This window comes from Amblyomma americanum, chromosome 10 (genome assembly GCF_052857255.1).
Source record: "Amblyomma americanum isolate KBUSLIRL-KWMA chromosome 10, ASM5285725v1, whole genome shotgun sequence".
NCBI lineage: Eukaryota > Metazoa > Arthropoda > Arachnida > Ixodida > Ixodidae > Amblyomma > Amblyomma americanum.
The window spans coordinates 55,784,897-55,928,435 of record NC_135506.1 but is presented as its reverse complement, the minus strand read 5'-3'; the positions used below and the strand labels follow the sequence as shown (position 1 = coordinate 55,928,435).

Genomic DNA, 143,539 nt, shown 5'->3' with positions numbered 1-143,539 from the left:
TAGATTGTTTTAATTATTTAAATCATGCGGGTCTGCCTCTCAGCTACAAAACCAAATATTTTCTCGACGGTGGCGATGACCAAGACGACGGGCTGGTTTCATGAGATGTACCCGTGAGAAACCGTGGACAAACCGGGACTTCCGGGCGACGAGGGAAATTTTCTTTGGGGGCAGATCCGACTCCGAGCGACACGGCAAGCGACATATGCATTTTGCTTCGCGCGATGGCGTCGCTTGCCGCCGTCGCCTTCGCGTTCGCGTGAGTTTTCGTGTACATGGAGTCCAGGCTTTACTTGGGTTTTTGTACACCCTTTCTTTGCTGTTGTGGCATGTTAAAATTGGTTGCGCTGGTCAACAACGGTAACCGCAGCGCTGGGCCAATGTATGGAGAACAGGATGTTTTTCGATCGTGGCTTTATTGACACATATATCCTTCCCGTTACATGCAGTCAAAAGAGATATTTCTCAAAGCACGCAAGTCTGCATTACAGCATTCCGTACAATACAGATAATGAGTCGACGCACCAGAGGTGTTAGATGTTTATCTCAAACGGCGCAACTGACTGTTTCAGTACATATCATTTCGTGCATCATTCACGCAAGGCATATGCGATCATTCTTTTATAATTTTCGCGCAATACAGAAAGATCAGTCTGTGCATGCAAAATGAATGCACGCAATCTAATGTATGCATGATCTACGTTACAACCATAGACAACTGAAAAAAAAAAGTTTTTTTTTATTTACGTAAACGCGTGAAAGCAAACCGCTATCACGCAATATGCCTTCACTCTCTACGCCGGTATAAGCGGCGCCAATAAAATTCAGTCAACATACAGATGCATCATCGGTTCTCATGATGTGCTGACTCTTGCGCACCAACCTCGATTACTGCTTCGTCAGCAGCAGTGACTAAATCATTGTGCATGATCCGCGGCGCCACGGACCCCGGAACGTTTTTGAGCGCGTGTGTGTGTGTGTGTGTGTGTGTGTGTGTGTGTGTGTGTGTGTGTGTGTGTGTGTGTGTGTGTGTGTGTGTGTGTGTGTGTGTGTGTGTGTGTGTGTGTGTGTGTGTGTGTGTGTGTGTGTGTGTGTGGTGGGGGGTGGTATTGTTTTCTTTGTATGCTGCTTTTATTATTTATTTTTAAATGTTGTAAATTCTTATTTATTTGCTGTCCTTTTTATTATTTTAATTGGTGTAATTGGAATGACAGCAGTTATAATGTTTTAACTCATTTTAGACGTATTAAATTTTACTGATTTGCAACTTCACTTATTCTGCACTGGTAGACACTTTAAAAATGGTTGGAAATTTCAGAAGTACTGAGAACCTGCGCAGACCACGCAAATTACAAAACGGGTTCGAAAGCTGCGAAGAATCATTTTTTTTTTAATATTTCCGCATTCACTCCCGCAGTGAAGTAAATGTGATGTGATATATTTATACAAGCAGACAAGAAAGTATGAAAGTATACGTAAGCACTAGGTACAAAGTTATTATTGCAGATTGACGAGCTTCATGGCTGGCATGACAAGAGGGCGTTAGGCAGGAGCGGTAGTCAAAGGAGGCCGGAGGTTGGTGTTCTTTCAGCCGTTCTAGGCACGGGAGGGCGCGAATGTACAAGCTGCTGAGAAGGGGCGGGAGATAGGGAAGAGGGGGAGTGGGGGCAACTCTTTCATAACGGCATCCAAGTTGAGGTCCGCAGCTCTTCTCTTGTGAACGTGGAGGAGGAGAAGGTGAGTCAGCCTCCTCTGCGTCATTCGATTGCGCAGAAATGGTTTCACTCGCCTTAGAGCACTGAAAGATCGCTCTCCTGAAGCAGCTGACGCAGGCACAGCGAACACCAGTTGCATGTACCGGACAACCTGGTCCATCATCTCACGCATGTCTGCAGACTTCCCCTGCAGAATCTGCGAAAACGCGTTCACTTGCGGCCGGACCCTCGTCACGCAGGAGCGTTGGGAGAAGCACGAGTTGCGCTGAAAGCCTGCTGATGTCAAAATCTGCAGTGTGTGCGCCTAAAAGCTCATTTAGGTCATTTGCAGCGAAGTTTCGACCTTCAGCAGCATCAGTCAGAATGCGCTAGAGGCTAATCAGCTGCTTCATGCCAGGGTTCAAATCGCCGTCGGATCTCGTTGGTAATACGATCAATAGCGGCAAAAAACTTTTTTTCTGCGATGACTTGCCGTCAAACGCTGCAGGCTCCTCACGCTCGTCTGTGAATTGAAGCTTTCTGGGTGGCTGCGAAACTCTGGGCGCACGATGTTCCTTTACACCTGACTCTGTTGCTCTTGAATTCGCCCGCTGCCATAGGACGTCTAATGAGGCGTCAGACCATAGCCTTGGCAAGATGTCACAAAGAGCTTCTGCTCTTTCTTTTGCTCCTGCAGCGCGTTAAACTGGGCGTTCAAGCATTCTCGCTAATTTTTCGCATGGGCCAAACAGCCTAAGGCTGTTATATATTCTGAGACAGTGACGCCCCCCCCCCCCCCCTCCCCAAGATGTCTTCACGGCACAACATTGGGAGCCGCCCACTGTGTCTGAGAGAAGGACGCCTCGGCTGCTTCCAAGAACAGTTGGGAAGCGCCCATTAGCCCCTCCGAGGGAGAGCGGTGTCGACGTGTCAGGACCGGTTCCGCGGAGGGGCCGATCGCGTGCCAAGGTCAGCAAAGCCAGACACTCAGCGACCCCGGAGAAGCGAGGCTCTCGTTTTGACGCTCTTCGGTCAGTGTTTCTTTTCTCTTTGTGTAGTTGCAAATAAATCGTCGTTCGTTGTTTTTAACAGTATCGTTCTCCCGTATGTCAGTGAAAAACGAACAAAGGTTATAGCAAGGTTGATGCCCAATAAAGTTTCGAACTACTTTAATGCTTTCTGATATCTTTTTATGACTGTCTTGCAGGTGCCACTACAAGAGCCTTTAACTTCTACCAGTTCCTGCAAAGTCGCCAGCACCCTTTCATAGTTTTTCAACGGAATTTTCCATTGGTTTTACTCTACTGTCCACTTCGTTAGAGTGGTAGCAGTAAGGTGTTCGGCATGGAATAATGCTGCTCACCGGCATCATTACCCGGAGGAAGTACAACGCCCGAATAAACAGGCTTCCTGTTCTTCGATTCGAGGATTGCATTCGAAACATTCTTTACAATGCTCAGAGCGTCGCCGACGACATCGCAATCGCTTGCAACCTCCCGGAGTGCCAAGTCTAGGCAGTGGTTACTGCAGTGCACAAATATTGACCGTGGTTCAGAGTCCGTAATCCTTTTCTGCACGTTAGTAGATCTTCCTGCCATGTTCGCGGCCCCGTCAATACAATGCCCCCTTAGGTTATAAAAGTCCAGGCCCAGACGCAAAATCATGTCCCTCACGGCTTTATACAAGGTCTTGGCTCTGCCGTCTGGAGCATTGTACATGCCAAGAATTTCCTCACGAACTTCCAGTGCTATCCCGTCTACCCAACGCACACAAAATGTAAATTTCTCATTGCCTGCTACGTCGGTAGTACCGTCAGCGATGATTCCATAAAATGGACTGCATCTGACGTCGTTGATGATGCTCCGCTGAACGCTATGCGCCATAATTTCTATGAGCTCGTTCTGTATATCGCTGCTCAGCCATTTCTTCACAGCACCTAGGCACGTCTTGCGATCGTTCATCCAGCAGATCAAGAATGTTTCCTTCGTGTGCCGTTGCAAAGCTTGACCTGTGCGGCATAGGTAGTGCACCGAACTCACTATTGCGCGCAGTGCCTGGCTGGCTTCCTCCTGCTGTCTGCTGCTGTGTTGAGATAACAGCTGCACTACACGCATTCCCAAATTTTCTCTCGACAGTTGGCGGTTTGCGGAGACGCAGTGAAATTGGATCTTTTCATGGCACTGAAATTTTTCAATAGCCTTTTTCCTGTTACTGAACCCGTTGTGAATAAAGCAGTTCTAGAGATCTGGTTTCTGTCACGTTTGTCCCAGCCCCCCACCCCCCACCTCCTCCTGCCCTGAAGCCACGAGTTCGCAGGCCATGCAATGCCGACATCGACTTTTGAGCGCAGACAATTGGCACCGCGAGAAGAGGCTGCAAACCCCTTCACTTTCTGCACGACTTTCCGACCATGGACGAGCGATTGCCTTGGCTCCGGAAGATGCAAATTGTCCAATTAGCCTACGTCTGGCAAGTCACGAATGACCACCACTTACGAAGGAACTCCCTTGCCGCCAGCACCCGGGAGAGCGCCGCACTTGTGTAGTGCTACAAGGGGACCTTGAGATCGCCTTCCCAGAAGAGGCGAGTCTTCTAGCAGCCCAGCCGCTTTACACAATGGCTGCCGGGGTTGGGATACACGTCTCCATGCCCCTCTTCGGAAGCCATCGCCTGACATTCCTGCAGCTGTGGTTTCGTCGGACCACCTATGGCCTAGCTTCGACAGCCTCGGTGCTGCCGTTCCTGGAGGCTCGAGGAGGCTTAAAGAACCGGCCTGCGTTTGCGTCTGATTCACGCCGGATGTTCGCGAAGGACAAAGGGAAATGGAAGCCCCCAGTAAGAGCAATTGGGATCTCTCAGCTTCAGCCTCACCACCCAAAGGCAGCGCTCACGAAGAGCCTTGCTCATTGGTGGAAAAAGGCGGGAACTGGAGGCGAAAACGCTGCATTGTCCGTCGTGTTCCCTTTATCGTTGTCTCTTTGTACCGTCTTCTTCACTGCTGCAAGATGTAAATAATTTGGATATATTTGTCTTAGTTTCTTCCTGAACATTCCTGTCTCCTCATCCTTACTCCTGTAGGGACAGTACTGCGGGCCCGAGCCACTTCAACTGATGGCCTCAGCGGGACAGAACCCGAATCGCAACAACTCAGTGGGATGGAAGCCGCCCCACAACAACCCCTGGTGCCGCTACGTCGACTTATCCCCGTACAGTGCATGCAAAGACCTGTTGGCGGTGGTCCTAAATGCTTAACTCCTTGTCGGCGCCGTCCTCACCATCTCGGATAGTACAGTCCTAGAACTCGGAGAGCTCGCCATCGCCCTTGCTACCCAGAACGGTGCACATGCCGTCCACTCCCTTCTCATATTTACTGATTCGCAAGCCGCCGCGCCTAACTTCCTATATAGCCGCATCCACCGACGCACCCTTCGCTTCCTTAGCACCGTGACTGTCGATCAAAACCCCCACACCATCGTTTGAGCACCCACCCACGAAGGAATGGCTTGGTGCGTAACCGTTGACGCCAAATCTCGAGCGCTTCCTACCCAGCTGCGGAGAACGGCTCTTCCTCCACTCCTGTTCCTCAGACGGCCATCGACTCAGTGTGCCCTAGAACACTCCAGAGGCAGACGGGAGCGCTTGCCTGCATGCCCCCTCACCCGAAAGTCTCGCGGGCGCAGTCTGCCCGCTGGCGACAGCTGCAGACAAACACTTTCCTCAACCTTTCCTTATACAGCAAGATCCATCCTGCTTTGTCTTTCTCCACTTACCCGCGGTACCGCGATCGGCTACCATTTACCGCCTATCCTGGGGATGCCCACACAACCCTATGGTACCCCAATTCCTAACCCATCGCTGGAGAGTGGGAAGCGGCACTCGCCTGCTCCAACTTGGCTGACCACCTTCGTCTGATCGACCGAGTGACAGTGGTTGCACTCGCCGCATAACTCCTGGAATAGGGGGCCCTCCCCGGCACATTGCTTTACACCGACCTGCAAACAAATGCGATTTACTCTCTCTCTCTCTCTGCGTACAAATCCTGCCTACACGCCGGCATGCGGCTACATTAGATTCACCATGCCATCTCACCTCTGTGCGTCAGTTGTGCTGTTATGGGTGATGTGAACCATTTCCTAACAGTGAGCCTCATTTTTGTAAGGAGCCAGAGACACTCCTGCGTAGTCTGAGAAGGAACGTTCCTTGGACACCTCTCGAATCGCATACCCAGGCCTCATTAAATGAGCTGGGAACAGCGATAAATATACTCTTGAAAATTTTTATAGAACATTGCCTTTATGTGAAAGCCGCAGAGACACATTTATTCGATTAAATGACTCAGGCGTAGCAGCTGCCAACGCACCACTGTAAGGCTTATCCCTCTTGTACGTAAATATGATCACCACCACTGAGCGTACTGCCCACCATGAAGAGCCCGATCGACTGTACACGGCAGCACATAAAGCACCAAAAGCGATTAAAGAAGCCGAGCACGCCGTCCATCTAACAATGGCGGAGGCTACTCAAACCGCAAAAGCAGCCAAGAAGACCATGCGCGCTGCCTAGCTCGAGTAATCGAAAAGAGGGAAGACATGGCACGTTGAGCAGCCAATAAACCAGGCCGACCCAAAGTTCGGCTGCCACCATCAGTAAGCTGCCCTAAAATGCGCTCTGTCATCCCAGCAACTCACCCGCTGCAGTGGCTCAGTGGTTAAGCGTTCGGCTACTGATCCGGAGTATACGGGGGTTCGAACCCGACCGCGGCGGCCGAGTTTCGTTGGAGGCGAAACGCAAAAGGCGCCCGTGTGCTGTGCGATGTCAGTACATGTTAAAGATGCGCAGGTGGTCGATATTGTTGTTGTTGCCTTCGTGACATGGCACACACCCACGACGGGGGATAGGCCAGGGCTCAGTGGGGAGACCTCAGAATAGGTCGATATTATTCCGGAGACCTCCACTACGGCACCTCTTTCTTCTTTCACTCCCTCCTTTATCCCTTCCGGCGCGGTTCGGGTGTCCACTGAAATATGTGAGACGGTTACTGCGGCAATTTCTTTACTCAAAACAAGTTTTCAATTCTCATTTTTCCCAGGAATGCATTTCATGGATACGCTTACTCTATCCACTACGGCACCTCTTTCTTCTTTCACTCCCTCCTTTATCCCTTACCTTCCGGCGTGGTTCGGGTGTCCACTGAGATATGTGAGACGGTTGCTGCGGCAATTTCTTTACTCGAAACAAGTTTTCAATTCTCATTTTTTCCCCAGGAATGCATTTCAGGGATACGCTTACTCTCTAGGTGTGACAAGATAAACTAAATATTTTCTGCTTTGGGGTGCACAACTTCGTTCCTTCATCCCCCTGGAGAGTACAGTGGACTCGCCAAGTCCTTGACCGAAGAAGAGGAGGATCCAAGATGAATGCTATGCAGAATTTCCCCATGTATACCGAGGTGAGCAGCTGCCACGCCAGTTTACTCTCCCACACATTTATGGCTGTGCAGAAGGAGCAGGTATAGTAAAAAAACCTCCGAGATTTTTCGTCCTTCTTGCGACCTCTTCTGTAGTGTCCGTCACTGGTGCCAGTGCTATGGCAAAGAAAACGTCCATTCAATTATTTAAGAAAAAAACATCCGTTTTTAAATTTGACTAACAGTACTCGTGTAACGCGAAGTATAACAAGAGGACAGAATGAAATTACACACAGGAGCTCCTTCGCGCTATGTGCCCTTCGCGCCTTCGTACCTACAAGGCTGAGCCTCAATCTTGCTGACGGACGACAGCCGCAGGACCAGATATTCCTGGCAGAAAGCGCGGTGACGGAGGGAGAGGAGGCCGGCAGCAGCGGAATTGGCGAATTCGAGAAGAGCGACCTGAAGGTCACCGGCCTGGTGCTCATCTGCCTCGTGGGAGCGCTGCCGGCCCTTGTCGCACTTGTCCTGGTCGCCGTCTTTCTCTCGTCGCTGGCACAGACGGTGAGAGCACGTTCCGACAAGAAGACACCCTGGGAACCTGAAGGCAAATCACACCAGTTGCAGCGCGACGACTATAAGTGCGACAGCAACAAGACTATGCCACTCAACTCCCTCTGTTGATGTTGGCATACTTTAGTGTTTCACCAACATAATACTCATAAGGAATCTACTGGTGTTGGCTTACTGTCTTGTTGGACAGAGTGGCAATAATAGTAATAATAATAATGATTGGTTTTTGGGGAAACGAAATGGCGCAGTATCTGTCTCATGTATCGGCAGACACCTGAACCGCGCCGTAATAATAGTAATTGGTTTTGGGGGGAAAGGAAATGGCGCAGAATCTGTCTCATGTATCATTGGACACCTGAACCGCGCCGTAAGGGAAGGGATAAAGGAGGGAGTGAAAGAAGAAAGGAAGAAAGAGGTGCCGTAGTGGAGGGCTCCGGAATAATTTCGACCACTTGTTGATCTTTAATGTGCACTGACATCGCACAGCACAGGGGCGCCTTTGCGTTTTACTCCACGATTCTTGTTTACCAATGTGTGTAAAATGGTTCTTGGTTGATTTGCGGCATGACGTAGCGCTAGAGCAGGTGCATTCAGCATAGATTATCGGCTGTTTTTTCTTAAGCTACAATATGCACATTTCAGGATCACCGCAATTGCGCTTCTTTAATGTGCTTTTAAACCAAATTGTTACGAATTGCAATTATGCACTTCCAAGGGAGCTTAAAGACGCCTTTTAGGTCAGCTAAGAGGGGCTTAGGAGCCGAAATTGAGCAAAGCCTAGTAGACGTTTGGCTAGGTACTGTATATGACATTTTCTGGAAATGCGTGTTCATTGAAAGCCAGTGCGAAAAGGTAGAAGCCGTCGAAAGAGATGCGATCTGGGCAGGACCGCACAATAAAACCCGGCGCTACAGCCTAAATTGTACATTTTCTAGAACTAAATAGCTCACCTCGTTTGCTTCTGGGCCTTGAATTGCGGCTGGTTTTGCATTGTTAGCGTTCCGAAATTCTCGAAGCTGAGGTAGACTCTAGTCATCGGCCCCCCGAATCTCAAGACTAAAAGTGGAGCTACAGACAGCCCTTCTGCGCATACTAGGATCTAATTACTTTGGCTGTAAATATTTGACGAACGCTGTACGCAAGAAATAATTCCTTACCTCATGACACATTTTACACGGGCACAAATGAGAGAGTGACTGCAAAGCGTGTGCATTTTAAATGCAACAGTGACACAATGAGTGCCGACTTGCAACGAGGAATTTATCAATGTGGTGTCCAGTACACGACCTACATTCGTTATTCATCTCTGACTTCAGCTGTTGCCATTTGCCCGTACTGTGGAGGAAAAAAAAATTACGGGGGCACCTAAGCAATTCTTACGATATGTAAGTGAGAGAGCAAGTGTAACTGGCTCCCTGGGTCAGTGGACACCTTAATCGAACTGTAAGTAGGCGCTGGTGTGCGCCTTTCCTTTTTTTCAAAACCAACGAAAGGTTTAGACTCCGTCGATTCTGAGCAAGAGAAAGGTGCGTAACTGGCCCCCTGGGTCAGTGGACACCTTTATCCCGCTTTGAGGTAACGTGGCGGTAGGGAAGCCGACGGCCTAAGGCTCCAAGAGGAGCGATGGCGTCATTTGCGTGCCGCGTTTCTGCCATGCGTGCTTGTCATGGGTATTAGATGACGGCGGAATTTTCGAAACATGTGCCAAGTAATGCTCTCGAATTAAAGAGAGCAATTAAAGAACGCCGAATCCGTCCCCCGGCTAATTGTGGAATGTGCTCTTCCTTCCTTTAATATTAGAGGCTTTCAGAATAGCCTTACCATATACTGTTAGAGGCACAGGCGTATAGCGGGGCGCAGGACAAAAATTACAGGCTCGCACTTCCGTCTGCTTATGAGCGGAAATGCGAGACTTTCCCTGTCTTCTCTTCTCCCCAATTTTTCTTTTTTATTTCATTTATTTTGTTGTGTTTTTTCTATAATTTATTTATTATTTATTTTTATATTACAATTATAATTATGTTATTTTATTTTATTTTGTCTCAGTACATATATTCTGCTTATCAGCTGTTGATTGACAGTTCGTGTGTACAACTTCCGTCCGCGCCACTCATGAGCCAAGAAAGGCTTAGGGTTTAAAGGGACCCAAAAGGGGGTCTCAATAAAGGTGTGATATGTCTGGGATGTTAAAAGACGACGGTTCATAATTATTCTCCAGCAAGAATTATTTTAATGCGTTTAGTGGAAGCTGAGTTACACGCAGACAAAATTTGAACTTCCGCGTCTTCGCGCCTTTCTCTCTCCTCTCGCACACCAAAGCGGCGGCGCTCCTCCGCCGTCCCCACTCACACGGCCCCTCCCCTACCTCCACCGGCTGCGGCGCGCGCGGAGTGGCCGCGGCCGCGGTAGCGCGTGACGTCTGAAAGAATTTGGCGCTGTGAACCAATGATAACCCCCGGCTGCTGACGTCATTTGCAAGACCTGACGTGGTCTGCCAGGTTTTCGCGCGGAAGCCCGGCACCGCGCGTCGCGGCGAGGTGCGAAAGTGGGAATTTTAAAATATTTACTGTAAATTTCTCGCTCGCTTTTGAGGTCTCGTACGCGGCATGAACGCTCGGTGGCTTGTACACTACATAGTGCAAGCATTTTAAAGCCAAGCTCAAACGCCCCTTTCTGTGGCCCTTTAATAACGTCCCTCTGGTATTTGTCCTGCGCCTGCGCACTGACGCCCCGCTATACTCCTGTGCCCGTAACCGATAGGGTCACCCTATTCTAAACGTCCCTGTTATTTATCTCATCACGTATCGCCAACCAGCATTTCGATATGAAGCTGGGAAGTGCTATAGACACAGCGGCAGACACACCTCAAACGAGGCCCTTCAACGAATGGCGTGGACCGGCTTTCATGACGTCGCGATTAATTCCATTTCATGGAGGCACTTGTCAGTACTAATTGGTTTTTTGGGGAAAGGAAATGGCGCAGTATTTGTCTCATATATCTTTGGACACCTGAACCGCGCCGTAAGGGAAGTGATAAAGGGGGGAGTGAAAGAAGAAAGGAAGAGAGAGGTGCCATAGTGGAGGGCTCCGGAATAATTTCGACCACCTGGGGATCTTTAACGTGCACTGACATCGCACAGCACACGGGCGCCTTAGCGTTTTTCCTCCATAAAAACGCAGCCGCCGGGGTCGGGTTCGAACCCGGGAACTCCGGATCAGTAGTCGAGCGCCCTAACCACTGAGCCACCGCGGCGGGGCAATGTCAGTCATTTCCGATTTCACGCTAGGGGATTAACCGCGACGTCATGAATATCTGTCCACGCCATTGGCTGGAGGGCTTCCTTAGAGGGGCATTCGCCGCTGCGTTCTTCAGTTGCATCCCACTATAGGTGCTTACGCTCCACCACCGCTGCAAAATGGTCTACCGCTCTCTTTTCCCCAATGTCCCTTGAAAACAAAAAAAAAATAATGTGGATTAGCTCAGCTAATCCAAGATATACAAAGCGAAAGATGCTGGCATTGACAATGTTCTAGACGGCGATGGCTTTGGGGAAAGGAAGGGCACATAACTGGCTCCCTGGATATGTGGACGCCTCCATAAAAGCGAAGCCTCCATAAAAAACGCTAAGGCGCCCATGTGCTATGCGATGCCAGTGCCCTTTAACGATCCACAGATGGTCGAAATTATTCGGGAGCCCTCCACTACGGCACCTCTTCTTCCTTTCTTCTTTCACTCCCTCCTTTATCCCTTCCTTTACGGCGCGGTTCAGGTGTCCGGCGACTTACGGGACAGATACTGAGCCATTTCATTTCCCCCAAAACCAATTATTATTATTATTATTATTATTATTATTATTATTATATGCGGACGCCTCATTCGTGCTTCGATACATATGGCGGTGGTGTGAGAGAGAAATGTGGCCTGAATGCATTAGCGCTCACAGCGTTGTGGCTGACATGCGGCACTGCAGATATGGCTATAGGCCGCAGCGTTCATTTAGTGATAAATCTCGCGATCAACCATTAACTGCATGCCACCTCCCAGGGTGGCAGGGAGGGCGCGCTGCCTATCCAGTGTGGCGAACGCAATCAAAGCAGGCTTTTGCAGTTGGACACCAACGCCACGTACATGAAAGCGAGATTGAGGTCTCCACTGACCCACGGAGCCTGTTGTGCGCCTTTCCTTTCGTGAAAATGAACGGCCTTTGCAAAGTTGTCCACACCAGTGAACTCTGTGAACGCGGTCGGCTCACTTGTTTTGTTTGGTTTTTGAGGAAAGGAAATGGCACAGTAACCATCTCACATATCTCGGTGTACAACTAAACCTCGCCGTAAAGGAAGGGACAAAGGAGGAAGGGAAAGAAAAAGGAGAAAACTATCTGAATATTGACAGCTGGATTTTGAGGAAAGGCGCGGCGCTGCGCAGCGGCGGAACACCTGTGGCTCGGTGCTACTAGTGGCGCATGAGCAGTAGTGACTAGGGAGCGAGAGAGAGAGAAATATCCACGGCGAGACGCGCGTTGTGACGTCATGTGCCTCCTCGGAGCACCGCCACAGTGAAATCGCAAGTTCGCGGCCAGTAAAGTTTTCGCTCTAAAAGCGCCTTTGAAAATTGGTTGTTAGGGAAAGGAAATGGCGCAGTATCTGTCTCACTTATCGGTGGACACCTGAAACGCGCCGTAAGGGAAGGGATAAAGGAGGGAGTGAAACAAAGGAAGAAAGGGGTGCCGTAGTGGAGGTCTCCGGAATAATTTCGACCACCTGGGGATCTTTAACGTGTACTGACATCGCACAGCACATGGGCGCCTTAGCGTTTCACCTCCATCGAAATGCAGCCGCCGCGGTCGTTCGAACCAGGGAACTCCGGATCAGTAGCCGCCGCGGCGGGTATTTTCTGTTTTATTTTTCTTTGCACAGACAGCACCGTTACCGAGTTCCAAGAAAGCGGAGACGATGGGTCAGCCGATAGCTATTCATCCTTCGTGGAATTCGCTGGTGACCTCCGGACCCAGGCCCACCGTGAGAAAGAGCAGCCCCTGCACCACGAGTGATTGCCGCTCGCTAAGCCACCGGCTGATGCAACACATGAACTTCTCGGCAGACCCGTGTCACGACTTCTACGAGTTCGTGTGCGGCAACTACCGGGGTCACCCAGAAGGTCCCTTAACCGAGGTAAGCTCCCTTAGCAGCGAACAAAGAGCAGCTCGTCGTCGTTGAAAATTAGCGTCTGGCTGCACACTGTTTACCGTGACTTTACAGCTCTTAAGTTTTCTGTTGCCGCTTTCGCCATTTTAGCATTTTAGGGCTTTCTGTGGAATAGTAGTGACGCTAATAACAATAATATTTATATTAAATTTATTCTCTAATAAGTAATTACAAATAAATGTTCCTGGTATGCAAAAGCCTCTGAAGGGCTTACATTATGGCTATTAGTAGTTGCTGGAAGCACCCAGAAACAACAAGAACCTGTTTCATCGCGCATTTTTGGAGGGAAACAATAAAACAATGAATAGGAGAAATATGGCTAATTATAATACAGTTCTAAACTAAATCGAAGAAATACAATATCAGAATTTAAGTTAGGAGCATGAAGTCGCAGGCTAACAACCATAATAAGCAGTTGAAATTAAGCCAGCACGGAATCACCTTTCAAGTGTTTAGTAACTGAAAACTCCCGTGGTCACCCACTTTTCAGAGGTTATCTCAGAGGTGGGTCTGAGCGATAAGAAACACGGGAGCTTGGGAGGGGTTTGCTCTCTAGAATGATATACATGTTTCGTCATGTGGCCCATATGTAAAACCCGGAGACCTCGTGGCACGAGTAAGCCGACTGCATTACATCTCTCGAGCAGATGTTTACAGAAGCTCCTCTAAATTTAGTCTGTGAAGTTATATGCCCTGTTCTCTCCTGTGCTGGCAGGTGAAGCTTTTAGTAAGAGAGTATTTTTACTCCCGTAGATAGTGCTGTTGTTTTTCGACTCACTCTCGATTTGTAGGTGCGCTGCGGGCTCTTGAAAAAGGCGTGAAATAAGGCGCATGCATTTAGTCCCTTGAAAGGAATTGCAGGAACGCTTTTAACTCTGAGGGTGTATGTGTGCCTGGGAACGGGCACGCTCTCGGAGGAGGTCAGGAACTGGTGCAGCACAGCTGTCGCTGTCATTTTTTTCATCCCGGCAATGAGCGAAATGTCCGGGAGATCTTTTTTGCTTTTCGTTGCTGCGCCCTGCTTGCAGAACGGGTATTGTATGGCTTTTGTCTTCCTGATTGACAGCACCTTGTGTTGGCTCTTTCTATGTACAGAGATTACTTCTCGGCTCGGAAATGTGCACATGCGAATAGATTGCCTTAACACCACCGGAGCCCTCTGACGCCACTAATGCTCAACTTTTTTCTGGCCAAGAAGTGGCGAATGCTGCACCACGGGCATTTTTTTTTATTTGAAGCTGGACGTTAGGCTTATACGGAGCAGATAGGACTGCAAAGGCAGTCAGAGATGAAGAGGTCTCAGAATGCATGCATACACTACACGTCTTTGCAACCATTTAGTTAATTAATCTGACCAGCCTAAACGTGGCACAAACTATGTTGGGACCCAGAAAATACTTTAAATATAATATGTCCCAACCCGTTGAACTAGTTATAATGGGGCTCTCTAAACGTGAGAGATGTTATGGTGGGACTGTAGAAAGAAAAAAAAATAATGTGAAGGGAAGGGGCGCAAAAAAGACAGGGACGAAGACATCGCCCCGTTTACTTAATTATATGTCTTCGACGGTGTCCTTTATAATAATAATGATGATTGATTTTTATGGTGCAAGGGCATCTATGGCCAAAGAGCGCCATGGCACAAGGTATTTTCAAATTCTCAAGGTGGGGTCGAAGACCCATTTCCCAAGCATCATCATCATCAGCCTTATTACACCCACTGCAGGGCAAAGGCCTCTCCCATGTCTCTCCAATTAACCCTATCCTTTGCCAGCTGCATCCACCCTTTGCCTGCAAACTTCTTAATCTCATCCGCCCACCTAACGTTCTGCCGCCCCCTGCTACGCTTACTTTCTCTTGGAACCCACTCCGTTACCCTTAAAGACCAGCGGTTATCCTGCCTTCGCATTACATGCCCTGCCCAAGCCCATTTCTTTCTCTTGATTTCGACTAGGATGTCATTAACCCGTGTTTGTTCCCTCACCCACTCTGCCCGCTTCCGATCTCTTAACGTTACACCTATCATTTTTCTTTCCATGGCTCGCTGCGTTGTCCTTAACTTAAGCTGAACTCTTTTCGTTAGCCTCCACGTTTCTGCCCCGTAGGTGAGTACCGGTAAGATCATGCTGTTGTACACTTTCCTCTTGAGGGAAATTGGTAAACTGCCACTCATGATCTGCGAGAATTTGCCATATGCGCTCCACCCCATTCTTATCCTTCTAGTTATCTCCCTCTCATGATCAGGATCAGCTGTCACTACCTGCCCTAAGTAGACGTATTCCGGCACAATTTCTAGGCTCTCGCTGCCAATTGTGAACTGTTGTTCCCTTGCTAGGCTGTTGAACATTATCTTGGTTTTCTGCATGTTAATTTTTAGACCCATCGATCTGCTCTGCCTGTCTAACTCGTTGATCATGATTTGCAGTTCACCTCCTGAGTGACTCGGCAAGGCAATGTCATCAGCAAATCGCAGATTATTTAGGTATTCTCCATTTATTCTTATTCCCAACTGTTCCCAATTCAGGCCTCGAAATACCTCCTGCAAACATGCGGTGAACAGCATTGGCGAGATCGTGTCTCCTTGCCTGACGCCCTTTCTTATTGGAATTTTATTGCTGACTTTATGGAGGACTATAGTAGCTGTGCAGTTGCTATATATATCTTCCAGTATTTTGACATAAGGCTCTTCTACACCCTGATTACGCAATGCCTGTATGACTGCTGAGGTTTCCACTGAGTCGAATGCTTTCTCGTAATCAATGAAAGCTATATATAGAGGTTGGTTATATTCTGCGCATTTCTCTATCACCTGATTGATAGCGTGAATATGATCTATTGTGGAATATCCTTTACGAAAGCCTGCCTGATCATTTGGTTGATTAAAGTCTAACGTTGCCCTGACTCTATTAGCGATTACCTTAGTAAGTACTTTGTAGGCAACGGATAGTAAGCTGATCGGCCTGTAATTTTTCAAGTCCTTGGCGTCTCCCTTCTTATGAATTAAGATAATGTTTGCATTCTTCCAAGCTTCTGGTACAGTCGAGGTCATAAGGCATTGCGTATACAGGGTGGCTAGTTTTTCTAGCACGATGTCCCCTCCATCCTTCAACAGATCTGCTGTTACCTGATCCTCCCCAGCTGCTTTTCCCCTTTTCATTGCTTCTAAGGCTTTCTTTACTTCATCTTTCGTTACTGGCAGGATGACGCATTGCTGTGCACTGCTGTCTTTCTCTTTAGCGCTCCGGACAGGCCGCCATTGGAATCTGAACCTGGCAACGTTTAACGCTAGAACTTTAGCTAGTGAGGCTAGCCTAGCAGTGCTGTTTGAGGAACTAGCGGGAATTAAATGGGATGTGATAGGGCTTAGCGAAGTTAGGAGGACAGGTGAGGCGTATACAGTACTAAAGGACGGACACATACTGTGCTATCGCGGGTTAGAGGATAGACGAGAACTAGGTGTGGGTTTCCTCATTAATAAGGATATAGCTGGCAACGTAGAGGAGTTCTACAGTATTAACGAGAGGGTAGCAGCCATAGTAATTAGGCTGAATAGGAGGTACAAGCTGAAAGTGGTGCAGGCCTACGCACCCACATCCAGCCATGATGACCAGACCGTTGAAAGCTTCTATGAGGACGTAGAATCAGCAATGAATAGAGTAAAATCGCAGTACACTGTACTGATGGGCGACTTCAATGCGAAGGTGGGCAAGAAGCAGGCTGACGACCACGCGGTAGGTGACTATGAGATAGGCTCTAGAAATAGCAGGGGAGAGTTATTAGTCGAATTCGCGGATAGAAATAATTTACGGATCATGAATACCTTCTTCCGCAAACGAGAAAACAGGAAATGGACCTGGAAGAGCCCCAATGGTGAGATTAAAAATGAAATCGACTTCATACTATGCGCTAAACCTGGCATCATTCAGGATGTGGCCGTCCTCGGAAGGGTGCGTTGCAGCGACCATAGAATGGTAAGGTCTAGAATTAGGTTAGACTTGAAGAGGGAACGGAAGAAGCTAGTGAAGAGGAAGACCATTAACGAGTTAGCCGTAAGAGGGAAAGCACAGGAGTTTAGGATAGCGCTGCAAAACAGATATTCGGCTTTAACTGAGGAAGATGATCTTGATGTTAATTCAATGCACGATAATCTGACATCAATAATTACGGAGTGCGCAGTAGAAGTAGGTGGCAGGACAGTTCGAAAAGATACCGGGAAGCTATCTCAGGTGACGAAAGATCTGATTAAGAAGCGCCAAAACATGAAGGCATCTAGCACTACCGATAGAATAGAACTAACGGAGCTATCAAAGTTAATAAATAAGCGCAAGGTAGCCGACATAAGGAAGTTTAATATGGAGAGAATCGAGCAAGCTATAAATACCGGAGGTAGCCTAAAAACAGTGAAGAGGAAACTAGGCATAGGTAAAAACCAGATGTATGCATTAAGAGACAAGCAGGGCAATGTCATTAGCAATATGGATAAGATAGTTAACGTAGCCGAAGAGTTCTATACAGACCTGTACAGTAGCCAATTTCCCAAGCATTTCACCCTAAATAAGCCGAGCGCCAGACCAGGGGAAAGCTTGTACCCATTGTATCACCGGTGGGTGCCCGGCGGCACTGGGGATCGAACCCCGCACCTCTCGCATGCGAGGCGGATGCTCAACCACTTAGCCGCCACTGCGGTCTTTTATAATAATCGTCATGTTTATTTTCGCCACTGAGTACAGAGGAGCGAAAATAGGTGGCTGGAGAAAAAGCTGCTCTATCGGCAGCTTGACGGCGCTCCAGCCAAATTTTGCGCCCCCTTCGCGTTAGAGATGAGCCGACTAGCCTAGAGCAAGTTTTTGTTGAAAGAAAAATTAAGGGGTATTGGTTTGTGCCACAGATTACAGCAGCGCTGCCTATACGTGACATTCCATTTGGCTCGGAGATAAAAAATAATCTTTATAAATGCCATTCGCTGTCGAGTTTTAATAAATTTGGCCTACGGCTTTTGAAACCGTCGCGACGTACGCAACTGGGTTGCAATATAGAACTGAGGGGTCTGAGATGTCAGACGAGCAACTCATTCCGCGCAGACATTGGTTTGAATCCAGCTCGAGCGCCTTGGGATGCTTAATTTTTTTTTCCTTTCTAAAATGACCACATTTCGGACGGAAATTCGGCACAGTTTCAGTTTAAAGTTTCGGCGTTACTTCCACCACCCCCCTCCCCCCTGCAATTTCAGAATCTGCTCGGCTGGGACTTTTGAGAATAGGAGCTAAAAGCATTTCATGCTTAAATGCGCACGGTTGCGCCGCTCACAGCACCTCGGAGAGTGTTTCTCTCGGCTAAACCGCTGGCTTGTTCGCACTAAACTTTAACACAGAGGTGGCATTTAGCGGTTATTTTTGTTTTGTACTATGTTCGGGACGTGTACTTGCCTGATTCAATGAGTATTAATTGGAAGACTGCATCGTCTGCAGCGACGATGAACCGAAAAAACTGGCAGTGGCTTAACTTGGCTAACCCTGGAATTCAGCGAAAATCAAGCACGCTTGCTAAGCGTCTGTGGCTCGTCCATGGCAGCTCCGCTGCACGCTCGCTACAGCCGTTCTATATATACCCACACGACCACGTGAATGTGACGTGGTATATCACATGGTCTTACGACGCCCCCATTGGATGTCATCACGTGGCTTAACATCACCCAATCGGATGTCCTTAAGGTCAAAGGTCAACCCAAAGGTCACCCAATGTCAAAGATCAACTAAAGGTCACGGGTCAAGGTCAGGGGTTCCACACCATAGCTGTACCACATATGGCCATACACGGCTAACGTGGGTGGGCTGAAGTGCGTTCAAGGTCATTCTCCGGCCTACGCGACGACTGCTTTATCTAGCGCGGTGAAGCTTTTCGCTTCAAAAGACTTTCACAACATCGCTTGCCCTCGCGGGGTTTAGGAGCACGTTGCGCGTCTGGCGTTCTTCTGCTTTCGTCATTTTGGCACCGATAAGAGCTGGCGCTGCCAGTAAATCTGTTGTGCAAGCGCCTTTTCTGACCCGGAATCACCGCACCAGGCGCGAATTTCCGATTAATCTTTCAACGAATCGGGCAAGTACCCGACCCGAAGGTAGTATGAAACGATAATTACCGCCAAGTTCCACACATATGCGAAATTTGAGTGCGAACAAGCCGTCGGTTTAGTCCAAACATTTTACGAGGCTATCTGAGCGACGCGGCGATCTGTATGATTGAGGCTCTTGGACATTCTTATTACAACGAAACTATAATTTAATCAATAATAATCGACTATGTATTAGTATAGCATATCTCAATTTCGTTTCCATGTGAGACTGCAAAATATACAGATGCTCTTTCTCTGTGCAGGTCGCATCGCTCATAACAAGTACCATTATCTCGTCCATCAAAGCCTCCGTGGTGCCGCCCAGTGGCCAGAGCGCCTGGCACAAAGCCGCAGGGCTATTCAAGGCCTGCATGACCCTGGCGTCATCTAGCAGCAACGAGGTGGGCGCCCGGATCTTGGTTTCATGAGCTTTTGTCATGATCCCGCGGACTTAGTCGTAATTTGATGGCAGCCAGTATAGACCGTTGGTCTGATGAGCGTACAGATAGCGGGTTCGATCTCGGCCGTGATTTCCACGACGGAGGTGCAAAAACGGATTGGTTTTTTGGGGGAAAGGAAATGGCACAGTAACTGTCTCACATATCGGCGGACACCTGAACCGCGCTGTAAGGGAAGGAATAAAGGAGGGAGCGAAAGAAGAAAGGAAGAAAGAGGTGCCGTAGTATAGGACTCCGGAATAATTTGGACCACCTGGGAATCTTAAACGTGCACTGACATCGCACGTTAAAGATCCCCAGGTGGTCGAAATTATTGCGGAGCCCTCCACTACGGCACCTCTAATTCCTCCTTTTTTCTTTCACTCCCTCATTTATCATTTCCCTTACGGTGCGGTTGTGGGTGTCCGCCGATATGTGAGACAGATACTGCGCCATTTCCTTTCCCCCAAAATCAATTATTATTAGTTTTCCTAGTACCAAGTAAAGCCTTCGTCTAAGCTCTTAGAGCAGGCAATCAATCGATGGTCCCCATTCAGGGTGACCTTTCGAAGCATCTTCCGGGGAAATTTGTAAGCTATTATTTTTTAATATTCGGGTTAAATTCATGTTTTAGCTCATGAACGAGGCATTTGGGACGGCAGAGTTTTTAACACCGTTCGTGATCTTCGGACGATGCCAAAGTTCCATGTGGGCGCATAGACGGAAAGCATCAAAAGTATAGCTCGGCGCAGGCGACTCTTCCCCAAAGCTCCCCTGCTTGTTTGCTTGCCGCAAGGCCAACTTTACTCCAGGAGGACCATGACCAGCAATATTAGGATGCCGTATTTGTAAGCTTTCTTTTTTTGCCTTACACTTCTCCACTTTCACACCTGGCTGAAACACGGGAGTATTCGCAGGTGGGCGCCTTGAAGGCGTGGCTCATCTCGTTGCACCTTGACCTGGCCAACCTGAGCGTCGCCCGTGCTGTCGACCCCGTGGACATAACGGTGCGGTGCTCGTTAGACTTCGGTGTACCGGCTGTTATCGCCCTAACTCTCCTCGAGCGCCAGTTCATCGATGGGAAACGGGCGATGGAGGTTCGTGAGGGGGCCTCTTTCGATTTAGGTCAACTGTCCTCTTTCATCCGCGTATTCACAAACTGGCCTTACCTTTACCTGACTTTAACGCTGTGGGGTTGAATTGGGGAGATAAGTACGTTCTTCCCACTCAATCGCGGCTGACACGGTTCAAAGCCGCCCGGACCCCACCCCGTGATCACGTACGCTACCGAGCGCTCGCCGACCACGGCGGACCTTGCTCTTGGGGAACAAAGGAACGACACATTGGCTGACACAAACAGGCATTTATTGCTACAGAAACAATAACGCCAGCTAGCAACAAGGTACGCTAATGAATCAGAAAGGTTACTGAAAGTGAAAGGTAAGGGAAAGGCCAAGCTGTGTTTCAGAAAGCCACCCTTCGGCAGCCTTACGGAAAGCGCCCTTACCCACAGAAGTAAGAGGTGTGGTAATGAGGGTAAAGAAATATTAATGTTTCGCATCAGTGGATGTACTGATAACTTGTTTTGTATACTATATAAAGCAGTTAAACATATGCTGGAGCTGTCAATCATTCAGTAGACGAAATTAACTAGCCTGACTCAATTTTTTACGCATGTTTCCTCTTGGTCTAGCCACAGTGATAGGCAGCCGTCTCATGCCGGCTTTTGCACACTCTAAGAAAAAAGGGTGTGAGAAAGGGGTAAAAAGGACTTTTACCCCCTTTAGAGGACCCTAGGAATAACTTTGCACCCGTTAAAAGCACGCTACTGATCACTTACCCCCTTTTAGGAAACTTACACCCTACTTACGCTCTCTACCAGTGTTTATAACTACGCGTCCTTTCTTGCCCCCAAAACAGCGGGGTGATTATACTTTGCTCGCATGCCGCGATGGGGCGCTCGTGGAGAATTTTGTGTGAAGTGCCTCGACGCGCGTGCCGACTTCATAGAGGAGCGGGAAAGAATTTCTGTAAAGGTCGATTTCTCTTGTGTGGCAAATACATCAAGTAAAAAGATTAAGCTTAGCAGTCTACGCTCAAAACGGAATTCAAATGCTTACATCTTTTCTCCATATAGACTGTTTCTAGTACCACTAAAAACATTCCATGCTTTAATTTGACATGATGCGGCGATCAGCTCCAACGCTCACGTTCTATGCGCATTTAATCTGTGTCCGTTTCAAGCAGTGCATATTTCCTCCTCGCGCTCAGCTGCACGTAATGGCAAGATCGGCGGGCCCTGATTTAGTGTCATGATTACACTTGCACCATAAGCCCACGCTCGTCTGTAGGACATTCGTGGTTTACATAATACTTCATTTTATGTTACAAGTAATAATGCAAATGCAATTTGCCCTTGACAGCCTTGCCGTTAACAGGGCTGGGGGTGAGCCCTAGGTAATATTTTACAAAGGAGCAGAAAGAAATAGGGAAATGCTGAGTGGCGCATAGGCAGGTGTACCTATTGATTTGTGGGAAAGAGTCTTGGGTCCTCTGACGCTTTCTCCTCCTCCCTGACAATTTAAGTTTTTGTTTATTTCTCCATTAAATTTGAAAATGAATTTGAATGCTATACGCCAAGAGAAAAACAGAAAGCAGAAAACGTGCTTGTCATAAATAATTATGGTGTAATCAATAAAAGAGTGCTCAAACTTTGTTATAGCTCACATTTCTCATGGCACACTCGCAAATTCCTGTAGCAAGGTCTGGGCAGGAAAGGGAAGAAAGAAGGCGCCTTTGGCCACGTGTCACTGCAGCAGTTAGTCCAAAAAGTTTTTTGTCGCGAGTCCGCTTCTCCAGATTTTTAATCCGCTTTGTGCTGCTTCATTCTTTCGGCGTAGCTCCTCGTCTCGCCGATGTACGACGCCGAGCGCTATTGTGCTCCTGCGCAAAAAGCTCTTACTTGAATCATGATTCAGACGCGGGGCAATGATAACACTCCCTAGCAATACTTGCCCCCTCTTACATCCAGGGTCTACGTTCAGTGACCCGGCGGATGACTAACTGAAGGCGGGATAGAGCAGCGGATGCGCAGCTCGGAAGTCACGCTAACCCCTCGCCGTGCTGTGCTTGCTGTCTATGCACAGCGCTGACTTCCTGCTCACAGGAGTACACTCAAGGGTTTGAAGTGATCCCGCATTAGAAGCTTTTCGACTGATTTGCTAATGCGAGCGCAAGTGAGCGTGAATCCTAGACACACGTGTGAACACTGCCAGAGCGTTGTGAAACTTTTCTTTAAGTATGCTTTTTGTCTGAGCAAATTTCACTACGTTCAGGTCAGAGCACAAATCTGTGTCCCACATCTTGTGGACCATCTCTACATGCACATTATATCGATTATATATGTGTGTGTTTGCCTATGGCTTCGTAAATATGAGTAAACTAGTACCTGTATTTTTAGTATACATTGGCTTGATTTGCTCTCCTGTGACAACTACAAGCAGACATTTGCTTGATTTTGATATCTAGCACCAGAGTTGTACGTAGCGCATTACACGTAATTGATTACTTGTAATCAGCTGCACTTTCTTGCAATTTTGTGATTAATTTATTACTTTTTTTTTCAAACGGCAAAGTTCCAGGCAATTCAATTACTTTTTCTGTAGTTGATTACAGGTAATCAGTTCCTTTTTTCAAAAAAAAAAAGCTGGAACCAAAGGTACAGCTTTCCTGACGGCAAGCAGTTTTCTTTGTGACCGAGCGACAACAGACCGGTTGCTGAGAAGCATCGCGCACGATCATGTCCGCACCACAACCGGGTCAACGCCGTCTTCTATGGGAGTCCTCCTCCCGAGAGGTATCACGTGACCGCTCTGTAGCCCCCCCCCCCCCTCCCCCTGTCTTGTCAGATGGCGCCGCAGCTTACCTCTCATTACTCCCAAAATCGACGCAAGGTGTTCTAAAAGTGATCAGTGCAGCCGCTGATCGCTTCGCGAGTAAACGTAGGAACGTTTTTGACCACAGCTTCGAAAAAGAATTGCCCTCGGAAATTAACAGCGTAGAACAAATCATTGAAAACTAAACATTTTGACAGAGTTGCCTGTCTGGTTGGGTTTGAAGACTTGTAATGAACTGCACATCTCCAAACAAAAATTTTAATTTTTGGTTGGAACATTCCGAGGACTCCGACCATAGAATCAACTTCGAAGAAACCCGCATCCTGGGAACCAAAACAAATTACCACAAAAGGCTCCTTCTGGAATCCTGGCACATTCAAACCACCACGAACAACATCAACCGCACAAAAGCAAACCTGCCCCCAGTATATGCCCAGGGACTTCGCTCTTCAACTCAAAAAAAAAAAGTCGCCATTGACCGCCTCCCCACAGTGCGACAACGTGACTAACAGCCTTAACACCCTCTCTCCCTCCACCATGCCTTTCGCATCACAGCTGTCATTCCTTTGACCCCCTCCTCCTCTCCATACTTAAAAGACGCTAGCTACCGCCCTCAGTCACCCCTGATGAAGGAGCCGAGTCAGCCTGGAAACGTTGGGTTAAAATTAAAATTTTTGGTTGGAGATGTGCAGTTTATTAAAAGAACAAATCATCAAGCAAGCTGCTGCAGTTCACTGCAGTCTGAGTAAATTTGTGTCATGGAACTATACATGTTGGGAGGAAAGTAACGGAAGAGTAACAGCCTAGTTTTCTGTAATTGTTACGTTACTTTCCTGAGGCTGTAATTCACCCCGGTATTCATATACATTTCTGAGGGAGTCATTTCAATTGTACTCGGTTACTTATTTTCCGTAAGGTGTTGAAGAATGATATATAACGGAGCTTTGTCAACTTTTAGTTTTCTTTCTAGCAATAGTAGTAGCAATTTGTCGCACATGTAAGAATTAGCAGGAACAGAATCCGAAAACGGTTTTTCCGCACAAGTGCATGCACTTGCTCATTTTCTAACTTATACGCAATATTTCAAATAACTTATATTAAAGCACGCTTGCACCACCTTCATAGTGCCTGCCATTTTAGAGGCGAGAAGCGCAGAGCATATGTACATTCCGCATATTTCCTACCGCACACTTTTTTTCAGTATTCAGCGGTCAAGAAAACAGGCGACTTTTTATGCCGACAGTTAACCAAGGAATTTTTTTACATATGCGCAGAAGCAAGCACCCGGCCGGGAAGGGCCACCGCACGTGCACAACAGGCGTACCTAAAACCGGTAGTATGTCTCCGGTATGCTAAATCCCTCCACCAAGAAAGCGCACGCGGGGGACACGCGGAATCCGGTGCGGGGAACGAAAAGAGGAAAAGAAAAATTCTGCCGGCAAAAGGAGGAAAGGGTGAAGGGCGGGAAAGAAAGGGTGCAGAGGACGGGTGGGTTCGCTCATTCGTCGTTCCGCGAATACAGCGCTACCTGTCGTGGCACTGCCTAGTACTGGAAGCTGCCGCAGGGCGCAGTTTGCACTTCGCGTCTCTGGACAGTGCCTGTCTAGCTATCTGTACCTGTGGTGTGCAGTCGCCGAGCGAATAACGCGTTTCGATAGCCTGCCAACAGGCTAACTTTGCGATGACGCCATATCAGTCCTGGTAAGTACGGTCTAATGTTTATCTGCTTGTATTTTGTAGAGGGCGGGTGGTGGTGGGCAATTACTTACGCTCACGTTCACTTTTAGTAAAACAACCAAATTTCGCCCTCGCCAGTTCATGGATCTTAGAATAGATATTAATTGTCATGGTCCAAATTGTGCAATGCATTCTTGTATCTCCAGTATTAAGTTTTAGATACGAAGCAATTGGCTGTTTTCGACACAGTCGCCTTTCTTGAACTCTTGGCGGCGGGTGTACGTTGCAAAATGCATGCAACTTCAAGCATGAGTGCAGCTAATCTGGTCTTTGAGCTTCAGAGGGTGAGTCCTACTTTCTTTCGTAACCTTGATGATTGCTCTGAGTGGTGGAAGTTTAAAGATTGATTAAACTGGAGTACAAACCTTTTTTTATGATGAGGCCCAAAGCCATATGGCATCTTTTTTCCAGACGCAGCTGAGTCGCGCGGTCAGGATTTTCTCTTCCTTTTAATGCAGAAAAACGGCTTGTTTTTTTTCCCCCGAACTCGAGCATTAGCTCCATGCTGCTATGGCCCTGCTTAACCTTCACCCGCAAACGTTTTTCTATCGCTTTTTCAAGTCACTTAATCCTCACGAGAGTTGACAACTTGCAAAATAGGCCATTTGCAGAAATGTGTAAGTCAGCTTCTCCGCAAGGCTTGTTTTCCAACCAGAAGGTCTCGTTCCCGGACGACACTCGCATTTTTTGTGGAAACGAAAAGAGTGAAGTTCCCTCTTCTGAGTAAACTCAGGAATGTCGCCAGTTTACTTCAAAGTGGCCTGGAGAGAGCCATCAAGAGTACAATTGTATTCATGAAGTCAACCTTCGGTAGCACTGCAGTAGAGGCTAGGCAGGAAATAGAAGGGAATGGGCCTTTGTTCCTGTGCGCCGGAAGTAGTGAGCTACCTCACGCTAAACTTTCTAAACCTTTTTTACTAAACAACACCGTCGCGCTAACTTCCTTCCCTTCCCCCCTCCCCCACGCACTCCTAGCCAGAACAAGGAACAACCCACTCCCCACTGCTCTGTGACGAAGGACGGTATCCCTCCTTTTTCTGCCTACACTCTGCTGCAGGCAGTGGGCGGCCATCCGGAGTTTTCATTCGCTCGAAGAATGTGAGTGTGTCCTCTGGGTTCGAGACATTTACCACAGTATTCGTTATCACTTCCTGTTCTTGCCACGAAAGGGGAGATGGTTTAGTCGGTCCCGAAATAGATTAAGGGGAATCCAACCTTTTTCTGAAAATGCGAGACTGCTGTCTGTGAACGAGTACTTTTGGTCGGAAGACATCCTTTTGAAGATGCTGACTTATATAATATTGCAAGTTGTTGCAGAAAGAAACGCACTATCTCAGTGCACATACGCTTTTGTTGCGCGCAGGCGGCAAAAATTCAGCCACAATTTTGCTATCGCCAAAAGCATAACTGGACAACAGCTGAACAAGAGCTCACTTCAGGTCATTTTTTTGTAAAAAAATGTTCCATGGTCATACACTGACTCTTAACTAAATGGTAGCACCACTGCAGGCACGATAGCAACGGGGTGAGTGAAGACGCCCTGCTTATAATTTTACAAGCGTCAAATATACTGCGGTACGGTTTCTTATGTCTTGCAGATTTCAGCTGCAGAATCGGGCCCCTTTCAATCAACGCCGAAAGAACGCTGTAATTAAAAAAAAAACTAGGCCATTTACGGAAGTGGGAGCTGCGCTCTATACTTCCACTGCATGCGAGATATGTGTACTGCACACCAAATGTAGGAGCCTTCTAGTTCGGTATAGCTAGTGGGGCATGCATGTTCTTCAATCAGTATCATTATTTGGTATCCAGCTCTCGTGTTGTTCATTATTTTACTTATTTCTTGGCCTGTACAGCATGCTCGCTTGGAAAACACCACACATACGCCTTCGCGCTTCAGACCAAATTGTCGCAGTTTAAATTTTGATCTCATAATTACAATTTATGCGTTAAATGTGTGTACTGCCCGTCATGTTTCAAGGATTTCTTTTTGTCACACAGGTTCGCTTGGAGAATGGATGCCATCATGACGTTGACAGAAGACTGCTGAGTTATGCTGCCATTTTAAATTCAATAAGAAATAAACCCTTTCGTGCATACTGGTGTGCAATCACTGGAGTCCTAAACTGTACTCTGAAGTGCAGCACGGCACTCCACAAACTTATCACACTAACACGAACATAACCAGGAATGTGGAAGAGAAAAACATCTGTGAACTTGATGGCAGTGAGGTGCTTATCATGCCTTTTCAGCAAGCAGCTTTGTTCTGTAGGTGTATTGTAATGCTGCGTTTGGTTTCGATGTGTGTAATACATTGAAGTAGATGCACCATTACCGACACCTACAAAGTGAAGTGGTTTTCTTTACAAGCCCAAAAACGATCTTACTTTAATAACAATGGATGCCTAGTATCACAGCGAACGTGCCTGTGCCTTACATTCGAGAAGTTGTAACAATACACTGTAATATGGGATACATTCCTCTGGACGGTAACGTTACCCGTCCAAAAGAGACGTAAGGATGCACCTAAAAGAGCAAAACATACACACTTTCAGAGCAATGTTATGCCCACTGACGTGGTGCAAAGTTGCACCATAGAAGCGTTGTAAAAAACTCATTAGGTAACTATAGCCGCTGCGAGGGTAAGCTTACGCTTACGTTACCCTTCCTAACATGGCGTAAAGGTGCACCTAAAAGAGGAACCCATATGCTCTTGCAGAGCAATGTTACGCCCATTGATAAGGTGCAAAGTTGCTCTTTAGGAGGGTTGTAGTAAGCTCATTAGACAGGATTAACTGTAGCCCTTGCGAGTATAAGTTTGCGCCCTGGGATTGAGCATAAGCTTATTCCGAGTGGGCGCAAACATGCACCAGAAAGTGAAGCATATGTTTACGCTTTCATGGCCTAAGCGTTAGTCTTTCTGAGGAGGGGTAACATTAGTCATCAAAGGGTTATACTTATACTTGGCCAGACGGAATAACATTACCCTGATAACAGCCTAAACATTACCCTGTGCGCACTTAATCCCCCGACGAAGGTGTAACGTTACACCAAAAGGGGGTCGCCACAGCGTCAGTGGATTTACCCTCTCAAAGGACTAAGACCACTCCTTTTTTTCTTAGAGTGCACTTGCTGCCGGTATCTCGATCGCCTGGAAAGCTAAAGAAACGACCGGAGTGTTTCGTGAGCCAAGTTTCGGGGGCGCTGGTGACTGTAATGAAAGAAAACAAATTTAGTCTGGCTCAGCTGGTTTATGACTAGGAGGCTTGGCAGCGGAAAATACGAACGGGACGGGCAATATATAGAAAAAGACACAGGACTTCAACCGTCTCACTCTTGCTACTTTCCTTCGGCGGTTCTAACGGGGTTGTGATTAGTGACACAGTGGATGTCCTCGTATGCCCCGGGCTTGAAGTGAGAGAAGGAACAACGAAGTTATGGGAGGTTAAAAGGGCTGTCTGAGGACCGGGTTCGGAAAGCTAAAGGGAACGTCGGGGACGCGTTCCAAGCAAGTTGGATCGTTACTCAGGAGATAAAAGAAAGGCTCACATGAACTGTAGAAAGCAACGAAGACGTGCTTGGTGAAGTTACTTATGTAGCTTGTAGGAATCTCTAAATGCGTAGGAAACGGTGACGTCGACTGGTGAAACCGGCGTGTCTAAAACAGGTCTCTCAAGACTGGGATCAAGACCCCGTTACCAGATTCTCTACTCGGAGCTGCGAAAGGCGCGGATGGAGAGGGCGGTGAACAATAGCTGCGTGAAAGGCAGCGGAGATTGTACTTGCACGCATTAAAATTCGTACACGTGAGCATTGGTTGAAAGTGATGAGATCCTTGTTGGTGATCATGGTTGGGATATAACCGCTTTGAACATGATCAGCCGATCAACAATGCAGCACTGTTACTTCTTCAACTTCGTAAATGCGGCTCTATGAAAGAACTGTGGATAGGGGCTAGCGAGCTAAAGCGTAAAAGTTGCAAACACTGTAAACCCCGTAAACACCACACCGCCCTGCTGGCCTAAGAGTTTTCTCGTCATTCCGCCTTGTTCGACGTGTGCTAAGTTTTCCTTCTGGTCTGCAACTTATTTTTTATCAAGTGGGCATCGAAATACGTCACTACGAATGAAAGCTTGGATTGTTCTATATTTCGGGAGCACGCCACTTGCCGATATTGTATTAAAAAGAAGTACAAAATCGGCAGCAGGAATTCTCTCTTTGTCTTTGGATTTGTATGGCCTCTCTAACCATAAATTTAGTTGGTAGCCGCCGCGGTGGCTGAGTGGTTACGGCGCTCGGCTGCTGGCCCGAAAGACGCGGGTTCGATCCCGGCCGCGGCGGTCGAATTTCGATGGAGGCGGAATTCTAGAGGCCCGTGTGCTGTGCGATGTCAGTGCACGTTAAAGAACACCAGCAGGTCGAAATTTCCGGAGCCCTACACTATACGGCGTCTCTCATAGCCTGAGTAGCTTTGGGACGTTAAACACACATAAGCCATAAACCAAACCATAAATTTAGTTGGCTGGTTAGTCTTGGCCCAAGACGTGCGGAAGTGAGACTCGGGACGTATACGGTCTATATCAACACCTCCATTTTTACAATGACGTTTGCTTCTTCTTCTTCTTTTTCTTGTGCATAGCTCCGATTCAGCCCCTCCGAACAAGCATGGCACCGACACCGCCATCAGCTGCTGATAAAATCTGTCGGCGAAGCCATGACTTTCTATAGATTCATGCTGACTACATATGGCGTTGATGCTAAGCGTGTAATGCAACTCGCCAACGAGATAATGAACTACGAGAACGAACGTAAGTAAAGCGACATATTCAATTGCCATGCGTGCAAGTTCCGTGCAAATTTCAGCGCGTGCACTTTGCATCGCGAGGTTTCACACAGCGTGGTGACATGGCGAAACTATAGCAAAGTAAGATCATGCGGAATATATGTCGATAAGAGTCGTTAAAGCCAGTACGTACTAATAATTATAAACGGCGCTTTAAAATTTTCTCTTTTATTACAACAAAAAGGCTTGTAAGAGACCTTTCGTATTCTAAAAAAGAACTTTTCACAGCCTTACCAATGTAACAGAATATTAAATATAGAGAAGCATCAAGCGAAGTCAGTTTCATCATTATCATAATCAGCCTGACTACGATAAGGCCGCTCCCATGTCTCTCCAGTTAACCCTGTCGTTTGCCAGCTGCGGCCCCCGTGTCCCCGCAAACTTCTTAATCTCATCCGCCCACCTAACTTTCTGCCGCCCCCTGCTACGCTTGCCTTCTCATGGAGCACACTCCGTTACCCTTAAGGACCAGCCGTTATCCTGCCTTCGCATTGCATGTCCTGTCCAAACCCATTTCTTCCTCTTGATTTCGACTCATCATCATCACCATCAGCCTGAATCCCACTGCAGGGCAAAGGCCGCTCCCATGTGTCTCCAGTTAACCCTGTCCTTTGCCAGCTGCGGCCACAGTATCCCCCCAAACTTCCTAACCTCATCCGCCCACCTAACTTTCTGCCGCCCCCTGCTACGTTTGCCTTCTCCTGGAACACACTCCGTTACCCTTAAGGTTATGCTGCCTTCGCATTACATGCCCTGTCCAAACGCATTTCTTCCTCTTGATTTCGACTCATCACCATCAGCCTGACTCCCACTGCAGGGCAACGGCCGCTCCCATGTGTCTAGTTAACCCTGTCCTTTGCCAGCTGCGGCCCCGTATCCCCGCAAACTTCTTCATCTCATCCACCCACCTAACTTTCTGCCCCCTGCTACGCTTGTCTTCTCCTGGAACACACTCCGTTACCCTTAAGGTTATCGTGCCTTCGCATTACATGTCCTGCCCAAGTCTATTTATTCCTCTTGATTTCGGCTAGGATCTCATAAACTCGCGTTTCTTTCCTCACCCACTCTGCCCTCTTCCGGTGTCTTAACGTTACACCTATCATTTTTCTTTCCATGGCTCGCTGCGTTGTCCTTAATTTGAGTTTGAGTTGAACCTTTTTCGTTAGCCTCTACAAGCAAAATTGCAGAATATGTCGTTTACACACAGGCAGTATATCAAGAACCTACAGAAACCGCTTTTTAGCCACACTCCATTATTTTTGTTTTCAAAAGCTTTTATACTTATTAGCCTCCGAAGCACCGGCGTCAATGTTACGCTTTTGGGCGCAGTGAATCGAGTTCGGAGCGAGTGAAATGTAGATTTGCCGAACGCACATCCAGGCGGGTAAGTTCTGCAGCGTTTGAGAAAAAACGTTTCCATGTGATTCAGTCGGCGAGTTGCACCCTTCGAAGAACGCACTCAGATTTTTCAGAGAAATCGTGGAGGCTTAATAGTTTTGGAGTTGCTGTTGTTAAATAGCCTATCGGCGTTTCATTGTTAGGGTTGAGTCTTACGTGACGTAAATTAGTACTTCAGTTTACTAAAACTGTGCATCACTTCAGTGTAAACTATAGCTGTCTTGACAAATGTGACATCCGGAGGCGGCACTTTTCGTATACAGATCTAATGTTAAGCAGTATTTGTCAGATGCCTTTAGACGCACTGATGAGCATTTTCGGGCTGGCCGACGAACTAATTCCGAACATCGATTCTGCGGCCCACAGTACAGTTATTTTAAACGTTTTAAATTGTACCGCAGTAATTGGTGCACGATGCAATACGCATATCAGGCTTTTAATAGGGAGAGTGCCCGACGAAACAACAACGCCAACCGAACAGAAGCAGTCACAGCCAAAGCTGACTTTAAACCTCTTTTATAAACACGAACAACGTCGCCCACGAAGCCACGCCATCTCATGCCATGTCTCAAACATGTTGGCTGGTAGTACGCTTGGTAAACCATTCAAGGTTGTTATCTTGTATATTATCCTTGTCTTTTCAGTTATCAATGCTTTAAACCGGCATATGAAGACCGGGCTACTTATCACTGGAAGAATCCAAGACATGGGCCTCAAAACACTGCCACATGTTACGTCAGGTGAGCTGAGCAAATTCTTCACGGGAAGCCTAAAATATATGTCGTCCCAGGCAAACTCTGCTTGTTTGCTGTTCAACATTCTCGCAATTAAACCCCAAGACTACTGAAATAAGTAATGCTCCTAGGACAGTGAAACCCGAAAAATAGACAACCTGTCAGACTTATTGTCTCCTCCGCGACGAAGGGCTAACAGCGACATCCCCTTGGACTCGTAGTTTAAATTATATCTCCGAATTTGTTCAAACCCTTTACGGTAGGTATATTTAAGTTCCAGAGCATGGCTGAAGCATATTTTGCTCCCGCCGCGGTGGCTCAGTGTTTAGGGCGCTCGACTACTGATCCGGAGTTCCCGGGTTCGAACCCGACCGCGGCGGCTGCGTTTTTATGGAGGAAAAACGCTAAGGCGCCCGTGTGCTGTGCGATGTCAGTGCACGTTAAAGATCCCCAGGTGGTCGAAATTATTCCGGAGCCCTCCACTACGGCACCTATTCTTCCTTTCTTCTTTCACTCCCTCATTTATCCCTTCCCTTACGGCGCGGTTCAGGTGTCCAAAGATATATGAGACAGATACTGCGCCATTTCCTTTCCTCAAAAAACCAATTATTATTATTACTCCATGTATAACTTTTGGCTGTGTGCTGGAAAATGGAGAAAATCGTCACACTTCCGGAGCAGAGAGGAGACCCCAGTCAGCTCCAAAGTGCGCCTTGATGTGTTGCTTGCACCGTTACTAGTGCTGTTAAGCTTAAAAACAGCTTCAACGCCTGTTCGAATGCATACATATGCACTGGCTCCCATGTCTTTGAGGGCTCCTGAAGAGTAGGGAAACTATATGACTTTGAGCGTACTCACTAGATAAAAGCACAGGTCCTGAAAGAAGCGAAGGAAGCTTTTGCCGGCATTAAACCTCTTTCCATAGCTGCCGCGCCTGCGATTCCGTTGTCGAATATATTAATGAAATTTGCCATTTCACATGACATAGCAAGATATAACCGTGCCACCGCTTCACTACCCATCCCACGAGAGCCCTCACTGCAAAGTCCAGGTGGCCTAATCTCGTCCGGTGAATATTGTTATCGACCACCAGGTGGATGCGGAAGACTTGGGGGGGGGGGGGGGGGGGTATGTTTCATCTAGCTGTAGAGGTATCGGCGCCATCACGTCCTCTATTCGAATACCTGTCACATTCATCGTTTCGCAATGAAACGACACAGTTCGCATTCTGAGTCGTCAAAATGCCGGGAGCAGTCGCTTACGTCATAATCCGAGCTGCAAACCTGTGTGGCGAGTGTTTACGGACAAGAGTTACAAAGTATTGCCTCCTGCACGCGTGAAGCAGGCTCGAAGGCTAACGAAGAGAGACATGCGGGGTAATGGGGAAAGGCTTAACCCTATCGCTTTGGGGCATAGGGGAATAGCGGGACGCTACTGCGCATGCGTGGAACGCTAACGGCCCTTGGGTGTCTGGGTGAGCGGGCGACGATAACAGCCATAACGCTAAATCGGCGAAATAGCGTGGCCCCCTAACGCCGGATAGCGTAGGAAACATGGCGGCATGCATCGAAGCGGGGAGCGCGCGCTTCACCGCGTATTCAGCGTGTATATAAGTAGCTGTGAGTTATTGGTACCATTAATAAATGGTGTCGCGTGATTTCGCTTCGTTTCAACTTCACTCGAACGCAAAGATTGAACCGTAAAATGCCTGATTTTTTTATATCGCTTTTCGAACCCATCGATCATAGCCCTAAAAGGGAACACAGGAAGCGGAAACGTGTATTGGCTAAAAATTGTTACGGTGCGTTTTTCAAGACGAGGTCGAAGCCGCGCCGAATAGGAAGGGAAATCGCAGGCGAAATGTTAGTGATCTTCGTGTCTCGTGAATAAAATATATTTTGCATAAAACATATTTTGTCTACTACCTTTTCTTTTTTGTTGTCATGGCACTGCGTGCAAATGACGCTAAGCGACGCTAACGCTGTGTGTGTGTGTGTGTGTGTGCAGATATAGAGTCACCCTATGCGTGGTGACCCAATACAAAAACTCCCTGACTGCCACTGAGATTGGGAAGACGATTTCGCGGTGATAGTCGATTCCGTTTACCCTCGCTATCGTGATCGTGATCTAGGTTAGTTTAATTGAAGGTTAAATGCCTCATACACCTATTTACTATCAGTTTTGTCCAGCACTAATCTCGGTCGCTCTATCGTAACGTATTTGAAAATCTCACATCTTTATCGGACACTCTGCCTCCCTTATTACATCTCACGTTAGTTGGCATCCGTTCCATTAGTTTAACAGACTCTGGGTTATCACATGTTCTTCGCAAGATCGTTTCGTCCTGTTAATTTCAACTGGGATTTTCGTGTAGCCACAGTCTGGAAGAGAGCCCACCATGAACTTCAATCCGAATATCCCGTGATTCCCTTCGTCACACTTTCCGGTGAATAAAGTTCTGCTACTACTACCATTAGTTAGAGTTGGCTCTATTATGCACGTACGTCACGTCTTCGGTAACCTAATGTCGAGCTTTTTCTTTTGCCAGCACGTTTCGGCTTCACGTGCGAGCACATGCAGCCTCCATATGTGTATTTGCATGCGGGTACAGCATATGGCAAAATAATACAGCCCAAGAGGGTTTGCTTCTAAGCCGATGTATAGTGGTGCCATCGTTGCACTCGTGGAATTCTATAAGCTTCGGAGCGGTGAAAGAGTTCCTCCCACCTTAAAAGCTTCAGAACACTGACGATAAAAAAAAAAACGAGCCATACGTTGCGTGGCTCGGAAGAAAGCTCGCTGGGATGTTTCTTTTTTTTTTTTAGGAATGCCGTACTTGTCAACTTGTATGTCCATTAGGACTCTAGCTCGCGTGTGCAGAAAACGGTAGTTCTGATTTTGGTATAATTCCTTTCAGCAGATCCCACAGACAATTCTCCTCTACTATTCCTAGAACCTGTGCTGTGGTTTCCTATGTACTAATGCAACTACCACAGTTTACTACTTTTATTCACTGAGGTCAGAAGGTTGCCTCAGCTTTTCGGCGATTCAAAATCCACGTAGAAAATTCCGACTGTCTCGTTCATAGTAATTGGATGTAAGTGGATTATTAGAAATTTAGCAGTGCTGCTAGCTATTTTGAATTGACAAGGTGTCCTACACAATGTTTTGTCCTTTCTGCTTTGGCTGGGCAACGTATATTCGTGCTTATTAGTACTATTTACATCACTAAAACGCAGTACGTCGAGCGGTCATGTCATGGTCTCCTAAATAGGTTATCCCAACTAGGTGATACGCACAAAGCGGCCGCTACACAAGGCCTTCCCGGCAACGCCACTTATATACTTGGCATGACGCATTGTATAGCTTTTCTATTCCTTGAGACGAGGTTTGAGGCTGCTAAGGACACGAATAAAAGTGAGGCACTAAACACCGTACTTCTCGTAAACTGCGCATTATTGCAGGCATGAACCGGAATCACAAGCACAGCGATCGCTAACTACTACACCAAATCCACTAAGCGAGGAAGAAATTACTGGGAACATCGATAAATTCTTTCTGAATAAGTCTTAGTTGTAAAAACAGCGTTTGGTAATCTTCCCATATTCACTGTTCTACTCTTGTCTTCGCTGCTTGCTTGCTTGCTGGAGCGTGGAATGGCACCCGATTTCCCATCATGTGATCCTGTTCCCACATCAAACACCACAACCGCCTACCTCATCCCGTTCCTGCACCCATAGACCAGTGGACCAACGCGGTGGCCAAGTACACCAACGGCACGTACGACGGTGGTGCCAAGATCATGTACCAGGAGGAGCTGCTTGCAGCGCTTGCGGAGTTTCTGGTGTCGCCCTCTGGGGGCTCGGACGGGCTGCGCTGCCTGATCGCCTGGAGCCTGTTCCGGGAGCTGCTGACTTACGTGCAGCCCAGGTCCCTAGTCACCGGCAAGGTGCCACAGTTGGCCTGCTACGATCACGTCCGGGAGGTGATGGAGCTGGCCCTCACCGGCGGCTACCTGAGATCCAGTGCGTGCAGAGGCAGTGCTGCAGCGGTGTCTGCTCGCAAGATCTCTCATGTAGACGCTCGAACTCGACGCACTTTTGTACGAAGTCTATGTGAACGTTTTGTCGCGACCCTGCCGAAACTGTACGTTTGCGGAGCGAAAAAAAAACGTCTAACATTTTCGGAGAAAAATTCTGAAAATTAGAACATTTTAAGATACTCTTATACAAATGTGAAGGTAATTAATGGTCCATTCTTCTGATATATAGCAAAATCTTTGTTTTCAAATGTTTCCATCGCTTGCATCGAACAGCTAAGACTGCCACAGATAGCCAATAGGGAACGCTTTTGACGATAGCAAAAACATTAATCGAAAAAAATTCGAGGCTGCCGTCGTGTGAACTACAGATATATTGATTGTTATAATGAAATCTTGCATTATATGAAAAAACATGACTTCACGGACGGTTTCCCGCTCAAAAATGCTTTCGCCCGGAATTTTCCTCTCTCTCGTTGTGAACCGTTTGGTAAGAGCCTGGAGTATCGGAGTTGGCTACACACTTGAACTTTGGGGTACAAGTCGATGATCCATGCACACAGATGAGCATTGGTCGCGCTCTCTTTGTCTGCAGCTCAGTAAGTACAAGGAGTTTAGCCTTACGAGGCGGGCAAGTTAATGCACCGTGACAGCTGTGCAGAAGAACGATGTCATCTGCTTGTGTAAGAAGTTATCGAACTTTCGCTTTAGCATGTACTACTACAAAAACGGGTTTAGTGATGAAATTGTTTGAGTTAAGCCCGAAAACGTAACTTTTGAAGAAATGTCGATTTGAGACAGAGAATTGTTACAAGCCTTTCTGAAGCTGAAAACTGGTTATGCCGTGATGTCGAGCCGATGTGATACTACAGACGCTAAGAAGACATCCTCGGTTAAGCTTATCTCGGAAGACGCGCTATTTCATTTATTAAAGCCGTGGACGCTATTTAGAAGAATTAAAACAAAAAGTAATGATGCCGCTGTATCGTGAATTTCAGGTTTAAGATAGCTTCAGCGACATTTTTTTTTCACTGCGTGTCAACAGTAACAGTGGTATGAATGGCACTTGTTGAGTGCCATGCGCATAGAATTTGTCGTATACGTAATGCTACGTTCACCAGCTCTATTGCATAAACAGCTTATATTTAATATACATGCTTAGCTCGGAAAAGATGACAGTGCTTTACAAGTATGAAAACACCGACGGGCTTCGTAAAGCCATTCACGCGAAAAGCGTAGAGCTCTTTCGATGCTGTCACGGCCGTCCAATATTTAATTTCGCACTCGTTAGGCCTGCAGTGAAAAAAAAAAATCGGGAGTAACCTTCGCGTTAAGTGGCATGGGTGCCAAGGTCGATAACGCAAAGCCAAAACATTATCGATGCTCGAAATTTGCGTAAAGATTTCAGCCTTACTCAGCGTTTGCTGACCTCCCTTCACCTGCAGGAAATTTTGCCTGTATCAAAACTTTTTCCGCGACGAAACTTTTACTTTGGTACCACACATATCTCGAAGACGCATATATATTTTTCTAATAACACCGCCTGCAGCATGGGAAAAAAATTCTTTCGTTCCGACAGGGCCAGTTCTAATGTGATGGTCCCTTACAATATATTGTCGCCACGACCAACTTCGGAATGCCACAAATTTTTGGTGCATACTGAGACATAATTTCGGACGACGGCAATGCGTCTTTCACTCCCTCCCTTATCCCTTCCCTTACGGCGCGGTTCAGGTGTCCAACGATATATGAGACAGATACTGCGCCATTTCCTTTCCCCAAAAACTAATAAAAAAGTATTTTTACCGGCATAAAAAATAAAAGAATAAACGCGCCGGAGATTTTCAGCCAAGTCGCGCCGACCTTACACGCACGGTGCAGGGGTGAGCCAAAACGCGGTACGCCAAGCTGCGGCCATGTTCGAAACTATCCGCGACGCATTCGGAGCTCAGCTGCGGGCCTCCAGCTGGCTGCGGGGCCCAGTCCGCGATATCGCCTTGCGGAAGCTGGCCAGGATGAAGGCCCACATCGGCAGCCCCGGCAAGAGACTCGACGAAGAATACGTGGACCAGTACTACGGTGAGCGCTCACCGGCGGTCTCGTATTCCCTTCCAGAGATATATAGTGCATGAAGCTGACCACAAAACTGAAAAACCTAGAAAAGGACGCCTTGACAAAGAAAGCTGATGAATGAATGAATGTGGCAGAAAAATGCAAAGCCATGGTGTGGGAAAAAAAAACTGTAGCTAGCAGTATGTGAAACAAGCCAGTCCTGAGAGATGAGCACTTTGCAAATGTGCCACCTCATACAGTTCCCCATTCACCACGAACTTAAGGTGCATATCCTTATTTATTACGCAACTCTTCTCCCAAGGCGAAACTCAGCAGTCATTATGCAGTCTGTCTCACTAATTGCGTGCGTGCAGTCCATGCATTCATTGCTGGTGTCGACTCGTGTTATAATGCACTTCACTGTCTGTGCTCAAGCGTTGTCATAGATGAAGAGGAATGGTCTGTTCGAAGCTCTGAGCAATGTCAACGCGAGGTCTTCTCTCTGTGTCCCTTTCAAAGAGCGCGTGCATACACTTAGGGGATTACTGCACAGAATGAATGGTCCTACCTGTACTCGCTGTGAGTGAGATCCCGACCGACATGGCCGGCAATTCCTCCGATGTGCAGCGGAGCTGCCGGACTCGCCCACCGACCGCTTCTTCGACGCGTGGCGCCAGGCCCGGTCGGCGCTGGCTCACCACCTGTGGGTGGACCAGACGCGCGTCATCTTCGACATCAGCAGGGTGAACGCCTTCTACGAGCTCAAGGACAACGCCATAATTGTGGCGGCGGCCATGCTGCAGCCAGTATTTTTCTTCTCCGACGGCAACGCGGCCTTCAACTACGGCGGGCTCGGCGATGTGAGTGGTGCTTTTTGTTCAGCAACAGTTCTTTAGTTTGCCTGAAGTGAGGAGCAGAGCTTAGTATATATATTATCTGTCCTCCCTCATATATAGGGCACATGCGCAGCTTCGACATGTTACACCACGAATACCATGCCGTACCATACTGCACCACACATACTGTACCGTACCATTCCATATACAACGCCATATCATATAACACCATATAGTGTACTACCTCGATGGAAAGAAACGAGAACAACCCGGCGCCAGCACGCCCCGCTGTTGGAATCTATTTTCATCGCGCTTTTACCTGGGTGCTACGAAAAAGACGTTACAGTCGTCCTAGATAGTCTTTTTGCTATCACCGAACTAAAAGTGTGGTGAAAACCAATTGAAACAGCGGATCGTGTTGGTGCCGGGTGGTTCGCGTTTCTTTCCATCGAGGCAGTACCATACCATGCCACATGGAGGAAGGAAAACCATGCCATATGCTGCATACCAGGGGTGGCCAGACTGCGGCTTCTCGATCGGGCCCAAATGAGGCTCGCGACTCTCTGGCAACTGTACCCCTCCTCCCATTTATACAGAGGCACAGTGATCAATCGCTGCATGAGTGGGATTTACGGTTACCACTGGCTTTGTTGCATGTAGTAAAAAAATAATTTCCATGACCCCTTTAATACTGAAGCTCTCCACTAGAAAGATGATTTTTAATGGCTTTTTGCATATATGCCTTTCTGGCCACCCCTGCTATATACCCATACCGTACTGTACTATTTCATGCCGTACTGTACAGATATCCTACCATACCACACCACACCGTACTGTACCGCAGCATATACCATACTGTTCAAGATGCCATACCGCATCATGCCATGCTACGATACCCATACCATATCATACATATATATCATACCATACATGGTACCATAACATACCGTACCATACGATGTCATGCCATACCATATACCGTGCCGTATCATACCGCACCATGCCATACTGCACTAAACCATGCCATTCAGTAAGATGGCTTACTGCGAGTGCCCAAGTGTATTCTTCTCACAGAGCTGTAATTATTGGTTTCAAGTTATAAAAACCAGGCACCCCTTGTAGCGTTTGCTTTCTTTTTCATCCCTGCTTCAAATATTTTTCAGGTTATGGCTCACGAGATGATGCACGGTTACGACGTTTTGGGGACACAGTTTGATGACAGCGGCCAGTTTAATCCATGGAACACCCCTGTGTTACAAGTTCACTACGTGAACAAAACGCTGTGCCTGCGTGAGTTTCACAACCGGGTGAGTGACGGCGGGCCATCTCTGCCTCTTGAGTGAGCGGCACCTGGAAAGAACAAAACCGTGCTGTGCGATGTCAGTCCCAGTTAAAGATCCCCAGGTGGTCGAAATTATTCCCGAGCCCTCCACTACGGCACCTCTTTCTTCCTTTGTTCGTTCAGTGCCTCCTCTAGCCCTTCCTTTACGGCGCGGTTCAGGTGTCCGACGATATGCGAGACAGATACTGCGCCATTTCCTTTCCCTAAAAAACCAACCAACCATCCACGCGGCCGCGATCTTCGAAAGGAGCCCAGATAACAAGCCACATCGACATACACTGGATACACTCTTAAATGACTTTGTAACGGAGCCCGCACGTGAGATCTCGGGTAACTTAGCGAACCAACTTATTCTCAGTACTCTCCCCCCCTTTTTTTCAGGAAACTGTTCGGAAAGGCAATTCCTATCCCTCTGGTTTTTTTACTTTCCGGTGTGATTTACATTGCCAACCAAATGAATCTGTTGCTGTGCTTAAGCATTGGATACGGTAACAATAATTTCATAGGTGATTTATTTTATCGAAAGGAAATTGACAGGTTTAAGGGACAGGAAGAGCGCAGAGTGGATCAGTAAACAAACGCGAGTTAGTGACATCCTAGTCGCAGTCAGGAAGTTGGCATGGGCAAGGTATGTAATGCGAAGGCAAGATAACCGGTGGTCGTTAAGGGGAACTGACTGGATTCCAAGAGAAGGCAAGCGTTGCAGGGAGCGGCAGAAAGTTAGGTGGGTGGATGAGATTAAGAAGTTACGGGGATAACGATGGCCGCAGCTGGCACAGAACAGTATTAATTGTAGAGATAAGGACGGACCTTTGTCCTGAGTGGACGTAGTTAAGATGATAATAATGAATTTTTAGCAGACTCGTTAAATTTCCAATGTCATTTTGAATTTGGGTGAGTCACATTTAGTCCGTTCCACACACTGGGAATATTAATAGCACACAAAATAAAAAGCCATCACCATCATCATCACCCCCCTGCAGGACAAACCCTGTCCTGTGCCAGCCACGACCACCTTATCCTCGCAAACTTCTTAATGTCATCCGCCCACCTAACTTTCTGCCGTCCCCTGCTATGCTTGCCTTCCATTGGAACCCATTCCGTTACCCTTAAGGACCATCGTTTACCTTGACTTCTCATTATATATTGTATGGCGGGATTTAGCACACTGGTAGCAATCAGAAACGGAGCAATGTTTTACTGGTTTGGCAGCTATCGCATTCGCATTAATACGCTCCGGCGAGGATATGGCACTGACGACCGTAGTATATAGGGCTGGTTCACCTTCAACTCACACCGTGAAGCTGAAGGGAATTAAGGCCGGGGACGCCTTCAGGGTGAGCCCTCGTTATGGTGTTCATGTATGATGGTCAGGCAGTGAGCCAACTTTCGAGTCTTAATTTTTTAATAAGACTACGAACGTTACGCATGACGCCCTCTTCCGTCGTTTTTCCTTCCTCCGCGTTGCTTAAAGTTGCTCTGAAACGCCTTCTGAGGAGAGCACATTAACTCACTTAATCACTGCACTGTGTTGCCATGAAAACCAGAGCCAAATAATACTCTTCTACACGCAGCAGACGACCCACAATCGCGCGTCAAAGTTGGCGAGTTCTTCCCGGCGACTTTTTCATGCTCGCACCCTCCTCCGTCCCCCGCATCTGCGTAGACAAGGTGAGAGGTGGCCATTGGTTAGATTCTTGCAGACGTCAGGCAGCTACCGCGGCCGCGGCCAATAAGCCGGTTAGCTCCGGCGGGTCGAGAAGTTCCGCTCCCAGAGGGGAGTCGGCGAAGGAGCGCCTACCTTCCAGCGTGCAAAAAGTGACGAGAGGAGAGGGAAAGGCGCGAAGGCGCTGAAATTCAAATTTTATTTACAGATAACTCAGCTTTACAAAGCGCATTTAAAACATTTTTGCCGGACACTATTCGTGGAGTGGCGTGCTTCATTATCCCAGGCATGCCGAAACTTTATTAGAGCCCCCTTCACAGCCCCTTTAAGACCACGCAAACGCACCGCGCTGTGTGACCCCGCAGGTTCGCCACGCTAAGCGTCAGGTGCCGCTCAACGATACCCTGGATTCGGAGAACCTGGCCGACTTCGTGGGCGCCGTGACGGCGTACGCGGCGTTCCGGGCTCTGTCCGGCGCCCAGCCGTACAGCACGCTGCCGTGGCTGAACCTGAGCCCCGAGCAGCTGTACTTCGTCGGCCGCTGCGCCAAGAAGTGCAGGCGCGACGACGTTCCCGCGGATGCTCGCTACGCGCCCAACAGCGCCCGCTGTAACGTGCCCGCCATGAACATGGCTGCCTTCTCGGAGGCCTTCGGCTGCGGCCGCGGGGCACGCATGAACCCCGTCCCAAAGTGTTCCTTCTGGAACTGAACGTCGGCTCTCTGGAACTGAGCACCGCTTTCGGCTTTTCTCTCTGAAGCTGTGAATTGAATAGACACCTCGCTTAATAAGCCTCGTATTGCAGAAGAAAAAAAATGATGTTACAAACTACACACGCGTGTCAATACTTACCGTTTTTTTTTCAAAAGCATGCACTTGAAAAAATGATTGTGACGAGAATTGCAAGTCTTTGTGACAACTGAAATATTATACCGACAGCGCGCAGTACCGTTTTAGAAAACACGGATCGACAGAACTGGGCCTTCTGGAACCAAAAGAACTTATCCTATACAACCGCTCGGGAATCAAGAAGTAACCTTTTGAATGTGCAACGATCTCAAGAAAACTTTCGACTGCTTAAATGACTCCATCCTGTAAATTGAACTTGATGGTTGTGGTTATGGGGGCTTAAAGGTTCTCTAAAAAGAGTGTTTGATGTTGGCTATGAAATGCCTGCATTGAGTATTCAGGCCATCGAGCGTTCATGCCGCGTACAAGACCTCAAGAGCGAGCTGCTAATTTACAATTAAATTTCAAGTGGTGTGAATAACGCGCTACAAACTAGCAAAACGACAACTGGAACGGGGGACACGGGACAAGCGCCCCCGTTGCAGTTGTTTTGTTAGTGTGTAGCGCGTTATTCACACCAAATGTACAACCAACTAGGCCACATTGCTGCCTTGCTTACAATTTCAAGAATTCCCGCTTCCGCGCTTTCGCCCGAATCAGCGCGCAACGCGTAATGTAACGCTCGTTACATCAGCAGTGAACTGCTATCATTGGTTCGCCGTGCCAGCTCCGCCCACACCAAACCAGTTTAGCAGGCGTTGGCTCTTGCTCCTGGGGAATTCCCACGAGCGTCGACGGAGGGGCCGAGTGCTTGGGGCCGGCGGACCGGCATTTCAGCGCGCAAAAACTGACGAGAGGAGAGGGAAAGACTCCAAGACGCGGAAGTTCAAATTTTGACTGCAGATAACTCAGCTTCCACAAAACGCATCATTTTTTGAAGCGAAAAGCTTCACTACGCTAGTCAACACCGCGCTTCGCGCGAGCCGGCGTATGTCGGAGCACGAGTGAACTCACGCACGGCGCAGGTGGCCGCCGCCGACTCCGTCGCCTGACCTTTCGCCGCTGCCGCGCGTGACATCACGCGCGGCGCAGGTGGCCACTGCCGCGCGCTATGCGTCGTCGTTTGACGTTCGCCGCAAGCGCGTGTTTATCGCGGAGGCCGACTATATGACCGCTTGCCAGAGAATAGGCGTGCGCACTCAATACGGAAGGAGAAGAGAGTGATACTACCGATACAGAAGTGCTACCACGGGAGTTGGCCGAAAAGGAGCGAAGAAATGAAAGGCTGAAAGCTCAACGAGCATCCGTGACACCCGAACAACGAGAAGAACGTCTCGCTAAAGGACGCAGCAAAGTCGTAAGCATATCCATAGGCTTAATCATAAAGCATAACCATAAGCTAAACCGTAAGCCTAACCATAGGCTAAACCATAAAGCATAACCATAAGCTAGACCATAAGCATCACCGAACCTTTTGGCATCGAAATCATCGTCATCAGCCTTATTACACCCAATGCAGGGCAAAGGCCTCTCCCATGTCTCTCCAATTAACCCTGTCTTTTGCCAGCGTCATCCACGCTTTGCCTGCAAACTTCTTAATCTCATCCGCCCACCTAACCTTCTGCCGTCCCCTGCTACGCTTACTTTCTCTTGGAATCCACTGCGTTACCCTTAAGGACCAGTGGTTATCTTGCCTTCGCATCACATGCCCTGCCCAAGCCCATCTCTTCCTCTTGATCTCGACTAAGATGTCATTAACCTGCGTTTGTTCCTTCACCCACTGCCTGCTTCCGGTCTCTTAACGTTACACCTATAATTTTCTTTCCATGGCTCGTTGCGTTGTCCTTAACTTGAACTCTTTTCGTTAGCCTCCACGTTTCTGCCCCGTAGGTGTGTACCGGTAAGATACAGCTGTTGTACACTTTTCTCTTGAGGGAAATTGGTTAACTGCCATTCATGATCTGAGAGAACCTGCCATATGCGCTCCACCCCATTCTTATCCTTCTAATTCCCTCTCAAGATCCGGATCAGCTGTCACTACCTGCCCTAGCGTATTCCTTTACCACTTCCAGGCGCTCACTACCAATTGTGAACTGCTGTTCCCTTGCTAGACTGTTGAACAGTACTTTGGTTTTCTGCATGTTAATTTTTAGACCCAGCATTCTGCTCTGCCTGTCTAACTCATTGATCATGCATTCATATTTGAACAGCGCAATAAAACAACGGGACACAACGAAGAAAGGACACCACAAGCGCTGACTCGCAACTAGATTTTTAATTCACGTCCAAGCATCTTAAATACTAAGAACACCAAACACAAACAAGAGGGAAAAAACCAAAAGAAAAACGACACAAAGCTGCTAATCATGCCCACAAAGGTGACAATCAGCACGAGCTCTAGACTACACATCTTGGCCGGATAAAAACATCATCTCTTTATCAGTTAGTGTGACAGAAGGATCACTAATGCAGCTATCAGGTTCCAAGCGGTTATATTGGCCAGACAGGACGTTGCATCAACCCCCGTCTTAGTGAGCACCACAGGTCCCGAGATAATGGGTCTTCTTGTAACCCTGCCCGCCACTGGAGAGAAGGTATTTGCACCCCTCTGTTGTCTAACACCGTCATCCTAGGAAAACATAATGACAGCCTAACGCGGGAAATTTTGGAGGCTTTTCACATCCGCTTGGAACCTGATAGCTGCATTAGTGATCCTTCTGTCACACTAACTGATAACGAGATGATGTTTTTATCCGGCCAAGATGTGTAGTCTAGAGCTCGTGCTGATTGTCACCTTTGTGGGCATGATTAGCAGCTTTGTGTCGTTTTTCTTTTGGTTTTTTCCCTCTTGTTTGTGTTTGGTGTTCTTAGCACTTAAGATGCTTGGACGTGAATTAAAAATCTAGTTGCGAGTCAGCGCTTGTGGTGTCCTTTCTTCGTTGTGTCCCGTTGTTTTATTGCGCTGTTCAAATATGAATCAATACCAACTCGCCCAGTTCTCAGCTTTAATCATTGATCATGATTTGCAGTTCACCTCCTGAGTGACTCAGTAAGGCAATGTCATCAGCGAATCACAGATTATATAGGTATTCTCCATTTACTCTTATTCCCCACTGTTCCCAATTCAGGCCTCGGAATACCTCCTGTAAACAGGCGGTGAATAGCATTGGCGAGATCGTGTCCCCTTGCCTGAAGTCCTTTCTTACTGGAATTTCGTTGCTGACTTTATGGATGACTATGGTAGCTGCATGTGCAGTTGCTATAAATATTCTTCGAGATACCCAGGCTTAACCTTAGCTAAGCCCCAGCCAGTTTTTTTTTTCCTCGATACGTGACGCTGCGTCCTTTAGTATCCTAGACATATCGCATCTTTGTTGAGACCCCCTTTCACAGCCCTTTTGACGTACTAGACTCGGGCCTTGAGGGACGCCGTAGTGAAGGCGGGAATTTCGACCATCTGGAGTTCTTTAACGACTTGGAATAATAAAACAAGAACACAAGAAAGGAGAGAGAGTTTGGAACAATTTTGAGTGAGTTAACAGGATCTGCCGACCACAGAAACGAATTCGTAAAGATACTCAAAAATAAGACTTAACGCATAACCCCATGACGCTAGCACCGGTTATCTGAGGTTGAAACCCCACTGCTCGGGCCTGAACTTTTCTCTGCTATAGGTATCATTCGAAAGGGAACGTCCGGAAGTTTTCGGATAAGTTCGGCTCCGTGATTCACATTAGGTTCAGGGCCGTGTTCGGCATCAAATTTGCTGCAGTTGTCTGATGATGTTCGCCTGCTTTTGGCGAAACTGCGTGAGAGCTATTAAAAGCTTTCCACGTTAAAATATGAAGAGCTTATTTAGTCAATAAACCTACCATATCCAGAGCGCCAATAGCTCTGCGCACGCCTCCATGGAACAAAGAGAGTTCTATCAATATTCAAAAATAACTGCCATGGCAAGTACTGACCACAGAACGCGAATAAAAATTCTTCAGAAAAGCAAACGAAAGCAAGCAAAAATATGAAGTTAATTCGAGCTACAGCATAAAAAATACGATATATCTAGATCGACAAACTAAGAAATCTGCCAAGACATCCATCGTCTAGCGGCATGCATCCCTCAGCAAATCCGTATTGAGTGCGTCACGCGTGACCTCCTGAGAGCACAAAGCCGCGCAGATTCTGCGACCCGCTTTCGACCCCAACCTCGTCTTTGCCTCGAGTCCTCACTCTGGATGACACCACCCTCCTTTTAACAAGAAAGGAACACCTCCGGCGCCGCACACGTGCTCTAATCCCTCCGTGTGCGGTAACCCTCCCCGTGGTCTTACCCGTGCAGAGGAGGTTGCGCTTCGGGTGATACGGGTCGCGGTTGCCCTAACTACAGCTGTGACACGCAAGTGGCCGCATTTCAGAGATTTATATCCCCGCCCCGAGTGTCCAGTCTGCAAGAACAGAGACTGTGAGGCGGATATCCACCACCTGTTGTGGGACTGCCCGGCGCTGAAGCCGACGAGAATTCGGCACCTGGCGGCAGTGGGACTCTCAACACCAGACAATCCGGATTGCTATATTGCCTGGACACAGGGTCCATATTATCGTTCACTTCTTGATTTCATCAAATCAGCCCACCTTTTTTCATTTATTTAAGCATCTTACTCATCTCTCACTTCATACTTTTTATGCCGAGGCAATAAACATCGCTTCAAAAAAAAAACTAATGTAGAAGAAAAAGAACCCACATTGCGCATTTTTTTCCTCTTCATCCCACGCGCCGAGACCCTCTCGTGCCAATGTTCTACTGTGCACGCAACCGCCGATCACGGATCTTTATCCGAGAGCTCCTGTGGCAAGGAATTGGCCCCAGGTGCTCGAAACGAAGCACCGTCGGACACAGGTCATTTTGCTGCTGCTGCTGCTGCTGCTGCTGCTGCTGCTTCGTAGAGCCAATGAAGGTGGGAGCTTGGTGTCGATGTAGCGGGCGTTCGGACGGCAGGATTAGCGCGGCCATTTACCTTCAACGCCGGCGGCTGCGGACCCTGGAGGAGATGGCGCCGGCAGTGGCACTGCAGGAGGACCCCTACACACTATTCGGTTCTGGCAGTGACGTTTACTGGCGGCGACTAACGTGCTTCCCAGTGTACCTGCTTCGGAGCCAGTACCGGGACAAGTGTATGCGGAGGTGGGCGCAGGTGATGGAGCTGCTCCCTTACTGCCACAGTGTCTGCCCCGGCTGCTACGCTCAGTGTGTGGGAAGGAACTGCGCCTGCGTGCTGGACAGCGAGTACTTCTGGAAGCCTGACGCAATCGGGGTGACCTGCAGCAGCGAAGACCTCGCCTCAGGACACATCCGGTGCTGGAATGTCAGCGACTGTGACATCATGCAGCTGCTGGTCGCTGGTCCTGAGCGAGGAGGACTTTCAATACCAGACCAGCGGCTGCTCCGGTGTGGTCTAGTCGCCCTCTATTAGGTTCGAACTCTGACGCGTCGCTTGGGCGCTTGCTGCAGCGGAGGAAAGAATCCACACTGGATAGAAGAAGCGGCGCTAGCCAGCCCCTTTATGTACAAGAGCGCAGGAGGTCTGGGCGCGCCTTCGATTTGTGACTAAGGCGCGAGTCTCGCTCATCGGGAGGTAGCCTTGCTGGCATACTGTTGTTAAATGGACTTCTCGGCTATCCTACTCTTGAGCTGGGATGATATATTAAATGCATATTCGCTGAATGGTACTGTGTCATGGGAGCAGAAAAGCTGCTGCATCTGGCTTCATTGTGGCTGGAGGTTCCAGATGCAAAGGGCGTCTGGGAAGGGTCAACAACTGATGGGGGCGATACAACGCGTGAAAAACAATGGCTAGCTGACAGACGCGATGGCTCTGCCATCAGCCACGGCCGTTGCAATCCTCAATCTGCCTGCTGTGTCCTTTGAATCTCTTGCATGGCCGTGCTGCAAGCAGTTTTGTGAATAGGAGCCTGTCTATAGGAGCATGCAGCGTGGCTCAGCATTACTGTATTTGCTAGCATGGTTTTGACAGTTTCTGCTGGGACCATAATAGGACTTACCGTTTTGTAGCGATAGCTACACTACGCCACCTCTTCGATCTTTCAGCGTAGCACACTTGAGCTCCGCTCCGTGGCGGCGCCGTTGGTCACGTGGTGCGGAGCAGCTGCTGCTGCCGGCGCGCAACAGCTGTGCGCATGCGCCGTGTCAAGCGGGACGAAGATGATGGAACGCCCAGCGAAACGGAGCGGCGAAAGACTGACTTTGCAATTCGACTGAGCTAGTCCCACTCGGCCAGATGTCGCTATCGCGTCACTCCAGGTTTAACGAGAGTTACAAAGCCTTTTTTTTCAGGTTTTGTAGTTTACTGCACAGTAAAAGAGTCCATTGTTCGAAGTAACGATCCTCTTTCATAATGAACGTGAACAGAAATGTACTTTGGCGCCGATTTTATGTACATATAGGACCCTTCCGCGAGACCTATTTGGAAATCCTAGCCAGTACAGCGCCACTACCTGCAGCAACTAGACACATACCGCTATGAAAAAAGAATGTTACAACAGAACGATAATTCTTCGCCGTCATTACGAAAATAGATGACAATGCATGCAGAGGAAGTAAGAATAGCACTTGAACTATGCTTTCCATCCCATCCAGCTTAAGCAATTGTGACTATTGATGCACCGAGATATGCAATATGAAATGGCTTTGCATGAGCCCGTGTGCACCGCTAACTTCATGCCGCCAGGAAGTTCGCATTTCGTGCAGGGCGCGCGAAGAGGCCCTAAAGAAGTGGACGAAGTGTAGGATGAATGCATCCAGAACGCTTGGATCCTCAGAGTAATATTAGGTGACTGAAGACGAGGTGCAGTTTTGTGTTCTGCGCATACGCAACGGTAGCACACACCCTCAGGATAGCCAGTAAATTATTTGCTCTAGAACACGTTCTTGGGCAAGTTGGTTCATAGCTTGAGTAGATCGAGCGCACAAAAACACAGCACACAGGAAAGGAAGACATGAGAAGCACCTGTCTCGTGTCTTCCTTTCCTGTGTGCTGTTTTTGTGTGCTTCATCTACTCAAATAATTTGCTTGGCAGTAATTTTCCGAAAAAAAAAAGGAAAAGGTGAGAAAAACTGGTTTCTGCTGATAGGCTTAAACAGCGATTTTTGCTCAAAAGCATCAGAGTATGCAATCTAAAAGGCAACACACTCCCAAGGTGAAAATGCTAAATGAGTTACATGGTCTGAAACTTGGAGGGGGACACTTAAGCTCCAAGTTAAGGGTGTGACCCCATATACATGTGACTGTCCATTCTCTACTTTACATTCATAGATCGCGGATAATCCTCATAGCACTCCTGGCACTGCTGCGCAGCGCTTAGATGATTTGCCACTGCGCTGCCATCGATGGGGCTTGTCTTTCCAAGCAACCTCTCGCGACCAATCAATAACTGCCACCTGCCATGGTGGCCAGTTTGCGATGACGCCACAAGGTCACGTGACCTTTGTGGCCCACCTTGGTTGGTTCTCTGGGGATTTTTCGCTCACGAAGACGACGCCAGATTTTACACAGGGCAGCAGCCTTAATGCCATTGCATTAAAATATTGAGCCACTGTCAGCATTCCAGCACAGGGTGTGTTGCGAGGTCAGGTCATCGCTTGTGTGGACCACCGCAATCAGGATGAACACCTAGCGTGCGACATCGTTTCCTGGCTTCGCTATCAAAGGCAGGGCTCAAGAGTGGCTTAGAGGCCAAAGAATACCACTGGAAACTACTCGAAACAAAATACAGTTTCTGGACACCGCTGTCACCCTCCGCGGTGGCTCAGTGGTTAGAGTGCTCGGCTACTGAGCCGGGCACCTGGTTTCGAACCTGACCACGGCAGCAGAGTTTTAGAGCAGACGTAAACACTAAAGGCGCCCGTGTGCTGTGCGATGTGAGCGCACATTAAAGATCCCCAGGTGGTAGAAATTATTCTGGAGCCCTTCAATACAGCTCCACTTTCTGCGGTGATGGTGGGCTTACGAGGGGCGTCCTCCTTTGGAGTGATTTTGAAATACCGTAGAATTAAAAATATCACTTTTCCAGATGGCAATGGGCTGGTATATTTTGTGTCTACTTGCTGGAGGAAGGGGGGGGGGGGGGGGATAAGAGAGAGGTGATATTTAATGCTGATGAACAACAAAACTTTTGCTCTTGTCTGAAGGGATACCTATATGCTCGTGAGTGTTACTGTCGCAAGCAGACTGTCAGTAGTTGTCAGAAAGGTCACCTTTTCCCTTTGACAAAAAAAATACCAACCAGGGTAATGATGGCTCATTAATAACATTAGGTAAGTGTGATGACTGGATTGTTTCACAAGGGGAAACAGAATGAACAATCAGGCACAAGGAGGTATGTGATAGAACAATGCCTTTATTACACTGGATGTGGAATGAGTGCTAGAAGACATGGTGACAATGGCATGGGCACAAAGCGAGAACAGTGATGATGCCATGCAAAGTGTTTTCAAAGAGGCATGACCTGTTCTTTCTTTGGTATTCAGCCACCATTGGCTCTAATGGCAGCAGCTATGCAATGAAACCCAATAAAAACTTTAATATTAAACAGGCACACCACAGGCATCATGTCCACCAAACTACTGGCTACCTTCACCATGTTCCACCCCGGACTCCTCTTGACCGTCCCCGTCCACCACCCCATCCACCCCCATTGTAGCCCTCTCCACCTTGGTAGCCTCCACTGCTGTAGCCACCACGGTTCCCGCTGCTGTAGCTACCGTAGCCACCACCACTGCCACGATTCCCATAGCCATAGCCACCAGAGCTTCCATAGCCACCAGAGCTTCCATAGCCACCAGAGTTTCCATAGCCACCAGAGTTTCCATAGCCACCAGAGTTTTCATAGCCACCAGAGCTGTAGCCGCCCCTGTTGCCGTAGCCGAAGCCACGACCGCGGTTGTAGCTGCCCCTGAACCCAGGACTGTAACTGCCCCTGCTTTCGGCTCCATAGCCACCCCTGGAGCCACCTCGAAAGCCTCCTCTGAAGCCACCACGGGAGTCAGAGTAGTCAGCACCTGGGCCAGGTCCTCCTCCACTGACACTGCTCAACCGAGGCATCTTTCTGAAGGGCGGTGGATGCCCACTGTAAACGAAAGTTTTTTTTTCACTGTGAGGTCAAAGCCCAAGTGCATCACAAACATGTACCGACAATTATGAAGAGCCAAAAAACTTCTTTAGTTGGATACAACTCAAGAATGAGACGGCTTGTTCTCGTCAAAGGACCCTCTTCCAAGCAATGGAGTAGGCAGATTCTCACGACCCTGCTAGCGTGAATATGCAGGAAACGGCTAATGAAAGAAGATAGTCCCCTTCCTGTATTGTCACGCTCCCTGCATTGTCATGCTCGCGGGGTCATGAGAATCAGCGGACTCCATTGCCTTTGACGGAGAAAAGTCGCTTCATTCTTGAGTTGTATCCCACTGTCACAGTAATTAAGTACACTCTAAGTGAGATCAACTGTTTCTCCTTGTCCTCTGAATCCCTTTGCCCATTCTTCGCTTCAACAGGATTTGGACATTTGTAGCAACACTGATTATTTACTGCAGGCAAGGGAATGTCTCTTTATGAGAACATTGCTGACAGATGCAGAAAAAAACATTACAGTAGACTCTCGTTAATTCAAACTCGAAGGGACCCCAGGATTTTGTTTGAATTATCAGGAAGTTTGAATTATCGGAAGTTCTCGCATATATGACTCTGAGCAAGATTACAGTGCACATTACAATTAATTATCCACTTAAATCATATTTTGAACATTTCACTCTTTAATTACACAGTAAAAACAGAGCAGAGGTGAAGGATCCAGAACAAGTTTAATGGAAATCTATGGCTGACTAGACCGTTTGAAGAAATCATGAATTGTTGATTGTTTTTTCTTTACATGTGCATTAAGAACAAAGTTCTCTATTCCATTAAGAGCAGCCAGTTGTTCTTGAGAATTTTCTTCTACAGTCAGAAATTTGCGGACCTCGGCAAGGTAGTGGAAGGCCTGTGCTGCTGTCACAGAGGATTGCTCTTCTGATTCCTCTTCACTTTCACTGCTGTACTGTGCTGGCAGCACCTCAGCCACCAAGTCGTCCAGGGTGTCTTCCCTGCACACGCAGAGGTTATCATCGGCAGCCGCAAATTCACCGAGGTCAGCAGCTATGTTGTGTGCTTGGAGTGCAGAAAGCACTAGCCTTGCTTCATCGCTCTCCATTTGGAGGCAGTCTTCACCTTCATTTCGAGCGCAGTCAGGCAAGGTATCACTGGTGTGGCCTGGTATGCGGAAGGCATGCTGGAAGCAGTTCCGTATCGTTGCCGATGTTACTGCACTCCATGCGTCGGCTAGCATTCCCACAGACGACAGCAGTGTTACACTGTACGACATGGAATTATCCATGCATATTAGCATCCTCTTAAGGAGTAGCTTTCTGTAGTTCATCTTCAGACATTTGATTACCCCCTGATCCAGAGGCTGGAGGACAGCTGTTGTGTTTGGAGGGAGGAATTCAAGACGAATTGCCTCCAGCCCCTCCACGTCACCGTGAGCGGGACAATTATCCACTATCATCAGCACTTTTCTTTTATCGCGCTTAAACCGCACGTCAAGTTTCCGCAGCCAATCCTCAAACAAAGATTGCGTCATCCATGCACGTGTATTTGCTGCATAAGAAACGGGAAGAGTTCGGACGCCTTTAAAGCATCTCGGACGCTTCGATTTGCCAACAACGAAAAGTTCGGGCTTGTGACTACCATCCATATTGGCACAAACCATCACTGTGAGCCGCTCCTTGCTCAGCTTTCCGCCGGTGCAACGTTCCCCCTTGCGACACAATGTTTGCTGAGGAAGGCACTTGAAGAACAGTCCCATTTCGTCAGCATTATAAATGTCAGCCGGGGAGTATTCAAGCAGTAGGCTCTGAAGACGCGTCTGCTGCCAGTCGGTAGTAACCGCCTCATCGACCGCTGCCGCTTCTCCACTTACTGTTTTGAAAGTGAGGCCATGTCGCTCCTTGAATCGCGACAACCATCCATCACTGCACTTGAAGTCTTCAATTCCAAAGCGCAAAGACAGTTGTTCGGCCTTCTCTCGCAGGATTGGTCCACTTACTGGTAGACTGCAGCTCCGAGCGCGCTTCAGCCAAAGAAAAACTGCCTTCTCAAGCTCCGGATGCGCCGCCTCCCTAAGCCTTTTTCTGTCGGGAGCGAAATGGCCTGCGTTGTTTCGCAACTTGTCTTTCGCTTTCACAATCGTTGTCAGCGTACTTTTTGTGATTCCATACTTCAATGCCACAGAAGTCTTCTTCGCTCCAGCCTCAACTTCTTCTATGACTGCCAATTTTTCTTTCACAGAAAGGGTTCGGTACTTCCCCCGCGGAGACATGATGCTACCAACGCGGGCGACCGACCAGGGAAAGAAAAGCGCGAGCGGTCACGTGATTCGGAATCGGCCGATGCTACTCGCGTCACTTTCGCACCTTTTTTTTTTCCTTTTCTCGCGCTCTTTGTTTTCACGTCAGGTTTTACGTCAGTTTTGAGCGTTTTGACAAACGCAGGTGGACAGTCGTCATTTCCACAAGTTTTGAGGGTTATGTGTTTTAAATTCGAACTTCCTGCTTTGAACTGGCTAGCAAGCATGCCAGCAAGCCGCGGAAAGTTGAGCAACAATGTGCCCTTCGGGAGGCTTTTGTTTCGAACGTTTGTTTGTTAGGCTCTTGTTCGCTTTCTTTTATTTTTTAGGCCATAGTGCGCTTATTTTAACATTTTCCGCTGTTGTGGTGATATAAGAAGTCAGATTTTTCACCAGTGGTGGCAACGATAGCCGATAATTTTCCGGTATGGACAAGCAAAAAGTACGAATTAACCGAATTGCGGTGTTTGAATTAAGCGGCCTTAAAATACATTGAAAACATGGCGAACCAACCAAAAATTTGATTTTTGTTTGAATTAACCGAAAGTACGAATTATCAGAGTTTGAATTATCGCGAGTCTACTGTAATGCATTAACAAAAAAAAAAATTGTAGACCTAAGCTCACTGGCTTAGTGCGTTACTCAGTAAAAGCTGTCACAGCTTTGGTTTAGCCATTTATCCCTGCATTTGGCTGTGGAATCTACATCGCCAGCAATAAAAGAAAGCAGCCTAGCCGTGCTCATGCTAACCAGTGAAACCTGATCTGGTCACCTGTTGCATCACATCCTCTTTTTTTCCCCCATCTTCAATTAGCAAAGCTGGTAAATGGCAACTGCTGACTTGAATTACCCCCTATAAGGGCCGCACCCATGCGCAGGCCGCATTCTGTTTTCCCAAAGGAAATATTTAAAAAAAAAAAGACCCCTGTAAAGGCCGCACCAAACTAGACATGCAGGAATAGCCTTCTAAATGCAAGCGCAGAGGAGGTTCCAGGTGCCGCCCACCGATTGCACCAGAGGCCACGGGTCATCATCATCATCGTCGTTTTCCTCCGCCATGAGCTCTCGCTACCCATATCGGCATCAGTGCCTCCTCCACCCTTTTGTGGCTATTGCCTTTTGTGGCTATTACGGGTTATCTAGTTTACTATAGCATGGGAGCTGTGGAAGCGTAGTAGTTCACTATAGCTGCGGCTTACATGTGCTGCCGCCGAGCGTTGCAGTTTTAGCACGGTGGGCAAGCACCTTAACATTTACACGGCTGGGTTTGCTCTCGAACACTGCAAGTGTGCGGCGGGCAGGAAATTAGAAGGACGAGAAGTGCGCCCGACGATGGTGCAACCAAACAAATGCATTGAGGAACACAACCTTCAAAAACCGCACATTACGAGGCATGCCTAACAAGTTTTCCAAACTGGAAGAAGAGCTGCTCTGCTGACAACACTGACAACTGACACGCTGCACAACTTGTGGGATGAATATACACCAGAGCACAGCACCAGCTCGAGAGTTGAAAGACTCCGTGGGTGATGACTGAATGTAGAATAAATGCCACTCATTCCCTGATTAGTGTGTTTAAAATTTTTTTAATCGCACATCCCGTACATAGGTCACACCCCGAAAATTGGCTCTAGAATGTGAAAAAAGAAACTGTGGTCCTTGCATGCGTTTATACCGTAACTTAAGTGAGTTGAGCTAAATGAATTCACTAAGTAATTACAGGGGGACGCGGGGATCAGATCCCGAAAGTCGCAGAAAAAAAAAATCGATTTTTGGAAACCATGCGTTTCGGCATCTGCAACGCCTAATCTACGTTGTATCAAAATGATTTTGCTGAAAACACACTAAAAGTGCCCGAAAAAATTTAATTTGTCAGTGCGCAGGGCGAGAAAACAGTTATAAATCGTGCAAAATCACCGCAGCTCGCGGAGCCATATCTCGTCTTTCTCGCCACCGAGCGCCGCCATCTTGGTACCGTTTGAAAGCTCGAAGTTCCACCGTTTTGTCTCTGAATTCCTCAGTCATCGCCATCTTGTAACAGTCGCACAAACACAAAAGAAGCACGGATATGCCAGGGGTGGTCACATGGGCCCTCCAATGAAAGCGGGCCTCCGATTGGCTGCCGGTCTGAAAGGCGCCTCCCCATTGGTTGCTGCTGCGGCAGCGGGCAAGCTGGCAACCACAGCAGACCGCTGTTTTCTGCTTTGCAAACAACGCCGGAGTCTTCATTTGACACGCAGAATTCGGATTTCTGAAAGCTCCCTGGTTACTGATGGATCGTCGCTCATTTTAAAAGAAATTTTCGATGAAGCACGCTTTCAGAAAACGGAAGCGCAAGCCTCCTAAGCCGAGAAAAAGACGGCGGCCAGAGGGAGAAGCGGAGCACCCGACTGAACAAGCAGAAACGTGCCGCGCTATCTTGCACCGCACTACTCCAGCAGTGAAGCCGATAACCCAGTCGACGGAAGACGCGCCAACGGAGTCTCTTGCACCTTTGCGTTCGGCCACGTGAATCGGTAGCCGAGATTGCAGCGTTGCAGGCGACGCCGGCAGAAACAGTGTACTCTGCTTCCGGCGCATCGTGCGACATGGACATGCAGTCTGCAAGTGAGCCCCAACCGTCGACAAGCTACAGTGCGATAGCTGACGATTCACCGGATGAATCGTCGCCCAAACGTAGCACCAGTCAGGCGCGCCTCGAGCCGCGTTTCGTGTCGTTGGCAGTGACGGCAGAAGCGCAGACATGCAGCGTTCACGACTCCCTTCGCGCAGCGTCCACAACTGAACGGAAGTTTAGTCAGCACTGTCAAAGGACGAGCATTCCTCGCTTTTTGCGATAGAGACTGCAGTAAATGAGGCAGTCGTGAAGTACAATTCCGGGAGCCAAGGAGCCTACTTGGCAATATGTGCCACCTTGGGTGTGCATCATGGTGCCCTTGCCATCCAGAGGGCTCAAGAAAAGGACCAAGAACACATGAAGAAGGCGCCCAAAGCCCACCAAACAAAGAGGCAAAGGTGCAAGAAGATGCCTGACAGCAATGATGCAAAATATTGCAGCTCTGGTGCTTTCTAACAAATCTGCAGTGCTTGCAAAACTTTAGAGCTAGTTTTCTCAGAAGTGAGTTTTGAGCCGACTGTCCTGCTAGTGGAAAGCATAGCACAGCTATGCCTTGTGGGATTTGCATAGAGTTTGTTGCACTGTATTTCTTAGTAAATTCTCTATGCAGTGACATTTCCAAATTTTTAATAGCTATCTTTTTTTTTACTGTTTAGCTAAATTGGCATGTTGATAACGACAGCATTTCTCAAACATGGATATAATGTCCTGTGTAGAAAAAAAATACGGGTGATAAAAATATTTGGAGAACGTCACTGCATGAACTATTCATTTGGCTAAAATATGAAAGCAGCTATGGGCTTCTACCATGTTTTTTTGTCACGTCAGGCTCTCTGCAAGTTGGGTGCCAATAAAAATTTGTAATGTCAAAAGTACTTGAGATATATCAATGAAACTTTGTAATTAGTCATTCAGCACACTTCCCAATAACCATGCCAAATTTCATTGCTCTACTACAAAAAATAAGGAATTCCACTCAGATCCCCACCTCCCCCCTAAAGGGGGGACATGGGTCTTTGAGAACAAAAAATGACCAAAAAACAGATTTTCTGAAAATAGCATTTTCGGAATCTGCAGCTATTATTCTCAAAATTCACCAATTTTCTTCTTCCTGAAGTCCGTAGTTTCAGCATATTATTGAGTTTAGACCACCATGCAGTCTGAATTTGTGCACGAGCAGACGAAAAAACGGCACATTTTTCATTATGCGGAGCCACTGTTCCACCGTACCAATCGCGGCCATGTTGGGCTCGTTTGAAAGAGCGCTCTCTAGGCTTCAATTTCCCGCCACTGCTGCTTACATGCCCTCAGTGGACACCAAGAAAAAGAACCACAACCAAGGAAAAAAATGCGGGGTCTGATTCGCTGCTGGGCGCACGTGACTGAATCGAGCCACCCGACTGGCGGATTCCGCCACGCATCGTCTGTTCGAGCCGGCGTTGGAAGTGGCGAAGACACCATTTTGTTGACAGCCTAGACCAATCAGCAACGATGCCTCTGAGTAAATTTCGTTTGCGCGACAAATTCGGCAAAAAGAAGTCCGCGCGCGGTGACAACTTCCAAAAACGTCCTGCGTCACCCAAATGCTGTGAGAATGTGCAGGAGCCAGCGGCAAGTGAAGTCCCCGCGAACAAAATAGGCCTAGCGAGCTCGGCGACACCTACGCACAGCGGCTGCGTCCGCTCCGACACAACGATACTGCAGCCTTCGGACTTGCTTACAAATAAGCGAAAAGCGGAAGGAATTCCGCAGGAGCTGAAATCAACTGCAGCGACGAAGAAAAAGTTTGATTTCATCGGAAACTGTGACGACCGTCCCCTTGACGGTACAGACGGTCGCCGTGCGGACGATAGTGCTTTCACTATTGTGAGTTCAGACTCCTTCAACGAACTGTTGCGTGCCGTGAAGTGTAGAGTGTGTGGCGGGGATGCACAGGTTTCTAAAGGGAATCGCGAGCACGGTTTAGCGGTGAAATTGTCCCTCGTGTGTGTGAACTGCGGAGACAATGCGTCGGCACGGAGCTCGCCGCGCGCGCATGGCAGCCAAAAGTTAACTCCGTTTGTCGTAAATATTCTTGCTGCACGCGCGATGCAAAGTACTGAAATAAGCAAACCACGCTAAATGATGTGTTTGCTGCGATGAATATACTGCATCGTGGCCTGCACACGAAAACGTGGCAGAGCTATGTGAAGAGTAAGCTGACGCCCGCAGCAACACGTGCAGCCGAAGAAGTGTTGAAGGACAGCGCCAAATATGTTCGCCAGCTCTACCGCGAGCTGAACCTTGACAACCCCGGGAACATTTCAGTCTCTTTCGATGGTTCGTGGATGAGCCGGGGTCATTCATCCCGCATCGGTGTCGGTGCATTAATTGAACTTCTTATCAGGCTCGTCCTGGATTACGTTGTGTTTAGACATTTCTGTGCCGGGTGCGAAAGCGGGCCTAAGGACGACGACCCGTCCTATCAAGCATGGAGCGACAGCCACTTGTGCAAAAAAAAAAAAAAAACATGGACAAAAAGTCCGGTGAAATGGAAGTACAGGCTGGGCTTGTGTTGTTCCAAAGGTCATTGGAGAAATATGGCCTTAGATACACTACTGTCCTTTCAGATGGCGATAGCCACACATTTTTTGTACTGCAAGAATCGTCTGTGTACGGCTAGGTAAAAATACAGAAAGAAGACTGCACGAACCATGTGCAGAAGCGAATGGGCACAGATCTGCGCAATGCAATTGCCAAGCATAAAGGCAATGCAAAAGATAGCCTTAGTGGCAAAGGAAAGCTAACAGGCGACCTTGTCACTAAGTTGACATCATATTACAGCTGGGCCCTGAAATCCCATGCTGGAGATATTGGAGCCATGCACAAGGCCGTGCCGGTCACATACTATCACGTAACGTCAAATGATAGTGCAGCAAACCACACTCATGGCCCAAGCTCATGGTACCGCCAGAATGCTGCTGCAGCCAAGGGTGAGCCCGCTCCCAGGCACAGGTATAATCTGTCCCCACATGTGTGCAAAGCACTTTTCCCCATATATGACCACTTGGCAGACCCAAAGCTACTGGAGCGGTGCTTGCGTGGCAAAACTCAAAACAATAATGAGAGCCTGCACTAGCTGATATGGTCGCTCGCACCAAAGGAGCGACATGCTTCGCTGTTTTCAGTTCAAGCAGCCGTTGCAGAGGCTGTTGTCCGCTTCAATGCGGGAAATCTGAAGGCATCTTCCCAAATACTGAGCGAGCTGAGTATGAACCTTGGCCAACGTAACGTCAGGAGGATGGCTGAGAAAGACAGGTGCCAGACAGCAGAATCCACACGCCAGCGTGCCTCTACTGAAAGTATGCATCGGGCACTGAAAAAGCGCCATTCTAGTCAGACCAAGCAGTCTGACTACAAGCCTGGTGCTTATTAGCCCTTAAAGAGGCTCTGAAATGCCTTCCGAGCAGAGCACATTAACTTAATCACTGCACTGCGTTGCCATGAAAACCAGAGCCAAATAATACTCTTCTACACGCACCAGACGACCCACAATCATGCGTCAAAGTTGGCGAGCCCTTCCCAGCAACTTTTTCATGCTCGCACCCTCCTCCGTCCCCCGCATCTGCGTCGACAAGGTGAGAGGTGGCCATTAATTAGATTCTTTAAGACGTCAGGCAGCTACTGTGGCCGCGACCAATAAGCCACTTAGCTCCGGTGGGTCGGGAAGCTCCGCTCCCAGAGGGGGGTCGGCGAAGGAGCGCCTGCCTTCCAGCGTGCAAAAAGTGACGAGAGGAGAGGGAAAGGCGCAAAGACGCTGAAATTCAAATTTTAACTACAGATAACTCAGCTTCTACAAAGCGCATTTAAAAAATACTTGCTGAACACTATTCGTGAAGCGGCGTGCTTCAATATCCCAGGCATGCCGCGACTTCATTAGAGCCCCTTTCACAGCCCCTTTAAGAAATGTAAATATGTATATATCTTGATGAAATTTTGAATAAATTATGTATAGTTTGTTTTTTTCTCATTTTCTCAAAACAAAAATTTTGGACACCTGCTTGTTTTAGTTTGTCGATATCTCAGCACCTATGATGGGTAGAGATGTATTTTCATTTGCTAAAGGAAGCTGGAAATGCAGTGAGTGCAACGATTGAAGCAGAATTCTTTAATTAAGCTTCAAAAATTTTTTATTTTGCAAAGTTCATTGAAGCATGATGGGCACAACCAGGAAGATGGTATTCCAAGTGCTGCAAAATTGCTAATAAGGGTAAAATGAAAAAAAAAAAAAAACTGCTTCGATCGTTGCACTCTCTGGTCATTGTACTAGGTTGCCATGCATTAGAAATAATTTTATGGAGCCATTTTTTCTGCATGGAGGCACTAATTAATGAACAATTAAAATTAATTACCTCGTGGACTAATTAACTTAGAAACAAATTACATATTTGAAATCAGCATAAGAAAACTGAACAAATTGGTATGATTTCATAGGATTGGCTTCAAAATAAGGAAAATACCTCTAAGACCAGTGTCCCCCTTTAAGGTCTTAGGGCTAAAGCTGTAAATTCCACGGTAAAATGCAGGGTTATTTGTCTAAACCAAACCTTTATAACACCTTTCGCTGTCACAACAAACATTGCGCATCATAGCCCACACAGTTGTCTCAACACATAAATAAGAACGCATTAAACACAATCAAACCTCCCCACCAAAAAAACAAAAGCACACTGACACAGCCATCAGCACTGAAGCACTGCACACAGGATGCTAGGCCTGACAGGCCTAGAGTTAAATATGCAATGTTTCTAAACCTATGATGAATGTGTCAGCCTAGAGTCAAATATGCAACGCTTCTAAACCTATGATGAATGTGTCAGCATACTGCATTTATTTTTGTCTTCTTTGTTTCGGAGTGTTGATAAATCAGCTTGTTCCTGAAAGACAGCGATGCAGAGAGCAGAAGGAAAAAAACCAGAGGATAAGGAAACAGCAGCATTCAACAAAAGCAAGTTCGGGGCCCTTTGACTGCACAAAACCTCACTGCACATACAAGACAGATGCGGATCCCGGCCTCGGTGGTGGAATTTCTATTAGGGCGAAATTCTAGAGGCCCGTGTACTGTGCGATATCAGTGCACATTAAAAAAAAAACCCAGGAAGTCGAAATTTCCGGAGCCCTTCACTACGCCGTGGCTCATAGCCTGCGTCGCTTCGGGGCATTAGAACCCCATAACCTAAACTGAAGCATTCCACTCCAAAAAAGAAATGTTTGAGCAGATGGCTAACCAGCTGACTGCTATCCAGGATGCATACATTCTAAGCTCAAGAAGGCCAGGAGGTAGAAACTCATGCTCACCCAAATGACTCTGTAACATCTGTGCCTTCCGCACCAACATGGATAATGTCAAAGCGGCACAGCTTCTTCACGGTGCTGACCACCCTGGCAAACTGTTCACTTGGCTGTGACAGCATCTCAGGGTCAGCGGTCACGTCGGTTATGAGGTTGTCGACGGCCTGCTGCAGGGACAGCACGTTGGCCGCAACCTGGGGATCCATCTTCAGGTTGATCCTGAGGCACCAGAAATTAGAGAGAAATCTGCACACCACGCACACACCCTTGAACCTACCGACGCAAAACAACACCAATAATTGCTGTCGGCTATAATCCTTCTTAAGTTGTTCCGTGCTTCGTGATGATTCATGCTGCTATGAAGTACCAATCCAGCCATTACACAGTCATGTTTTAGAAGAAGAATGCTCAGGACTGCGGACTTAATCCTCTGGTGTTGTCTGATAGCACGGCTGGTGGCCTGCCACCACTTTCACAAAACTTCAATCCAGTGGCCACAAATCTTATGGGCTCGTTACATGCTTTTTATGGCAGCATGAGGCATTTAAAGACATTGGCCTTACTGAATCTCTCTCTCGCTATGTTAACACACTTGTTTGGCGGCAAAAGACGCATTCAGAAAATTGGGTTAAAAAATAGTACCGTATTTACTCGAATCTAGGCCGACACCGTTTCTAAGCTGAACCCCTAAAGTTCGAAGCTAACAAAAAAGAAAATATATTACCTCGAATGTAGGCCAAACAAAAAAAGCGAGGACAGCGTTCACAAAATGCAAACAGCATTTATTGAATCTGAACGTGCAGAGCTCATTCAACGTCGTCGTCGCTGCTAAACTTATCGCTGCGTTCCTTGTCACTGTCACCTTCAAACAGTGCACTATCTTCGGTACTGTGAAGCGCATCAGATATGCTGCACTTTTTAAAGGCGCGCACGATCAAAGTACCTGGGATGTCGTCCCACGCTGCAGCTACCCAGCCCGCCAGCAGCGATAGCAATGCACGTTTTATGCGGCCCGTTGCCGTTAGCATGTGGCCTTCGTCAGTCAACCAGTCCGTGTAATATTTCCGCAGACGATCCTTGAAAGGTTTTTTGATGCCGACACCAAGTGGCTGCACCTGGCCCGTCATGCCACCCAGTATGATAGCGAGGTCCGTGTTCGCTTGGGCGAGCGCAGCCTTAACGTTATCGGTAAGTGCTCACAGTAAGAGTCGACGACAAGGAGCAAGTTCTTTGTCAAAAGGGCTCCCGGACGCCGTCGCCACACAATCTTAACCAACTCTTCCACCGTCGCACCTGTCATCCACCCGTTCTCATTTGCCCGCACGACATTTCTTGGGAAAGTTTTTCGAGCAGGCAGTGTCTTCCTTTCAAATATCATATAAGGAGGGAGTTTATGTCCATCACCTGTGCAGCACAGCATCACAGTTGCGTGCTGCTTCTCGTAGCCCGCAGAGTGTACCTTCACCTCCTTGGCACCCTTTTCATTCACGGTGCACGCCACTGGCACATCAAAATACACAGCCATCTGGTCGGCGTTGCCAATTTGCCCAAGGTTGTAGCCTGCCGCTTCTCTCTTTTGCAGCACGTAGCGCTGAAAAGCTATCAGTTTTTCTACAAAATCGCTTGGGAGCATCTGGGTGATTGAAGTGCGACGTCGGAGGCTGAAGCCAAATCGCTTCATGAATTTCTGAAGCCAGCTCCGGCTCGCTTTGAAATCCTTTGGCGTTAGGCCTCGCTCCCTCAAAAGTTCCCTAGCTTTCGCTTGGAGCACTTCTGTTGTCACTGGAAGGGCAGCTGCTCTCTGCGTCCGAACAAAGTCTGCCAAAACTGTCTCCACTTCGTGGCGACGGCTTTCTTTGGTCCGCTAAATGGCATCCTCGTTGCGGCGCACGCAAAACGCTGCTGTCGTTGTCCACTCCAACGACGGACGTTTTTCTCGTCGACGCCGAAGTCCCGCCCGGCTTGAAGGTTCGACGATGCCTCTGCGGCTATCACAACTTTTCGCTTTAAAGCGGCACTGTAATGGCATCTCCTGCTTGGTGCCATCATGATAACACCCCACCGCACACCGATGCGGCCGACACGACACTGGTCAAAATGGCGACCTCGCTTGCGTACGGTTCGCTACTGGCATGACTAGTAGCGACTGCGATACTGACTTTTCTAGATGGTGCTAGCTATGCACCACGTTTAGCAGTTTCAATGAAAAACTGGAGCGTTTTTTAAAATTCTCGAATCTAAGCCAACCCTAGAGTTTGGAATACGATTATTTGAAAAAAATTATCAGCCTAGATTCGAATAAATACGGTACATTTTTTTCCCCCACCACTTCATCAAACCTCGTGACGTTGATAACGAAAAGGACTTGCGATCACAAGTGGAAGTGAATGAGTCGCCGTGCGGCCCAGCCACGGAAATCTGTGACTACAACGAGGCATTGATGACACTGCAGTTCGCTCGTGAACTTTTTTTACCTTTCCTCATCATCCTATTACAGGCAACGCTAACGCCGACGCCGCTCAAGCCTAGAAAGGGCGCTTAACCAGAGCTCTGTACGGAGCTACTATATTTATCCTTATTTCATCCGAAGAAGATTGATCGAGAGGTTGACTGCGCAAAAAGAATTTGTACCCATACCAATGAAAAATGCATCCCCAGCCCGATGATGGAAAAAGGCAAAGGGCACGACAGGGCGAAATGCAATTTGTTTACTCAGACTACAGTGCGATGCCTGTATTTATTTCGCTTCTTGCCGTTTTTCAGCTTATAAAAGCTCCATTTCCAGTGCAAGTAGCCTTTCAATCATTAGAACGAGGCACTCAGTTAATCTAGGCAAACTCAATTACGCTAAGTGTCCCTTCCATACATTTAAATATATGCAGAGGCCCCCAAAAGCATGCCCAAGGATTCATTTGCCTTGATGTTTACACCGCAGCCACAGCAGGAACACAGCACGATCACAGTGAATGCCACAACATGCTGCCTCTTCTTTTCCATGCATGGTTATCTAGTCCCCAGCTCGTGGCTACACTAACCAGAGTTGCCACTTCTCAATATCCTGGCACTGAACCTTGTCAGTCAAGAAGCAGGAATGGCAACACCTTATTGACTGATGCGAACATGCACTCGCTGATCCAGTTGCAGAGCACGAATCTAGGAGATTGTAATAATCCTCCTTTTAATCTTTTTCTCTTTTTTTTCGCAGTTACCTCCAACCACACAAAATGCAAGTTTTATCACACTATGCAGGAAGCTTTTATTTTCACTTCTGTTCTGCATTGTCCTTTTGAGTCTTCATTTGGAAACTGCATGCAATAAATGCCTGTACTTAACAAAAAAAATTGCAGACTTTTCTAAATTTTGTTGTAGCCACGTTTAACTGTATACGGGCCGGGCCAACTTATGCATGCACAAACTGGGGAGAAGACAGATGCACAGTGGGCAGCCCTACCAGCCATCAACCTGGACCACGCCGTTCACCAACTCCACTCGTTTGCAGCCGAACAGCAGGATGTGCACGGGAGAAATCATGGTCATCTGCTTGCATGACACCGCCCTTGTTCGGATCTGCATTGGAACAGACAGTAGCATGTCAAGGCCTTTGCAGAAACATTTTGAGATAAGACACAGGCCTGCCTCCTCCAAGCAAGTCTAAAAAAATTCTCTGCACGGCCAGACAAATTAGGCGCAGGAATTCCGACATGAAAGAAAGCAGGACATGACCTGTATGCAAGAAAGTAAGGAAGGGGTGTACAAATTAACCTTTTGTTGCCAGAAGTGAGCTGACACTATGTACACTAAACACAGCAGCTTGGTCACAATAACATGCTACTCCTTTGAAATGGCCTAGAAAAGCAGATACATCAAGCAAGGAGGATTCAATGGTGTACCGTCCTTTTAGGTATCTTTTTTTTTTCCTTCACCTAGTATGGATACCTTCTCGCCAGTTCTTGGAGCGCAACGTAACTATATCTGCTTGGCAAACTGGGAACCGAGTCTTCTTCTGCAATAAGACATACCAGTGCTGCCCCTAGTTGGTTACAGAGTCGGCAGACATTCGAAATACACAGTGGCTTGTGCCAGCTAGGGGGAGGGCACAGAAGCTGGACCGAACATACCTACACCACTATGAATATGGAAACATCCCTTCTTCAAACAGCCCTGACAATGCAAGTCGTCGTTAGCCTTCTTGCGAGACTGCACATCATGAAGCATAAAAAGTGCCAGAGCAGAACATGTATAGTAAACTCGTACCTTTTCTCCGAAGACAAAGAAGGGGCTGGGGAACTTGTTGGTGGTCGGCAGGTTGGTGCAGTTGACCGATGTCTTGTGGATGAGTGCTGCCCGGTTGTCTGTGGTGAGCACCTTGCGCTTCTCCTTGTGGTAGCAGATGTTGGGGTAGTGGCCCAGCACCAACAAAGCCACCATCTGGAAGGGGGAGCATTGGTCCACACAGTGAGTGTGAAGGAACTAAACTGTCAAACAAACAATTAGGTGCGCGCGTGTGCACGCACACACACACACAAAAGTAAGAATGAGCCCATAACGTAGCGTGCTTTCTGCCAGCCAATCAGAGCACACACTCAAGCTGCTACAACAGAGATGCAAACATGAAAAGATGAAGACCAATAACGTGCTTTGGTTTATGCGGCTTTAACATCCCAAAGCGATTAAGGCCTATAAGGGATGCCTAAGTGAAGGGCTCCGGAAATTTTGACCACCTGAAGCAAGAATGCATACAAGCTATGAGGACACTAACATAGAAAATCTAGAGGCCAGTCTCACTGCATCAATGATCAGTTACTGCATTTCGGGTAACTTCCATCCTAAGATGCTGCCACGCAGAGACAGTAGTAATTAGAATTTATTGTGGCGCTGCTACCAGCCTTCCACTGTAAAGTCATTTTCGGGCTTGCCTAGCCCGACGCACCAATAATTAGACTTACGTTAGCCTTTAGTGTAGTACTTTTAAAAAAAATAAGGCTCCAATTAACGGGAATGCACCATGCTCGTAGGTCAATTTCCAGCTTCTTCCCGTAGTACTCACACTGCAGGCTAGTAGAATGCACAAAAATGCCTGAATGGAATGAGAGAAATATAAATCATGCCACACAACTCACTCACCACATCCAGTTTGGGGTCGACACCGCTGAAGTTGTACACTTCAGGAGCCAATGCCGACTCAGGAAAGCCGGCAGCCAACAAAAGTTCCCTGATTTGATTCTGCAGAAAGCACATACGAAAGAAATTCAGGTAAACATGAATTGAGCAAGTATGCATTGCACAATGCATTGTGCCCCCGGTGACAAGAACAAAATGTTTTATGTCGACGTGCTTGGACTCAATTTTTTTTTTTTTTTGGCTAGCAAGGGGGTGAGTTGCGGGGACGGCTTACCCGCGGCAATATACCATATAGATTGCACGTTATGACCTCTGTAGAGTTTTTTAGGATGTGTTTCCGAAATCCCCACGTAATTTGCTAACAATTACTCGTGTCAATATTATACTATGTGCTTACAGGGTTATAGTACCAGATGAACTTGATTTTATGCCTTGGGGGGGGGGGGGGGGAGCCTGGTCTTGAAAAAAAATATTTATTAATGTAGTCATTCAGGGAACATGTATTTTTGTGTGCCAATTCTAAATGTGTGATTTAATTTTATGTAAAACAATTCCTTGAGCACTTATGTAATTGTTACGTGGGTATTTTGCGACGAGCTTTGAAGAATATTTGCGGTGGGAAACTTGCTGAAATGTACGCCATTGGGTTCTCTTGACGTAAGGGAATGCAATAAGGGGAGAATTGTCTTCCTGCTTTTCATAGAACTTATGTTATAGGATTTTGAAATTGTTGCGGCTTCAATACCGATAAGTGAAGTTCTAGGACACCCAGGATGATAATTTTGCCCTTATTACATTCCTTGGTGTCAAGAGAACCCAATGGCATACATCTCAGCAAGTTTCCCGCAGCAAATGTTCTTCAAAGCTCTTCACAAAATACTTGCATAAAAATTAGATAAGTGCAAGGAACTGTTTTATATGAAATTAAATGACATATTTAGAATCAGCACGCAAAAATACACAATCCCTGAATATTTCACAATTATGACTACATTAATAAAATTTTGTTTTCAAGACCAAGCTCCCCACTTTGAACGTAGCCGTGAACAAGTGCCAACACTTACAGAAACTGGAGCACAGATGACAACTGACAAACCACACATATAAACTGGTAAAACACTGCCAGCAGTCAAGTCAAATGCATCAAACAGAGCCAAAGAGAAACTATGCGTGAGCGACATCAGCTCTTCTATCAGCTACCGACAGCCCCCGGAAGCGCTGCCATTCAGAGTGCCCTGCATTGCTGCTGCGACTGGAACCGCGGCGTTTACATCAACTATCAACACCTAAAATTGCAACCATGCTGCAGCATCCCTGATATCTCGTTTGTCGCCTTTATTTATGGTGCCATGCTTTGGTTTCGAGTGTGAGTCGAACCCCCTCCCCCCATATCGGATTTTCAAATTTGAAAAAAAAAAACAAAAACAGGTTGACTTACAATTGTTTAACTATGGTAACTAAAATCATTAAATCCAAGAAATAGATAAATATCAATTACATACTCACTTCTAGGATGCCAAAAACACTAGACTTCTTTAGAATATTTCATCGGTGCAAGTCAAAAAGTTAAGCTGTGGTTGAAGCAAGGACCCCGCCTTTAGGCACAACTCCAGTTTTTTTTTTTTACTTCCTCTTAACTTCATTGAAACTATCACAGCAGGTTCTCTGAAGTCTTATGATCCTTTGTGCCAAATTTCACAGCTGGGTGGTGTTTCGCATGAGCTCGAATGAATTTTAAATTTTCCCATTTAATGGCCTTAAATCATTCTACGGGCAACCCTGCGTGTGTGACGTTATGAGCTGCATGCCCATCAATATCCCCTCTACATTTGCAGAAAGAAGAAAAAAAAACTGAGCTTGTTTTCAGTCACTTCAGACAAATGATGATTGCGGCTGGTATTACAGCCACCAGTTTAGCTAATCAATGTGCACAAAAGACGTTTTGTGCCAATAACTACGATGTCATTTACTGGGTTTTAATTTCTTGGTTTTTTGCAGTTTGTTGTTTCATAGTTATTTTGAAAACTACTCATCGAAACCAAGACAAGTTTGTGATTATCAACTGAAAATATTCAAAACACCTCCAAAAGTTGCCTTTAAACAAACAAGTCTTAGTCACATGCATACACAACGAACCTTGGCATCGTAGGTGATCCGCAGGGTGGGCATGGAGATGGAGAACTGCTCGCAGAAGTTGCTTTCGGCAAACTCGCCATGCATATGGGCCTGCTCCCACTGGTCGAACACGTTGAGCAGCGTGATGTGGTCACTCCACCGGCCGCCAAAGAAGCGCCGCTGCACGTAAGCCAGCCGCTTGGGGAATGGCGTGTCAAATGGCTCCGGGAAGGTGCTGCTGTTGGCTGAGATGGTGCACAGCGCATCGCCAGCCCTGCGTGTGTGCACACCACAATGACGACAAGACCAAATTGGCCATGCAAGGAGGCATCACCTGCTTTTAGGTTTATGGCGGTTAAACGTCCCAAAGCGACTCGGGCTATGAGGGACGCCGTAGTTAAGGGCTCGGAAAATTTCGACCACCTGGTGTTCTTTAATATGCACCGACATTGCAGAGTACATGAGCCTCTAGAATTTAGCCTCCACCGAAATTCTACCGCCGTGGCCGGGATCGAACCGGCATCCTTCGGGTCAGCAGGGAGTAAACTCACTGCACTGTTTAGATTGCCTGAAGGCAGCTTACCCAAAAATGAGGCCGAGGATCAGCATTTTGCCGAGTCGAGGCTCAATGGGGAGGCGAGCCAAGATCTTGCCCAGGGGTGTCAACTCCCCAGTGACCGTCAGGGCTCCCATCTCTGTGCGAGAGAGAAAAGGAAAACAACTGCATGCTCAATCTCTCCTGTGCATCAAGAGGAAAACCTGCGAGAGTACACAGGACTGGAAAATACTGCCACAAAATATGAATCTGTGTTTTACTAGGCCATTAGTAAAATGCATGGCTACCCTTCTACTACCTTCCGTGCCGAAGGCCAATATTTCAGCTACAACGTCAACATGTTCACATCTGTGTGATGCAGCTAACATGCACAAAAAATACAATTAAAATGGATCCTTAAACTTATGCCTTGAAACTCCTAGATACTGCTTTAGAGAGACAGTAAGGACAAACAGAAGCTGGCAAGTACCAGTAGGGTGTGGTGTTCCGATCAAATTGACCACACTCTCACCGAAAGTGGAGCTTTTTTTACAAGCTAGAAGGGACCAACAAACGAAATACGGGTGCCGCCACCCATGGCAGATGCGTACGTGAACAACCTTTTATGGCGCGAATCCAAAGGGTTGTGCTACACCACCATTCACTTCAAAGTGGTGTGCACCCATCCTTTTCAGTAAGGACATCAGTTAATTCATTGAATTCACTGGTAGGAAGAGTTTTGAATAAAATTTTCTCGCCGATAAATGTGTCATTTGTCGCCGAACAAATGTCAACATAGCCAGAAAGAACCCGAGAAGCACTTTTTACTTAAAAACCAATAACTGGATGAAGTTGTCCTCAACGTCCCTTCAAACCAGGTTGCCTTGATTATAAAAACAAAGTTACGCAGTGGACAGGACACAGAATAGAAGTGGACAGGACGAGCGCAGAACAGCTGATTTATTGGAGTGACACCCTTCCTTCAACAGTAGAATGCATGCGCAACAAACACTCGTAGCATTACACCCAACAAAAACGCCTTACCAAGCCAAGAAAGTGAAGCTCTTTGTAGTACAGGTGTATCGCTGCCTCATAACTTACGAAGTGCAAGGCTTCAATTATTTCGCGTGCCTTTTTGTCTCTTGCATGGCCTATAATCTTTGCATGCTTGAAAAGTGGCATACGTTTTTTATTTTTCTTCTTTGCACAACTCCACCAGTTTCTAGGCAACTGTTGCCCACAATGCGAACTGTCCTGTCCTTTGCGTAGTTCTATGTTTTTATAATCACGTCATACCAACTACATCGTATTTACACGATTATAAGTCGACCTATTTTTTTAAATTTGAAAATCCGAAGCAAGGGGGGCGACCTACAATCGAAACGAAAACATCGCACTATAAGTAAAGCCGAGATAAACGAGATGTCAGGCATGCTACAGCGTGGTTGCATTTTTGCTGCGTGGCTCCGTCGCACCGCTCTCGGTGCTGGCCTTGAGCAGCTGCTATGTCAACGCGCAAAACTGGCATACCCTCCCCACGCGCGCGGGTAGCAGCCGATGGCGGCTATCGATAAGCAGCAAACTAGCACCCCACAGGTGGCTGCTGACTGCGGTTCCTGATAAGCGGCGGCGGCCCGATAACGCAATCGCATTCTACGAGAAGCTCAAGCGTCCAACAAGTTTTTTTTTTTACTTTCAAGTGCACGCTCGGCGCTCAAGGAAGCGTTGATAGTTGATGAAAGGGCAGCTGTTCCAATCGAGGCGGCACCCCCACTCGGAACGGCAGTGGTGCCAGGGAGTGTCGGCAGCCGACGGAAGAGCCGACACCACTCACGCGTAGTTTCTGTTTGGCTCTGACACATTTGACTACTGCCGGCCGCGTTTCACAGGTTTTTATTGCAGTGCTTCATAATTCGCCAATCGTGCTCCGGGTCCGGTAAGCAACCGGCGCTCGTCCACGGCTACATTTAAGATGGCTGTCATTCTTTACGCCGAAGAAACAAACAACTGCACGCTAGGCCGCAAGTTCGACGTTCGCAACGGGTGATACAGGTGCGCAGCTGCAGTGAGGCAAAATGTTTCACACGATGTCGTGATGTGGCTCTTTGTGAAGTGCGGGATTTCGCTGCACGACAATGTTAAAACGACAATGTTAAAACGACGGGCTGTGGAACCACAGCAGCGATCATGACGGCAGCGCTAGTGAGGACGATGGCGCAAGTGTGGACGAGTAGTCCAGTGACTAATACATTTTCATTTTGGAATGTGCCCACAGGCGCGCCCGGGCATGGCAACCTATAGCGGCTGGCGACAAGTGGAGGCCGCAGGATAGTGCTACAGCATTCTATTAAAGGCCTAAAGTAAACGACCTCCAAGTTTGTTTTTTCTTTTTTCAGAAATGTGATGGGGGGGGGGGGGGGGGGGGTCGACTTACATTCGAGTCAGCTTACAATCGTGTAATACGGTAGCTAGAAAATAGAAAGACAAAGGGGACACGAAAATCCAACATGCACCTTGACAAGAAATGGCCAAGACTGACCTCGAAGTAAGACCTCAGACTCGATGACAGCATCGATGGGAGGAGGTTCCAGGGCCTTTGAGAGGAACTTTGTGATGTCGCCAAGGCGCAGAAGCTTGATGGCCAGCGCCAGCTCGTGAAGCGGGGTGCGGAATATCTCGGGAGTGGTGTAGTTGTCTAGCCTGGGAGGAGGCAAAAGGAGCACACATTGCTGCTCAGGTTCACCCCGTCTTATTAGCATAACATAAATACAAATGGTCTTTCAAAGTAAATATCTTTGTTGGTTAATGGGGAAAGTTTCTCAAGGGGTAATTTGGAGCAGGTCTGCATTTTCTACTGAATGTTTTGGAACTCATTCCGGACCACTTTTCATGTCTGCCACACTGGTTTGGCAGTGGCATGTGGCATGTGAGGTTTTTAACGTCCCAAAGTGACACACAAGGTATGAGGGGCACGTAGTGGAACGTTCCACATAATTTAGACCACCTGGGCTTCTTTACCATGCGCTGACAACACAGAGTACATGGGACGGTTTTGCATTTCGCCTCCGTCGAAATCAGGCTGCTGCGGCCACGTTTGAATAACCCGGGACCTTGGGATCAGCAGCTGAATGCCAAACCCACTGAGCCACCGTGGCAGTTTTACACTGGTTGCCACTCTGTGATCTCTCACTTTCATAAAAACTGGACAAATACTACAGTTAAATCTCAATTTAACTAAGCTGGTAAAATTGGCAGTTTACTTCGTAATAGTGAAATTTCACTACACTGAAATTTGTTTCCTAGCATGCTAAGACTCAGCCAAAAACACTCTGCGGATAACTCACAGGAATAACATTTATTTGAGATTAAAGTGGTCCTTTACTTCTGCCCTTTCTTCACCATCACCAAAGGCATTACGCATGTCTTGCTTATACTGCGAGCTCGCAAACCGCCTCAGCACATATGTAACACCACCGCTTCTGCATGCGCAAGGAGAGGTACAAGAATGGTGAGTCCGAACTAAACAACTGGTCAGGCTCCCAGCTTGAACAGCTACCACGTTCTTGAACTCCGTGGCGCTTTACTCGCCACCTCTGTCCATGGCCCGGCATAAACAATAATAAATGTGGCGGCTCAGCATCTCGCAGCACCACGTGCCACACGTCTATCCTGCCAGCCACCTTGTAGGTGACGGGAACAACGTACTTGTCTTGAGTTTTGGTTTTGCTGTCATTACCACCCTCTTGTAAGTGCACTGACAACACCGTCGACACGAAAACGCGTTCCGCCACTGCCATCGCTGTGGCCTCATCGTCGTTGGCTCACGACAGGCCACGAACACGCAGCTAAATACGTGATAACACAAAAAGCGATATATCCAACCACAATTAGGTTTTTGTTAGTAAGACAGGAGTGCACCAAACAAGCATACTTTTCATAACGAGCTTTGCTGCAGAGGTGGTAGCAGTGGCCTGGTCGAACACGTCCAGCCCGTCCACGCCGTTGCTCCAGGTTTGTCTTGGAGGCAAACACGGTGGCATAGTTTGTCATGTTGTTGTGCGATGTGAAAAGCTTCATCTTGGCCCTGAGCAAAGAAAACCAAAGGTTCTTGCAAAGTCCAAGTTGTCACAATACCCCGCAAAGCAATGCAAGACCCATCCGCTGTCACTCACAACAAATATAATGCCACTGTGTGTAACTGCCACAGTGCTTTTTGTTTACGTCTCAAAGTTGGTTGAAATAAAACCCAGTAGTACACAATGGAATCCTGAGTTAATGGTCTGCAAGGCATATTTTTGCATGTACAAAAGTCTCCAGGACACGCGAGCCGCTACCGAACCCTACAGCTTGGTCAAACCATTATTACTGCTTGATCACTTGCAAATGAGTGTGCTATAATGTGTCGTAGCGGTCACTGAAAAATGTGACACCAGTTCACCAGACTCGCTTTTGATGTGTCCTGCACACTTCTGTCCAGGTAGTATGTGCAAGCCATCCTTAGCATGGCAGCACTTCGGTGCCAAACACCAGTTTTTGAATGAAATGACACAAGCTTTTAAGTGAACGCCATCTTTCCTAAACGGTACGAACCTTACAGAGCAAGTACCGCAGCAAATTATTGCAAACAGAGAACTTTCTTTGTGACACCAGCTTGACCATGCGCCAAATCCTAGGCCATTTAAAGGCAAGAGTATGAGAAAGTGCATTTTTGAGTATCCCACAAGCAGTCATCACTGAACCAAATGGCAAAAAGCTTCCAGGTATTACAACAATTCTTTCTGCTTTAGGTAAAGAGGCAGGCAGAATCCAAGTGCAGAGGTTTGGTGACTTGCATGCAGCAAAGCTATTTCAGCTGCATAATGCTAAATGTCAAATAGGAGAAACGTGCTCCAGCATACACTGTGATAGTGTCACTTGCTCAGGCTAGACTGAAGGTAGATGCCAGATAAGGTCAAACATGATATGACCAGCATCTACACTTTTGATGAAAAAAATATTCTTGCAGGTTTTGAACTTGGAATATCATAAAAGAGCTTATTTTCCCCAAAAATAATCTTTCACAAAAAAAAAATTCAGGCTAGTATATGTCATCAATGTATATAAAAAATCAATGAAAAACTTGGACTGTTTGATAACTAAAAAAGTTCAGAATTTTTTCGCCGCAACAATGCATACAGGAGTAAAAAAAATCTGCTTCCTAGTGCCACTTTTTTTCAGCAAAATGTAGCAAACATGACATGGATTAACTTTTTCCTCGATTTGGTTCCTCGCTACTTTGAATCTCTGAAGGCATCAACCATGATGAAGGCCTCATTACTGCTATGGCTCAAAAGTCTCTTCAGCAAGATGTTCCGTTCCGCGCCTGCCACCCATGGGTACCTGCCGAGGTAGCTTGTAGCCTAAGCTTGCTAGGCATAAAGCCAGGTGCGGAAAGGACACGCAAAACTTGATTTTCAGATAGACTTACTTGCATGAGTCGATGACGTACACTACGTCATTGATGGTGATACTTGTCTCAGCAATGTTAGTTGACAGGATCACCTGCAAGTTTAAAAAGGCATGCAGCACTCTGCCCCAGAAAAAAAGTAAAGACAGCTTGCAGCAAAATGCCCACCAAATTTCCTAACCTCTGCAGTCTACCTTACTCCCTTCTGCCCAGGACGATATTTGCCTTCTCATGGCGTCTGCTCTGCCCATCTAAAGATCCGGCCAGCTGCCGTTCGTTGCATCACACGTTTTGCCCAGCTGACTTCTTTGTCCTAACTGCCATGAAAATACTGTCAACTCCATTATCAGATCTCGGCCCACATGCACGAAGCAAATTAAAGAGTCTAGTCCCAATTTTATCTTATTCACAGTGAAATCCAGCGCCGGGTTTGACAAAAGGAAGGGCACATAACTGGCTCTTCGTGGCCGACGATATTGGCCATGTTTCCTGATTAGAAAGGTCTGAATGTATTGGCAAAGCTTGGACCCTTGGTTACAGCGGAATTTCAAGTGCAATGAAGGAATCAGCAGGCTATGCACAACCGGTAACTTTTGTTGTTAAATCATGAACCCAACAGCAAAAGACAAGTGCAACTTTCTAAGAACAAAGAGTGAGCCCTTCCACCTTTTTTAATGACAGTGCCACATATCCACACAGAAGTACCGGCACTGTTTATTCAGCCGCACTGTCAACAAACTTGGTTTTCTTGACACTCGTCACCTTAGGTGTCGTTGAAAGCTTTTAAGTCCTCTGAGTGCTCGCGCTTTTTCTTGCTGAGAAAATAGCCTGCTCCGAACCATGGCATTTCATGGTGTATCCAATAAAGTGAACAAACTTCACACGGGCACAGAGAAGAATATGAGGTCCCTGATGTGGTGACTGCACGCTGTGAATGCAATGCAATGTATTCATCGGCTGACGATGCAGCCGTCTCTCACAAAGCAAGATTTTTTTATATAGTTCTGCGTCAACAGTACATAGGACATTTTGCCTGTGATTTTGGGCATATGAACTTGGAATGAAGAATTTTGAATGTATCAGTGAGGTTTTACTGCACACACCAATATCAAACACCAACTGCTCCTGGTGAAGGTTGTCAGGGGCAGTGATTTTTGGTTACGACTTAGCATGCATACAGTGATAACCTACTGCTTGCACTGTTCTCAGCACCCAGTCACATCATATCGCAGAAGCAGCTCTTTGCAACTGAAGCCTAAGCTGGCGGCACACATTTCCTGATGCCAATATTTTGTCAACCCACATAAATGTAATTACATTTTGTTTTGCAACTGCTAAGTCAATAGCAAATTGCTAAAAAAAAATACACAAAACATGAGTCTTGCAACAGCATCTCTTATGATCCAGGCAATTGCAATGACCGTACCTTGGTGACGCTGTCAGGCACCGGCCTGAAGACCTTGTGCTGATCTTCTCGGGGGATCTGCGAGTGCAAAGGCAGGATCTGGTACTGGGCCGTGCCGAAGGTTGGGTGCTGCTGCAGGTGCTTCATCAGGGCAAAGATGAGATTCCAGCCGGGCAGGAATATCAGCACTGCACCCTTCTCGTTCAGGCCCCGAATGTGCAGCAGCAGTGCCTGTGGACAGAGCATAAGGTCAGTGCCATCAAGAAATAGAAGCAAAAAGCCATTGTGGCTCCGTTAAAAAAAAAAAAAAAGGAGAATTAATCAGACTGCATTCTGCACAATGCACGCAAAGCTTTGCATAGCATGCAAAAGGCCATACCTCAATCAACTCGAAAGACAAAGTCTTCTCATCGAGTTGGGCCATGGCCATCTTCGTGGAAGGCTTGTAACTGGGGTCGATCACTTTGTTGAGATTTTCCTAGAGGTTTTCAGCCAGAAGAGAGAGATAGAATAAAAGCAGATCAAAATGGACACCATGATGTTTCCTGTTTTTCTTCCCACCCCTTGGCAGCAGAAACACCAAAGGACACAGTGCTGCAGTGCAAAATCAACCAGCAGTTTCCAGACTTCAAGTATAAAAAGGATTTTAGCTGAGGACTTCACAGCAACAACACATCTAAGAACTGCAGTCATATTAATGGGCACAGAATTCCATGCTATATGCAACACAAGCTTATCAAGGTGTAGAGGTCTCCTATATATGGCTACTACTACAAAAGATTAAGAAAACAATCTCTCGGTGCAACTAACAGAAAACGTGCCCCTCCCTTGAACTGCTACGAACCGCAGCCAACGTAAACAAATCTAATAGAAAGCCTTGAATGGGCCCACCTGTTTATTATGTTTTGGAAATTAGTATTATTCACAAGAAATGGGAAGAAAATTCATTCAGCTGCTATTTGTGCAAAAACAAAAACAAAGCATGCAAATACTGAGGCACACAAATAAAACGGTCAGATTTTGAAAAAAGCAACAAAGACACGAATGAAACAAAAAAATTTGCATTTATCTTGAGACCAGATGCAAATATTCACCTCAGGTTCATCGGTCTCAATGTCTTCCTCATCCCTCTTGCGCTTCTTTGAGTTTGGCGGGGGCACGAAGTTGACCAACTCGATGCAGTCTTCCAAGAACAACTCTGCGTGAAAAGAGTGAGGCACGTCTTGAGGGCATCAGTCATATACCAGAGCTGCCAAGTGCTGGCTGAACCCTCCCTACAGTACAGTCACACAGTATTACCCCTGTCAAACAACTAGTCTCCTTCTGTGGCAGTTCATTGGCCGTTAAGTTTAATGGGAATCAAATGGTGCCAATATGACATGTAGAAAGTCAGCTGTGCCAGCTGGTTCATGACTAAGAAAAACAAATGATAAAAAAAAAACGGGATGAGAAAGAATCAGTGTCACGTCTGCAGCTTCTCACACTGTTTCTCATGCTGTCTTTTCTTTGTAAAGCCACATGACGATTTTCAATGACCATCAAGCTCTGTGAGCACTGGAATGAACTGGTTCGATTCTAGCTCGGACCTAGGACGTCAGTGTCAGCTTATCGAACGAGCAAGGGCCGCAGCTTTCAGCAATAAACTCCTGGACTAAGGACACCGCCCTCCTCTTGCCCACACTCTACCTGTACTACAATAAACATTTTCATCATCTTCATCATCTGTGGACATGGGCTCAATGGGGATTTGTGGATGGTCATTGGAACTGCACAGGCCACTGAGATCAGCCTTCTGCTACCCACTTTACATTGAAAGGAGGCAAAGCAAGGGGACATCAAACAAATAAATATTTCATGTAATAGAGCTGAACACCACTGCAACGAAATTCCGCTAAAATGATGCAGCGTATTTACTTGAACTTAACACAAGGTTTTTGAAGTAAAAGAAAACGGTCTGAGAGGTAAAAATGAACTTCACAATTTATTTTGAAATGAACATATAAAAGGCCCCCTGGAAAAAAAAAAAAAAAGAATTCTCAAGAATCACCTTGTACAGGATGTGCACGCCCCTCTACCTCTATAACAGGGCAGTTGTCAAAGTAGGACTGGAACAGCGTCACATCGATGGTGGCGGACATCAAAATGACACGCAGTTGAGGAAATGCGTGCACCATATCTCTGATGACCACCATGATGAAGTCGGTCTGCAAAGCACGTACAGCAACAGAAAAAATAAGTGCACAGGCTTTTCACAGCGTATGATAAAATCCAACAGGCAAAAATACATTATCCCCCGTCACCCGACGCCAGTTCTGGCCAGATCCTCCTCTCCCCCAAAGCATTACAGGCCTAGAGCTGCTTGCTTGCACGTAGTTCCCGTGGGGGGTATCCACCGAATAGGAGCGCAGCTATACAAGCTGGGGAGAAGTGCGGATTTCGAACAGGGCTCAACTGGCTCTCCAGAGTGGCGCAACCAGGCACGGTTTCACACACCGCAGGCAGCTGGTGCGTGTGTATGTTAAGTGCGTGCACTCAGGGTTCGATATACGCGAATTACAGTTCGTAATAGAAAGTACCGTATAAACACGAGTATGGGCCGCACCCTGTTTTCCCGAAGGAAATATTTAAAAAATTAATATCCAAGTAAGGGCTGCTCCCAAACTTTCCTTGACCCACGCGGGAATAGCCTTTGAAAGCTGTGCTCAGCTTCAAAGTCCTTCAAAATTTCAGTGCATCCTATCAGCAAAACATTTCACAGTGAGTGGAGAAGACTTATGTGACTGCCTGCAAGTGACATGAACACTGGATGATGTCCACTCAACTTAAAGAATAAACCAAGGCTGCTGAGTGAGGGAAGAAATGATGTGCGACGCCAGATACCGCCTTCCGCAACTTACATTGACATCTCGCTCGTGAATCTCGTCAATGATGACATGAGACACACCACGAAGACCGGCCTCCAACTTCCTCAACAAGACACCTGCACACAATGCAATGGGCAGTATGAGTTTCTCTGGATCTTCCTTCCACTGTTGTGCAGCTAGCGAAGGCTGTTTCATACCAATTAAATTAAACCACTATGTTAAACCACTCAGTTCTCCTTGCCTAGCTCGTGGTACTGCTTAAAAAACACATGGAAACAACGTTTTTTCCCTCCAACCATGACAGAATGGCAGCACCCATAACTAGGGTTACCAAGGGCCATCTAGTCTTTCTGAAATGTGTGCTCACCTTATACCAGAGTTCATTCCCAATTTGACCGTCAAAAACTAGGTGTACCTTATTCATATTTTATCTGTCAACAAAGGTGACAGTTTATACAAGTGAATATTTCTAGAATGAAAGCTTGCTTGCATTTTTCATGGGTATTCTTTTTTTAACCAAGGCATAACATAACACTTATCGTCTTGGTGAATATTAAGTGACCCATTACAAGTGACGCATTGCGCTATATTCATTATAATGTTAGCCATGTGAGCACAAAAGTGGTTTTGCTACTTTTCATGTGCAACAGCATTTCTTGAAAATCCTACACAAAGCAATACTTTTGTTCCTTCAAGTTTAGCACCAAGCCTCCCAATCAAATGTGAAAGCAAAAAAAAGTCAGGCGCGCTACAATTTGATAGTTACAGTCGAAACCCGCGATAGCGAAATCTCGAGAATACGAAATTCTCGCCGCAACGAAATATTTCCGAGATCCCGGCAAATGCCCATAGGGGCCAATGTATTTCGTATCTCTCGGTAACGAAACATTTTTGTACCGCAATCCCACGATAACGAAATTTGCTGCAGCGTCGGTCCGCATACTGTCTCCCATATTATGAATAACAGCGTCAAAAAAGCACTCAAATTGAGCAAACTGCAATAGCGCGCTTGCGTGGCTACAGCGAGAGCATTGGCGCCTGGCAACCTTGCAGCCGGAACAACTTTAAAAACTTTAGCCACCTTGAGCCGGTGCTAGCCACCATACCGGCGCAGCGCGTGTCCTCTGTGATCGGTTCCGCGTTGTTGTTTATCTCGGAGGCTATGTTCAGGGAAGGCAGCCTCGCAGCGACACCATCAGGGGGCGACACTAGATCATCAGCGCTGCACTTTTAGGCCTGCGAGCGGTGCACATGTGTTCGTTGTGTGTGGTGGCGGTGTGTATGAGCAGCAGTCCGCACGTTTGCGTTTGAGATGTCTCCGCCAGCCAAAAAACGTGTGCGAAACTGACGACACCGAGGACCAAGGTCCACAACATGGAGAGACGGTAAACCCGAACCCGAGGAATGTGTTGGACGCCTTTGACACGATCCGGTCGTTCTTAGGCGCACACGACGACGACGTGGCAATGGATCACTTCTTGCAGTGTGAGAATAGAACCATGAAGTTGCTGCAAAGCAAGGCTCGGCAAACTAAGCTGACTAACTTTTGGCAATAAATTTTCTTTTTGCGGGCTGTTTTCTATCTTTTCTGTCTCATTTTCGCGGCAACGAAATTCTCGCGAAAGCGAATTTTTTTGCTGTCCCCGGCGATTTCGTTATTGCGGGTTTCGACTGTATTCAGATAAATTTATTTAGTTTGGAACATGTACAGAAAAGCGGGTGATGAAAGCACGTTGCTAGTTTGAATTTTAGAAACCACATCTATAGTGTGACGAATGCTGAGCACCCAATCATGAGTGGCGATATAGTAAAAGCTCATTAGTTTGAACTGCACGAGAACACCAACACGGGTCGAGCTGACCAAAGGCCTAACTAACAAGAGTGAACAGAAAATGGGGTGCACACTGCAATGGGCAATCAGTGGGGTAGTGAGATTGCCATATTTTTTTCTCTAAAAATTTTCATGACCTCCCTTTTTCCCAGGAAGGGGTAATGCCAACACCTTCTGTTTTAAAGCCCAAACATAGCGGTAGGCCTCTCCTCCTTCAAAACTGAAGAGGCAGGCGGCGTTCAGTGCATCCCAATTTGCGCAGCGGAGGGCCACAACAGAGTCATGAAGGTTGCGCCTATGAGCGTAGTTGCAAGGCTGGGAAATGGGGCAGCATGTGATCGACCTGCTAAGGCAGCTTTTCAGCCAAAACAGCCCCTCAACCTCAGCGACCTGCAAATTCACACTTTCAAGTTGCACAACTGCTGAAAAGCAAAAGTTGCTTGACAGCCGCATGTTGCCCGATTTCCGGTCATGTGACCCCGATTTGTCAACCACTAAACCAATGAGCAAGCAGTTCGGCGTTGACTTCACTCATGGTTTCTGTGTTCTCTGGAAGTATTAAGGCATCGCAATTATCGTAGACGAACATTTTTAAATCACTACTCCAGGGCACACAGCCTAGGCTACTGAACTTGGGCAACTGCTGCCAGTGCCACTACACACAATCACACAGTAACGTGATGCAGAGGGCATTAGAAAACAAAGATGGTCGAGACTCATACACGCCGTAGTTTCATGCACAAGTGTGGTTTCATGAGCACCGGTGACACTGCGATGCGCGATTCTTATCTCGGCACTAGGTGCGGCATCAATCGCTCAACAACAAAAGCTAACACAGCAAACTAGTGAGCCTTCGATATCACTGGTAACAAGCAACAGTCAGGTACAAATTTCCGAGGTCAGGAAGTTAGCTGCTGCCGCAGTACGGCTGCTGAACATGGAGAGAAATCAGCCCTTCCATCCATACCCCTATGGAGCTGAATGCTATTTTTACCCTGTCTAGGTCTCCTCTGAAGAGGAGGCAAATTACCAGTAGCCAAAACCGATTCGCATTCGAATTAATGGGCTATGTTATATATAGAGTCTAATGGAGCATAGGTGGACCAAGTGATACAGTTTGAATTATCCAGAAATTCAAATGATTGAAGTTCAAATTAATGTGCTTTCACTATACTGAGGTATCCTTAGCTTCAGATTCCCAGGCGTCCTCTCTCTTTAGGACAAAGTCCCCAGCAGACAATCTACGACTCCTACAGCCGATCCATCCCTTCCTTTTTTTTGCGGTGCACATCTGGAAGGCCCTGCATTAGCAAATAAAGGTTAAGCTAACAAATGAGGGTGCTAAGAACCCTACCCAAAAGCACAAATCAGCATGCTAGCTTAGTCACAGTCTAGTGGGCTGTAGTGAGGTTTTCCTGGTTCAAAACAGAACTTCCAAGTCTGCTTCTTTCACAAACTTTGCTTTATGAAAAAAAATGCAACTTATATCAACAGTACCCATTTTCAAACCATTTGTTTTGATCTGCAGCCAGAATTTATCACAAGTACAACTTTTCTATGTTTTATCATAAACACACACCAAGCTGGGCGTGGGGTTCAAGTTTCAACAGAAAGTTCCAAGTATGCTTGAGAATCTTGAAGCAAGCTGCAGGAGAAATTTTGACAAATAGTTCAGAGGAGAATGCCGACAACAAGATCTAAAAGCATTTCCTGCCGAGTACCTAACTAAGTGACTACCTTTTGTAGCACACAGAACAATCAAATGGCTCAGCACTCGAGAGAGAGAAAAACTCACCGACTGTGCAGAACATGATGGAGCCGTAGGGGCGTGGCAACACAGATTCAAAACGCACACTGTAACCCGCACTTTGTCCAAGTTCTTCAGAGCGCTCTTCTGCTATACGTTCAGCAACCGATACTGCACTGATTCGTCGCGGCTGAAACGGAAGAAAGTCAGTGTGAAGGAACTTACTTCATCCGCTCTTACCGAGGCAAGCACCAAAACTACTCAATTTTAAAGCTTTAGCTCTAAATCCATTATTATTAGGGGTGTGCGAATATTCGAAATTTCGAATACGAATCGAATATGTTTCATATTCGGTTCATATTTGTATTCGAGATATGATATTCGTGAATTTCTGAATATTCGAAAATTCCCGAATACTTGGCAGCAATAGTGTACCGCGCCGACTTTCGTACATCTTATTGTCGCAAAAGCTCAATATCTGGGAAAATTATCTGAATATAGAGTTTAAAGTTCCAGAAAAACAATATAAAGGCCCTGTTCTCTTTCTTCTCCATCGTTTATCGCATGGACTGATTGCATTCCGATGCCGCTAGGCTTGACCTTGTGCGCAATTCCGCAAGTGGGCTTTCCCACATACCACACGTGCTGCGAACAACATGAGGGACAACAATTGTAATGCAAAAGCATGTTTATTTTTTTATCCTTCCATAATATGTTATCAAATGAATGCCCACACCCATGGCATTCGTTCTGTCACCTTAACTCTCTGAGCGTGACCACCGCCATCTTGTTTTGGTCAACTACGCCATGCGGGAAAGCCTACTTGCGGAATTTCGCGTGAGGCTCCCGAAGGGGCAAGTCGAGGTGCCACAACAGGGCAAGCGATCCTGTAAAAATCCTGCGTATTGCATGGCACACTGTAACCCATACACCTCTCAAGTGGGCCTAACAGCAAGCGTGACAATGTTCAGAGGGCCCCTGTCACTAGGTCAAAAAAATAACCTGGCCGCGTAAGTTTTGGTTTCTGAGCTTGGCCACTCGCCCGTTGCAATGGCAGCTGTCGGCCCGCGCATTGGCCAGCAGTCCAATCTCAGCACCGTGTTCCTTTCAGACACTGACTGACACGTCGCTCATCATTTTTTTTAATTTTTTTTAGAAGCAGTTTCTCCATACCGACGTCAATGCGCGTTCCCATCTTGCTTACATTCGCAATGTCTTCCAGCACACCAAAACTCTGTGCTCGTCATGGGTTTATTACAAGTGTTTGCACGATACAGCCGCCTCATAAGACTACCGCATTTTCGTTTGTTTTTTTTTCGGGGCCGCGGGGCATTTTATAAATCAACCTTCGAATAACCTGGGCGTTTCTGTCGGTTCTTTGAACTCGTAATTAATGAGGTTTTACTAGCCATCATGTTATTTTTGTTTCCAGTCTTGTCATGTTATGAATCGCATTTTGCCTGACCACATTACAGGTTGGATAATGTTATGCAATTCAATTAAGTAGTATACATTTTTGCGCACATCATGTTTTTTTTTATACGGTGCTCAGGCAGTCGTTTTGTTTATTTCAGTTGCAGAGGCCATACACTATTTTGATATTTTGAAAAAAACATGCGCAACAATGTTTGCTTGTTAATCTTTTCTGAATACTATCTGAACCAGATATTCGATATTCGAAGCCATTTTTTCTCCATATTCGTATTAGATTCGTGTTCAAAATTTGGATAATTGCACACCCCTAATTATTATTATTAGTGGTTTATTGGCAGTAATATAAAAACGGAAGGAAAATATGATGCTAGCTGTGGAATCTGCCACCTAAGCCTGAAGCACCTAGACTGCGGCTAGAGGAAATTAAAGGGAAAGGAAGAGGACAGGGAGAGGGAAAGAGGGGAGAGAGAAAGTAGGTGACACTGTACACAATATACAAAAATATACACGGGGGGGGGGAATGGGTTCCGAAAAATTCTAAAATATTTTTGTTTCATGGGCGAGTTGCCAGGGAAAGGAACCCATGCCTTTACTGCACATCATATGTGCTTTAAAAGAAGGCTTCTCACAACTAACTTTACTGCACAAGGCAGATTCAGGGTGTCTGACGATGACTTACTGAAACAGCTAGAAAAAAAAAGTGAATGAAGTGCTCTGCAATAAGACTCAAACAACCAACCTGAGTGACCACAACACAGCACTCTGCACCGATCCCTTGGTTTATGTAGGAGTCCAGTATGTACTGTGGCACCTGTTGTTATAAAAAAACAACAACAAAGCATGTAAATAAAGAGATGAGCTCCTAATCTTTTAGCACAGCATGCAAAGAGATACATCTCTGCACTCGGACTTCTAATCTTCTCTAATCAGCATAGCTTTGGCTTTAAGAAATTTTTCTACTATGGCATTTCCCACAGCAGAACCGCAACTGTGGCTACAAACTTTAAAGGAAACTTTACTGGGCTGACTTGCACACACACATAACAGAACTTGGCAGTGGTGACAGGAACAAACGTGCTCGGCAGTTGTCGAACAGAATCACCGCTAGTCTCTGCCCCACTCAATTTAAAGCTGACACAGAACTTTCGAGATATGGTATGAAAGGCAAGCACAACAGTCTCGAACCACATTGAAACAGTTGTGTGCATCTGAAACCATTGCATCACAATATGATAAATCCATGTGCCGCCGGCTTTAAGCATGGACAAATAAACAGTGCAAAGCTTTGCGGCAATATTACACATTCCAGACCTGCATAAACGTTCAAACCACCAGGGATATTGAGAAACACCGACTTCGGCGAACTGAAAGTTTATTGTTACACCTAAATTTTACAACGTTAAAAAAGGATTAGCCAGCTTTTCCACTATAAAGTGAGTTTTTTTACATATACCATAGGATCCCTGGCCCACTGCAATGAAATATGGGTGCTTTCTTAATATCAGAGTCTGAAAACCCAAGCCCTCATTTCAGTTGTACAGTAGAAGCTTTCATTCAAATCGCTCAAGGACGTCAATACAGTTAGCCTTAACTGAAGTTTTAACTAATATAAGTGAAAAGAAACTGTAATCAAGGAGAATTTGGATAGCAAGATTACCCTATTTTATTGTTTAATAAGTCAGTGATGCCGATGTGCATTTTTTCCCCGGAAGGCAACAGTTAACACCTTCTGTTCTAAAGCCCAAACATGGCAGAAGGCGTCTGAGGCTTCAGAACAAGAATAAGCAAGTGGAATCCAGCGCATCTATAACGTGGCAGCAGAGGGCTGCATCGGAGTTACAAAGAGCCTGTGACAGGCTGCGATTTTTTACCAAGGAGTGGGCTGACAGTGTCGACAGTCACAGAGAACATTCCTCTGGCCAGTACACTGTCGCCGTGTCACGAGCACTCAGCGGAGGCATCAAAATGTCAGCATGCAGTAAAGCACTCTAGAGTGGTGACATCTGTCACATAACATGCGGGAATACTGCCACCATTGCGAAGCAAAAACCGATGAACTATTGTATGGGTTGCTATGGGACCTACAGCGGGACAAGCTCACAACGCAGCAGCTGGGAAAACACAGCACCCAGGCACATAACAGTGAGGTTCTACTGCACACAACTCACCTGGGTAGTTTTACCACAGCCTGTGGCGCCCCTTATGATGACAACTGATGAATGATGAATGGCATCCAAGATGCTGTCATAAGAATTGTAGACTGGGAGCTGATAGCGCTCATCCAGCATCTGCAAAAGAAGGCTTGCGCTCACTCAAAAGCAGCCGTGGAGCACTCGAATCACCTCGAAGGAGGAGTACAGAAGAGACACACACCTGCTTCAGTTTTGCGTCGTGGTCCACCTGGTGGTTGTAACTGTTCAAGAGATCGTCACTGATCTGCTTGAGAGTCATCTGAAGAAACCAAAGAGAACCAACAATTCATTAGAAGGCTGTACAGATGTAACCTCACAATTACATAAGTATACAACACCGGAAAAGTGACAGAAGTGTGTAGTCAGTGATGTTTTACAGCAGTGGTAGCACGCTTTGGTAGCACGCTTGGTGTAACTGACCAATTTTTCTGGACTCCAATAATTCAAATTGCACGATATTTTGCACTTCGCTGAGGAACTGTCATGCAACTGATTGGAACCTGTAGATTTTCATGACTGATATTTCGGACCCTGTGTAGTCCAAAAGTTCTTTTTTTTTTTTTACTGAAATAGATGGCAACAATACTGTAGAGCTTGCTTTCAAACCGAAAATTTGTTTTTTCTGGCCTAATATAGACGCGGGCATCACTGTCACAACCACTCTGTTCTGCGCCGGCATGGCAAGCGCATCTTGGATTTAACAGAGTTAACCGGCAGTGACAGGAGCGAACTGGACAGACTGGCTCGGATAGGCTCGGTTATCTATTCTCCATCGTTGTCATTCGAAATAATGGCACTCTCTGTTGCCATCGAGATGGCCTACAAAGAGCACACAATCGCGCTTAAAACGTAACAATGGGACAGCTGCAGCGTCCACCGAGGCTTGGACGATGCCACTCGCGGGGCGGAGAATTGTTGCCTGGTGTCAGATTTTAGCACTGTAACGGATGACTATGAAATCGTGACCGTCAAAAATAGGAGCGATGTCATCTCTGTGCTATATCGCCCTCCGAGTGGTAATATTGCACGCTTTATGGAATTTTATGAATCTTTTTTGGACTATGTGATAATAACCTTTGCCTGATCTGCGCTGGAGATTTTAATATTAACATGCTTGAAGAATGCAATTCTGTTTTCGAGTTTAATGACATTTTGGTTTCATCTGGTTTCAAAAATTTAATAATCACGCCAACTCGTATCACAAGAACTACATCATCAGTACTTGACCTCCTTGTAACTAATATCGATACCACTGTTTACAATTCTGGCACTATTGCATCCGACATAAGTGATCATTGTCCAGTTTTCATGGCATATTCTACCCACTCACCCAAATCTATCAAACAAAAACAGTCCTTTATTGCTCAGCACATCACCCAGAATGGTTTACAGGCATTTCAGCAGGACATTCTTTCACAAGACTGGTCACCTGTGACCAATAAAATGGATGTTAACGATGCCTATAATGAATTCATTACACGTTTTGTGTGTGTACGCTAGGCATTTTCCATTGAAGATGCACAAACCTTCAAAAAAAGCCAGGAAACCATGGGTAACTCGTGACCATTTAAAGAAAATTACAAACAAAAACCGCCTCTACCATTCTTTCTTGAAGACACGCTTAGAAACAACCTTAAAAGAATTTAAGAAAGTCAGAAACGAAGTGAACAGTGAACTTAGACGGGCAAAGTGTGCATATTACGAGCATCTGTTTGCACATGTTGCCCGGCAGAGCCCAGACATTGCTTGGAAGGCTATGAACGACGTCCTCGGTCGTGAGAGCAAAAATTATATGCCAGATACTGTAATGGTAGATGGTAACGAATTACGGGACAAAGCTCTAGTAGAACACTTCAATCATCAGTTTGTAAACGCTGCTGCCGCATGTAATGGCACCCCCTCCACAAATTCGCACCATAGTGTTGTCACTAAAACCATATTCCTCCAGCCAACTGATGAATCTGAGATATACAGTACTTTTATGTGCCTGCGGAACAGTAAAGCATTAGACATTCACGACCTGCAGATAAGACCGGTTAAGTACGTTTTACCGATAATTAGTCCTGTACTTGCACATATCTTTAATTTAATTCTAGAGTCTGGAACCTTTCCTGAGCAAATGAAAACAGCCAGAGTATCTGTTATTTTTAAAGGTGGCGAACGTAACTCTTCCACTAACTACCGCCCGATATCTGTGCTGCCTATCTTCTCCAAGGGAATTGAAAAAATCATTTTCACTCGGATAACACAATTTTTCGATAAAGAAAACGTTATCACAGCTGCACAATACGGATTTAGGAAAAGCAGATCAACGGAATCAGCTTTGTTAGCACTTAAAGAAAATATCTTGCGGAATATTGAAAATAATTTGTTAACTGCTGCCCTTTTTATAGATTTCAGCAAGGCATTTGATTGCTTACATCATAAAGTACTCCTTATTAAGCTGCAGTCATATGGCATTCGCGGTAATTGTTTGGCCCTGCTGGAGTTCTACCTCAGCCACAGGACTCAGTGTGTATATGTAAACGGTTATATGTCCTCCCTCCTACCAATTACTCACGGCGTTCCACAAGGTAGCATATTAGGACCGTTATTATTCAATACTTATATAAATGATCTTGTAAACATAGATGCCACAGTTCAATTTATAATATATGCTGACGACAGTACCATACTTATTCCCGAGTACAATGTGGACCGACTAATAATAAAATGCAATGAAGTCCTCCAGAAGTTATCCATATGGTCTCAGCTCAACGTAATTAAAATAAATACAATGAAAATAAATACAATGAAAACAAAAGCAATGATATTCCGTGCCCGAAATAAACCTGTTGAAATACATCAGTCTATTAATTTTCAGTGCCATAACATCGAAATTGTGGACGTTCATAAAATCCTCGGTGTACATTTTTCTCAGAACTTAAGCTGGGATGCACACACTCACTATCTTAGGAAAAAACTATCCTCAGTTGCAGGCATGATATCGCGTTGTCGGAGACTGCTTCCAGTAAAAGCTAAACTTTAATGCTTTATTCAATTCCTATTTAAATTACTGTTCGTTGGTATGGGCCACAACAACAAAGACAAACTTAGACAAACTCCATTTGTTACAAAAGAAGGTTATCCGCTACATTGGAAATATCGATCCAACAGCCAGTACTAAAGATGCGTTTGTTTCCTTTAACATCATAAGGGTTGATAACTTATACAAATATCGATTACTCCAAACATTCTTTTTTTCCTCTACTGAAGTCAAGAACTTACTCTCATCTCTGGCATTTTTAACACTACGTAGCACAGATATACACACAAGAAGTAAAGATGTCTGGGAAATCCCCCACTTCCGCACTTATTATAAACATCAATCATTAGCACATAACCTGCCATCAATCCTTAATATGTACCAAAACACAACTCGTCTGAATCCCAAGAAATTGCGCACATACTTCATAACATTGTGAACCACATTTGATGTTATACTTAGTTTTTTCTACTGTGCTTCCTTTGTTTACAATTTCGTACTGTTATTTATGTCAACTTGTACTATTTTTAACTATTTTTAGCTCATTTTGGCGAATATGATGCATTACATACTGTATTATGTTACCGCAACAAGTTTTGCGTATGGTGTACATTGCTTTATATTCACATTATTTTTTTTCTCAACTTCACTGTTTCTGCCATGTAACGGTCTCCTGGGCCTCGTCAAGCTGCTCACCCAGCTTTTAGCCCAGGAGACCATTCCAGTTCTTTCTGGGAAAAAATAAAGAACGATTGATTGATTGATGTAGGAGGGGGGGGGGGGGGGGGGGGGGTGCATTGGGAGGCGTTCGCGTCTTCCGACGGGTTACTCTCGGTCTTCGCAAGTATCGTTGCTCATCGAAACTGACTGCTCTTGCTTCACGTGATAGAGCTGTGGCTACGTCGCACTGTCTGGTATCATGACACGAGGTGGTGCCGACATGACGAAAGCATGACTGTGGCACAGATACAGTCAAAACTCGATTTAACGAAACCCGATTTAACGAAAATCTCGATTTAACGAAGGTATCCTAATTCCCCCTCAGACGCCCATAGGGTTCAATGCTTTGACGAACCCGAAATAACGAAACCGATTCCGTGATCTGTCCCGATTTAACGAACCTTTTTTCGAGAAATAAAGGTGAAAAAGTGTTAATTTTTGGTCTATTTTGTAGACAGCACCCCAAAATTTATTGATTGCGAGTCGGCGGTAACAGCGTGGAGCATCTTCATCCCGTCGCTTTTTTCAAGCTGCGCGGCGCAAAACGAGTTTTAATTTTGAGTCGAGCTCACGAGATGGCGCCAGCAGTAAAAAAGTTTCGTGCCACATTTCATAGATGGCACTGTTGCAGTTCGCGTGTTTTTTTTGTGTGTGTGTTTGTGTGTTGTGCTCTGTGTTCGCTCTTGTGCGGATTTCCCCGTGCCTTTGAACGCATGTCTTTGTCAAGCTCAGCTTGTTAGGCCTCCATCAGTCTGGCCTTGCTATCGTGAACGCGGACGTGGTGTGTGCGAGCAAGCGCGCCGCTAACCCTCCTGACTAGCAGATGGAGCCCTGCAAGAAACGAAAAAGGCTTACCCTGGACGAGAAAGCGGACATAATTCGTGCTGTGACAAGTGGACAGAAGAAATGTGACGTGGCTGCATCACATGGCATTCCAGCGAGTACTCTCTCCACAATATTGAAAGGGAAAGATGACATCCTCCGCGCCACTTCGTCGGGGAATCTCTCGCGCAAAAAAACGCTGAAGACCACTCCTCAAAGCAAAATGGAAGAGGCCCTCTTCGCCTGGTTTATGGATTTGCGGGCGAAGAATAGCATTCCCGTGAGTGGAGACCTGCTCCAACAAAAAGCTCGCTCTTTCGCGTGCTTGCTGGGCGACGAGTTCAAGGCAAGTCCCGGCTGGCTGTCGCGCTTCAAAGAACGACACGGCATCGTCGGGAAAGTGCTTAGCGGTGAAGCGAGCAGCGTAAGCATGGCTGTAGTCGGCGACTGGCAGTCTGAAAACGTGCCCGACATTCTGGGAAAATATGCCCCCAGCGACCAAATGCTGCCTAAAAAAACACTCGCCCTGAAGGGGCAGGCGTGCCACGGCGGCAAACACAGCAAACAAAGGCTGACTCTTTTGCTGTGCGTCAACATGGACGGCACCGACAAACGAGACCCGCTTGTCATCGAAAAGAGTGCGAGGCCGCGCTGTTTTAAAGGCACCAAAAAGCTTCCTGTGAAGTACGTTGCCAATTCAAAGGCGTGGATGTCGCGTGCCATTTTCGCTACATGGCTGAAGGAATTTGACAGCGACATGTGTCGCCAGAAAAGGAAAGTGTGCCTGTTGCTGGATAACTGCACGGCCCACTACGTTGCAGAGGTCGAGCTGACCAGCGTGGAGCTCCGCTACTTCCCCCCAAACGCAACGTCCGTGGTTCAGCCCTTGGATCAAGGGATAATTACAGTCGAACACGGATGTATCGAACCCACATATACTGAATTATTGTCTGTATCGAACTCGTATATTATCCCCTTGAAAATTCTGTGTAAAAGTATAGAAGTTCGTACGTTTATATCGAATGATATTTTTACCCGGCATTGGATATATAGAACACTGCGCGATCTCGGCACTCGCTGCACCAGCAAGATCCGCGCCTCCCCCGAAAGGCTCGAAAAATGTGAGAGCGAGGGGGAGGGAGGCTCGGACTGTACTCCCGCTGTGCACGCTCTCCGACTTGCGGAACAGCTTTTTTTTTTCTCTCTCCCAATGTCTCTCATCCTTCCCCCGCGTAACCATAGTGATCGGCTCGAAAAAGGTAGCCAGGAACGAAGGCGCCGGCGGCCTCCTCCTTTTGCCTTTTTTTTTCTTGTTGCTTTTTCACGAGTTTTTCTCAGCCGACCACAGCTCGTGCCTTTCGTACGTCGCTGTCGCCCTCGGAGGTGGCCATCTTGAGTGCTTTGTTGGCAGAGGCTGCGCACGTGAATTTTTGTGTTTTGTGCGCGTTCTTGTGTTTCGTGTTCATTATTGTTTTGCGTGCGTCTCACGACACGTGTGACTGGATCGTGGTGAGCTGATGCGGAAGCAATGGCCGCAGCAAGCACAGGCAGTGTCAAGAAGCGCAAGAACCTGGACTTTGCGACAAAGCTGAAAGCCATTCAGCATGTTGAGGCGGGCGAGAAAAGTGCAACGGTGGCAGACGACTTCGGGATTCCTTGGAGCACTCTAAGCACTTTGTTAAAAAGCGAGGCGGACATAAAGTCGAGAGCGGCGGAGCAACGAACGTCGGGAGCTTGTCGTGTGCGCGCTCCTGCCCACGAGAAAGTTGAAAAGGCTCTCTATGCGTGGTTTTTAGAGGTGCGGGCTAAGAACATTCCGGTGGATGGCCCAATGCTAATGGCTAAAGCCAAATGGTTTGCCGCTGCACTCGGTGATGACAACTTCGCCGACAACACAGGGTGGCTGCAGAGGTTTAAGAACCGCCATAAGATAGTTGGCAAAACCATTTCTGGGGAAAGCAGAGCCGTCATCAGCCAGGATATCCAGCAGTGGATTTCGAAGGAATGGCCGGAAATTTGCGCGAAGTTTTCACCCGCGGAAATCTTCAACGCCGACGAGACCGGGTTGTTTTGGCAGATGCTGCCCAGCAAGACGCTCGACGTCAGGGGCAGCACGTGTCACGGGGGCAAGATGAGCAAAGTCCGCGTGAGCGTTCTGCTTGCTGCTAACATGGATGGCTCTCAAAAGCTCCAGCCCTTTGTGATCGGCAAAGCAAGGGCACCACGCTGCTTCAATAACTGTAAGCAGCTCCCCGTTCGCTACGCCTTCAATAAGAAAGCGTGGATGACGCGTCAGCTGTTTACAGAATGGCTCCAAGCGTGGGACGCCGAACTGGCCAAGTCGGGGCGGCACGCTTGCCTTCTCGTCGATAATTGCTCGGCCCATCACACCACCTGCGAACTCGAAAACATCGCGCTCAAGTTGCTGCCGGCGAACACGACAGCGAAGTTGCAGCCGCTCGACCAGGGCATCATTAAGTCGTTCAAAGTCGGCTTTTGGTGAACCTCCGCATGGGCACCGAGCTTAAGGTTGACCTGCTGGGGGCCATTCAAATGATGACGGGCGCCTGAAGATACGTGAAGCAGGATACCGTGGCCAACTGCTTCCGGAAGGCAGGCCTCGTGACGGCCAAACTTCCCGAAACCTGCGAAGAGGCGACGGCGACAACGAGCGCTTGGACGACGCGTTTCGCAAGTTGTCGTTCCTTTTCCCGGCTGCCGTTCCAGCCGAAGTGTCTGCTGACGATTTTGTGAACGTTGACAGCAATGTTCAGGCTGTTGCGAGCCTCGCCGACGAGGACATTGTAGCTGCAGTCGCAGGGACCCAGGCCGACAGCTCGAGTGGCGACGAAGATCGTCCGGACGAGGGGGCGGCTACACGCTCGTACTCCGCCGCTGAAGTGGCGGCCACGTTCAGCTTGATTCGCCGTTGTTGCGGCGACATGGAAGGAACCGGGCTTTCGCACCTGAACAGCCTCGATAAGATCGAGGTTGACGTCTTTTAATTTCATTTGCACGGCGAAGAAGCAGACCAACATAAGCGATTTTTTTTCACGCAAATAAAGCATTACGTTGCGTCGTGTGTGCGGAAATAGTTGTCATTCTTGAATGCTCCAATCGGTAGGTCATCGTCCGCCACAGGTAAAGTCTCTGGGCCTGTATTTTTTTATATCGAATTTTTTATATATCGAATTCATTCGCGATCTCCTTCGAGTTCGATATATCCGTGTTCGACTGTAATAGCGTGAAGTGCGCATACAAGCGTCGAGTCGTCGACAGAGTTCTCCTCAACCTGGAGCTGAAGCGCGAGACGAAAACAGATATTTTTATGGCGGTTGAGATGGTGGTGGCGGCTTGGAGAGCATTGAGGCCGTCGATAATTGTCAACTGCTTCAGGACTGCCGGTTTCGGTACACTAGGCCCTGAAACTGCCGAAGCTGGTCCGGACTGCGCGAGCGCCGTGCACGAGGATGAAGATGCCTGGGAACACCTTCGCTCAGTGGATGAAGTGCCCACAGGCATAAGTTTCTCAGACTACGTGAACGCTGACGCAAACGCAGTCACAACGGAAGTTTTGACTGATGCCGATATGTTGCGGCTTGTAGGAAGCGTGGAGGGAGTGACGGCTGAAGACGCTGCCGACGACCCTGCAGGTGCCGAAGCTCCCGTGCCGACACCAGGTCAGGTGATGGATGCTCTCGATCTGCTGCGACATTTTGCCGGCGCACACGAGGGGACGGGAGACGCGCTGGACGCACTTCAGACCTACGAGAAATCGGTGCGGCCGTTGCTCACAAAGCGCACGCAGGCAAATATCACCGACTTCTTTGGCGGAAAATAAATTTGTAGTCCCCTCGGGCCTTTCTTGTCGAGTAAGAATTTTTGTTGTTTCTTTTCATACGCGCTAGCGGCGCCGGTCGTGGTGTTGGCGCTACCCACTCGAAAGTAGCGCGGGGGGTCATGACGATGACCATACGGACCCCCAAAGATTGCGCTAGTTGTATGATTACCAACTTTGGCGCCAATTTGTCATTAGCTGTGTGGCTTGTTGCGCCGCTAGCCGAACCGTCCTTTGGGTCGGTGCTACCGGCGTGAATTCGTCACGCGCGAGTGCGACGAAAAGTGAAAATGGTACGTGCTAACCGATACGACCGCGATAAGCTGGTACGGTTTATGCGGATGCAAAATGCATTATGTTCAATGGGTGCTCAGTCGGGGACTTGACTTTACTACTTTTAAAACGAAAGTACTGTTTAAGCGGGTACGTTTTAACGAGGTTTTACTGTAATCGAATGTACTGAATTATGTGCCCAAGAAATGCCTCATTCAATTTAACGAAATAATTCACGGCTCCCCTCAACTTCGTTAAATCGAGTTTTAACTGTACAGTCTAAAACTATCACATGCAGGCGGAGCATGGGCAGCGGCGAATTCTGCAATTTTCAAAGGCGGTTTTTCGCATAAAAGTAACTTTTTTTTATTTTCACAAATTTTTTGGACCATTCAGTTATTGGGACCATCTTCTGGGTGCCACCAAGTCCATAAAATCTGACTGCACGTCTATTGCATTGTATTTTTCTGCATTTTTCTACACTACAGCATAATGATTAGTAAAATCAAATAATGTATCGTATAATTCGTATAAAGGCCACAATTCATCTTTTACCAGACGTACAATTTCGCTTGCAAGCTTTTATTTATTTATTTTTGCAAGCTTCCCCTAAACACCACAAACTATACACTCCAACTCAACAGAGCCTAGGAGGTATTTGTAAAAGCAAACAACCAACCTAGCCAGCCAGCCAACCAGCCAGCCAGGAAAATCGCAAAACCTGATGTGAGAAAGCAGCCAGTTGAATTCGCCCTCAACGATTAGTCTGAAGCTCCGACTCTAATGAATGCTTTTTACTCTAAGCTGAGGCTTCGCACAAGTGATAGAATTTCTGCGAGGCCAAAGCTTGGCAGGGGTGGGGTGCGGAGATAGCTAATGCTCGAGGGCAGCTGGCTTTCCACTCCGCCTCTGAATTCAGATTCCGCTGTTTCTTTTGGGTACCCCAATGATGCGGTGTTCCTGCTTACCGTGGCCATGGGGCCCTCATCAATGTTGCACGATGTCCAGGGGTTCCAGTTTTGTTGGGGTGGGGACCAGGGCACCACCCCTCCCGGTACTGGCTGCGATACCACTTGCTCTGCTTCCAGGTGACGTGGGACTTTGAGGGAAAAGGGTTCGCTCAGGTGTTCCGCCTGTGGAGAGAAAAAAAGACACGCGAAAGGACAACAATGTGGATGGCTGGGGCTTCTCTGATGCTTGATGGAGCACTGAAATCGCAGTGCACTAGACATCTGGGCTATGACTGAGTATGGGAGTACTACATTTCTGTTGAGGACCCAAGCATGCACACTTTTTGCTTCTGCTGCTCTGGCTGAAGGGCAGAACAACGTGGATTTCCCACCACATTTACAAATATGGTGGCTTGCCGAGGCCATAAAGTGACAGGTCCTGGTAAGTTGTGGTGCCAATATCCTCTCAGCAACAAACCTAAGAGCAAGAATCAACGTGTGCAGTTACATTTTCCGGAACAGTGACAGTCTCGATGCCCAGAGCGTTGATGGTGTCCTTCAGTTCCTCCTGGACCTCTTGCTTGAGGCTCACTTCATACGGTTCCAGCTGAGAAAGAAAAGAAGAAGGGAAGAATCTGGCTGCTTAGTCTGTACATGTCAACTGCCTTACCTCGAAAATTCATTATCCTTCTCAACCAACCCATAAACAGCAAAGTTCACACCAAGAAAAAAAGGCAACCATGCGATGTGATGCAATAGATATGCATCAGCAGGTTTGGATTTACATTCTGCTTTTATCACTTTCGATTTTACAGTGATCCACTGCATCTTTGAATTCGACTTCACTGTCGCTTTTTTGCTCTGGTGCTGGTGGGTGGAGTTTCTGGAGGGTGAATGGATGCCAGGTGGAAGACGCATTTTAACCGGTGGGTACGCCACATGCATCAGTGAATAGACAAGCGATGTGCAGCAAGCACTGACAGTTAAGAAAATAAAATAATAAAAGGTGAAAAATAGAGAGGAAAGCATCATTCTGGGTCCACTGCATGCTATCGTCTCCTCTTCATGATGAGTGATGACGGATAAATTGCTTAACGTTAGTGCTGAAGAATTCATTGATGTGCCCCCCTCGCTACGTTCCTCACCAAATTCCCCCCCAGTATACACCACGGCATTTTTGTGGAGTTACAGCCTCATTGCACAGGGAACGAGCAAGAGGGATGCAAACCTGCTTTACGCAGTAATTCGTCCATGCTGTGCCCCCGTATCACAAAGGATGCAATCCTGTGGTATGCAATCATTGTGGTAGACACAAGAACATGCGTTAAGTGGGCATTTCAGAACTGGATTCGTGTGGCAACTTTTGGCAAGGTCCAGCGTCTAGCATTTGGTTCTGCACATGCAAAATTGTCCTTCTGCAACCTACGCAATTGCTCAATGGATCCGGGTCACTTCTGTAGAGAAATTTCTTTACACAGTGCACAGACAGTCTATGCGCCTCCCGTTGAAATATTTGAGGGGGTTCCTCCGGTTCGGCCTAAGGCACAGAGTAAAGTAAGAGAACCAGTTCTCACATTGCTCTCGGTCTTTTTCTTGGTGACCCCCGTGTAGGGCTCAATGGCACCAAGGTGGAACAGCTGGCGCACGAGGGACAAGGCGCAGGACTTTGACGCCGTCTGCTTGTTTGATCCCTGCTCCCTGGCATGAATCTCTGAAAGCATTCGTAGCCTCCTTTATTTGCACAGTCCGCACACTGCCCGAAGGCCATCAGAGTGCAATGAAGAAAAATGGGCACGTGGCAAAGCCACTAGGCACTAGCATAAGAACAACAAGACAGACGAGAAAAAGAAAACATTGAGATTGGAAGAAAAAAAAATAATTACAATTTTAAGCTCAACCTCACAATAAAGGAAAATAAAGTTAATTACTGCGCTACCCCCTCCTCGGAGAGTTCAAGCGAGCATTCCAACAAGATCAAGTAAATCACCAAATACACGTAACGCAATGTGGTTGACATATTTTGGGGTATTCTCCAACATTTATGGATTGGCTGCAATTTGCCGACGTGTAGGTTAGCTCCCAGAGATCACACTTACAAAGAATTTCATCATTAAAGATCTCACTAAAAGAAAAACAAAATAGAAAGCTTTGGACCGAGGATTTATGGTTTGGGAAGGTCTCGCGTATGACGGCCCTGACTTTTAAAGATTACTGACAAGTGGTCAAAATTCTCACGTTGCACATGCCAGTTCAGCACCAAGGACAATTATATCCCTCTAAAACAACTCAAAGGAAATACCGCATTTACTCGCATAATTTGCACAGCAATAACTTACTACCCGAGTTTATAAAAAAGAAATCATTCACTAGCACATTTTATGTTCCCTGTTGTGCCAGACCATCAACATGCACACAAGTGCTTGCATGGCAGGCTTCCGAAGATTCGTGTGGCCGCATCACCGTGAGCAGCAGCAAGGTGCGAGAGACGACGAACTGCGCGCCGTTTACTCGGCTAACTCGCACTGGCGATCGCTTTGCCGGATGAATAGCTGCACGTGCGCCGGAATCCGAACCTACCAAACTGATTGCTGTTTCGCTTGCCGCTAGTCAGCCAGGCTGCATGCGAGGGCGCCACTTTATTGCATGCTAGCTCTATCTACCTCAAACTGCGGCTTAGCGATTGTACCGTTGTGTGTTTATTGCTTTGAGCTGCGCACACAGTCATGCCATCCCGCGGAGAACTACATAACGTGGGGCGGGGAAGGAGGGGGACTGCGTCTTATATGTATTTCAGTCCCCCAAGTCAGCTATTTCTTTTGGCCAGCGAGGGGTGCAAGTTGGGCAGTCGTCCTATAGACTGCAGTACTATACAGTACTGTCGGCCGCAAAAGTTTGCGGGATCTGCGATGCGTGGCGGAGTGAAACGAAACTGCATTGCTGCGCCATCTGCCATCACAGAGCACGGTGTCAAGGCTCACGGCACGCCTGCGGCAGCAGTACTGTCAGTGAGCCTCGACACCGTGTACTGTGACGGCGGATGGCGCAGCAATGCAGTTTCGCTTCACTCCGCCACGCATCGCAGATCCCGCAAACTTTTGCGGCCGACAGTACATATTGCGTATTGTGATCTTTGTAGCTATTTAGGGTGTGTTTGAAAAATGTTTGTGCAATTTGTGCACTCCCTTTCTGAAGTTTGCAAATTACGCAAGTAAATACGATACTTATTGTCACAAAGAAGACGAAGTGGAGCCGTGGAGCAGGTCAGAGAGCTCACGCTAGGCCGGCGGCCATTAAAATCATGTCACTGCCATCGGTCAAGTCTCAATCTTCAGCTGGCCGCCAAGTAACAGTATCGCAAGCAGCCCACATTAGAGAATATCAGATGGCTTGCATATGTGCTACTAGACTTCAACAGCAAAATCATCCCCCTTTAGAACAACATTTAAATCAGTGCGGCAATAAATTAGTCATAGAAACAAAACAAAAAATAAAAAGGTGATAAATGCTTACGCAGTGTTCCCACCAACTAGAAATGTGCAACATTTTACAAATGAGCCCTGGAAAAGCAAAGCAAGATCACTACTGGTACTTACTCATGTTCAGCTTGCGAACGAAAAATGCCATTTCTGCGAAGAAGGTCCTGAGAAGCGTAAAATGGAGACCATCAGATTGATGCAACTCAATTTAGAAGCACAAATGTGTAACAGTTTAGTTTCATATTCACAAGGCGATAACCGTACAATTTATTCATAGCTGCACAAAAGGCTTATATTCCTTTCTCGCAATTCCACGTCACTGAAGCGATATGAATGAATCACTACCACTACACAGAGCAGCACCATCCTGGCTTCACAATGTAGAGAACAAATATCTTTGCCATAACTATGTTTATCAAGGTTATCAACCCGTGGGACAACAAATTGTGATTTGCGGCAGCTGCAGAAAATCAATGTACTAACCTGCAACTATAAAAATTTTTAAGCAAGAAAAGAGGATTTCATGAATAAGAGTTTCTTTATAGAGCAAGTGATAAAAGGATGGTCTTCAGTTTTCTTTTTCTTTCTGTTACCATTTAACTATTCTAGCACCCAACCTCAATGCTGTAGCTATTTTTATGAAGCCCTCACAGGAGGAAATTTAGAACAGAAGGTGAAAAAAATGCAACAAAAAACATCATGCCTCACACTATGGAGCCAACAGTTTCTGTCCAAGAATTCATGCTGGAGAAGGCACACTGGCAGACATTTTTTTAGATTCTCCTCGAAGTTATTTAACAAGCAAGTAGCCAAGCCCACATTTATTTGTGCGCCTTATGCTGCTCCCTTGAGCCGACTTGCTGTGTGATGTTGCTGGATTGTTCCAGGTGGAAATTCACGCCAGAATTAGAGGAAACCATGCCCCTCCGATTAGTTGTGCCACTCCTGACTTGGACTGATGTCCGACAGGTACAGACCTAGGCGCATATGCTCAAAGCGTTCTTTACAAACTACCAGTCCAAACTTTGCTTTTTTCTTGCACAGAAAATTAGGAAGACTCCCATTCTATATAACTCACATAATGAACACACTCCTCTCCCAAAAAATATGAGAAATTTTAGATGGCGCTGCATAAGATATTAGCAAAGATTTGTAGTTGACAAAATATAGCTGGTGCATTCATTATGCAAGTAGCTACCAGAATTTTTCTAAGAGGAAAATGCAGATTTTAAGACCCCCCCACCTCCAATTAACTCGCTTAGACTAGTGAACACGTGCAACCCTCCCTTTTCCTTAGCATTTCCTTCAACCCTTTCAGCGAAGTATCGACACTCGTCTCCGAAAAATCTTCCCAATACCTGCCAAAATAAGGAGCGGCAATATTTTTTCCAAACATGCCACTTCGATAAATCTTGGAAGCACAAAAGCGTTAGGCACGCAAGAAATAAAACAGAAAAGGAACGAAAGCAGTAGTATCTGTTCCATACCCAACAGAGGGCCGACCAGCTCTGAAACCACACTCTCAATGCCCGGAAGCCATGTGGTGCAGTGCAACAAGACGCTGCCCCAGCATCTCACACAGGCAGGAGCAGCATCCAGCCACCTGTGGAACAACAACACAAGCCAGCCCAGCAGTTTCAGTTATGTCACTGTTTTTCCTGCTTCCCAAAGCAGCAGCAGTATCATCATCATGGGAAGCTGCTGGGCTGGTCTGTGTTCCGCTGGTGCTTGCCTTCCCATACAGAGCTGCGCCAGTACTGGGATTTCCCTGGTAAAACATGCACGAAGGCTTGAGAGCTGAGGCTTCAAGATTTCTTTAAAGCCTCAGCACCCCTGTGATGAACGCGCATGACAACCCCACTCCTTTTGCTACACGAATAGAAAGGGTCCAAAGTGTTGAGCGACATTCGTAGGGAGCATAGCACCGAGGATTAAGATGAAGTCAGGGCTAAACCTTGCCACGAGAGACAAATTCCCCACAATTCCTTGGTTCAGGAAGAAAGGAACACAGCTCCTCTGCTGGCAAATACAAAGGCTGTTTCAGCGAAGGTAAATCAGAATAGCTAAAGATAGGCCTGCTGAGGTAATAGCCATGGTTTCTATGGCATTCTAAAATACTAGAGTTAGCGGAAATCAGAAATCGGATGATCCAGGTTAACACTCCGTGGCACACGCATCACCCGAACTTTCCCCCATCTGAGACGAGAGTGTCGTGACATGAGTTGATAGGCGCTGTAAAGCATGCCTCAAAGACGCGCAATGTTGGAATGCCTGCCTGCGAAGGCCAAAATTTGTTAGGCCACAGAACTGAAGGTGATCGCATCTCTGAAATTCTAAAAAGCAATATGGCCATTACAAACAATCAGCACTGCTAACAACATTACTACAACAGCATTACTAACAATCCAGTTGCAACTAGGCACTTAACTATAACAGTTCAAAAGTGAACTATTGGAAATTAATTGCTTACTAGTTAACATGATTAATCTGTATTCCAATGTCTGTAAACACAAGTATTACAATGCTACAGAATTCATGTCTATACCTCAAAAACCTATTTTTTGAAATTCTAAATCACCCTTGCTGAAACAGCTTGCACATATGCATATATATGTCTACACATTACTACCTGCCTTGGGGATTGTCTTTGAGGAAACATTAAAGAACTACCTCACTTCAAGAAGTGGGCAGAAATCAAATACCCAGTACTGGCATAGCTCAACAGTGCAGGCCTCTCTCCGTTTCCATTTCACAGCGTGATATAGAGGGAAGCCTCAGAGTCCTTCCTCTCAATGAGGAGGAGGGAAACTGGCTTTTTGGGGCTCACAAAGCCACCTCGCAGGAGAAACCACAGGCAACAGTCCCAAGAGCGCTGACATTTTGTGAGACTACACACCTTTCCTGTTTCATGGCGAGCCAATGTGACTCAACCTGACATTGACATGAATGTAAAAACCCCAAGCATTTTATACGGACTGTCTTATACTACATAGTGTAAAAATGTTACAATCTGATTAGGCAGGACACCACATTTCCCTCTCAGCAAGGTTTAGTTTAAATCTGAAACTGTTGCTGGTATATTTTACACAACTACATAAGGTATAGACAAGCGTCAGGCCGTGACATCAAAGAGATGCGGCGGCGCTGGCGTCAGCAGTGACTTTCGTTGTCTAGGCAAAAAGCGGGACCTTCCGCATTGGGTGCGCCATGCTTGCGTGTTTTTGGGTGCAATTCACGGCGTGCCGACAAATTTTGGTGCGGTTGGTTGAGTCGCAATGCAGAAGAAAGGAAGTGGCATAAGTTTCCACAATTTTTGTGGTGCGGTTGGTTGAGCCGTAATGCAGAAGAAAGGAAGTGGCATAAGTTTCTACAAGTTTATTGCAGTCAGATTGGCGCGAGAGCGACAGGCAGGGGCCAAGGAGCAAGACAAGTTCGGCGACAGATCGGCTTTGCGGCTATTTATTACCGCCGAGCTCGTGGGTTAATACGCCGAGTTCATTTCGCACATTGGGTTATTATATTGCGTTTCTGCATTCAAATCTAATAAGTTGGTCCGTGTCTCCGACTTCGCATCGTTGTTGTTCGGTCGCGTGGTGAACTGTACAAAAATCGAGTAACGCCTGCAACTCTTTCGTTCTCAATCTGTCATCCTCTCAACATAAGTTTAGGCGCGATATTCCGTGTGCTTGGGGTCGTAAGTTGAACACAGGGGGCCATTTTCAGAAGCTTATCACCCGGACAACGCCCCGAGCATCACTTCGTGCAAAAAAAAAAGAAAGACAAAAAGCGGCCGCCAGTCGCCTTCAGCGTTCACACCATGCTGGGCTTGAAGAAGCACCGAACTCGGGTAGTTGCATGCACGACGGTTTTTCATTTTCGTGAATTTCAACAAGTGTGCCGTTTCAACACCGATCCAACGACGCTATAGGATCTCGACAAAGCCGCACAGTGTTGTTTCCAAACTTCCTTGAATTTTCACATTGTAGGTCAATCAGAACCTGGCGAGCACAGCAAATTCCACGCCAAAAGCCCCTCCAATCAAGCAGAATGTGCACACATGAATAAATTCTAAAGTAAGAATCGAAATTTTATAGCTTAGCAGAGTGAACATAAATTTCATTTGGAGCTCGAGGAAAATGTCTATGCATGCGCGCGTGTAGCTCTCGGATTGCATTTGCCTTATTCAAAGCAGTATAGCGTTCAATAATTTCCAAGGTCTCCGGAGTAAAGCGGCACGGTGAAAATAGGAAGCACATTACAAGGTTCGTCGTGTGAGAAAGCTGATTCGTGTCCTGCATCATGTCGTCCTATCTTGCACTAGCAATCGGATATGCTTTATCGGCCCATAAGTTGAAAACTGTGGACGATTAGTTCCTCCCCATACCTCGCGCTTTCACCCGCCGTATAGTGCTGAGCTTTTACAATTGTCGCGGAGAAGCACCCAATGCAGCGCTCCGCCTTTAATTCCGTCGGGCGAACAGGCTGAAAAAGTGCACAGCTGCACTCCGAGCATCAACAAAAATGTTTCTAAACACAAGCGACGCGCACGCTTTGAAATATTCGCATACACCAGTTTGTTTCGAAGACAGCGTCGCTTGGCACAGTGTAGGTGTGCTGCGTTTTTGCCTACACCCCACGTCGCTGCCGACCGCAGCGCCACTTTCGTTTACAAACATGACGCTTGTCTATACATACAACTCCACCACAAAAATAAAGTATTACAGCAAAAGGCAGTTCCTGACTTGGCAATTCATGCCTTATTACACACCTGATACTTTCTTAAATAACCACCTGATAATTATCAACGAAAAAGGTTTTAGAAAGCTTCTACTTTCACAAATATAAACATAAACAGAAGTGAATGAGAAAACTGCAGAGTTCAAAATCCACTCAGGTGTTGACTAGAAAAAATCCAGGGGTCCATTCTTTGTCAAAAGTGCCTGGTCCATAGGATCCCTGTTGAGTCATGTAGCAGGGCACTTACATCGCCCCCAAATGTCCACACCCCTAGTGGCTCAGCAGACTTCTCATCCTCACCTTTGGGGAGCTCTGGAGATGTGAAAGCCTTGCTGCCTGGCTAGGCAGTGAGCCCTGTGGGCTGGACACTTTTCACTAAGACTGCACATGTGCATGTCTGACAAAATGTCGCAAACAATGGTCACACGTGAATATGCCGCAGTTTTGGTTCCCGCTAGGAGAAGCCCAAGTGTGGTCACAACAGCCCTGCACACTCCATTCACTTCCGTCTGTACCTGTACTATGACACAGAGTCTAAGCAAAGCCTGATGCCATGTGGCTCAAATCAATGGAACAAGAACAAAAAGTAATTTCATTTGAGGGTGTGGTTTCAGAGCAGTGCCAGGGAAGAAGCCCCGATTAATATGCAAACCGGAGCACCTCCTCATAACAAGCGCAAAGCCCAAAATAAGAACATATTCAGTACCCTTTCTGCTAACCTCATACAACACAGACCAACTAACACTTCACAACAAGTATGCAGTGAATACTTTACTAAAGTGTGCATGAACTGCGCATCACGTGCATGCATCCATAGGTTCTACTCACGACTTCCATTACAAGGCTTTGCTCAGTACAGAAATTTTCAGCACAGGGTTTTCTCAAAGACATTCTTAAATGTGGCGACACTTTAACAACAGACGTTCTGGACTATCAAGTTATACCACAGCGGCCTCTGCTGACTATTGTATTTTTTTTCCCCAGCCTCGTGTAGCGCAAGATAGAAATGGCAGTGGGAACCTCGAGGCAATTCCCTCGCGAGATTTGCTGGCTGCTGCGACAACTCCAACGACCATTTATGAAGGAGACTTTCCAAGTGCTCTTCCGTACCATCAAGGGCAACGCACGCAGCAACACAGGCTACCCACGAGTGCTGCCATAATTGCTCCACACACTAACTAGCGCAACAGAACTGCGCATATTGTCATTCCCAAAATGAACTGGCCTTGAAAATGGCCGCATGAGTGGCAGAGCTCATGTACGCAACCTCAATGATGCTTATCCTTAGCAGTGCAGGTGGCAGCGCAGGCCATGTAATGCACTGTTCTTTTTCACTCAAGAAATGATGCTGATGGTTTTGGGTGGTCACCACTACCTTGGAGTCTAAACTTTTCAGCACGCCTTTCACTTACAACATGTCCCAACAATGGCGATCATGTCCAAACAATGGTGATGAAAACGGCAAGCAGCCTGGAAATGTGCTATAAAAGCTCACAAAAGCACATATAAGCAACCCAAAATTCAATGTTGGCTCCAGCACCACGGGATCAGTTCCACAAACATTGTTTTAGATATAAAACAGATATGGGCTTTGAACCTTTGAAAAAAATTGGCCACAAATATGCATAATCCAATAGGAAGGCAGCTCAACATGAGACTACGAATAGGCCCGAGTACTTATGAAGCCCAAAAAGTTTGTCGGCGGTTGCAGTAGCAGTGGCCACTTTTGCTTCAGCCAAATAACAAGCATGTGCTAGCAAACACAGTTCGCTTACATTGCATGCAGTTTTTTTTCCAAAGAAAAATCTTCCAAAGACGGTCAGGGACAATTTCCAGGAGAAATAAGTTTGTAGTAGAACTCGTACAATTGGCAGGTGCGGTCGAAATTCAGGAGAGTTATTACGTATGGATTATCACAGAAGATTCTGCCTCTGGCTGTCAGATCCGAAACAAGCAATGAGAGACCGGGAGAAAGAAAGACTTCAACCATACTTGTTGTGGCTGGGTCCCACTTCACTGTAAGCATAATCGGCATTAATCTTGTTCATCTGCATGAACTGGTGGAGCCTGGACTTTGCAGTGTCAATCGTCCAGTTGCCGTGGATACCGGAATTGATGTCCAAGTCCTCGGCCTGCAGACACGTTAACAGCAGCTGTGTTATTGGGTGTTGTTTCCCTCCATAAAAGCCAGGCGCTGAATAGCATTGGCTCGATCGTGTCTCCCTGCCTGACTCTCTTCCTTATTGGAATTTTATTGCTGAGTTTATGCAGGACTATAATAGCTGTGCAGCTGCTATAAACCTCTTCCAGTATTTTCACATCAGGCTCTTCTACACCCTGATTCCGCAATGCCTGCATGGCTGCTGAGGTTTCCATCGAGTCAAATGCTTTCTCGTAATCAATAAAGGCCATATATAGGAGTTAACTATATTCTACACATTTCTCTATCACCTGATTGATAGTGTGAATATGATCTGTTATGAAAGCCTGCCTGATCATTTGGTTGATTGAAGTCTAAGGTTGCCCTGACTCTATTAGCGATTACCTAAGTAAATATTTTGTAGGCAACAGACAGTAAGCTGATCGGCCTGTAATTTTTCAAGTCCTTGGTGTCTCCTTTCCTATGAATTAAGATAAGTTCACGACCAATCATACCAAATTGCCTCTTATAAGTGGCATAACATGCACCATCAGTCCAACTCGGCCACTGAAGAGTTGGTTGCGAACTAGAGCGTTCCCGCATAGCACCCTCGGTCTTCAAGTTAACCGAGCTAATGCAAGCTGCCAACTCGAATTACCTGGCAAAATTTAGATTTGGAATTATGGGACTGCAATATTCTACAAACAGTCTGAGATTTCGAACTAACAGATATTGAATTATCAAGGTTTTACTGCGATGTGTTCCCTCAGTTACAGGGATGATACTCAGCAGGTGGCAATTACATGCACTGAGTAGATCATTTATAATGAATTGTAGTATTTGCCAGTGCGCAGCGTCAACATCTTTCTCCAAATGGAAAGTCTCACTGAGTAACATGTGATCAAGCCAGAATAAAACTCATTACATCTCTATGTCTATCTCAAAACAGTGACGCTTACATCTCTATGTCTATCACAAAACAGTGACGCAAAGCCTGATAGGCTGCTTGTTGGCATACACTAGTGGCACAAGCAGATGATCTTCTCACATCAGAGACTTTTGCGGCCATATGATGCTATATAGCAGGCTGAATACGATGTCAAGCAGGGGTTGCAAGCTGGCACTGACCAAAACTGAAACTGATGGTGATAAATGGCTGGTAATTAGACACACGGTACTCTGGCTGTCTAGAGCTTATTTTTATGGTTAGTGTGCTTACGGGATCCTTTGAAGGCCAAAAAACCAACACAAAAACTTTCCACCTACATCCCCTCAAAAAAATACTCTAGATATCAGCACCTTCTTGCAAAAGGCAAAACTGAGTTTTCACTGCACCTTTATGTAGCCCAAAATGTAGTTGATGTATGCACTTTTTTCAGTTTGTTTTGGAAGCCTTACCTCCTCAAGCCTTCGCTTTTCAGCCAGCCTGTCCAGGTATGATGTGGGCGGTCCCTGCTGGTAGGGCAAGACTGGCTTGGTTTCATCGGTGGGGCCCTGCCCGTCCTCAGCATTGTTTGCATCGGGGACAGGTGGTCCACCAGTCTATAGGATAAACAAAGGGTGAACCGTCGAGAGCCGTTGAGCACACAGAGTCCTCGCTGAAAGTTCGCAGGCCACTTCATACTGGACCACAACGCTCATGGCTGCATTCATTGGCATGTCAATTCCATTCCTTCCCAAGCACAGAACCACAACGACTGGTTACGCCTTCCAGCTCATCTCGCAGCTTTCTATGACAATTTTTTGCCTCAAAAGCATCTGAATATTTCACCGACAAGGCAACACACAACCAGTGGAGATTGTGAACAACTTGCATGCTGTTAATTTTGAGCACTAAAAGAAAAGAAAAAATTACAGTAACTGTTTTAAAGCAAAAAAATCAAGGTTTTAAAGGGTAGCTGCAAATTCCATAACACTTAGGTTTGTGCAACTACAAGCAAGGCTGCTGGAGATGTATTTAGTACCAATTTTTCATGTAACTGGTAGCTACTGCATGTGATGCTGGGGCCGGTAGATAGCAAACATGTCAACTGTCTGCTCTGCAGTCAAAGCAAATTTTGACTACAGAATAGAGGTAAAAGAATGACAAGCATGAAAAAGGATTGCTACAAGGTAGATCTGACTTTCGCACTGCTTTTTCAGAACCTATGATGGCCACATAAATCGTCTCGTTATATTGTGCACATTTCTACATGACCTAACTGATGATACCGTCTGTCCAGAGAAGAAATCCTTCTAAAACCAGCATTAGCTTCATAACTCTACTATAACTATTAATAGTTTGTGTCCCATCCACAGATGAGGTCTGACAGGTGTGCAGCTGAACAGCTACATAAGGAAAGTTACCTTCTATGCCACATCACACAGGGCTGACAGCCAAGAACCATGGTAATTTTACAGCACAAGGAAGGCACCAGACATGCATGGATATATGTCAGGCGCTTGTTTCAATGCTGAAGCTGCAAGAGGCTCAAGAAGATATGCTATTTTTTCTTCTGCCGACACTGCAAAAGTCAAGAAACTCCAACTTTACATACCTCAACCTCTACTAATGTGATCACATCAGGCGAGCCAAAATTGAACTTGCTGGCGCTATGAGATAACAACACAAACAGATAAACTGCATACTTGACATAGATTAGAATAAACCAGTAGAAATGGGAGAGATTTCCAGCATTACAGCTATAGGCAAGATATTTAGCATACAAGTTTACAGTATTGGTACAGATATGAGTGCAAATACATTGTAAGGTTAAGGTTACCACGAAGCTACGACGAAGCACCCAAGTTTGTTCTCTCTCTCTCTCTCTCTCTCTCTCTGTCTCTGTGTGTGTGTGTGTGTGTGTGTGTGTGTGTGTGTGTGTGTGTGCGTGCGTGCGTGCGTGCGTGCGTGCGTGCGTGTGCGTGCGTGTGTGTGTGTGTGTGTGTGTGTGTGTGTGTGTGTGTGTGTGTGTGTGTGTGTGTGTGTGTGTGTGTGTGTGTGTGTGTGTGTGTGTGTGTGTGTGTGTGTGTGTGTGTGTGTGTGTGTGGAACCTAGCAGCTTGACAACAAACAAAAGGCCCAGCAGCTGAGCGTTCGTACAGAACAATAGCTCTCCCCGATTCACTGCTAACGATAGGGACTCACAGGGATTTCGATGGGAACATCGGACTGCGGCAGATGGTTGTTCCGAACCAAGTACTGGAGAAAGTCGCGAGCAGCATTTGTCTGGGCGTCCTTCTTGTTCGTAGAGTTACCCGCGCCGACATATTCGTAGCCAGGCACGCGAACCTGTAAGCGAAAATGGAGTTCCATTTGCATTCACCATGCATGGTTCCGACCACGACCGGCTTTACAAGTAATAAAGCCGGTCGTGGTTCCGACCATCAAAGTAGGGTTACCTCACAGAGAAACCTCTGACGATGCCTCGGTCCCGTGTTCTTGAACTCGTATTCCGGAGTAACTTTCTGCTTGCCACACCACGCATACAGAAATGTCTTCGTCACGTCCCCCATGGTCTGTTCTCAGAGGACAAGGAACGAGGGAACCAAGAAAGCTGAAGCTTACTTATATTAACCAAACGCCGCCAACACAGCGGCCGGCAGCGTTCACGCGAGTATGGCTGGCGCTGTGTGCCTAATTAAACTAGTTGCGACCAACTTACAAACTTATTCGCGGCGAGATTGACCTAAAGGTGGCGGCACCGTCGCTTTGGGAGCCGGCGGCGAAAGCAAGATTGGGCGAAAGCATGGAGGTAAGTTTATGACCAAAGAAAATTGTTTATGAGGTTGCAGCGGTGGTTGGAGCTTCCTGAGTGATGTACTGCTTCGATTGTGCACAAAACGGTGCAAAATCTGCAAACCCTACGTGAAAGGAGCGTGGATTGTAAAAAAAAGTAGGGGACTGGCGACTTGAGCGGCGCGTCGTGGCCAAAAATTTCTTACGAAAAGGTCAAATTCCCTTACGACGCCGTTCGTGTGTCCACCGAGATAAGTGAGACAGTTACTGCTTCTCTTCCTTTCCTCAAAACCAATTTTCAATTTTCAACCACTGCACTACCAAGTTTGAAATTTTTGTAAAAAATTTTTCGCCACGACGCGCCGCTAAAGTCGCCAGTCCCTTGACCGGCGTCCCCCACTGACCGCGGCGGCCGCGTCGAAACGCAAAATGCGTCCGTGTGCTGTGCTACTCTAGCTGTGCAATGTCAGTGCACGTTAAAGAATCCCCAAGTGGTCGAAAATAATCTGGAAACCTCCACTTCAGCACCTTCCTTTTTTTTACCCGCCGCGGTGACTCAACGATTATGGCGCTCGGCTACTGACCCGGTTGACGCGGGTTCGTACCGGCCGCGGCGGCTGAATTTCGATGAAGGCAAAATTTACCCGCCGCGGTGGCTGCGGTAGCTGAGTGGTTTGGGCGCTCGGCTGCTTATCTGTAGTACCCGGGTTCGAATCCGACCGCGGCGGCCGTGTTTCGATGGAGGCGGAACGCTAAGGAGCCTGTCTTGTGCGATGTCAGTGCACGTTAAAGATCCCCAGGTGGTCGAAATTATTCCGGAGCCCTCCACTACGGCACCTCTTCTTGTCTTATCTCAGATACTGCGCCATTTCCTTTCCCCAGCAACCAATTTTTAGGGCATCAAAGTAGGCTCTGCATAAAACGCCGGTGCACTTTGATGCGTTCAGCCTGACGCTAAATGTCTTCGATGCGACGCCTGCCGTGGAGACCGCCAGTCGCTCGACCACAAAAGTAGCCAGGCAGATGCAGCTTTTCGCTTTCGACCAGGGTTAACGAGAGCTAAACCACCAGCAATTTTTTTTAATTCTAGAGGCCCGTGTACTCTGTGATGTCAGTGCACGTTAAAGCACCCCACGTGGTCGAAATTTCCAGAGCCCTTCACTACGGCGTCCCTCATCGCCCGAGTCGCTTTGGGACATTAAACCCCCATAAAACCATAAAAATATTTCACTCGATCCCTCCTTTGTCCCCTTAAGGCGCGGTTCGGTTCGGGTGTCCACTGAGATATGTGGGACAATTACTGCACCATTTCCTTTCCTCAAAAACAATTTTCAAAACCAATCCAATTTTCTTCGAAAAGCAAAGGAAAATTAGTTTTTGAGGAAATGAAATGGCCGCAGTGAATGTCTCGCATATATCGGTGAAAACGTCCGAACCGCGCCCGGCGGCGGCGGTGGTGGTGGCGGTGAAAACTTTAGTGAAGACAGTTTGCAGGCCCCTTTACATATATGTGGAGTCCTTAGCCTTGGACCCCGCTGGACGAGGTCGTTACTCGCGCCCGTTGGACTAGAGCCATTTGATAGTCCAGCCCCACGCAATATAGCAGGGCTGCCTTCCATGCCTCTGGAGAAGTGAAGGATTCTTCTGACAGGCCCAAACCATGTGGAAGTTATCGGACACTTCCCCACAGTGGGGGCGGCACCCATCGATTTTGAGGTCAAAATGTTTTGCTATTGCAATGCAGGACGCAACAAAGTGTTTGTCTGCAGGCGCCTGAGAGTTCGCTCTTCGGCTTTACTCAGGCCCTTAGCAGGGACCGGGAAAAGCCGATGCCGTTCGCAACAGAATTGCAGAATTTCCCTGAAGTGCAGCAGCTTTTACCTAATCTCTGAGCCGGAGGAGTCTGGATGAGGTGCCCGGTGGGTATGCGCTCGGGCGGCCGCGACCGAAGCCTCGTTACGTCTAAGGCCCTGATGGACCGGAGTCCAAACTATGCGCGCGGCGGAATGCCTGTGGCTCGGCTGAAGGTCAAACTCCGGCGTACGCGAAACGCGCCGCAGCTAGCCCTGTGAAGCTCCCGCTTCAAAAAATCCCTGTGGTCCGAGGTTCGATCCCGGGACCTCCGCTTCAGCAGATCAGTCGCTCTACCAAGTTAGCTGACCGGGACGGCTGTAGTATAGGCAAAGCGAGAGCAAATTATGAAATAACTCTAAGTGGGAACAGTGTTAATCCAATATTTAGAGGAATCCCCCGAAACGGAGTGGATTTGTAGAAAGGGATCGAGTAATTGGTCATTGGAATCCACCCAAGCGCAGCCATAAAGGCTGCAAAGGAAAGCTATACATGAAGTTATGGGGGTTTAGCGTCCCAAAGCGACTCAGGCTATGAGGGACGCCGTAGTGAAGGGCTCCAGAAATTTCGACCACCCGGGGTTCTTTAACGTGCACTGACATCGCACAGTACACTGGCCTCCAGAATTTCGCCTTCATCGAAATTCAACTGCCGCGGACCGGCCGGGACCGAACGCGCGTCTTTCGGGTCAGCAGCCGAGCGCCATAACCACTGAGCCACCGCGGCGGCTCCTTAAGGGAAAGGAGGAAGGTGGGAGTGAAATAAGAGATAAAGAGGAGCCATATGGTGCAATCCTGTAATTTTAAAGCGAAAGCTTTACTTGCCGCGAACTTGCGATTTCGCCGTGGCGGTACTCCGAGGAGGCACATGACGTCACAACGCGCGCCTCGCAGCGGCAATTTCTCTTTTTCTCGCTCCCTAGTCACTACTGCGCATGCGCTACTAGTAGCACCGAGCCACAGGTGTTCCGCCGCTGCGCAGCGCCTTTCATCAAAATCCAATTTTCAGTTTTCTCTTTCTTCTTTCCCTCCCTCCTTTATCACTTCCTTTACGGCGCGGTTTGGGTGTCCATCAAGATATGTGAGTCGGTTACTGTGCCATTTCTTTTCCTCAAAAACCAAACAAAACAAGTGAGCCGACGGCGTTCATACAGTTCATTGGCATTGACAACTTTGCAAAGGCCGTTCATTTTCACGAAAGGCGCACAGCTCGCTCCATTGGTCATTGCCTCAATCTCACTTTCTTGTATGTGGCGTTGGTGTCCAACTGCAAAAGCCTGCTTTGATTGCGTTCTGCACACTGGACAGGCAGCGCGCCCTCCCCGCCACCCTGAGAGGTGGCACACAGTTAATGGTTGATCGCGAGAGATTGATTACCAAATGAGCGCTGCGGCCTAGCTATTGCTGCAGTGCCGCATGTCAGCCACAACGCTGTCAGCGCTAATGCATTCAGACCACATCTCTCTCTCACCACCGCCACATGTATACCAAAGCACGATGAGGCGTCCGCATATCCAGGGAGCCAGTTTTACGCCCTTCCTTTCCTCAAAGTCATCGCCGTCTAGAACATTGTCAACGCCAACGCCAATAAACACAGTGAACGCCGACATCTTTCGCTTTTTATTTCCTGGATTAGCTGAGCTAATCCACAGTAATTTTTTTCAACCTGGATGGATGGATGGATGGATGGATGGATAAGGCTGAACCCTTGAAATTGGGCGGTGGTTCAAGCCACCTAGCCATGACTTGTGAAAGTTTACTCTTGTATTGATTATAGCCACCAATCAGATAACCTTCGCTTGGTTACTTCTACCCACTTAAAATCTACTTTTCCCAAAGCTTTGTTTTTATGGAGGAAAAACGCTAAGGCGCCCGTTTGCTGTGCGATGTCAGTGCACGTTAAAGGTCCCCAGGTGGTCGAAATTATTCCGGAGCCCTCCACTACGGCACCTCTTCTTCCTTTCTTCTTTCACTCCCTCCTTTATCCCTTCCCTTACGGCGCGGTTCAGGTGTCCAACGATATATGAGACAGATACTGCGCCATTTCCTTTCCCCAAAAAACCAATTATTATTATTATTATACCAAAGCTTTGAACACCAGCGCCACCACGGCTACTGCTCGTTGAGCGTGAACATTCCTGTTTCAGCATTGATAATTTCTCTGCTGAGGCAGAGAAAACAAAGCATAGCATGCTTAGTATTAGCTAAGATGTTACAGAAATAACTGATATAGCTAGATCGATTAACTACTGTAGAGGAAGAAGAACCTGCTTCTTAATTTTTATGCAGCCTTTTTTTTCCTCCTTGCGCGCGCTGTGATCCTCTCGCGCCTACATTCTAGGGCACGCGCTTATGTTCTGAGAGCTGCCCCAGCAAGACGCTGTTTGCAGGAGCTGTGGAACGCGGCACCGTCCAACAAAGCGCATTGTGCTGTGACTGCTGTTTCGCTGAGTGTGCGAAGACTGGACGCTGGTGTAGTACAATTGGTGGCACCAGCCATGCTCTCTCCTGAGGCGGTAAGGTTAAGGCGCCATCCTCTTCAGCATCAGCTGTGGAGTACTCAGTGCAAGCTGACCCCACCACAGAAGTGGCAGGAGGGCATCTACACGCTGTTCAGCACCGACAGTGCTGTGGTTCAGCGGCGATGGACGTGCTGGCCACGGTCTCTACCTCGAATCCAGCACAAAGATGAGTGCATGCTGCTGCGGGTGGACGTGATGCCACTGATCCTTTACTGCCGCTCTGTCTGCGCCGGCTGCTGCTCCCACAGCGTGAGAAAGGACCACCCATTTGCTCTGGATGCGGTGGCCCTCCGTGAGGACGACGTCGCTGTAGTGGTCTGCACCGGAGAGGACCTCACCTCGGGACACATCCAGTGCTGGAACGTCGGTTGCTGCGATACCGTGGGGCCGCCGTTCGTGGTTCCGGTACGCCTCGAGGAGGACTTTCAATACCACAACAGCGGCTACTCTGGTACGGCCAAGCGGTCCTTTCTCGGAGGCACCGTCGTCCGCTCCTCGGGCGTTGGTGCCCAGCCGCGACGCTTCGCTGGAGTCAAGCATTATATGTTCCGCTGAACTGAGAACTCGCGCTGCCTGGGAGTGATGAGACTCTTGGGGGACCTAAACGGCACGACCCTGCCGCTTGCATATTTGTTCGAGAGCGCAGGAGGTCTGGGCGCGCTGTTTGTTTGTGAGCGTATACGTGCCAGCCTGGGACATGGAGTGGCATTTATTCGGGCGGAGTAGATTTACAAGCATGTTTTAATTTGACGTGCCACCCATCGATCTCTTGCCCAAGTTGGGGCGCTATAATTAAAGGTAAATTCGCTGAATGTCGGTTGTACTGTGCTGTGCCAAGGAAGCAGCTGATTAGCTTTATTAGCTGGCTTCAAGTGGCGGTAGGTCCTAAGTAAGGATTTGGAGCGTTTGGAGACTGGCCCACATTTACCGGATGTGGCTCGAAGTGTGAGCAGCAAAGGTCAGATGACAGACGCCATGGCTGTGCCCAACAGCTGTGCACTTTGCGATCCTTGTCCTTCCGAACGCTTACAGGCTTGGCTGTGCCATTCCGTCGCGCGCGGTCGGTCACCGTGCCGGCTCTCTGTTCTGATTACAGGCGCGGGCAGACCGGAAGGCCAGCCACGTTATGCGCTCAGGGCGAAGCTATACTCTCAGTGAATAAGGGAATATTTGTAATGCCACGTTTAGTGTAAAGCCCCCCCCCCCCCCCCCCCCCCCCCCCTTGAGCAGTGAACGGTTATGCTTCGGGCGCGCTGCTGGACAGGGTCCTCCGAAGGGCGCATAAGGCAGATTAGGTGAGGATTGCCATGAGGGAAAGCCTGGTTGTGTTGCTGCCGTTGGCACATATTGCACTGCAGTTCACGTGCCACGGTCAGCGAGTAATAGGGGCTCAAGGCGTCGTGCGCATGTATGCTACAGTGTGCTAATAGGACAATACGGAGACGCTGAATACATGATATTGGGTTGATCTCAGTGCAACCGCATGTGTTACCACATTGTGTGTGCCGAGAGTGCCGTCGCGTGAGAACAGTGCAAGGAATAAATCTAGGCGCCGCGTTAGGGGTCTAAAGCCATTTGCACTATAAGGAAAGGGAAATTTACATGCAAATTTACATGTCCGAAAGTCTATAGATATTCTGCTCGCCCTCGGGCTTTGCAATGTGCTCCTCTTCAGACAAGAGGTTAGCTGACACCTTGAAAGGAGGCATATTCGGCCGCCGGAAATTTCAACCACCTGGGGTTCTATAACGTGCACTGACGTCGCACAATACACGGGCCTCTAGAATTTCGCGTACATCGAAATTAGACCGCCGCGGCCGGGATCGAATCCGCGTCTTTTTGTGTCAGCAGCCGAGCGCCATAACCACTGTGCCACGGCAGCGGCACTGCCATGTTCAGAGGAGCTAGAGCTAAGGAGTTCATTGTCTTCGGAGTTGGCGCCTGCAAACTCTGTAGCCCGCCAGTCAAGCGGAAAGAGGGAACATACACGCTGCTTTTGGTTCCGCTACTGACACTGACTCGTAGAAATTGACATGCTTCCCGAAGCGCAAGGGCAAAGTCAGTGCACGTTAAAGATCCCCAGGTTGTCGAAATTATTGAGGAGCCCTCCACTACGGCACCTCTTTCTTCTTTAACTTCCACCTTCCCTTACAGCGCGGTTCTGGTGTCCGCCGAGATATGCGAGACAATTATACCAAGCACTTCCCTTTCCTCAAAAATAAAAAAAAAATTGGCTGCGGTTTAGCTACTGCTAAACCTCGTTAGAGAGCTAAAGCTATGGTGTATCAAGCAAGTAGACGCGGTCTATAACGACGAGTGCGTTCCCGCACATTGAATAGGCAGTGCGCCCACCCTAGCAGTTAAATTAATGGTTGATCGCAAGAGGTTGGTCACCCAATAAACGCTGCGGCCTATTGTTGCAGTGCCGCGTGTCTGCCACAACGTTGTCAGCGCTAATGCATGCAGCCCACATCTCTCACCACAGCGTACCACGTACCTCAAAGCGCGATTGAGGCCTCCACTGTCCCAGGGAGCCAGTTATAAATCCCCAGGTGGTCGAAATTATTCGGAGCGGTCGCGTTTTTATGGAGGAAAAACGCTAAGGCGCCCGTGTGCTGTGCGATGTCAGTGCACGTTAAAAAATCCCCAGGTGGTCGAAATTATTCCGGAGCCCTCCACTACGACACCTCTTCTTCCTTTCTTCTTTCACTCCCTCCTTTATCCCTTCCCTTACGGCGCGGTTCAGGTGTCCAACGATGTATGAGACAGATACTGCGCCATTTCCTTTCCCCCAAAACCAATTATTATTATTATTATTCTTAACGAGCACAAACAACGCACAGTACACCGGCTTTTCACATTTTTCCTCCATCGTAGTGCTATCGTAACGGGCGGGTTCGAACCCACGACTTGCATGCACTGTGTGATGTAAGTGCACGGTAATCAACCACGTGTAATCGAAGTTATACGGAGCCCTCCACTAAGGAGTCTCTCAAAGGCTGAACCGCTTTGGAAGCTTCATCCTATAATGTTAAACGAAATGTGCCATAATCCTATTTGTCGACCTATTCGAACCAGTACACATTTTTTCAATAGGGGAACGCCGCAACCACTGAGCCACCGCGGCGGCTCACTGCAGTCATTGGAGAATTGGTCATTCTCGACCTTACGTTCAACAGATCCCTGGGAGTGATACCATCCTTGGCGCAGTATGTGGTGCAGCGGTTAAGAGATGCGCCACTGCCCTGCGATGATGCTGCCGCCGGTGGAGCTTCTGCGATTCAGATTGTTCTTCCCGATCGAGCAACAAATCATTCATTTAACTGTCACATGCTCCGTACGGTGGTCAATTTGCTCGCAATCCACACCACACGGTCACGTGTTCTTAAGTGGCAAGTAAGAGCGCACAATTTAAAGGAAGACGTGGCACAAGCGCCAACATGCCCAAACCTACTAGCTTTGTTCGATTCAGCCGTGGTTCTCTGCACCGCCGGCACCGGTTCACGGTGCGCTGCATCAAAGCACTCGATTCACAGCGCCCCCTGCACCACTGTCCACGATTGATTTGGGTGCAGCCGTGGTGTCGCTGTGGTGCATGGAACCCTGGCACCGTCCGCGAAAGAGATGCAGGAAAGTTGTGCACATGCAGACAGCTTTGAGCAGACGACGCGCAGACGACGCTAACATGCTCGTAAGTATTGAAGGTGAATTGAGGGAGGTCTTCGCTGTCGTCGACGGGTCCTATGTCATTTTGCGAGAAAATGACGCTGAAATACAGTGTTGTGCGTTTTTATCGTGAACAGTTTAAAAAATTTCCCCGCTTCAACCGCTGGCTCATTTGCCGTGAAACTGCACACAGACCTTGCGTATTACGGTAACTTTTGTATCGTAGCAAGTTTAACAACGGTACTTACTTAGCTGAGCCGTGCATGATGCGAAAACTTAATCGTCTACGTATAGATCGGCAACCAAAACCCGCAGACGACGCTTTTTCGCTGAAGGGCGGCAGTGGCGCCATCTAATTTTGGAAGCGGAAAGTGTCACGACGAGACCGTCGAGGAGAGCGTTGCAAGGAGCACGGGCCCTATGAATATGCCGTTCCGGCCGTTTCGTCTGCTTCAACTGAAGCGCTTACAACATTTTCGGCTAACTCAGCGGGAAAGAATATCAGAACAGCTGATTTAACGAGGCTTTACCTTTAAAAAATATTGTTTGCAATGCTCGTCTCGGCCATCTAGTAACGTTGGTCTCGGCGGCCTTGTCGTACGCTTTTCACTGCCGAAAACAGATGGCGCCACAGCCGCCATTCAGCGAAAAAGCGTCGTCTGAGGGTTTTGGTTGCCAATCTCTACGTAGACGATTATGTTTTCGCATCATGCACGGCTCAACTAAGTAAGTACCGTTGTCAAACTTGCTACGATACAAAAGTTACCGTAATACGCAAGCTCTGTGTGCAGTTTCACGGTAAATGAGCCAGCGGTTGAGGCGGGGAAAATTTTAAAATTGTTCACGATAAAAATGCACAACACTGTATATATACGCGACAGCAGGTAACTTTCTGTGTTTTTTGTTGTGCCTGCTACTTGTAACACATAGCTAAGCCGTCCGTGTGCGTGCGAGCTCACACAAAACATTTTTTTTTCAGACGGGCGCAACAATGGTGTGCGGGCTGTTGGAAAAATATGGACAGGGAGAATCGCGGGCGTGTTTTGCCGACGCCGGTACCTCTGCCTGCTGCGCTAGCATGCAGGCAGATGCTGCTGGTTCGCTGTTACCTGGACATTAATTCTGCTGCGGCTACGGGGATGCCGGGGCACACGCAAATCAGCGAGGTAGCTTTTAAACTACTTATAAAGCGCTAAATGAGCGAGGCGGGTCCTCGACGGTAATTTGTGGGCGCCCCCCTATAGGCGTCGGAAAATATGCAGGGCGTTGAAGCGCGCCGAAAGTTCTTCGAACAACTCTCTAGATAGCCCAACGATACTCATGAATTCGAAATTGAAGTAGCAATTGCAACCACGCTTTTACAGTACTTCGGAATTCGGCCGCAATCGGTCCTAACACGTGAGTTGCGGCAATTAAGGACAGCACGGAGTTGGTTTCCTGGTATTCACTGTCGTAAGAGTACAACTATTCCATAACAAGGAACTATTTGATATCCCCATCGTAGACCATGGCCAACTCCATAGACGACGCAAGTCTCGTTATGCACGAAGCGACCGCACACAAAAAACACACGCGAGAAGTGCACCACTAAACACCTCCACGGCGAGCAGACGACAAGAGCTGCCTGCACGCGCTCGATTGAAAATTGTCGCACATAAGGTGCGGCGCTGCTGACGCGCTGCACCTGCACCACAGAACTGGTTCTGCACTGCGCTGGCACCAGCGACACTTTTTCAGGACTGGTGCCGTGAACCAGCTCTGAATCGAATAAAGCTACTCTCTGCTCAACGGTCACGTGACCAAGGTGCCCCACTTTGCTTCTCAAAATTTTTCGCTCATAAGGGTGACGAGGACGGATTTTCTAAAGGGAGCCTTAACGCCATCGCGTCAAAACTGAGATGAAGAGAGGGTTAGAGCGCAAGAAGTGCTGGTACCTAGCATGCACGGTTGCCTTTTCAAAGTGTCTTCAGCGAAGCCTGTTCGTTCACTAAAATGAAGGATTTTCTGCTAAAAGTCTAACTAAACTTACAGTCCGTCTTTCTTGACTGAGAATGCGGACAGAGTAACAAAGGAAGAAACAATATCCATTGCGCGTGATGCATTTTCAGTGCCGTCTGATACGATTCCCCTTGGGTTGTTTCTTGCGGCTTTTGAATGGTGACGCCACAAGCGCGAATACGAATTGCACTGCGACTGCCGCGACATGCGAATGGTGGCTTTTCCAAGTGCAAACTTGTGTTGCCTAAGTAAAATGAAACTACATGAAACAATTCACGAAAACATTTCGGCACTAAATTTACGCTGTCACAACCCCAGTTTGTATTATCGTTATATTATTGTTGCATCGTTTGCTTTTTCGAGTTAATCTAGTATGTACGCAGACAATCCAATCCACTCATGGTCATTTCACTCCACTTCGAAACCTTTTTGAATGAGTGTGTGTACTCTTCGTGTGCGTAGTAGCCTGTGCTTCTTTGTCAGAATTTGATTGGTGTTTGCATTCGGAATTTACCAAGACATTCTATGGATTGTATCTGTGAGCCGAAGCGCAGGGAAAGTGTAACGGTTCTCAGCTACACTTTGTTGTTTCCGCATCGTTCCACCATCTCGGCTGCCAGTTCACTGATTGACTGAGCTCCCGACCACTGCCCACTCATTCACGGTGGCCGTATTTCAGATAGAAGATGCCCAAACACGATCCATTCAGTCCGAAGGGCATCGCCAACAGAATCAAGTCGAAGGGGTTGCAGAAACTGCGATGGTACTGTCAGATGTGCCAAAAGCAGTGCCGAGACGAGGTGCGTATACTTGGCCGCCACATTTGCAGCAGTGTTATTTTCAGACCGACTCCGGGCAAAAGTGTGCCTTGTTCAAAACAACCGGCCCACTGTGCGGTGAATTCATCGACTGCAATTTGTGGCTGTGCGTCTGCTTGTCAGTGATTGCACCGGTAGTGTTCACTGCCGTCACTTGGCAGTGTGTGAATGTACTAAAGCTGTTCTACAAGTCATCGCCTGGAGCACTTTTCACAGCAGTAGCTATATGAAGGGAGACCTTGAGGGGCTTACGGTGCAGTCTGGTGGGCCTTATTGTAGTCGCAAGGTCTGCTTTGTTCACCCCTGACCAATGAATAGAGCCTGTGTAATGAAAGTGGTAAGCTTAAGAGAATGAAATAGGCCTTCTCCGAAGGGAGGGGCTAGAGCATACAGCTATGTCAGTCGTTTTGTCCCATGTTTGTCTCATGGGGGTGTAAAAGTCCGTGTGTGTGCAGTGGACTGCACCAACAAACATGCTCAGTGCAGCTGTCCCATGAAGACGCATTGCATACCGGGAAATTTCCTTTTTACCCCGTGCATATGTGTGTGCAACAATGACCACATGTTCTTGCTGTAGTGATCCTGAATTTTTCAATTTAGTTTGTTCAGGTTCCAACCAATTAAGTTTCCATTCATGTGCGATGTCGTTATTGCAGCTGAGTTTCACTGCTTCTTTTTATTGTGTGTTTTAGATTGCTGACACAAAGCTGAACTTTAACATTGCCTATGCTCTGTGCAGAATGGATTCAAGTGCCACACAATGTCGGAGTCGCACCAGCGCCAGCTTCTGCTATTTGCCGAGTGTCCGGGCAAATACCTCGGAACTTTCTCACAGTGAGTGGACACAATGTAGGAGACTTGCATGCCTCAATGGTCTGATGCTTTGTGTTGCTTCATTAAAAGATAGCAGCCAGGCCAACAATGTTGCTGACCACTGTTTTCGAAGGCAGCAATTTATTCGGCTTCCAGTATCTCTGTGTCCATCATATTAAAAGACAGATAGATGCATTTAGCTCCCAATGCCATTTTAATGGAATACAAACTGTTTGAAGGGATTTAAGGTGTGGCTGAGCCGCCTGAAACATCTTAATGGGACCTGTTTACTTGAAGTGGTTGAAGAAGTACTTAAGGCACCAAATTCTTTGATTCTGCTTTTTGGTAATGGCAAAACTGGGGAAGATATGCACAAGAGTGGTTGAGATAATTTATTACAGCACTGTTTTTTTCCTAGAATTCAGGTTTTTGGTTCCTGCCAGCTCTGACGCCAAATGTCTGTACGGAGAGTCACCACGTCTCATGCACTTATAGATCAGCGATGAGTGCACTGCTTTTGCATTGCTGGCAATTACACAACTCTGTCCAGTCGGACGTGCTTGAAACAAATGACAGGGCACCAGAAATGTTGCTGTTTTGTGAGTACATGTGACTTGTGGACTTTGATTTGACACAAGGTGTAGAGAAATCAAAACTCTTGGATAAAGAGTGTTGTAATAAATCATTTGAATTGCATTTGGGGATGTCTTCCCTCTGCTAACTCTCAGTGCTGAGGCCCTGTGTGTTGTTGTCAGCAAAAAGAAGGGGGGAAAGAAAACTTGAAAACTTAGTATTTATACTTTTCAAAGGCATGAAGGCATGGCACCAGTTTTCTTCACATGAAAAAGTTTAATAGATTTCACTGCTTCTGTGAGTCCTTTTTGGTTCTCACAGAATAAGACTTTCTATGAAATCTGTCAGATTCATTGTGTGCTCCAGATCAATTCTCCATTTTCCTTCACTTCCACTGCCAGTTGTTGCATTTCGTAAATTCATTGCCAACTTTGACATTGCTTTGTGACATGCAGTGTGTAATGCAGTCATGCAGGTATAATCAGCATTGTATGTTGTGAGCGAGGCACTCTCATGAGCACAAGTTGGATTGTATTGGAACACAAGTTGGAATCATCATTGTCATTTCTTTGCTTTAGAGGAGGAGGAAGGTCTACAAGAGTTTTTTTGTTTGTTTGCTTGTTTCTTTTGTTTTGTTTGTGTGCCAGTTGATCACCCTATGGTTTCTGCAACTAAATCAGAGGGTCTAGCATTATGACGAGTCATTTTTTTAAAACGAAAGCTTTACTACTCCCCTCTATAGCTTCTTCGCCGTGTGTGCGCGAGCTTGACATTGAACCAAGGAGAAACCATGTGACAACTATGACGTCACTCAGCCGCAGCCGCCGGAACGGAGCACTTGCCTCTGTTTCTATAGGCTGCCTGGCAGCGTTCTAGACTCCATGATTTTGAGGAAAGGAAGGGCACATAACTGGCTCCCTGGGTCAGTGGACACCTCAATCGTGCTTTAAGGTATGTGGCGGTGGTGAGAGAGAGAGATGTGGGCTGCATGCATTAGTGCTGACAATGTTGTGGCCGCACTGCAGCAGTAGGCCACAGCATTCATTGGGTGACCAACTTCTCACGATCAACCGCTAATTTAACTGCCACCTGCCAGGGTGACAGCTCTCGCTCTTTAACCACCACCACAGCTTTCGCTCTCTAACCAGGTTCAGCAGGAGTTAAACTGCAGCAATTTTTTTTTTATTCATCTCACACGAAGTTAACAGGTGCCCTCTTTTTTGTGCCCTGCATTTGTGGTGAGTCTTGCCCTGTCATCACTATCCTGCGCATATCGCTGATGTCTTTGTTTTATATTTCAGAGAATTTGCTGAGAGCTTTCTCGAGCTACTCAAGAGGCGGTTCGGTGAGTCTTCTGTTTCTTCTGGCATTGCGTGATCGTTTTTTGAGCAAATTTTACAGCATCAGCTGCAGGTGATTTCATGCTTTGAATCCACATTTAATTATAATTACAGTAAATATTGCATAGGTGATTTAGGATCCACAGCCCAAAGCAGTTGCTACTGTAGCACTAATCTTACTCTTGCAAACAGGGCAACGCATGCGTGGCCAACAGCTGCTGTCGCTGCGGGCTGGCGCGAAGCTCAGAAAAGCGCAACCGAAACTGCGCAGGTCGGACAATTTTCGGGGACGTTAAGTTTTCGTCATGGGTGTCATTGCGCACATGTCAGAGAGGCGCGAGCGGCTCTGCAGCGTTAAATTTCACTTCGAGTATGCCTTTTTTGGACATTGGCCGGGACTGTGCGGCAGTTCGGATTACCTGGATTTCCAAATTAACAAGGTTACTGTTTGTTGTATATCTTCCACAGAGCCTATTGTACCAGCCTCATATTCAGTGATCAGTGGCTTGCCATTCATGCTTGTTGCCCAGTAGTTGTTATCAGTTCGAAACCCACTAATGATCTTTTATTTGCTGATAACTAGCAGTTCTCAGTTCATTTAGCCCAGAAGTTAAGGCTCCATTTTGCATTTATGCAATTTGCTTTGTCTTTTTCATTTTGGGAACTGCTGAACAGTGCTAATAATGCTCCTTTTTCACTGCATCGTTTCTGCTGCCTCTGATTTTCAGAAAGTTATTGATTGAGGTGACCGCAGCGGTGGCCTTGTCGTTTTGAGCAACCGCCTCGCATGTGGGAGGTGCGGGTTCGATCCCCAGTGCCGCCGGGTACCCACCGGTGATACAATGGGTACAAGCTTTCCCCTGGTCTGGTGCTCGGCTTATTTAGGGTGAAATGCTTGGGAAATGGGTCTTCGACCCCACCTTGAGAATTTGAAAAATACCTTGTGCCATGGTGCTCTTTGGCCATAGATGCCCTTGCGCCATAAAAATCTATCATCATCATGATTGAGGTGAACCTTGGCAGGGCATATAGGTGGTGTGTCATACTAACAATGTGGCTATGGAGGGAAGTGAACAAGAGTTGAGGGTAGCAGAAGCTGAGGTGAAGTAATTTCTTTAGAAGTTCCGCTGAGATTGGGTGTTTTGGGTTGGCCACAGCTGGCACGAGGCAGGCCTCGGTAAGGCCTCTGCTCTGTGGTGAACATAATTTGGCTTACAGTGATGGTGGTAACTGTGCAGGCACCAAGCGAGTGCATGCCAACCAGGTGTACCAGGAGTACATTGCGGACAAGCAGCACCTGCACATGAACGCCACCCGCTGGCTCACACTCACATCATTTGTCAAGTGGCTTGGCCGCGAGGGCCACTGCTCAGTCGACGAGACAGAGAAGGGCTGGTTCATCACGTGAGTCTGCGTTTGCTTTTGATCCATGTGCTTGGCAGGGCCGTGCTTGTTTCTGAGAGTGCAGTGGGGAGAAAGATGAGCGAAATTCATTTTAATTGTGCGCGGATGGACAGTGATGAGATTTTGTGTGTGTCTCGTTCACAGCACTGTTGTAGAATGAAAATAAACGAAATAAGTGCACTTCCTTTCTTTTTATATATTTAAAGTGCCTTAAGAAATTGCAAATTTGCTGTTAAAATAATCTAGAATAATTTGCATTACCATTTTGAGCACTGCAGAAAAGCTGAATTTACTTGGATTCCTGACTCATCAATGTTAGGTTATTAAGTTTTGCAATGCATAACGGTGCACACCCACCACGCCAGCTGTGGTACTTTGCTGGTAAATGTTTTGTTTACGTGAGAGCAGTGTCAAAGCAGCGCTAATGCTACATTTAGAGTGGCCTCTATCGTGCAGGTACATCGACAGGGATCCAGACACTATTCGAAAACAGGAGTCACTGGCAAAGAAAGAGAAGCTTGACCTGGATGACCAGGACCGGCTAGCCAAGTTCATTGACAAGCAGATCGAACGGGACCGCGAGCGGAAGAGGGAAGAGGCGGTTGCTGCTGACTTCACTGAGCTGAAGCGAGAAAGTGAAGAGGAGAAAGGTGCTTGCTTGACACTGACAGCATTTCAAACTGGGCTAGTTGTTTGCATGTTCTTGCATCTTTTTGCTTTTCGAGAAACATAGACAAGGCATGGGTTTAAAACAACTCCGGACATTAGTGTCCTTCATCAGTGTCCTGCGTTGGTTTAGCCCTAACTCCCGTCTGTTTCTTGAGTTGTGCAAAGATGCAAAAACACACTGGGCACTGCTGTTTCAGTTTTTTCGTTGCTTATTTGCCGGTCGTGATTAGCCATGATTAGCAACACGGCATAACTCATAAGGGGTAGCGGAAACAGGGCCTCCGCAGCACATCAACGCTATGAGCTGGTTAGTCTGACTTTGGGGTTGCCCCAGCACAGCAAAATAGTATTTTGATTGATGACTTGGTTGCTCGTTGTTTTCACAGAAACGCTGCGCAAAAAAAGACACGGGCAAGACATGAAATGGGACTTGTGCAGTTTCACTTTTGATTTTAATTAATGTGTTAGCATTACAATGGTTTCTGCAAGGAGAAATGGCGACCGCCGTCTGTCAGTAGCCAGTGGGAAGCAGGTTGCCCACAAACCAGCGGGCAGGTTGCCACCCCAAGCTGGCATACTGAGGAGGCAGGTCAGATATAGTGACCTTTCGTGTGTTAAATTTGGATGTGCCAAACCTTAGTATGCCACCTCGGATATAACGAACATTGGTGTGTTAATCTAGGATGTAATGAACTTTCATGTGTTAACCTCGAATTTAGAGAACTTTTGTGTCTGGACCTCGGATGTAACAGACTTAGTGTGTTGACTTCGGATATGTAGTCGAGGGTTGGGCAGAAACCCGTCTGCTCAGGGTTGTACATGAAAAAGAAGGCAGAAGACTGACAAAGTTATTTTTTTTATTTTGGCCAGCATTCTGCCTTCTTCAGGACTTCTGATATGATGAACCTAGGTGTACCAGCTCCAATATAACAAATGTTTGGCTGCTGACACATTCAAACGCACCAAGAGAGTTTTTTTTTTTTTAATCACGCACATTGCTTACTTTTCACTAAAAACTTATGGTTCATCCAGTATTCAGAAAGCTGCCTTCGTTTCCATGCTAGGTATTATAGACAGCTTGCTTGTGCAGTCATTTCCTTTCTTATTATGATCGAATTTCAATGGAGGTGAAATTCTAGAGGCCCATGTACTATGCGATGTCAGATCACATTAAAGAACCCCAGGTGGTCGAAATTTCCAGAGCCCTTCACTACGGTGTTCCTCATAGCCTAAGTCGCTTTGGGACATTAAGCCCCCATGAACCAAACAAAACCTTTCTTGTTATGAAAAATGCTTCCACAGGCCCAGGTTGATAAAAATCAGTTGCGTCTCTGCACTAGCCCCATTTACAGTCTTTCTCGTGTCATTTCCACATGGTGTTTCATGAAAACCAGCATGGCAGGATTGATACAGGACAACGGCAGTGGGTCCACTACTTTGAATCAATCATTTTATGGGGTGAACCATACTGCACAGCCCTTGTGCGTCCATAGTGCTTCAACACTATGATGAGCTGGTCCATCTGACATTGGGGATTTTTCTCTCTTTTTTCGAATCGTTCACAAATAAGGACAAGTTTAAGCATTTCACTTGCCTTTCACTTGCCGTGCATTTCACTTTTGTGTCTGTCACATTACCTAATGTAGAGCAGTGCTATGCTCCGAGGTAGTTGTAGTTGTGAAATGTTTGTCAGTCTGTGTGCTAAGTGAACTTGTGAACTTAAGTAAGCTTGAGGGCTGCTCGTAGCCAGAATTTTATCTGACAGTACGCTGCATTTTATTACTGTGTGTCTCACATAACTACACATTTCATTTTCTTGTTTAGAACACAAAAAAACTTGGTGTCAATATTTTGTCCTGTAATTTCTCTGTGCTTTGTTCCAAGAGAGGTACTGCACGACCTTTCTTAATTTTAGCCTTGGTCTAGGGGTGTGTGAATATTGAAATTTTCGAGTATGAATCGAATACGAATATGAAGAAAAAATGGCTTTGAATATCGAATCTAATATTGAATATCTGTTCAGTACAAAAAAAATTTCAGAAAATGATGAGCAAGCAAACGTTGTTGCCCTTATTTGTTTCAAAATAGAGTATGGTCTTTGCAACTAAAATAAACAAAACTAGACTGCCTCAGTACCATATAAAAAAACATGATGTGCACATAAATGTATACTACTTGATTAGACAGCATAACAGTATCCGAACTATAATGAGGTCATGCAAAACAAAATTCATAAAATGACAAGACTGGCAACAAAAAAATAACATGATGGCTATTAAACCTCATTCATTCGGAGTTCAAGGGACCGGAAGAAATGCCCGGTTCATCCGAAAGCCTCTGTTAATAAAATTGCCCCCCCCCCCCCCCCCCCCCTCCCCCGAAAACAAAACGCTGCTGCCGGAAATGCTGAAGATGTAGTAAGGCCTTATGAGGCGGCTCCATCGCGCTAACACCTGTAAGCCCATGATGAGCCACCCATTTTGGAGTGCTGGAAGAACAACACAAATGCAAGCAAGGGGCCGGGGGACACAGACTGGCGTCGGAGCGGCGAGGCGGTTTCTAAAAAGGCAAAAGAAATAAGCCGCGCGAAGCTGGGATTGGACTATCGGCGAATGCGCGGGCCGACATTTGAAGTTGCCGCGGGCAGTGGTGAAGCTCAGAAACCGAAACTATGCAGCCAGGCTTTTTTTTCCCTAGCGACAGAGGCCTTCCGATTGTTGCCACGCCTGCCGTTACGCCCGCTAAAGAGGTGTGCAGGTTACAATGCACCATGCAATAGGGGAGATTTCAACAGGAATCGCTTGCCCTATTGTGACTACTCAACGTGCCCCTTCAGGAGGCTCCCACGCCATTCCGCAACTAGGCTTTCCCGCATAGCGTAGTTTACAAAACGGGATGGCGGAAGTCACGCTCGGAGAGTTATTAAGGCGACAGGACGCATTCTTCGGATGTGGGCATTAAATATGTAATGTATTACCGAAGGATAAAAAAAAAGCACGATTTCGCGTTGCGATTGCTCGAAGCGGGCCGTCAGCCATCTTGTTCGCAGCACGGGTGATATGTGAGAAAGCCCACTTGGGGATATTCTCACGAGGTGAAGCTGTGCGGCGTCGGGATGCGGTCGGTCCGTGTGATAAACGGCGGCGAAGGAAGCGGATAGGACCTCTGTATTGTTTTCCTGGAAGTTTTAACTCGATTATCGGCTAATTTGTCCAGATATTGTGGTTTTGCCACAGTCGAATTTATGAAAGTATGCTCAGTGTACGATCGCTGGCGAGTATTCGGGAAGTTTCGAATATTCGGAAATTCACGAATATCAATTTTGGAATGCGAATACGAATACGAATCGAATATCAAACTTATTCGATTCGAAATTTCGAATATTCGCACACCCCTAGCCTTGGTCACATCTTGTGACAGCTGCTTGGGTCTGGTTTTTGGCAAAATCTAAGTGGCTGCTGTAGCAAAGTGAAAAATGCACACGTCCAATAAATTTGAACCTATACATGCATAGACCTCGAAGAGTTTTTATTCAGGAAATGAGAAGGTGGTGAAATTGACTGTTGCTCTCTCTTTTGATGCAGTTGTCTTCAAGCTCGCTGCTTCGTCGTCAAAGCAACAAGAGGAGATTGCAAAAAAGTGAGTGAATCTGCTGACTTCATTCTTGTTTGTTTTTCTTTTGTTAGCTGTATCTTTGCCTCTTTTTTGCTTGACAGTGGCTTCACTCTTCCATTTCCAATGCTGAACTTATCTCCCTAGTCTATTCCTCATTCTCTTCGTCCTGCTGTTTTTTTCTGATGCGATAGTGTTAAGGAGCTTGTGTCGCAGAAAATCCGGTATCGCGTCTTTGACCACGAGCGAAAAATCCACGAAAAATCCCCAGAGAAGCAACCTAGTAAGCAGGTGGGCCACGTAGGTCATGTAACCTTGTTGGCGTTTAACCGCTGCACCACTGCACCAGGAGTGGTTTGAGGACTCCCAGGGATCTGTCAATGTCCAATTCGGCATATATTGGCATTAGTTCATTAAGCTATCGTGCCATACCCTTAAGACTTAGCTTAAGTGTTCCCTCCAATTTTGTTTGTTTCTCCTTTGCTGCTCATGGTGAGTGGTTGAAGGCAGCTAGCAGGAGCAGTGTTCTCTGTATGTGGTGTTTTTGTGAGGACTGCTGGTATCACAAACATGATTGCAGCCTCGTTGTTGATCTGATGTTTTGACTTGCATCCATCAGATAATGAGGCTTCACCTTGTCAAGCATCAACATACCAATGCCAGATAATACCTTTCCCTGCTGTAATGAGCAGCAGGTGGTGCGTCACACGGAAGTGGCAAACCATGAACTGACTTGTTGCATCAGGACACAACACAAGCTTCCTTGGTTCACGTCATGCACTGTCATTTTGTGACATTAAATGCCATTGGTTGCACTTTATCTGTTTATTTCTAAAGTTTGTTTGCTTTTGGTATGTTTGCTGATTTAATTGTGAAAAAAAGTATTTGTCAGTAATTCGATGCTAGCTACATAAGTCCTCTTTTCCTCTTTCAAGAACCGGGTATTTTATTGCTGCGTTCAGGTTTGTTGCATGACAGCTTGCTAATGAGGACGCCATGTTTTGTAGGTCAGCAGAGTCATCTCGCAATGCGACAAGCTTTCAATGGTGTTTTGAATGAAGTTTTGGTGGCTTGTTGCTTTGTCATTTTATCCTGCTGAGTGCAAGCTAATGGGTTTGACGTTTGGGCATTGTGGCCATATTCCAGTGGAATTTAAGGGGGATGCGGCTTTAGAATCCCAAAAAATAGCCCAAAAAATTGACTTCTAGAAAATTTCTGTATCCTTTTGTGTGCCTAGGTTTTTTATGCTGTCCCAAAGTTTGATTGCTAAAATCGACCAGGAAGTGTGCTTTGAAAAATAGTTCCGTGAACCACGGCAACTGTGCGCTGCGGGGAAACGCTTAAATTAGGCGTTTTTCTCCTTTATGGTTTCCTGCCTAGATACTCACCTTGCAATGCAGATTTCGTCGCGGCTGTTTTATCTATTTTGACCCCATTTGCTTTGTTGTACATCTAAGACCATAGTGCAAGTTCAAGACATTTTTTTTTTTTTTCAAATTTTGCAAATTTTCAATTTCTTGTATGGAGTTTTATTTTCACTCTAGGTACATCATTGGGCAGTGCATCGCAGTAATTCCAAGTCAAAACTTGTACTTTGCAAAAAAAGAAAAATCTAAGAAGTCTTGACCTGTAGTCACGACATACTACGTTTACAGTGCTGTAAACGTGAGAAGGAGGTGCATTGTACAGCTATGGCTGAAAAAAAAAAAAAAAATTGCCTGCAGGGAGCTGAAGAAAGTGAACCCATTGGAAGCAGCTGCCAAGGCTGCAGAGAAGCATAAAGTGCCATCATCAGCGTCATCAACATGCAGTGATGGAGAGCCCAGGGCCAAGAAGTTGGCAAAGCTCTCGGCTCTTGATGAGATCATGCTCGAGCAGGAAAAGAAGCGGGAGCAGGTCAATCGTCGTGCCTACTGGATCACTCGTGTGGGTGTCGGGCCTCTGAGCTCAAATGTTTTTTTTTTACTCATTGCACTTTGTAATGCTCATGAACTCTTTCACCGTGCACTTTTGCCAGTGGTGTCATGTCTCTATGTGAGGTCATTTCTTTTTTTTATGAATTTCCCACTCTCAGATTTAGCTTTTGACATCTTTCTAAAATTTCTTCCTTTTCTGTGCTGCTCTTTTTTCAAAAAGGTATTGTTCGTTTCCACGTCATTCTTTGTCGACTTCATGCCAATGCAATTCTCACCTGTGCCACCGCGGTGGCTTAGTGGTTATTGCGCCCGGCTGCTGACCCGAAAGACGCGGGTTCGATCCTGGCCGCGGCGGTCGAATTTCGATGGAGGCGAAATTTCCGGAGCCCTCCACTACGGCGTCCCTCATAGCCTGAGTCGCTTTGGGACGTTAAACCCTCACAAAACAAATCAAGCAATTCTCACCTGTTCCTATTACGTGGCCGCACACTTTCACTCTTGATCTTAGGGAGCCAGCTTGAATGTCATTGAAAGAATTTTGTTCCAAGATAAGAGAGTGATGGAAGAGCACACAAGGTGCAGACTTGAACCTGACCATATTGAAAATGTCTTCCCACCCAAGGAAATTACACGTGCCCAGAGAGATCTAACCAGATGCTTTTTTTTGTTTTGTTCCTCAGGTGGAAGGCATTTTCAGTTAGATTGGTTGTCGCTTCTGGGTACTCTTTGTTGTCCCATTTGTTTTGCACAGAAACTTTTTCAGTGATGCTTTACCAGCTGGCGCAACAGTCTGCACTACTCAGCTTGAATGCATTCTAGAACAAGACAAGATAAAAAAAGCTCATTCCACCAATGGGACGGTAGGCTGCGTATGATGGCAGCCAAGGATGTATGTACTGATATCAGCATCAAATGAAATGCAAACAGATTAACTGTGACGTGAAAACATAAGCTTAAATGTGTTACTAGTAGCTGCTGAAAAAGAAACACAGACATGCTCTGTTAACACTTCAGCCTTCCACGCAACAGTCTTCACGCCGTTGAAGTGAAAATTAAGTGTGCTTGTATTCAGCCTTTTTCATCTCAACTCTCGCTTCGCTGTTCCAGTTCCAGCTCTCTTGTTTGCGTTCCATTTGAAGGTGGCAGTACTTTGATGGCAAAATACGCACACACAGAGAAGAGGAGTCAGGTGTGGACTACACTGCTCATGCGTCATTCCTGTAGTGAGGCATCTTTCTTGTGGTTTCTGCTTCTGTCCCTGTCTTTTCACATTGTTGCACGCATCTTCACTGTGAGCAGTCAACCAGCTTAACCGAAGGTTCTATTGCAGTGTGGTGGTACTATTTCATGGTCAATTGGCCTGTTATGTCTAGGAATGAGCATTTTTGCCGGCTACTTAAAATGTTCAGATTTTTCAAACTTATTTAGATATTTCACGCTGTCTCAGCTGAAGAAGAAGTGAAAGATTGGTTCAGGGGCAGCAATGGGACGAAATTAGGGACGCTGAATCAGCTGCTGCTAGTACCTTATGCATTTATGTTCACCCAAGGTACCTCTGTTGCGTGGCCTGATAAACTGCTTGCACAAAAGAAATGTAGAAACAGATCTCTGTTCCAAATTCATGACAACTGTGTTATTTTTTATTCTTGCATGGCTTCACGCATGTGAAATTTAGGCTTTTAAAACACTTCTGGTTTTAAATGACCTAGTTAACTGTCTCTTGTAGTACCAATCCTCGGTGACCACATTGTAAGGCTCTCTGGACTCATGCCTTGCAACACTGCAAATCTTTTTCACTCAGACATGTCATACATGCTTGGGCTGCCCACATTAGAAGTTTAAATTGGTTTTGTGTTTCAATATGTGCAACATAGTGGACTCTGTTTAAACAGAACCTCAAGAGGCAAGAAAGTTATGTTCCACTAATTAGGAGTTCAATTTACAGAGAGAATGGACAGAATGGCTCTCAGTATGAGTGCAGACTTGATTTCAAAAGAGTAAGCAATGAATATGAATGTTTTTTTGTAACACACTGCAAAGGAAAGCAAAAAAAAATTGGACAGTCATTCTTTCCACCTATAATATAGAGTGGGAATGGTCAGCTTACTCAGCGGTGAAAAAAATATTCTACATTTGTGTGCTTTAGCTCTCGTAGCCATTTTTTTCTGAATGGCGTCACCACTAATTGAGAAGTTGCACAGACCCTTGCTGGAAGAAGCACTTGAGTAGAGATGTACGAATATTGAAAGTGTCTAGCACAAATCGAATACTACAAATATGAAGAAAAGATGCCGTGGAATATCATATATCTGTTTAGTATGAAGAAATATTTCAGAAAACGATAACTAGGCAAATGCCGTATGGTCTTTGCAACTGAATTTGAAAATATATGTCTTGTTTTCTTTATAAAGCACCTTGGCTGACACAGTAGTACCATACAAAAAAGAAAACATGGTTTGCTCAGAAATTGATTGATTAGAGAGCATAACTGTGTGAAACCTGCAATCTAGTCATACAACACAGGTGTCAAAATGAAATCATAAATTGACATGTGACTGGCAAATAAGTAACATGACGAGCAGTGAAGCTGCATTAATGTGGATTTTAAGGGACTGGAAGAGATGTCCAAATTATTCGAAGGTCGATCTTTCAATTCCCTCCCCACGAAAATGAAACACTGCCAAAAATGCGGAAATGCTGTGAAATGCTCTGTGAACGCTCTCAGAGAGAAGATAATTGCAAATAGAGCATTTATTGCACTATGCATAAAGTGAGCTAAGACTGAGAGCATGAAACAAGCTCATTTGAATTCTACTTTAAAGTGGTGTTGGTCTAGTTTTCGCTTTTTAGTTGTTTTTTTTCTCACTGTACTCATCTGCTGCTATTTGCGTGCATGTGTGTGTGTCTGTGTGTATGCATATTGTGATGCTGAGTCATTTGGAAATACGGCCCCGGATTTCTTAAGTCCCAAGACAACGAGCCAGTACACTTTGCACATGCGCACCTTTTAGTCTGTGTGAGGCAACACGCAGCGCAAGACGCATGTGTGATGCCGAGATCTGACTGTTGCGCCAGCGCAGGCGTGTTCCACACTGGCAGAAAGCTCCTCCCCCCCAAAGAAAGCGCACGCCCATAACACAGCTTCTGCACACTTTTGTGTGAAGGTGCGCAGAAGACATCTTGCGCGGGGTGGCTTTATTGCATAGGAGCTTTTTATGTATGTTTTTCTTTCCTTGGCAGTGCCGTGTGGACGCCCCGGGAGTGTCGCTACAAAAGTTGCTTCTTAGCTGAAGGACACACGAAATAATTCAGCTTAAGCAGATTTTTTTTTTTACACTGGGCTCTATGGGAAACCAACCAAATGGTCTTGCACTGCTGTTCATCTTACCGAGAAATATGTCTCAACGAGACTCTACTGAGGTTCAAATAACAGACATGTTTAATTTATATTCAATACTCCAAATTGTCACACACCCTTCCTTCATCGTATGAACTGCTCTGAAGTGAAAACCAAAGGAAAACCAGGAAAGGAAACCAGAGGGCAAGATGCGCACCTCAATGGCACTGAACTTGCCCAACTGGTCGCTGTTTGTTTCCGATTCTGGCTCGGTTTACTCAATGGTAGAACAATTTTGTTTCCAGTTAACGAAATTTTTTTTACATTTGTATTTATATAAAACCACCTCACCCTGAGAATAGTGTTCCATTTAATCAGAGTTTCCATTCAACCAGTATTTTTTTTTATCGAGATTCTACTGTAATTCTAACTGTTGGTTACTAAAAATACTTCAAGCCGACCACTCTGGGCAACTTGCAGCCTACGCGGTGAGCAGCCGAGCTCATGGCAACCCTGCCATGCTTGTCTGGCCAATAAAATGGGACGCTGGGTAGTCTGCAAGCCATGACCAGCAATCAGTCGTGTTTGCTTGGGAATCTTGGCCTGCATTGCCTGATTGAGTTTTCAAACTTGGATCACGGTTCTTGATTCTGCAGCACTTACTCGTGCTACTGCAAGGATGACAAATAAACAAGTAGAAAAAAAGCTTCTGATCTCTTGCCAGTATCTTTCAGATTGGAACTCTTTTTATGGTTTGAAGTTTATGCTCCCAAGTTTGTCATGGTATCGCTTTCTGCAGGTGGCTTGAATGACATAGGCTTGCATGCACTTTATGCTTTCACAATGCAGGACATAGTCATCAAGGTGATGGCCAAGAAGCTGGGGGACAAGTACTACAAGAAGAAGGGCGTCATTGAGGTGAGCGGCGGTCACAACAAAGCTAGGATATCATTACACACTAACCCTGGTGCAGGAGCACTGCATAAAAACAAACTGTTATTGCATCCTGCTGCCCAGCAGTGATGCGTCCAAGGCCCTTCAGTTTTGTGCAATGAAATATTGCACCCAAGTTATTGTTGTCATGAACCTAATGGTGTTTAAATGAAATAGTATTCCCTATGCTTTGTTTACTCTGTGTACAAAGTTTAATTATAAAGTGACGAAAGCAGTGCAGACAGCATTTCTGCCTAAGTGTTTTACAGTGAGGACGACGTTCAGTAGAATCTCGGTGACATGAATTTTAGAATGATGTGAACTCATAAATTGCCATGCAAACCCACGGGGAACTACAAAACATGGGGTGGGGGTATGCGTCTTACATTTCGAGTCAACTTCTTTTTTTTTGTTGCCCAGCGAAGGATACAAGATGGGGGGGGCGTCTACGTACAGGCGGCATTATACAGTATACATTGCGCGTTATGACCTTTGTAGAGTTCTTTTAGGACGTGTTCAGAAAATTTTCACATAATTTGCACACCCCCTTTTTGAAGCCTTAATATTAAAAAAAAGTGTGCAAATTACGCAAATAAATACGGCACATTTGAGGTACCTGGCAAATGGTGGAATGCTTGTGTCATGCACATATCATTAGTGTTCGTCTTATTTGTGCTAGACACTGTTTTAATATACTGCCTTACATAAAAGTTCTACCACAGTGCTTAGTACAGCTCTGTATTAGTTGCACGTGCCTTCATTGTTTGGTAATGGTTCAATGCTTTCTGTATACAAGTGGCTAGTTGCCTGTTTTCAGACCAGCGGGAGAACAAATAGTGTACAGGTCTTCATTTTCTTTTACATTTGCTCCTTTTGTCTGTTTCTTTTTTACCCCCTCTAAGTTGCTGTGAGTGAAGGTGGAAGATACGGTCAAAAATACATGGCCAAAAGTGATATTTCAGATCCTGCAAGCTTAGCGCTGAGAATGTTCCTGCTGCTTTCCAGGATGTGCAAGACCGGTATGTGGCAACGGTGCGCATGCTAGACACCAATGATGTGCTGCGGCTGGACCAGAGCCACCTGGAGACGGTCATTCCCAACATTGGGCGGAAAGTCAAGGTTGGCGCAGTCACCACTTCTCATTTTGAATGGGTGCAGGCAATTTTGGTATGAAGAGTTTGACAAACTTGGACTGCCCGAAGGAGCTTGATAATCAAGTGCTGCCACCATAGCATGAATGAAGGAACGAATTCAGGAGAGGCCATTACATCACATTTTTTGAAGTTGGACGTAAGGGTTCTTCTCGCTGGTTGGCCACCATCTCTGTGCTCTTGCACATGCACATCCGACAATGAAGCAGACGACGCCACTGTGCCCAACGTTACTTTTGGCTGCACCATTGGCCAAAGACTACCGTAGTCCCTGTCAAAGCACGCCACTTCCTGCACCCTTATTGTCATGCCGCGTGGATAGCAAGGTCCTCTCCTAAGCTTACTCTCCTCCATGGCCACCAGCTTGCTGCACTCGGAGCTGGTTAGAGAGGTTTTATGATTTTTTTGGCTGCCATTGGTAATATGACAGATCATGTCGCTTGTTCTCTCAGTTGCTCTAGAGTCGCTTATAAAGGACTCATTATAAATAATATATTTAACATGCTTTTCGAGCCTACCTGCACCTTGCCTCTTTAATAATCGACCATTGGCATCAGGCTTCCAGCCACGTTACAGTGCTTCATGACACTGTTCAGTAAGCTCCTTTGTTTAGTGAGCATTAACTTAAACTGTCATGCTAATTTTTTTTCACTCCAGCAATGGTTTATCCAAAGAATTGTGAACAAGGTGTCAGCCTAGAAAATAATGTTTATTTCTACTACTAAATGATTCCCCTTCCTTTATTTAATGCCTGGCAGACATTACAGGTGTAGTAAATTAGGCTGATGATGGGTGAAAGCAAAATTTGTTAGCAATCTCTTTATTTTCATAGCTATGTTTTGTAGAAAATGCATTCATCTTTAGTTTGAACTGCCTGCGCTGATAATCGAAAATATTTGGTTCGAAACCAGTTTTTATTATTTTTATTTCCTTTGCAACCAGAAATATGCTATTCACATACTAGGAGAGAACAGCGTTATGACCTTAATTTCTGCAGTGTGAAAATGGGAGAGTGTGCGATTAAGTGTTAGTGCACAAAAATTAAATTGTTCTATTTAAAATTTTTTTTTTTTTAAATGTAGGAAGTGAACTGCAAGGTGGAACTAGATCTAGCTTTTAACTTCAAAGCCATTTTAGGGGTTGCTTCATCCGGTCTGTACAGCCACATTTTTCCCAAGGCAGGGGTTGTATGTTTTGCACCCAGATTATATATCAAGTCAGAAATGGACCTCAAAACTGTCTGGCATGATAGTAATCAGTTAACCAAAATACATTCTTGATAATTTGTTATGGATACAATAGATGCATACTACCGATTTATTGCATCCGAGCTCTAAGAAGTATGCGTGCAGAGACTTGAAATCTTTTCTGTCAAACAGTTAAATCCAAATTGTGAAATGAACAGATCAAGTTGTTAGGTAGCATACTATTGATTATAGTTTTTGCATCCTTGTATACTGCTGGCCTTCACATTAATTTAACCAGTTCAAAAGAACATCCTGTTGGCCTAGTTGGTAACTGATCTCTGGTTACAGGCACAAACCGCACACAGACACAAGGAAGGTAGATGGGACTGAGCACCCTGTCTGTGCATGCTTTGCACCTGTAACCAGAAATGATCAGTTACCAACTAGCCCAATAGGAAGTTCTTTTAGGCTATACTTAACCAGCTCAGTTTGCTTATTTAAAAGCTTCTCTGAAAGACTCACAGAGGGGGTACCTGCAGGTGGTCAACGGTGCCTACCGAGGCCAGGAAGCCATTCTGCTCGAAGTAGACCAGGCAGGCTTCTGTGCCAAGCTTCGCCTCGAATCTGGACTTATCAGTGGGCGTGTGCTTGAGAAAGTGCCTTATGAAGATTTCTCCAAGCTTCACGTGCCCTCGTGACATCTGCTGGGACTTGCTTGCAGTCGTGTTGTATGCCTCTCGCCAAACACTTGTGATCTCCTTCTCTCTGTTTGTGTTTACTTATTATTTTTTGCAAGGGTAGGTAAAAGTTTGGGAGAACTTGACAGCCTGCTTCATCATCCCTCTTGTTACTTGTCACTTTGTGCCATAGAGAAGTCATGCGGGCGTGCATTATTAGGCACAGTCACTTGTTCTGTTGCCTCCTAGGCACTTGAGGCTTCTGTAGCTCGGGTGTCTAGGAGGCAACAGAACCAGTGCTTTTCAGTTTTTTTTTCCATCATCGCTTCTTTCATCAAGGTTGAGGCTATCGCAAAGGCCTGTATAACCTGTGGATGTCGTTGCAACAGTTACTTGACTTGATGTTGTGTTTTGAGCTTTCACTGTGCTTTGACAAGAGAAAATGTCATCGACAGTACAAATAAATTCAGTTTTGAATGTGAGAGGTACACATAAGTATTATATTTCAATTCAGTGATGCAATGGAGTGAAATCTATGGAGCTGAAATGCACGCTGTCTTCCTGCACAACAGAATATAGTCCCCGCTTCCAGTTACTAGTTTTCTCTTAAAATTTGCTTACACATGTGGATAGGAAAACAAAGGACATTTTCAAAAATTTTTCCTTTGAAGGCAGAGCAAAAGATCAATTTTTGAAGTACACTAGTGCTGGACAAGGAGAAAGCAAAATGAAATATCAGGAAGCAGCGAGAACAGCAGCGGTGACAGTGCTATGTCTGTGTGAACACTGCTCTAGGAAATGCACCTTTGCTGAAAACAAGAAAATGGAGGCCTCTGTGATGCACTCCAACCCTTTATAGGCAGTAAAAGTAGACCTGTTCAGTCAATCTCTTGCCAAGGAATTTTGATCTCTGGAACTGTGCCTAACTGCAGTTTAAAAAAAAAACTTAAAGTGGGCACTTACAGTTCTTACGTGCTGTGAATGTGAAAGTGTCCTTTGACCTAAAGGCCTTTACCCAGAAGGCCTTTATCATTGCCATTGTCATTAATGACCGTCATCATTTAGTAGCGTCCTTTATCATTCCAAAACTACCACTATCAACTACTACTGTCTCGCCTAATGTCTTTGCTTCATTGCGTGATCACCCATTAGTTAAACCTCTATTTAACAAAGTCAGTAAAATCGGCAGTTTACTTCGCAATATTGAAGTTCGCAACATGGAAATTTGCCTCCTAGCGTGCTCAGAAACTGCTAAAAACCGCACTGTGGATAACTCACAGGAAAAGCCTTTATTTGCGATTAAAGTGCTCCTTGCGCCCTTCCTTCGCCAGCAGCAATGGCGTTACACACGTCTTATGTTGCTAGCTCGCGAGCCGCCCCAGCATGTCTATCGCGCCAACCACCTCATGGGTGACGGGAACGATGCCCCGAGCACATCACAGATACGACGACGTGTTCCGCCGCTGCAACCTCGTGGCCGTCAACGGCGGTCTCGCGACGGGCCATGCCGTCGGCCCCTCCCTCCCTTGCATTTTCCTTACTCTTCTTTCTTCAAGTTGGCAAGAACGAGGAGAGTGTCCTCCAATCGCCAACCAATGAAATTAAATCAGACCAACCCCACCTCTCGTTTTCCACCATTAGCGCAAGTATGTGTCTTCTTGCGCATGTGCGCATCGTCTGAGTGAGAAGCGATGTTGTCAGGTGTGAAGCGCGTGACAGGTTTCACAGCTAATGGGTGTGCCAACGGCACTGACCCAGTCCTTCTATTAAGATTTGGGCATCTGTAAACATGATATCAATGCGGCACGCTGCCTTCGAGCACAAGCAGCGCGTCACACTTGGCACCGATTTGCTGATTTTGGGCGAGGTGGCGAGTGCCGCGGGCTGGCCTGGCAGGCTGCCAAGGCTGTGCAGACGCTTGTGCCAGCCTCGCCCGTACTGCCTCAAATGGCGCGGCTGGCAGCGCGCTCACCACTACGATCGTTGCCGTATTTACGTCTGCCATGCGCTCTGTATATGAGAGCAGTACGGCACTCGTATTACGTACACGCTCCACTCAACTACTCGTGCCCACAATACAATTTTTCTGCAGGTTCATTTCCAGCCAGCATTGAAATTTCGTTGCATTGAAAGTGCACCAAAATCTACTTCGTTATATTGAGGCTAAAATACATGGTGTTCTATGGACGCGAAGTTATGAAAACTGGAATACTTCGTTACATCGAGGTTTAACTCTATCTTATGGTCTACTGCTGACGGCATGCGAGACCATGGTGACGTCATGAGGTTTTGGTCAGCACCGCTGGGTCGCTTGGCTGATGAGCCATATTATGCTTTCGCATTAATAAAGTGACCACCTTTCATGGGTAGTGTCTGCTCATGTAGCTGTACTCGGGAAGTCACTACCTTGTTAAATGTTAAATGCTGTGCAAGTAAGTACAAGACTGAACCATTTTCACTTTTGCACACTGACACCCACCCAAAAGTGCACAAGAGAAATGCATCCGTGCAACAAAACTTTAGTGCCATTTTTAGTACTGGGGTGCTAACAGATAAACATAGGAGTGATTTTTATGGTTTAGGGGGTTTAACGTCCCAAAGTAACTCGGGATATGATGGACGGCGTAGTGAAGGGCTGCGGAAATTTCGACCATCTGGGGTTCTTTTAACGTGCACTGACATCGCGCACTACACGGGCCTCTAGGATTTTGCCTCTATCGAAATTCGTCCGCCGCGGCTGGGATCGAACCCACATCTTTTGGGTCAGCAGCCGACCGCCGTAACCACCGAGCCACTGCGGTGGAAAATTTTGAGGAATTTCAGCAACATATGTGTTTCAGTCAAATTTATATTTCGGTGGCCATTCAGGATTGCTTTTCTTCAGTGAATTCCTGTGGATGAAATATAGCTTGGCTGGTATGTCTACAACTACATTACTCATTAGGCACAGCAAAGCCACCAGGAAGCATTCCGGGAAATGTTGCAAAGCAAAAACTCATGCTTGTGCATTTGTTCACAACAAGCAGGGATCTTTATTTTCACACATTGACAGACTTGTCAGCTACTGAGGTGCAGTGTTTCCTGCTGTCTCAAACGACCAGTGGTCAGTTTCACAGCATGCGCAGGTTCCAGATACTTTCTGCATATTCCTATTATTGTTAATCCACCAATGGAAAACCCTCTCATGGGAAAGCCGTGGGGAGTAAGGTTTCATTTTCATGAGTTCACAACTAAGCAATCAGGTTCATCCTCTCTTAGCAGAACAAAAAACATTACTGGAAGTAATCTCGTGCCACATCATAAGCTAACTGAGAGCATACATCTGCTGACCGCTTGAAGTTGATGCCAAAGTCGCTGAGGTGACCGGTACATTGTCCGCATAGGTGGCAAGGGAGTGCGAGGCGGACGATCCGCCACTGGTTGCTTGAGGATCATGTCCGAGCTGGTGCAGTTTCTAGAACAGCAGCATTCCTCGTGTGTGTCTCTTCATGCTTTTTGTGCTGCGACCTGTGTGCGTATGCCATCGGACAAAAGCGACACTGGAACGGTCTTTCACCTGTGTGGGTTCGCATGTGGGTCGCAAGGTTCACCTTCTGTGTGAAAGCCATGGTGCAAAAATGGCACTGGAACGGCTTCTCCCCAGTGTGAATGCGAAGGTGCGTCATAAGGTTGCCCCTCTGCCCAAATCCCTTGCCACAGTAGTTGCACTGGAACGGACGCTCGCCCGTGTGTTTCCTCTCGTGATCCGTCATGCTTCTCTGGGAAACTGTGGTATAGCTGCACGTAGGGCACCGGAGCAGTCGTTTCGCAGCGGGCAGTTTCTGTCCAGGCAGTGGGCCATGTGCGCCATATCCTGCGCCATAAGAGAGAGCGTATATTCACTAAAATTCGTTGCACAAGTCTGCCTGCTTTGGTGGGACCTTGGTCACCTCTGAAACTGCAAGCTAACAAATGGGAAATTTAATTGTACCATAAAACCTTTATGTTTAACTTCATTAGTGCACTACTCATGGGTAAAAACAACACCGGACCCAAAAACCACACATACACACGGGGCCCCAACTATCAACTCGGGCATTGTCTGGCATCTGGTGTTCATACCCATTAGTAGCGTGTTAATGAAGATAAACATTAAAAACAAACTAGGCTTATTTGCCACTTTACTTACCATCATACCACACCCGAGCTTGTCACGCTGCTAGCACACGTGTTAAAGATGATAAATGAAACTTTGGGATGACATAGATTTAAGAAAGACTAAAGTATAGGTTTCACATGAACATGCAAGAATGTTGAGAACTTGTGGTTAGAAAGGGAACTCTGTAGCGATCGTGACCATGTTTAAAATTACCTATCACAAGTCATTGTCCTATCGCAGATCAGTGTTATTCCAACATGAAAAAAAGTACACTCCACAACACACACAATATCGTTTCATGTGAAAAAATTTGATGGTAAACATTTCAGCTGGCATAAGGTATGCCAACAATGCCAAAAAGCAAGCAGTACTAGGCCAACTTTGACAAACAG

At 46.8% G+C, this 143,539-nt stretch overlaps 4 protein-coding genes across 6 annotated transcripts; 3 read left to right on the top strand and 1 right to left on the bottom strand.

Moving 5' to 3' along the window:
• The first annotated feature begins 12,596 nt into the window (after window positions 1-12,596).
• On the top strand, window positions 12,597-35,532 carry LOC144108319 (uncharacterized). The gene is made up of 6 exons (XM_077641583.1): window positions 12,597-12,846; window positions 19,252-19,389; window positions 20,343-20,522; window positions 29,698-29,866; window positions 31,944-32,039; window positions 35,498-35,532. The coding sequence occupies exons 1-6, from the start codon at window positions 12,628-12,630 to the stop codon at window positions 35,530-35,532; spliced, it is 837 nt and encodes a 278-aa protein (XP_077497709.1). The 5' UTR covers window positions 12,597-12,627.
• Window positions 35,533-35,796: 264 nt separating this feature from the next.
• On the top strand, window positions 35,797-42,739 carry LOC144107032 (neprilysin-1-like). The gene is made up of 5 exons (XM_077640015.1): window positions 35,797-36,058; window positions 37,954-38,151; window positions 38,752-38,984; window positions 40,124-40,267; window positions 42,334-42,739. The coding sequence occupies exons 1-5, from the start codon at window positions 35,836-35,838 to the stop codon at window positions 42,676-42,678; spliced, it is 1,143 nt and encodes a 380-aa protein (XP_077496141.1). The 5' UTR covers window positions 35,797-35,835; the 3' UTR covers window positions 42,679-42,739.
• An 8,409-nt stretch (window positions 42,740-51,148) lies between these two features.
• On the bottom strand, window positions 51,149-110,451 carry mle (dosage compensation regulator mle). Of its 2 annotated transcripts, XM_077640010.1 has the most exons (28): window positions 110,207-110,450; window positions 109,953-110,096; window positions 108,225-108,368; window positions 106,679-106,818; window positions 101,437-101,552; window positions 100,067-100,113; window positions 98,048-98,184; window positions 96,982-97,080; window positions 96,492-96,656; window positions 87,027-87,104; window positions 86,822-86,941; window positions 85,393-85,464; window positions 83,268-83,409; window positions 79,675-79,757; window positions 78,825-78,981; window positions 77,872-77,975; window positions 77,157-77,255; window positions 76,799-77,008; window positions 75,394-75,467; window positions 73,858-74,010; window positions 72,466-72,626; window positions 69,975-70,086; window positions 69,413-69,665; window positions 67,280-67,378; window positions 66,410-66,583; window positions 65,607-65,722; window positions 62,162-62,374; window positions 51,149-51,897 (listed from the first exon to the last, which is right to left on the bottom strand). In XM_077640010.1, the coding sequence occupies exons 6-28, from the start codon at window positions 100,095-100,097 to the stop codon at window positions 51,405-51,407; spliced, it is 3,345 nt and encodes a 1,114-aa protein (XP_077496136.1). In that variant the 5' UTR covers window positions 100,098-100,113; window positions 101,437-101,552; window positions 106,679-106,818; window positions 108,225-108,368; window positions 109,953-110,096; window positions 110,207-110,450; the 3' UTR covers window positions 51,149-51,404. The 2 variants fall into 2 exon arrangements, with proteins under 2 accessions (XP_077496136.1, XP_077496135.1); XM_077640009.1 differs by lacking the exon at window positions 101,437-101,552 and having other exon boundaries at window positions 110,207-110,451.
• Window positions 110,452-120,969: 10,518 nt separating this feature from the next.
• kin17 (kin17 DNA and RNA binding protein) lies at window positions 120,970-139,491 on the top strand. 2 transcript variants are annotated; one of them, XR_013309187.1, is made up of 11 exons: window positions 120,975-121,379; window positions 122,137-122,231; window positions 124,085-124,128; window positions 125,362-125,527; window positions 125,984-126,177; window positions 129,781-129,835; window positions 131,533-131,734; window positions 135,911-135,979; window positions 137,000-137,113; window positions 138,872-139,229; window positions 139,294-139,491. XR_013309187.1 is itself a non-coding variant. In XM_077640012.1 (10 exons), the coding sequence occupies exons 1-10, from the start codon at window positions 121,266-121,268 to the stop codon at window positions 139,028-139,030; spliced, it is 1,212 nt and encodes a 403-aa protein (XP_077496138.1). In that variant the 5' UTR covers window positions 120,970-121,265; the 3' UTR covers window positions 139,031-139,491. The 2 variants fall into 2 exon arrangements, 1 of the variants encoding a protein (XP_077496138.1); XM_077640012.1 differs by having other exon boundaries at window positions 120,970-121,379; window positions 138,872-139,491.
• The last annotated feature ends 4,048 nt before the right edge of the window (window positions 139,492-143,539 follow it).

Excerpts from the sequence above, each read along its gene's own strand:
- mle (XM_077640009.1), bottom strand. The coding sequence starts at position 110,320 with ATGGGGGACGTGACGAAGACATTTCTGTATGCGTGGTGTGGCAAGCAG. Across the intron at positions 78,982-79,674 it reads TTCACGAGCGAGATGTCAAT|ACCGACTTCATCATGGTGGT; the intron begins GTAAGTTGCGGA and ends CGTGCTTTGCAG. Across the intron at positions 51,898-62,161 it reads GATGTTACAGAGTCATTTGG|TGGGCATCCACCGCCCTTCA; the intron begins GTGAGCATGAGT and ends TTTCGTTTACAG.
- LOC144108319 (XM_077641583.1), top strand. The coding sequence starts at position 12,628 with ATGGGTCAGCCGATAGCTATTCATCCTTCGTGGAATTCGCTGGTGACC. Across the intron at positions 20,523-29,697 it reads ATGGGAAACGGGCGATGGAG|CTCCGATTCAGCCCCTCCGA; the intron begins GTTCGTGAGGGG and ends TCTTGTGCATAG. Across the intron at positions 32,040-35,497 it reads ACTGCCACATGTTACGTCAG|GCATGAACCGGAATCACAAG; the intron begins GTGAGCTGAGCA and ends GCATTATTGCAG.
- LOC144107032 (XM_077640015.1), top strand. The coding sequence starts at position 35,836 with ATGTACCAGGAGGAGCTGCTTGCAGCGCTTGCGGAGTTTCTGGTGTCG. Across the intron at positions 38,152-38,751 it reads ATACGTGGACCAGTACTACG|CGGAGCTGCCGGACTCGCCC; the intron begins GTGAGCGCTCAC and ends TCCGATGTGCAG. Across the intron at positions 40,268-42,333 it reads TGCGTGAGTTTCACAACCGG|GTTCGCCACGCTAAGCGTCA; the intron begins GTGAGTGACGGC and ends GTGACCCCGCAG.
- kin17 (XM_077640012.1), top strand. The coding sequence starts at position 121,266 with ATGCCCAAACACGATCCATTCAGTCCGAAGGGCATCGCCAACAGAATC. Across the intron at positions 122,232-124,084 it reads TACCTCGGAACTTTCTCACA|AGAATTTGCTGAGAGCTTTC; the intron begins GTGAGTGGACAC and ends TTTATATTTCAG. Across the intron at positions 125,528-125,983 it reads GAGAAGGGCTGGTTCATCAC|GTACATCGACAGGGATCCAG; the intron begins GTGAGTCTGCGT and ends TCTATCGTGCAG.